At 33.7% G+C, this 101,109-nt stretch overlaps 7 protein-coding genes across 8 annotated transcripts; 5 read left to right on the forward strand and 2 right to left on the reverse strand.

Annotated features, from left to right (window-relative positions):
• The first annotated feature begins 8,892 nt into the window (after window positions 1-8,892).
• Window positions 8,893-10,029, forward strand: LOC120338365 (lectin-like). Its single transcript, XM_078116679.1, has 3 exons — window positions 8,893-8,949; window positions 9,155-9,339; window positions 9,563-10,029. The coding sequence occupies exons 1-3, from the start codon at window positions 8,893-8,895 to the stop codon at window positions 9,822-9,824; spliced, it is 504 nt and encodes a 167-aa protein (XP_077972805.1). The 3' UTR covers window positions 9,825-10,029.
• Window positions 10,030-32,735: 22,706 nt separating this feature from the next.
• LOC120338346 (frizzled-4-like) lies at window positions 32,736-49,744 on the forward strand. Its single transcript, XM_039406330.2, has 10 exons — window positions 32,736-33,687; window positions 33,982-34,174; window positions 34,543-34,719; window positions 35,296-35,431; window positions 36,258-36,369; window positions 41,379-41,485; window positions 42,040-42,188; window positions 47,051-47,188; window positions 47,397-47,479; window positions 48,399-49,744. The coding sequence occupies exons 1-10, from the start codon at window positions 33,354-33,356 to the stop codon at window positions 48,782-48,784; spliced, it is 1,815 nt and encodes a 604-aa protein (XP_039262264.2). The 5' UTR covers window positions 32,736-33,353; the 3' UTR covers window positions 48,785-49,744.
• A 3,926-nt stretch (window positions 49,745-53,670) lies between these two features.
• On the forward strand, window positions 53,671-59,811 carry LOC120338354 (uncharacterized). 2 transcript variants are annotated; one of them, XM_078116638.1, is made up of 7 exons: window positions 53,671-54,485; window positions 54,690-54,748; window positions 55,581-55,596; window positions 55,793-55,879; window positions 56,270-56,472; window positions 56,932-57,150; window positions 59,742-59,800. In XM_078116638.1, the coding sequence occupies exons 1-6, from the start codon at window positions 54,413-54,415 to the stop codon at window positions 57,130-57,132; spliced, it is 639 nt and encodes a 212-aa protein (XP_077972764.1). In that variant the 5' UTR covers window positions 53,671-54,412; the 3' UTR covers window positions 57,133-57,150; window positions 59,742-59,800. The 2 variants fall into 2 exon arrangements, 1 of the variants encoding a protein (XP_077972764.1); XR_013478011.1 differs by having other exon boundaries at window positions 53,674-54,485; window positions 56,932-57,930; window positions 59,742-59,811.
• A 3,020-nt stretch (window positions 59,812-62,831) lies between these two features.
• On the forward strand, window positions 62,832-66,414 carry LOC120338357 (uncharacterized). The gene is made up of 6 exons (XM_078117518.1): window positions 62,832-62,995; window positions 63,709-63,767; window positions 64,247-64,262; window positions 64,405-64,455; window positions 64,897-65,117; window positions 65,779-66,414. Exons 1-6 carry the CDS (start codon window positions 62,923-62,925, stop codon window positions 65,977-65,979), a joined length of 621 nt encoding a protein of 206 aa, XP_077973644.1. The 5' UTR covers window positions 62,832-62,922; the 3' UTR covers window positions 65,980-66,414.
• A 4,549-nt stretch (window positions 66,415-70,963) lies between these two features.
• Window positions 70,964-74,844, forward strand: LOC120338356 (uncharacterized). Its single transcript, XM_078117517.1, has 6 exons — window positions 70,964-71,065; window positions 71,642-71,700; window positions 72,099-72,114; window positions 72,279-72,329; window positions 73,557-73,780; window positions 74,227-74,844. Exons 1-6 carry the CDS (start codon window positions 70,990-70,992, stop codon window positions 74,419-74,421), a joined length of 621 nt encoding a protein of 206 aa, XP_077973643.1. The 5' UTR covers window positions 70,964-70,989; the 3' UTR covers window positions 74,422-74,844.
• Window positions 74,845-78,195: 3,351 nt separating this feature from the next.
• Window positions 78,196-82,200, reverse strand: LOC120338350 (coiled-coil domain-containing protein 42 homolog). The gene is made up of 4 exons (XM_039406335.2): window positions 81,831-82,200; window positions 81,124-81,347; window positions 79,970-80,107; window positions 78,196-78,878 (listed from the first exon to the last, which is right to left on the reverse strand). Exons 1-4 carry the CDS (start codon window positions 82,098-82,100, stop codon window positions 78,257-78,259), a joined length of 1,254 nt encoding a protein of 417 aa, XP_039262269.2. The 5' UTR covers window positions 82,101-82,200; the 3' UTR covers window positions 78,196-78,256.
• Window positions 82,201-83,925: 1,725 nt separating this feature from the next.
• Window positions 83,926-94,472, reverse strand: LOC120338359 (complexin-2-like). The gene is made up of 4 exons (XM_039406346.2): window positions 94,315-94,472; window positions 88,261-88,436; window positions 86,986-87,118; window positions 83,926-86,295 (listed from the first exon to the last, which is right to left on the reverse strand). The coding sequence occupies exons 1-4, from the start codon at window positions 94,343-94,345 to the stop codon at window positions 86,213-86,215; spliced, it is 423 nt and encodes a 140-aa protein (XP_039262280.2). The 5' UTR covers window positions 94,346-94,472; the 3' UTR covers window positions 83,926-86,212.
• Window positions 94,473-101,109: the final 6,637 nt, after the last annotated feature.

Here is a 101,109-nt window from a genome sequence, read left to right on the forward strand (position 1 = left end):
TGTCAAAATATCTTTTGATTAGCAAGATTAACGATTGTGTATGTCTCAGATACATTACACATCTTTAATATAACTAGCACAAGAAAGCAATATATAATTTGAATCGTCTGTAATATCAATCAAGTATTATCAATCGTCGTGTGCATTGTTGGATTAGTACCTATCTAGCTGGTAGTCAGCTAAAACACACATCGTTTGTGAAGGAAATCTTTCATACAGAGTTGCATTGATGTAGAGGCTATAACTAGCAAAAGTCTTTGAAGTTTTTGTTCTGAGTTTTATAGGTTTCTTATGATAATTAAGTTCTCGTAATTAATCACAAATAGTAACTGTACAATCAATGTACAGCGGAAAACTTTTAATATTCATTAATCGTCCTTTTCCAGCTATAACAATAGGAAATTACATCAATCAAACACATTTTTATGTGGATTCAATGCATCATCCAATGATTTCCTATCTTTATCAATATCATAACTGTCCCAAATAACTCGCAATACCAAAATTCAATACATATGTTTTGACCAAGTACAAAATTTCAAATTTAAATGAAGAAAATAATTTAATAAAAAAGTCATCCTCCTTTCTAGAAATTTTACCTAATTAATTTGTTGAAAAAATTAGTGCTGTGTGCATTTAGAAGTTCAAAATGGAAATACCTGGATGAAAAATATTTTATTAATGTGACTTCAGAATATATCATTAAAAGCAATTAAAAGCATTTAGTATCTAAACCAAGTTAAAAATGCATGTTTCAATTCAGATCAATGAACGTTGTGATTATCTGAAGCATATTCTTATTTCAACCACAATGCGTTTTCCTATAAAAAAGTGAGAGCATAAAATTCTGTAATTTTATTTCAATTTTACTGGGTTAATATTTGTCTATATTGAAAGACTTTTTAAAATGTGAAAACATGTTTTCTGATTCAAAAACAAAAAAGGGTCATTTCACTTTGCTTTTGTACTAAATAATCACATTTTTGATAAATGCTTTCAACATGCAATGAAGAATTTCGATTTTGAATATTAATACTGAAAATGACACAAGTAGCATACAATGATCACAGAATTAAGAAGCATTGGACAATTATAACAATCATGAAATAAATGAAAAAATAACTCAGAAAAAGGAAAAGAAAATACACGTTTATTCTATTGCGTTTACTTAATCTTAATCAGACAATAAGTCAGATTACAATATAAAACAATCATTAAAAAATAAAATCAAACAATATTATTGTGAAACAATTGTTTATAAACATCATGCAAATTCCATCTCGCAAACAAATCGGTTGTTGTAGGAACATAACAGATCAGCAACGCCAATTTTTGAATTGAAAAATAGTATGGCTGCACAGTTTTTGCTTCTACCACCGTTGGGTTCTCCCGTTCCCCACATTGTGCTTGTCGAATCATTTGTTCCATCCGACCAAACCCAAATTTCTTCATTGCTGATATCGTCTAATCTTATCCATGCATAAGCTCCGGTTAGGAAATGTCCCGGAAATATTTCACTAAAAAGATGCAATATCATTAATTACTTACAATTAGAGCTTCATAGCTTCATAGTTTCGTTTGGTAAGTTTTATCATCGTGAAAGTTTAATTGCGGCTTGTCTCAAAATAGGCGTTCCATCATCTTGCAAAAACTAATCAGCGCTACCATCGCTACAAAAAAAGATTGTGAACAAATTTAAAATGATTTAGTGAGTACTTTTTAGTAGTTACATTTTGAGCTATTAATAATTTTTGAACTAATTCTTTAGTATTCAAAGAAAACTATTTTTGTTTTGACACTACAATTATGGGTCTACAAAACAAACATTAAAAATAAATATTCTTCACGGAACTAACTAACTTACTTTTTGACTTGGATGTTCCTAATTCTAGTCGATACTGAACGAGCTCCCATTCCTTCACATCGAGCCTTTGCAGTTGCTCAGTTGGCAGAATCAGTGAAACGTTTGTAAAAGAGATTATTGCTGGCTCCGAACCATCCGATAATGGAAAATAATTTGTCAATTTTCGAGTTTGCCTCAGTCAGGTTTTCTGTCTGTAAAGCAAACTAAGTTTGAAATTAACCTTAAATATTATGTGTTTTCATGTTACTGTATAACTAGATGCAACATGAACAACATTTTTTTTCACGATCATATATATACCTTTAGAATTCGTGGTAAATTATAGATATGTAAATATATTTGATCCCTGTTGCTTAAACTCACCAATTTGTTGTTTTCGATGAATATTTTGGAGTCGAGTTGACTCACTTCATTCTTCAATATTTTCAACTCATGTTTTATACTCGACGATGCTAAAAATTTATTTGAAAGCGTAAAATTTGGTGACTAATCATATTCTAGAAACCAATCAGTAAGTTTTTTTACAGCGACTTTGAATATAAATTTCTTTGAGTCTAAAGCGCCAATCGTCAGAGGGGTCAAGTGACTAACTTTTCTCATCATTTATATGTGTTTTTAAATTTTAAGTTTTGTTTTTGCTTTGGTGAATCTCAAAAGAAATTCAAACTAACTCGCGTTTTTGAATTTTGTTTCTAAGATTTTTAAATGCAATGCATAGGTATTAGCATATTAGTATTATAAACTTGCTTTTCTGTGAATCATTTGAAATCTTCGCGAGGGACGAACTGAACAGTATTGACAATTTTTCAAAAATTTCAACTTGTTCTAAAATTTAAAAATAGTATTTATGTTCATGTACAACTGGCACGATCCGACTGTGATCAATGTATCTTACGTTTTTGAGTGTCGTTTATAATGATGGACAGAGATGAATCAATCTCACCCATTTTTTCCACTTTTTCCCTCATATGATTCATCTCGTTCTGGAGCCCAAAATAAATTTGAATATTGAAGAAAAATTACAATGGTAGTTTTTGTATATAAATTTAATTATATCATTTAGTTCATTAAACTTCAATTAATTCACAGTTACAGAAAGATAAAACACGGAATATCTGAACTAACTTGCATAATCAGAATAAATGCAGCAACAGACACTAAAAAGCAGATTCCCGAAGATACCGCGAAAGCGAACCAAGTTTTCTTGATATCATGCTCATTGTACTCTATAAACTAGAATTATGTGGATAACGTATGTAATGAAAATTTCAAAAAAATAATTGGAAGGAATCAGAAAACATTGAATCCCGTCTCATTTGTTTTAAGTAATTTCACCTCGTTTTTCCATGACATTACTAAAATTTGTTGTTCACTATTGAAAGAAAGATGATAGTAAACTTTCCTCATAAAAAAGTGTTCGTATTTGCGTTTCCTCGTTTTATCGTTTACTTGGTATTTCAATATTACAAATTACACTGGAAGTTATCAAATAAAACACTAACCTTGTTCAGAAATTGGATGTGGTCTCGAAGCAGCCTGAGCGGTTTCATATGCATTTTGCCTGTGATCATTTTCATAATATTCCATCTCTTTATGGACGTTTTGGGGAAGGTTTTGCTTCTAAAATGGCAAAATTTTGGTTTCATTTGGTTCCCATTTATAGAATATTAACAGCAACTGTGTGGAGGCTAACATACGAAAAGTTATGTGAAATCACACTTATCATAATTGTATTATTATTATCATCAGTGGGTGTTGAAACCGTAATAAACAATATTTATTCCAGGAAATATATCCTTGCGTATATCACGCTACCTTATTGGTTTAGATTTAAACCTTAAGGTGCGTCCAGATAATTAGGGCATCAAACTTGGGCTTCCGTTTTACAATAAGCCATACGAACTAATGAAGGAATGGTATATTACTTCCTTTATGTTTAAATTGATACAAAGACATATCATAACTACAAATACGAATAGCATGAACTTTCAAAATTATATTTCCGTGATTGGTATATTTAAAAATATAATTAGATTTGAATTGTGTGTCGGTTAATTGTGTAACGTACTTGTTATGCAATCCTTGATTATTTCAATAAACGTCAATCACCGTTAGATTCAGGTACCGGTTAGATTTGGGTCACAGCGAGAAAATAAACATTTGAATTTCACTCACCGTGCGTGGTATACGTGAGTGGGGCGCTAGTAAAATTATTAGATTATTTTAGCCTACTCAACTCCAAATGTTAATGCCTGTTAAGAATTAGTACCATTGTTTTCTGGCAAAGTCATTTTTGATGGTTATTAACATTTTTTCAAATCAATTTCATCAAAGTCGAAATGCTATGTACAAAAAATAGCATAGTAGCATAATAGCCCTTAGAATATGCTATTTATAAATATGGGGCGAAAGTTGAAATATAAGTAGGACGTTGATTGCGTTTGCTAAGCTTCAAGTTTTGTTACTCTGTTATTAATTTACCATTGATATAGTAATACATTTTAATACCATTTATTTATCAATAGTAAAATAGTCAACTTATTGAAGTAAAACTAATAAAACACTCCAAGAGATAATATAAATTCAAATGAAAACATGAATATTCTAAAGATTATGAGGGCCCATATTTCTTTTCTTATAAAATTTTATCAAAATGATTAAAAGTAGGCCTGTTTCATTTATTTGTAAGTGTAAAACAGTATAGTACATTACATTATGAAAGTCGTATTTCAATACCAACACTTCAAAATGTTTTCAACACGGCAACGCGCACAAGTCTAAATTCAAAAATTTATCAATTCATTTTTTTGATCGAAAATATTTTTAAGGGCGTAGCTCAGTTTTTATTACGAGTGAAACCGAGTTTCATTTTGTGTGTCAATAGTGAAATCGACAAGAATATGATAAAATGATTATAAAAATGATAAAACAGTGATGTAAACTTCGAAAAAACAATGGAAAAGTTCAAATTCATAATATTACAATAACTTTTATTTATTTATAAACTGACAAAAATTGCAAACAGGTTGCAATAATAAACAATATACTACATTTTGGACGCATATGACGCAAGCATGAAACTTTATTATCTCGCGGAAATGTACGACTGAACGGATAAAATACATTGCAATGAACACACGATGGATCTTGGAGGTGGTGCTCGGAGGGGCCCGGAGCCAGCCGAGAATAGTTAACGATGGCCCATTAGTAAATATACTAACCCAAACACGGCTCTGACTCCGCATACGACCCGGAGGTAAAACAAACAAACAAAATACCGCAAAAAATTCAGTTCCGTCACATATTGCATATTAATATCCCTGCTACCCAAATATTCAATTGTATACCATAAAAAATATATCACAGCTGCACTAACCTTTTTCTCCGATACCCCAGGATCCTGGAAAATTTAATTAATTTTGGATATGATTAGTCAAATATATGTTATTTTCAGGCTTATGTTATGTCTAAATTATTTCAATTCTGTCGGCACTAACATGTTATCATTTTAAACATCCAACTATAATCCATGATTGATCCGAATGTTCTTAACCACGGTGACGTCATCATTTTTTTTTTTTTGATGTATAATTTTTATTTTATTACAAGGTCAATTTTATTTGTATGAGTATTTCAAAGCATAAAAATAAACAAAGAACCTGTTGTTATTTTAAAGCGAAGTATTTTGAAGGCGCGAGCAACTTTCTCAGGAAAAGGAGAAAAAATTTTCCCAAAAATTTTTGAAATTTGTTCCTTCTTACCGGCGTATGGTCGGACGCGTTTGCGCTACGTAATTTGGGCGGGTTTCAAAGCGGCAAAAATAAGCTTTTTAAAGAGATATTGCAATAGTTACTAGCGTGTTTGGTTACCTATTTATGTCATATTATAAAATGGGTATAAAAAGTCGATTTGGACCAGCGGAAATAAAGGGCTTTAATTAAACAAAAGAGCACCATACCAATACACAGACAAACTGTTATTCATGGAATATTAATTTTAAGTTGTTTCTATGTACGTGTCCTTTCATCTTGCCAAAATCAAATTAAAAATTTATACACAAGGAGTATAAAATTACTACAGAAAAGTATTGAGTATTATTAGGTTTTTGGGAAGCATTTCCATCATTGGCTACTCAAAATCTTTGTAATAGAAAAAATCTATTTTTTCCATATTAACAACAACCTTTATAAATATAGTAACATTAGTGTTTGAAAATTATGTCTAGTTTTACTATTTTAATTAAACAAATTTAATTAAGGGTAAGTCAAATAAACAACAAATCTTGTTGAGGAATAGTAGGTAGTGGTTTAGCATCATTCTGAGAGAATTCATACACATTTTGACTCTGTCAATTTCGTCAAATTACAATTATCTGATTTGAATTATACCTCACGATGTATTCTCTCTCGATTATGTAAATTCCAGATAAATAACACAACATCAAATGTGGGCCATGAAAGAACAGAACCAGCGAGAGTATATGTGACACATTACTTCTTCGAAGTTTAAAAACGAATACGTGGTATGAAATAATCAATGTTGTGTGTGTATAGTGATTACAAATATGAATGAATATCGGTTTAGCATATGTTAGGTTAGCATATACGTCTGACGGACTTACGTACTTGATATGCAAACCTCAATTGATTCAATACACGCCAATCACATTTCAAGCATACTGGTTACCCCATATTTTCAGACGAAATGACGAAGAATGTCATTAGTGTTGTGACAAAATGATACTTATATTTTAAATATGTAACTATCACACCATGATCTTTATGATATAATCAGGATTTGATTTGTAAAATAAAATACTCCACGGGAATTTTATGTACATTGCACTTCGGCTTTTATAGGATAGTTGAAAAAATCACATTCTTTGCCACCTCGTCAGATATCGGGAATTGTTATATCAAGCATTCCCAACCAATTAACAATCGGAACGTGGTAGTCGATGTCGCGTAGGGCCAAAGTTTAATCTAGCACAGAAAGATTTAAATACTGTTAAGAAACTTGAATAACTCAGCATAGCTCAAACAGAATTTATGATTTTACTAGCAGGAGAATGATAGGATTGAAATAAGATTGACGTAAATTAGGTTTTCATATCAAGTACGTCAGATAGTCAATCGGCACACGTCTAAAGATGAAATATATTATAATGTGGAATATGACGTGAAAATACTGATCTATTCTTATTTATATCATGATATTCTTCAGGCAAGCATTGGCCCTTTAAAACATTTGTTAGCTCGAGTATCAAGGAAGTAATGTGTCACATATTCGGTAACCAGTTTTTATTCCTTTTCACAAAATAGTTGTTTCGTCTCCCACCTTTGACGCATTAATAATGCGGATTTACAGAATCATTATTGCAACTTAGGCTATAATTCAAAACAATTAAAGTTTTCAGTTAGTTTGATATATGCACGGCCATATGACTAAGAATATACATTGTTCACTGTTATTATTATGGTTTCGTCTCCTACTGATGATATTACCAAAAATATTTTTTGCGTGATCCATCATAATGTTTGCCTGTACAGTTCACTATTTCTAATAAGATGTTGTAGTCTATAAAATGGTTATCGGTATCAACATTTTGTTCAGTTAAAAGCATTTTATAAAGCGTGTACATGGAAATGGAATTTCATGTAAATGGTCAAAGTGAAAATGCATATGTAATCTCTCACACTGCTTCAGGGCCACCAGCAGTTGCTAAACAAGGTTTGTGTTTTATTCGATTACCTTAAATTCTAATTTATAATGAAGAAGAGAAAATGAAAAATAGTTTATAAAGAGTAAACATGCATGGTTAAACTTCTCCGGCTTTCAAAATTTCAAATATCATATTTTTTCATATGAATTCACCTATTTTACAGCAATGCCGTAACAAATTTTAATTTCCCTATTTTTACGTAGAATAAAAAATGAGTATTTTTTACCGCTTGCAATCTCCTTAATAAATTCATTTCATCCACGTTTTTTTTTTTCACAGACAACAATAAAGCTACGAACAATAAAAATTTGTTTGTTGTCGCGATAGCTTTTGGAATATGCTTCATTGTGTTTATTCGCTGCATTTATCCTGATTATGCAAGTTAGTTAGTACCGGGAATTAAATTTTGGCGTAATGTTCTATAATGTATAATAAAATCAAGTATTGTACAAAAAGTTTTTTGTTTCCTACTTTTGTAGTAATCCATTTATTTGAAATATTCAAATTTATTTTAAGTTCAAAGAGAGATGAATCTTATGAGAGAAAAATTGGACAATATGAGTGATATTGGATCATATCTCGCTAGCAATATAAACGACACTCAGAAACGTATGATATATTGATTTCAGTCGAAACATGCCGATTGTATATCAGCGTAATAATATTTTTTAAATTTAAGAACAAGTGGAAACTTTTGAAAATTTGACAACGCAGTTCAAATCTTCCCTCGCAAGGATTTCAAGTGGAACACAAAAGAGTAAGTTTATATTAATATTAATTTAAAATATGTATCGCCAATTGCTTTATCAAGTTTAGCACAGTTTATAGCGGTGAAAAAAAAATGATTCAATTTAAGAACAAGTTAAAGCCATTGAAACACTGACAACGGAATTCAACTCTCACCTTGCAAAGATATCAAATGAAATACAAAATGGTAAGTTTATATTATTATTATTTTGAATTATGTATCGCGTTATTGCTTTATCAAGTTTGGCACAGTTTATCGCAGTGACAAAAAAATTCAATCTAAGAATAAATCAAGGCCAATGAAACACTGACAACGGAATTCAACTCTTCCATCGCAAAGATTTCATGCATCGTCTCAATGCGTTATCAAGTTCCGTTACATAAAATTAAAAAATCGCGACAGATAAAACAATTTGGACATTTGACACATCGGAATAAAAGTCTAATATAATCAAATGCTGGGAGAACACCTTATTACCTAAGATCTAAAAATATTACCTATTTTATCTTTTCAAATAAATTTTCAGCTTTTTTTTAATTTATAAAACATGAGTTAAAAATGAAGAATGAAGTGAGCCAACTCGACTCTAAAATATTCATTGGAGATAACAAATTGGTGAGTTTGGGCAAGAGAGACCAAATATATTTGCCCATCTATATATTACTTATTATCAATTCTGAAAGTGTATGAATATTATTTTTGTACAATAAACATAAAAAAGACAAAAATATTGTTGTTTAAGTTGCATCTAATTATACCGCACCACTTAAACTCACAATATTTCAGATTTAGAATTACTTAAAATTAGTTTGCTTTACAGAAAGAAAACCTAACTAAAGCAAGCTTGAGGATGAACAAAATGTTTTCCGGATGGTTCAGAGCAAGCAATAATCTCATTTACAAACGTTCCACTGATTCTGTCAACTACGCAACTGCAAAGGCTCAATGTGAAGGAATGGGAGCTCGTTTGGTTTCAACTGGAATTAGGAACAATCAAGTCAAAAAGTAAGCCAGTTGATTCCGTGGATGTATTTAAAAAAAAAAAAAAAAGTACATATTTTGTTCGTATCTTTTGTGAGTTTCCACTTATTAGTTTTGGGCGGTATGCACCTATTTTGACACGAGTCCAAATTAATCTTTCATTGGCATGAAACGTACTATATGAAGCTATGAAGCTATAAAAATGAAGCTCTTACTGTAAGTGATTAATAATTCTGCATCTTCTTAGTGAAATATTTCCGAAACATTACTTAACCGGAGCGTATGCATGGATAAGATTGGACGACATTAACAATGAAGGAATTTGGGTTTGGTCAGATGGAATGAACGATTCACCAAGCGCAATATGGAGAACGGGAGAACCGAAGGGAGGTAGAAGCGAAAACTGTGCAATCATATTAATTTCAAATTCTAAAATTGTGGTTGCTGATCTGAATTGTTCCCAAAACTGTCGATTTGTTTGCGAGAAGGAATTTGCGTGTTTTTTATAAACAATCGTTTCATTAACATATAGCTCGTTTTTATTTTGAAAAAATTGTTTCATATTGCGATGTGACCTATCGTCTGTTTATGAGTAAAGAAATATAAACGCTATTGAGTCGATTCAACTTATTGTTTCAACATTCTATTGTTCATAATTTTCATTTTTCGTTTCATGAATGCTTTTCGAATTTAATATTTCTAGTTTGAGACCACAAAATTTTTCTCTCGTTACCTCCACTGTAAAAGCGCAAAATGAAAATTCAAAATACACATCAAGTTAAAGAATGCTTCAAATTTAAATATGTATTTACCACTCGCATTGATTGAAAGTGTGCTAATTAAATCTAAAGACAATATAGGATATTTTTTTAAATCAAGTTAGGTGTTTTAACATTTTAACAATATGAACTTTAGTTCGTTTAATAAATCATGAAAATTGGCCGTTAGTTGCGCTACGAACTGGTTATTTTAAAATCTACATTTCATATTATGATGCTTTTAGGCGATAAACGCCATGATGATATTTACCTAAAGTGTTAATGAAAACCAAATTGTGTCCATCTACATAAAATATCATTTACAAAATGATTGTGGTATCGTTTATTGAGTTATATTGATTTTGAAACTTGAAACTTATGTCTAATCAACGAACGCACTTCAAAGTGTGCACGTCAAACTTTAACTTTTGACAATGCTACTAGAATAAATATATTTCATCTATACTTTAGTATTACTGTTTTCTGAAAATACCTATATCTTTTTCCATTTTGACACGCTTTGAAACTGAATATTTTTGTGAAAAGTTTTTATATACATTAATTTTTGATAATTGAAAAGGCTGTTACAATTTCGTAATTACTCAACACTATCTTAGTATGAGGTTATGTATTGTGATGAAAAATTAAATTATGTAATCGCCAGAAGGACGGGAGCTTTTGTTTGATAAGATTTACTGTTTTTATTTACATTCAGAATTTCAATTTCAACTGTTTTGTTAATTTTGACACGAGAAGTAAAATTTTTCACCTTGTCTAAGCAATGAATTTTAATATTCCTGCTTGTAGCAATTTGAGATAAACCGGGGTTCCCTAGTGTTTTTCGGTACTCCCGTAGTATGTGTACCAAGTTGGGGTTAGGCCATAATTTTATTCAGATTTTCTTTATTTTAGTTCCATTACGAGTTCGGGGACTGTTTGTGGTAACCCAGTGAATATACTTCCTGTCCATAGCCTTTATACAACTTGACGTAAATTGGGCGAAAAAAAATAGTTTTCTCCATATTGGTACACATGCTTCTGGAACGCCGTTTTTTCACTAGAATGTTTGCAGTGCGACAGGAATTAATTGTTCAAAAATTTAAATAAATAATAATTACTCTTAATAAACGGCTAATGCTGAACAATGCATAAATATAGTCATTGTCGGAAAAGTCGTGAACTAGGGAGAGGCGCTCCTGTAAACTATTTGATATTCCCAAAAGCGCATGACATCAGATATTAACTGTCTCAAGTTTAAGATACTTAAACTTCTATTTTCTCTATTCCCTTCCGCAACCTATCTCAGGCAAATGGTCCGGCAATATCAAAGGCTTGTGTTTCGCGCGCTGAACAAACAAAAGTTAATTATCCGAGTTACCTGAGGCTTAATATGGTTTCTAATGAGCGCGGAAGCGGGTAAATTATTTTCATGGTTCATTTGTATACTTCTCCGTATCCTGGGTGGCGCCATGCGTACATTCAGTTGCAGACTATGAGCTGGGTCGGAACTTTATTCATGAGAAATAGATATGAGGACAAACTATGTCTTAATAGTCATTTTGCGAACCACTAAATGCTGAAAATGCGATTTAGGAATACGTTCCCATGCATAATTACGAAAAAAAGTGGGGTAAACGTTTCATAATACCAGATGATTTTCAAGTTCAAACTAGCTTTAGCTTCCATTTTGAATAAAAAAAAATTCACCCAAAGATAAATCGTTGGTTTCATTTTCCGCCAATCCTCTTCCCAGACTATCGTCATATTTTCTGTTGAGTTGGATTTTGATACCAAAACCATTTTGTCCGATTCGTTACCCTTCTATATTGATTTGAGTAAATTATTTCAAATTTAGGTTAAGTAATGTTCAATCTCTGCACATAGACTTTTAATAGAATAAAAACGAAAAGAAACGCAATATGTCAATAAGGCATTTCCTATAATAAGTGCTCATTATCCGACATTATTATTGAACACCCGTCAGCTAAAATCACCACCCAGTCTGCGAGATATCTAAATTCAAATACCATGAAAAACCTGTTCATTAGGACAATCTTCTTCCAAATTGATCATTTTTTAAAAATTGTTCAACTGAACCGAAACGAGAAAGTTCTTTTAATTGGCATCAGGGTGACAAGAGAATATCAGCATGCAAATACCATGCTTGATTAAAACTATGTTGGCGGTCAAGAAGCTCTTTAATGCTGTCACCCTCATCGTGACGTCAAAGGTCGGTGTGAAGGTATATGTTATGGTCATTCATTGCCTTCCGTCCACTTTTCGTTATAAAATAATAATTAGCTTTGTTAGTTTCATCAAAATGGTTTCGTACTTTTCAAGTGATTATTAGTTTTTCTTGTTTTAAAATCCCTATATACGCCTTTCTTTTTTTGATTCAGTGCGGTTCATGTCCTGTAATGCGAAGTTTATTAAATTTAAGATAACTTGGCCAGTCATTACTGAAGTGAGCAAAATGTACTGAAAAGGCCGAAGTCATAGCGTAACCCTAACCATATGACCCAACACTTTTCCGTGATTACTGTGGTTGCGAATCTAATTTGCGTCAATGAAATTGGGTTTAAGAGCATTAAATACATTATGAGCAGGACATATCTCATCAAATTGAAAAAAATATATTATTTATTATTTTATTTTTTAAAAGTACCCCGTGTTGAATTGCAAGTCCGAATATCTAGAGAAAAATTGATGGTTTCATCGCCGTCTTAGAGGGTGGTTCACCCCACTGTTCATATGTTGGCTACACGATCCAAGACCATACGGAATAATTACCTGGTTGAGTAATGCATTACCTAATTTAAATTGGTGTGTTTCGCTATTTGATTAGGTTTATCTTGCCGTAATAAAAAAAGTTTTCAATTTATGAACACTAACGATGGTAGTTGGTGTTGTAAAGTAGAACTACATAAAAAACGCCAGTAACTTGGATCTATTTTTGTCATTGGCGTAGATTCTTCAAAGATTAGATAGATATTTCAAGATAAATGGGGTCGAAATAAAGAAGCCATTGTGTGTGAGAAGGTCTTATTCGCTACGTTTAATCCGTGGAATTCATACGTATTTCCGTTCAGAGACGTTTAAAATGAGTCGTTTTTCTACATAAACTATGATAAAATAAACAAATAAGACACTTCATTGAAATTATAAGCTTTGGCAACATCTACAAGTTCTTCTTGATTATTTATGATTGTAGGCCAGTTTGGATGCGATTCTTCGGCACCAAGACAATAACTTAGAATATATTAGATTACAAAAATTTCGATATCGAAGAAATGTTAAAAAGTGGTCATATCCGAATAATTAACTTCATCAATGAAAACTATTTGAAAAAGAAAACTTTTCTGCACTCTGTGCAATTGTCTAATATATAATAGACAGAGTTATGACATATTTAACTTTTTGTATAACGTCTATATAGTGGAATCGTACGACGTTAAATAATTGTCGCTCCAAAAGTATGTGTACCAATATGGAGGTTCGCCTATTTTACATCAAATTGTGTAACGGGACTGAAACCCATAGGCAGGGGGATATGCACTTGGGTAACATAGACAGCCCCCGAACTCGTAATAAACCTTAAATAAGTAAAATCCGAATAAAATTATGGCCCGACCCTAATCTGATACACATACCTCGAGAGTACCAAATAATTTCCACTTGAATACTATCAAACTTCGAAGCGGAATACCTATGAGTCATGCTGATTATGAAAATTTACTATGGCATTTCTGAAATCATATCCACTCGAGCAAGCGATTAATTTGTGACGAAGGGGACAACATATAGTTTATGGGCCTTTGTTGCATGGCTTGCATGCTAATCTTGCTTATTAAATGAAATTCATACATTCTCCATACAAGGTAAATTCATTGTTATCAATTGTTTCGTAACAGAGGTACATTTTCTTAGTTGTTTACATACACTTACAACGCGGGTGATAGAGCATAAGCGAATTTATTTGGCTCGGTTTTTGTGTACCTTGAGCAAACATTAAATCGTTTGTTTTTGTACGCGTTGTTTTTAGGCGATAATCAAACTTGGTGAATGTGTCGAACAAGAATTTCTTTATCTTGTTTGACTATGGGCCATATAAAGTTTGATCAAAGATTTCGTGGTGAATTTTCACGGACAAATAGCGTTTGAAATCAGTCTGCTAAAGTAGGTCCACATACCTGCCTTATCACTGTGTGTCGCGAAAAATAAAGGCTTCCTGTATAATTGTATTTTGTATTGAGAGGCAGCTTGTTGAGATTCATATTATAAGAAAGCAAAAGCACGTAGCAATAATGAAACGTAGAGTAGCGCATTCTAAATGCAGTCTCTTTAGGGCGTGTATGTACTTTTTGAACTAAATGGAGGATAGTGTTGAGTAAAATGTCAGATAGGATTATATAACTTGCAAAAGGAACTTGTTTAGAATATGAAATGTCTACCAGTGTTATTGCTGTGACTGCCTTGTTATAGTTGTCTATTTGGTACCCAATGCATATACAGTTGGATCAGAAAACAGGAAATAACACTGTATTAAATTATCGTACCATGCTCTTTAATAGAAATAAGAATAAGGTCGAGTGTGTATAAAGAAAATAATGTTTTGCATGGTTATATGCCTATATTTATAACAATATAGTATTAACCAATTATACTGCACTCGTATGAATTTTATCTGAAGGTTCCTGGTCTTTTTTGTCAAGTTTTGGAACATACAATTACCGATTCATTAATAATTTTTGATAAGTAATCAGGTTACCATATACTATCTGATTACATACCCAATCGGGTCCTCTTTTGAAAAAATCAAATTTTAAATGCACAAGTCGCAGTGAATATCAGATGTATGTTCATTTACCACGTTCTTAACACAACAATTAATGCACAACAGAACCGCCTACAATTTTCTCTAATTATAATATTTTCAAAACAATATTTCAACATATACATTTAGTTCACGACAACTGCTGTATTTTGTATTTGGAACATTTGACCTGCCATACCGATTCATAAGATATGAACTCAATATAACATATTCCGGGACCGATTTTTTGGTCTTTATTCACCATGCGGTTGATGGTTAGATGAATACCTATCTCGACTCCGCCAGTTTTGTAGCCGTTCAAAAATGATGTAAAGTAAATATGGAGCCCCGTCAGCAGTAAGTAAATCGTAAAATGAGTTCTTTTAGACTTGAATACTGAATGTTATTTTTATACAAGTAACTTCGACGAGCGGTGAATTGAAAAAAAGGAGGCGATACCAGCCACGTGACAATTTAGATTGGAATGATTAGACTGTGATGTCTTTGTTCGATTATTTTCATTTTTGTTATGAATATAAATTCTTATATCAACTTTCACGATGACTTGAACATTTGTATTAAACCGTGTAACATGACATATTTTTCACACAAAAGATTTTCGCTAAACAACCAAAATTTTAAAAAAAATATTTCATTGATCACGGCGGTACGATTTTATGGTCAACTTTGAAAATAAAACCTCAGACACAAGCACAGCACATTTCCCTTTTTCAGTGATCGTTTGTTTTCGATTTACAGACATAATAACACAATTTATTTTAAAGGAAATTCAAGTTGAAACTTATCAAATTTATCAGTGGATTTACATGTTAAGCTGTGTTTACTTTGAAACACCCAATTGGCAAAAATTTTGAGGTAGAATTACGTTTTCAAAGCTATTTTATACTAGTGCTCAGAATTTTATTTTGTCAATCGTTTTACTTATTTCTAGCCAAATATTTAAGCTTTTCGAACAATCATCATTATACAATGTTATGGTAATCGTTTTCATTGTTTCAATGCATTGTTTCAGAACTATTTTGGCGAAAAAGTTTTTGTGCGACCAACCAATATTAAATGCTTATTAAAGGAGATCAAAGGTGAAACAGATTTTTTCGTTTCATGTGCCTCCGCAGACAACGAATAAATAAATAAGGAAGATGTAATTATTTTTGTCATTTTATATATTGCCAAATCTGCCATAGAGATGAATGACGTAAACATTAGGGAAGCATATCTTGATAACTAGTAAATAAACCATAGCATTAGTATTAAACCGCACATAGTGAGGGAGTTTATTTATTTGAAACCGACGACGATCTAGTAGCTTCGCACGTACAAGAATGGACTGAACCTTTTAGTTGAATAACATGTAGTAAATGTTTGGCAGATGTAACCTATTATACACCATATTTGGTACTCCCTTAGTATGTGTACCAGGTTAGGGTTAGGCCATAACCTTATTCGATTTTTCGGGACTGTCTGTGTTAGGAAAGTGAACAACCTTCTGCCCATAGGCTTCCTCCCGTTCCTTTACACAATTTGATGTAAAGTAGACGAAAAAAAATAGTTACGTTCGTATTGATATATACATACTTCTGGAGCGCCCCATATTTTTTGAAATTTCGTAGACTCAGGCATTCGTAAATATTAGGGGACATGCACTGTGTAGCTTTCATTATAGAGTGTCATTCATCATTAACGTCACCAATTGCCTTATGTCATCAATATATTTACATGTGATTGGAAGAAAACAAAATTGTAAAATTTAATTTGTCAACACACAAATTATATATCCATTTGCCATAAAGCTGTTTGTTGAATATTACCTCCAAGACGATTGGAATCTCATCTCGTGCCAATATGTTGTTGAATTAATAATTACGCCCCGTCATAAAGGTTTATGTGTTTAATCTGTGATAGCAGTAAAATTAATTATTGTCATCAAATTCTCGTCGAACAATGATTGTATTATAGGTTCGCTAGGCAGTTAGAAAAAACCATATATATTTCCATCATCCCAAATAACTTATTCAAATAGTACAAGTACGTATTAAATAAAAATAAAGTACAATGTAGACGTGGAGATTGCCTTGTTAGATCCTTAACATGCAAGGACAACCTTCCAACCACTAAGTCCTCGGGTCAACAAATATACAGACTATTTATCATCGCGCTACACTTCACGTTTCGTCCACTAATCCAGCACCAATACTTGAGAATAGTAAGATTTTGTCGAATATCCAAACTTGATAAATGTTGATTTGGACTTTTTTTTACTCATTTATCACCCTGTTGTAAATGTGCAACCTATTTGCATCTCGTTTAATTTTATAAACATTTTTTAATAAAATCACGTTGACCTGGCTATGCCTGGCTTTGCTAACGTATCGAAAAGCTCTATTTTAAAAAATATTAGTTTGTTTCCGATTTTAAAGGTTTGGTCATGCAATTATTTATTTTTAAATTTTATGCTATTGTTAAATTTGCATCTACCATTTTATATAGATTATTTTAAAATGTAGAATATTGATGTTTTAATTAACAATTATTTTCTGTTTTTAACGATGTTAACAAAGGAGACTATTATTGTCTAACCGCACTATAACAATTTTGAAATCACATTTTCATTGCCTGGCAGTTAACCGTACGTTGACCGTTTTTATTACTCTCCTACAAACCGTTATTTTGTAATGATTTATTTTAGTTCCATATTATACTGCTTCAATATTGTTTTACAACGTGACCAAGAATAGTTGATTTTTCTCAGAAACTTTTGTATTAGAATGAGAAAAAGAGTTTTTACTTTGAGGAAAACTAAACCGAATAATAACAACAGTTTTTCCACGCAGTTTAAACCCGAGAATGTAGCGTCAAGTCATGTATTTAATACCTTCAACTTTATATCCCACCTATATAGGATGCAAACTTACACATCAATGTTTTATTGCAGCAAATCCAATCTTTTCATGACACGATAAATGTCGACAAATTTTAATTTTTTCAACCGGTTTTATTATTTTGGCGAGTTGACCGCTATTGTCGTTTTTCACCTTGTTGTATTCCGTTTTAACAGGCAATAATATTCACTCATCACATAATAACCACCCTTCAAATCGTTAATTTTGCAGGTGTTTCCTGTTGTCCAGTCAACCTGTAGCACATTAGAATAGGGAAACCATATCACGCCAGTATTAAAACTTATTCAAAACTCGTACTTTCCTAGATATTGCTATTGCTCATATTTTAAAAATCTAGTTGACGTTAGTCACTATAATTTTAATGTTCTTTCTGAACATAAAATAGAGTGACAATTACTTTGACCGGATATGAATAGAGAGAATGTGAGAACTCACTGGAACTTATTCCTGATGTAATACCGTTTAAGCACATGGAAACAATCCTATGATTTACGTAGTGGGCCTACAACCGGCGGCATTATATACGATAGCATCGCCCTTGATGCAAAAAACGTCTTATTATCGTGGTAGTTTACTTAGGGTGAATCTAATTTACCGAGTCGGCCGTTTCGCTACTAAGGCGCACACGCTTTGTAATTCAATGTAGTTTCCAAAATCTCGCAACTGTTCCGGTTCTTCGCGACCTCCAGTCAATTGCGATGAAATTCGGTATTCTAGTGTATAATACTTCTTGTCTGATATTGAATTATGTGTGATTTCTCGCATAACGAAATCAACTTATTGTCTATTGTCTATTTTGTGTTGTATAATATATAGCAAAGAGGTTTCGGAGAGTCGCTAGTTTTCATAATCAATTCTGTACTTTCTTTTGTGCAATATCAACGTAGCATACATAATTTGAATTTAAAATATTTGTCTATAGTAGACAATTAGGTTATAAAATAATGACTCATGAACAATAATGTCGGGTGTGGAATTAATTGGCCAGTGACTTATTTTCAAATGCATTAACTTGATGGTGAAAAATTCGTAACCGACCAGCCGTTTCGTAAACTATCCTACGGCGGCGAATAGTCCAGCAATCCTTTCGCTGCTAGCGACCATACGGTTCGATTAGTTGTCTAGGTGAAGTGATCCAAACTTAAACAAGCATGATGCGATTGACAACATTTTGAAATAAAGTTTATTATTTCATTTTGGCTTCCGTGCTTGTCACGTTTGTTATTTTTGTGGTGGGTTCGTCACTGCCGGAACTAATCTCCAGAATGGGCTTGATTTGAATGGGGACATGGGACAGTATTAAACTGCATGAAAGTTTCAATAGTTCTATCATAGAGATTTACATACAAATTGGGAAGTAGAATAAAACAACGCCGATAATGTAATCAATAATTTTATCTGATTTAGTGAGATAAAGTTTAATCTAAAAAAGTGGATTTAAACAGTTTACAATTTATTCACCATTATAATAGACATAATGTCTTTATTTTAGTTTTCAATTTCGTTGTTTCGGTAATCACAATGTAACCAATAAAAACAACTCCCTCTTTACGGATCAATGTTCTGTTTAAAAACAGACTGACTGATTAACATGGGAATTGCAAATATTTTACAGTTTTTGAAGCGTTGAACGTTAAAACATTCCTATCAACGATTCCACCATTTTATAAGCGGTACATTCGCTTCCCATTTTACCCAATACATTTTTTTTATCGCGTATTGTGTATGTAGACATCAAGGCTATAACACTAATTTAAAATTGATTATGTTCGAAATTAGCATGGAATTCTACACATAAGGCAATAAAACCTCCATAGCATGTCTTCATCGATGTGATGAGCGTCAACAATACTGAACCTCGATTGAACAAAAACAGACTTAACACTAACACGCCAAAATACTTCGATTTACGCTTGAATTGCCGTGCTGCACCATTACCCATCGTTTCTGTTTTCGTATTGGAAAAAATAAACTATTTTACAAGGAGAGAGACCGATCTTTATCTGTTGAGTAATAGTTTACCCAATCTATAGGAATTTTTGGGTTCGCTGTATTGTGCCAGTCTGATAACTGCTTCGCTGGAAGGATATTATCAGTATATATATATATATATATATATATATATTTAGAATGATTTTAGATATTATGAGATTAAATTCGTGTATTTATTATTTATGTATTGTTGTTGTCTTATTCTCGAGATAAAATTTTAAGGAATTTTAAGAATCATGCCAGTAGATTAGATATAAAAGTCATAAGCACAAGCCGTATTGAAAGATCTGTTAAGAAAATATTTTTATATCTTGCGGTTTGTATGTGTTCAGAATATGTTTTGGAACTCTACAATTTTTATTACTGTCGCAGAAAATTGTTATAAAATGCTAGGATTTTGACATATTTGTATATACTAGTCAGCTAATAGTTTAAGATAACAAATCCTCATGCACTGGAAACTCAGGGGTAAATTTATTATATTACAGTACGCATAGTAATTTACGGATTGTTTAAAATTTCTATCCATAAGATAAATATAACCAAATTTTGTCCACGGAAAAAGAAATTCAAATATTGTTGGCATAAAATTGTTCTGGTGTGAACCCCTATTTAGCGCATTGGTACTGGATATACCATATACACTATCCCTGCGGATCACGAAAGTAGAGAGGAGGAGGCAGTAGTCCGATTTTCTGATTGTTAATCTAGCACAAAATTCCATGTTATAAACCTGAAAAAAATTATTGCTGTCCTTGTGAGGATGAGAGATAAACAGTATGTAATAAGAGTGTTGTAGATTAATTTAATTTGTTAAACATCTTCAATTTGTATCGGAGGACTTCATAAATCATGAGCTATATCAGGTAGATATATATTGGGAATCGCCAGTCGAATGGCATTACTTGTGTATTGGCATTGTGCTAACACATAGACCAGACAGGTTTTGATCCGTAGTTGCACAATTCGTGTACAGGCAATCAAATTATATAAGTGTTTTATATAATGACTTTTTATTCAATGACTTCAAATGTATCTACCCTTTATAAATTGTTAAAATATAAAGAAAGTTTAATGCGATGTTAATTCTAGAATTATAAAACATTGTTTATCGTGATTATATTCAATTTATTGAACCATGTGCAAAGACATCAAAGTCCGAATATATTTAATCATTTGAAGGTTTAGGAATTTATCTTTTTATTATACCCATAATCCCGGAGGACAAAAATTTAATATTAGTATATTTTTACATATATTTTGTTTGATGTTTTCGGTAATCTTGAATAATCTCTGTAAGTTTCGTTTTCAATAAATACATTACATTGGTATTAGGAGCAATCAGTTTGTTGATTTCGATTCGGGATAGAACTTATAGTCCGAGTTTTGCCTTAGAAAAGCTCACTTGATTTAAATCGATTCAAATATTTTTCTTTTTTAGTTTTTGGACAATGTAACTTGAACCTGATTGGAGATAAGTATTGAATGTGTGTGTTTATCACTCAATAATGTGAATCCCACTTTTTCCAACCAGGGAAAAATCCTCCCCAGGCAGGAATATTTTCATTATCGAGGAGTAATTTTACTATGTATTTGCTGTAGTCATACTAATATTCTTTATTTCTTTAGTATTATTACTAATATCCTTCTTTATCCACGTATTACAAAGCTCCCAAACTGTACAAGAGGGAGTGCCACTTGCGCATAAACTAGCTTATAATCCATCGAGTATTAAATTAATAAATTTGTTTTTATCATGGTAAAGGGAAGGGGGGACGGAGAGTTTCAAAAGATGCGTGAATTTAACGACAAATGATGGAAACCAAATGTTAAACGTCTCTTTACGATGAGATCTTTGTTACTGCGCAATTTTATTAGATCAGGCAATTCCATTACATATGAATATTTGTGTATTGGTCTTTGATGTAATTTTCAAATATTTTTTCAACCATATTTTAACTTTGTAACTATGTTATAAGATCGTCCCGCACAATCAAATAACTAATTTCGATTTTCGAATACTAATTATAATTTAAACAAAGTTGTTAATTAAAATACAATTGTTTAAGAACGGCGACCTCAGAACAAAGTTGAAATGAGATTTATCTCTTTAATTAAAATACAATTGTTTAAGAACGACGACCTCAGATTCGACATATAGTACACACAAGCGTGAATTGGCAGTACAGTGTGATAATATGAAGGAGTAGCGTACTCGTGTTTGACGATGAAAGAAAACAGAAAGACGTCTATCGTCGAGTTGTATTATATATGGATTACAATACGGCGTAGGTGTCGTACGACCCACTTCTTGTTAGGTCAAAAGTCTTTCAACAGATTGTTTCGAGAAACCGGTGGAACCGATCGTATTTTACGATTTTATATATCATTGAACTTTAGGTGAAGGTGTGGGGAATATTTTGGAATTATTCAGAATACATAATGTTACGAACAATGTCAGTCAGTTTAGAACCATAAGATTTTTTTTGCCAGTGAAATATCGCTGGTCATTACAAACATGAGCGATAGATATATGTTCAGGCGCCTTTGAAGCCAAAATTCGTTAAAAATCTCTTATGAGTCGGTGTCCAGAATGGCGCGTCTGCTTTTGTCGTATATATAACATGACCTGGTGCTCCCGAAGTATGCGAACCAAGATGGCGGACATCGGAACGTAACATGACCCTATACCAGACCACGATACCAGATCTCGAAGAACGTATGAATCATATTACCCATAGATTTGTTATCTTAGTAATAAGTGAGAGCTGATATTTAATTATAAGGGTCAGGAGAGGGCAATATAGAAAAAACAGTTACAGAAATGTGATTCATACAACACGTGAGGCATGGTTACTAACATACAGTCCTATGAAATATACAATATGTGAGAAAAGTGGATAAGAATTTCTATATTTGTACGCCAACCATTTATATATATATATATTTACTTATATATAATTTTTCATTCCATCACTCCAATATTGAATACGCCACGATATTTACTACTAAATGTGCTGATTATACCAAGTGGGATTTAAAGAATGATTCAGAATTGGGCAAATATCAGATAATTGAGGTTTGAATAATAAATCAAATGATAAATACCAGGCTTGAATTTTAGATTATAGATGCACGAAACGTTATGACCGGTTTGTTCGTCGAGTTGGGTTTTTACTTGCGTGAACTGAAAATTGGTATTAATGCATCAGTGAACTATACAAATCGGCAAATTAAACCAAAACATAGTTTTTTTTTCATAGAATTTAACCAAATGATAGGGAAAGAAACAAAACAATGCAAATATTTACTTAACAATACTGAACTTATTACTTATTTACTTCACAGTCACTATAAATTACAAGGAAAAGTCATGTATTACGTTGAATTTTTTAGAAGTACTCTTTTAATTAGGCGTATTTGCTTTTTGTTACTAATATTTGTCCATTTTTATTCTTTATTCAGACTAGCACAAAAGACAAATTTTTTCCGTCCTAAGAAACGCCCCAAAAATCAATTCAAATTTTTGTTCCGGAGATAAAACAAAAATTTCCCAATGTTTATTCCGAATATTTATTTTGTAATTAGTGAAATACATAAGTCTTCTAAGTAATAATAACTATGTAAAACTGCCTATGCCAATTACAGAAAAGTAATTTTGCTGAGAGCAGAATCGACATACGCGCCGGCCTATTTTTTTCTAATTTTTGCTTCTTCAAGATTCCGAAAATTTCCTCATACAGGTTTTACGTCTCGCGATTTCAACTAGTGTAGGTAATTTGGTTGAAGCTGTCTTGTTATTTTTTCTAACGTTTTTGTTTTGTTTGTAATTATCGTCCAAATTGTCATTTCTCAATTGAATGTCATTAATACAGTTCATATAAATTCAAAATATTGTTGGAAAACTAATAAATAATTTTATGCATTCACGTGTGAATCTATATATTTGCTGGATGATTGTGAAAGGAGAAAACTATATTTTTCTTTTAAATGAGATAATTGAAGTAACAGAAAATTACCTCCATCGTTTTTCGCATATTTTTTGAAGTCGAGCGTACATGCAAAATATGTTGTTTTTGTGTTCTATATAATCTGTTGTTAACATAAGGCCGTTATTGTATGCAATGCACACAGTCCATACTTCAAAGGTGAGTAAGTCAAAACTTGCTGTACACTTGAAAGGCGAATTTTGTTGTTATATTTATATCAGCAAGCTCACAGAAATAGTGAACTATTTTACTGATGGGTATCGGAATTTGTCCATAAAACGGTTTCAAATTTTAGGTAAAATTATTTAGTGTTCAACGAGAATTAATTAGATCAGTAACGCTAGTAGAAGGAGACGTGAAAACACTAGTTAATAACAAAAAGTGTTAAAGCCATAAATATATTTTACGGCAAAAACGCTAATTTTCTGCCCGTCGACCTAGGTAATTCTGTAACAAACATTATTATTTGTTTGTGGTATCATGTACTGTAATTAATCGGGGTATTTGTTCTAATAACTGTTTAATTCCAATCAACTTTTTGTATTTTTTCACACAGTGTGATCCTAAAGGCGGTCAGTGAAGTTTTATACTTTGAGCGGTCTATTTCAAGTTTCACCAAAACATGCTTTAGATAATCCCCTACTTTGACAAAAACTTTGAAGTTTATCTAATTATGAAATCTTGGGGTTGCTGGGTTGTAGATAGCTTAAACTTTAAGCCGTTTGTAACGCCCATCCGGCTAAAAATCTTGTAACCGTGAATGTTAAATTATAGCAAAACTTCAACTCCTATTCAAACAAAGTAAAACAAAATATTTGCTGAACTTAGGAACCGTGGTGAGATCACGACTCTTATTTTATTTATTTGAAAGTTGTTGTACAGTAACTGCACTTCAAATTTTGGGACAAAAACAAAGTAAATAAAAAGATATGTACAATAATACCTTGTAAAATCCAGTTGATGTCATATAAATTTAGTTAGAATCCAATAATTCAAAATATTCTTGCTGTTTCCATAATAATAAATATTTAACATATTGTAACATATTATACTAACAGTATGCCAATTAATCCTATCAACAGTTTTAAAGCAACAATTAGTATTCTGCAGCACAAATTGGATAAACATTCTGGCAAAGGTTATGATATATAAATAACCATAATACTCCCGATTGTCAATTAAAGATTGAAGATGATAATATGTATTAACAAAACCGGTAACGGTAACACAATTTAGTTGGTAATAATTCAAATATATTTTTTACCTGCTATACGTAGGTATTTAGTATAATATGAGTAATAAACAACTAACGCGTGCTAAATACAATGAAATTTTCACGTTTAAATAGATAAAACAGGAAATTCATAAGGACACCCATGACCTCTTACCCGGTTTACAGCCAAGGTCGACATAATATAGTTAGTTGATCCAAAAGCACATACTATGGCGTTTCAGAACGCATTATATTATAAATTGCATCAAACTTATGTCGCGGTAAAATTCGATTTTCATTAAATTGTTTCGTTATTGTTGTATCTTAATGCTTGCCATGACTGGGTTATCTTGTCTATTTTCCTTAATATGGCTTATTTTTAAAACATTACGCATTGGTCTGTGGTTGAAATATGAGAAGCCGGAAAATACGTATTCCAATATCGCTGGATGACGCTTTGTTGACAAACTTTTTTATGTTTTTTTGTTACACTTTTTTACTTTTTATAAATGTATTTATTATAAAATATGAAGAATAATTAATAAGAATAATTAGCCATATTGTATAGTTAAAGTGGAATTTGAGTTTGTACAATCATCGGCGCCCTCGTGATGTTTGTACCAAGATGGCGCACACCCTGCTAACCTGATACACATACCAGGAATACTACGGGAGCACCCAATAATAATCTATATATGTTGGATCATAGGCTTCCAGTGGTAGTTTCGTAGATTGAAGTAAGAATAGGTTTATAGGTCAGAGTTCACATTTTAAATTTCAACTCCACCAGGCGGAATTTTATACATTGTAGTTGTAAATTTTCATGGTTAAATCTTTTTGTTAAAATTTCAATTTTGCATTTTTAATGCTTCATCATATATCTTATATTTAATTTTTGGTTCAAACGTACTCGATAATTATAATACTAATAAATCAGGGTTATGTAAAGTACATGATCGAATAAATTTGAGATGTTCGAACATTTTTTCGGAAAACGGTTCCTTTGATCTTCCTCGAGATTCAATGAAGCGGAACGGAGAGGGGATCGTTAAACTGGTATCTCAGGGCTCAGTAATATTTCAAGTGGCTTTTAGATTAAAAATTCGACTCGATATTGACTTCCAAGCATGGAGAACTGTTGGATTGGCTTTCTAAAATTTATTTATTAAAGCATCATCTATGATAAGACATAAAGCAAAATAAACTTCTAATTTCAGTGAAAAGTCTAAGAACAGCAAAAATGGGGTGCGTTGTTTAAAGCGTTCATTGTTAGAGCGTTAACCTAAGCCTCGACTAATCCTACCCCGATCGCTGGCGGATTCGCACAACTGTGCTTAATTTAGTACAAAAATGTGGTGTTGAGAAAGCATATATCTCGGCCTTTGTAAATTATGAGTTTGCTCAATTGTGTAGAGCTTATACACCAAGAGATTCTTTTGGGAGGCGCACGATGAGCTAAATTTTCAACTTTTACTACTTGACTGTTAATATTTATGTCGTTGGCATTATTGAATTAATTTTTAGTTCAACTTGCACTGTATAATAACATTAAAGTCACAAATATAAGTTTTTAACTGGAGTGCACTTGTGAGTAGAGACGTCCTTATATTTATGTTCACTCGTAGTTAATAAAACCTCCATTAGAGTCGAGCGAAAGAGTGATTGGTAGAAGTATCACTAACACAAACTCATTCAGAGAGTGCTGAAATAGAATATGAACAAATAACATTGTAGTAATAGAAAAATTTCAAGTCGTCTTGGCCCAGAGGTTAGAATGTTCGATTTAAGTTTGTTTGTGTCGTTAGATGAAGATCCGTTTTGTAATAAATTAGTTAGTAACTGGAAAGATGCTTATACCGTTAGGCTTGTTTAAAATATTATTCGTTTCGTGGGTGTGAAAGTCTCTCATAAAGAATAAAATAAGGCCCCGAAACTGAATAAATGAAAAGCGAGTACTACGCACTAGATTCTTAACAAAGCAATCGGATTGTCTTGTCAATATATTCATATTGCTCCACTTACGATGCGAGCAAAATCGACTTTTTAGTATTTCCCAGATTCGTTTCATAACAGTTAAAGCCTAATTTCATCCTTAACGAGTCATATCATTTGTTTAGATGGAAATCCAATTTATTCACAGCGGGGTTGTATCTATTAGAAAAACATCACACGATAGAAATCATATGGGACGACTTATTGTAACGATTAACTCGAAAATCAATATTTTGTTTTGATGTTATAAGATCTAAGAACAACCCGAAGAATGCCGCTTCTTCAAATTTTTTAAACCGAAAGTGATTGATCCGAAAGTGATTGGAAAAACACATGCGTCAAATATTCCTTATATTGAATTGAGACTATTTTGAAAACTATAAAATGAAAAGGATTATTTTATATTGCAAGGCTTAGCCATAGTGTGAAATACAACTTATGAGATCAATTATCGGTCAGGTTTGATCAAAATAAAATTTACTTTGAATGTCTTGAAGTAACGTTTTTTTTAAATGCTTGAATAGGAAATTTGGTGCAAGAGCTCGTAGAGTATGTGGCATTATAAAAACTAATATAAAAATTTTATTTCTGCACTATTATAGATTTCAGCTTTTATATAGTTTGGAATATGCCCTCATTATTATTTAATGACGTATATCGCAAATTTAGTGCTTCAAGTAATAAGTATTGAGGCTGGGACAGATATGTGTTTTACAAATGATCCTGACTCTCGTAAATTTCTTGTTCTTGGCATAAATGAAATATGGAAGCAGTTGAACGTAAAACGGTCACAAAATTGTAATTTACAAGAAGGAAATATTATCGAACAAAAGCAGTGATCACGACTAGTCAATGTCTGCCACAGCGTCCATATTCATGCAGTTTGCTAGAGAGCTTGAGACGTTAAAAATAAACTTTATTTAAACTAAACACATAAAGGAAGAAAACGCCCTTTTTGGATAAATACATTGATTTTCCAATTTTATCTAAAATAATGTCATTTTGTCAGATTGAATGTTCATTAATACACGTATTTTATTTACTAACGTCGTAAACTTAGAATCGTTTTGACAGCTGTATTGACATTCTTTTATATTGATATAACTTTATGTTTTACAGCTATTCATATTTGAGTAGCAATGACCGATTTCAAACATTCCATAATCAGTTCTTAGAATCCTGTTGTAATGTGGAAGAAAACAAGTGTGGGGACAAATATTATCAACATCAGACAGATGCTAATTGCTAACGAGGCATTATAACAGGGATCGAAATTTAGTTAGAAATTAAATTAGTAAACAAAAATATCTTAATTATAAAAGTAGGTAAAGTTGTTCAGAACATCGTGATAGGATTTTTTGTATCAGATCTAGATGACAAATAGATGCATATGATGATAAATTTGCTCTTTTTTTATCAGATTTAAGCGAATTCAGTAGAATTTGATAGAATGATTGAACAGAACAGGATGATTCAAAGCTTACAGAACAATATTTACAAAATTTTTTGATATTTATAAACAAGTACGTAGCTGAATACTGAGAAGAATGTCAAAAATTGTTTATATTTTTACGGAGATTAGCGTGCAGCAGAAAGACCTCATTCAATAGTTGAATCTTGAGTATCATTTCGGATGTTGTGCGGAGTAAATTTTTTAGGAAATATTGTTATGGCGTCAAAGCGCAATATAAGCGGTCGAAATGCAAACGGATGAACATGATTGACATAAACATTAGTATTTCTGAAGTATGCGTACCCAGATGGCGGACACCGGAACGTAGTATGTGTACCAGGTTACCAGGTACAAATACTACACGAGTCACTTGGCTAGTGCCCAAACTCTTAAATGTGATACAAGATGCTCGTGAATAAAAAAGAGATAAATTATTTCTATACATGGCAGAATTATTTACCAAACTATAATATCAAAGTTTTTATTTATCGTAATTGGAAGTTACTTCACGATTTTCTCAGACTGATTCATACCATTCGCGATATCCTAAGTTTGCTGTGATAAGATGTGTGTTATCAAATCGTCAAAAATATAATAATGTATTTTTTATCTGCTTCATATTCTACATGTGTTTTATAAATATAGAATGCTGAACGCGATAATGTCTTATGATTTAATTGAATATACTGACTCAACAATTACTACATTGTTTGGAAACTCCCTAGAAATTGCTAAATATTTTCCTTATCAGCGCAATGCTCTGACATCAGTATTTACGTAATGTGGATGTATTAAGTACTTTGGCCTATTTCCATCGAAAGCACGATAAGACAGAATATTTCGCCATTTTGCGGTACGTGAAAATTTATTCATAATATTTTTAAGTGTTGTACACAGAAACAACGTTTTTGTGAAATTACGCCCCATTTGTGGCTCTTTTTAGTCAAGTTTGGCACCGCTGGTCTCTCGACACTGTGAGCTTGTCAGAGAGTTCTATAAATCAAACATGACTGTCTCGGTTATTTCAGAATGGTCTGGTCGTTTTTTTACTGTTAGAATATAGTTAAATTACACATTAATGAACAGTGTATGTGGGAGAAGAATGTCGTTTAATGATATCAGATTAGTTTCAGCCGGAATTTGAGATTATAAAATTATTGTTTGTTGATAATACATTTTGAACCAATATTTGAGATGTGAAATAACAAATTGTTTGCTTGAATTAAAAACTTTATATTTTGTCAGCGCTTCCTTGGTGTCATGTTGGGCCACATGGGGAGTATTATACATATATTCCGACAGTTTGAGATGTACGCTTCGTGATGAAATCGTAGTTAAATATTCGAACATTTATTTAATATTTTCACAAAACGAAAGCATAGTTACCTCGGAATCTTAATCACCAAAGCTACCATTCCGGATACAGCAAAAATAGCCAGACTTTGACTCCATACGTTGAATAAGAGGGCGATCATTTGCCTTTATCAATTCGTGGCGTGAATGCAACATTTCAGAAACAAAAATAATTTTCATATTTTATTTTTATTTATTATTGCTATTATTAAATTATTACTTCTCACAAAATAATTTACATACAACTAATAAATTGAAATTCTCTGTAACTATACCAAAATTTGACGCGTCCCCAAAGCGATATTTTCACACCGGGAGAGCACACGTAACTTGATATCCAGAATACACCTACGGCGGGGTTATTCGTGCTGTTGTATCAAAACCCCGAAGCCCATGAAAGAAAAATAGAAAAATTTCATAGGCAAAGAATGCTTAAAATAATTACAACAATGCGATCACAACAATTTCCTTACGACGTTGCATTATTATTAATTCCTATATTTTCATGATACTCCATTCGCGACCTAAAAAAAACGCCAAGGAATTTTTAAATTCATATGGACAAGACTACTTTTGCATTTTCTACCTAGTGGAGTTTATCATTTTTATTTTTTATCGTGAGAAATTATGACTTCTAAAACTATAGCCAATAATCTATATGCAAATCAGTAATGAAACATTGTGCATGACTGGAATGCTAGAGGAACAAATTCAAAATTTAATTCATAATGCATCGTTGGTAACTTGTTATTTTGCTTTGACCGTGATTTCCATTTTCAGTATTTTGGTTTACAGTAAAAATAGACCACAACGTCGAAGGAAATATTTGCTCAAAACACTGCTCTATATATACAGATTTGGAAGGTACGTTCTCGACTTGTCACTCACAAGCGTAAATGCGACTTAAATTTTTCGCTTTGTTGAACATGGAATTTGAAAAATAAATACCAGAAGCTTCTGGGTTGAACACGATTTGTCGAATTTGCTGAGCGTTGTATTGGATATGCGGTCAAGCGATGAACTGAACTTTAAAAATGAGATTACCCAATCACTATATTAGTAAACTTTGTAAACTATTTCGGATTTATACTGTGAACGTATTGGTTTGAATGTAATTCATATTTCTACGGAAACACTTTTAATTTTTACAAAAAACCGATGTGGAAAATTTAAATTCTGAATGGAATGGTTAAACCATTTATTGTCAACTTCCAACAAATTATTCTTGAAAACCTTTGTTTGATCTCCAAGATCCTTCGGTAACTTTCACTGAACCATTTTCATCTTTTGATTGTTGAACATGGTGTTTGAATTTAACCATATCATATCGTTACCATAACCGTATCGTTAGTACATACGCATATTCATACCATGATCTCATTATTTAAATCAACAGTTTCAGTTTCAAACAGTATAATGAGGGAATACATAGAATTTAATGACAATAAAATACGAGGTAATATATTGAGAATTTATTACATTGGCATGGCATGATTATAAAATTATTTTGTCTGGCCTAAAACAAACGCTAAAAAAATCTTCAGCGCGCTCTTTTCCATTATTGAACGAACATATGTGATTTTGTTTGAAAAACCAGCCATATTATTATTAAGAACAATGTTGATCAAACAAGCTATTTGATATGATATCACTTAAAACTGATTCATTTGTTTTCAAATTTATGACATATTTTGGTATTCTATTCACGTACTGACATTCAATAAAACTCCCAACTCTAATTGTTGAAATCATTTTGTAGATAAACTGCTTTGTAGTTTTTATTTATACCAGAAAGCAATGTTGGATGGAGCTTGCAGTCGATATTGAGATGAATATGAATTTACTAACTATATACGTATGAGCCCTGTATTGTGGAAGCTATCAAATAGCGATAGCGGCCTGATATTTATTCGTATTTATATCTCAATATAAATCCATGATTCAAAAGTGATGCGAAAATTCCGAATAACATTTTCTTATCCAAACTATTATGTTCGTTCATTGACTTTATTTCGACATATCCTCTCATCTTAGTAATGTCATACCCCGCTGTATCACAGCAGGGTCCCGCTATTGTGTGATAGTTTGTTCGGCCTGGTTTCGCCACGATAAAACAGCAGAATGCTAATTCAATTCTGTTACCAATACTGTCTGTTCTGTGTCGCAGCAGGAATAGCTGGATAGATTTATTACACCACAAAATTATATTAACAATTGGTACAGTCGGCACTGGTTTGCGAGCAAATTGCAGTGATGTATAAGAATCATGCAATGATAATAAGGTAATTTTTGAAATAGGAAAATAAAATATCCAACAGTGGACAAAGTTAATAATGCCAGGTTTATGTTATTTTGTCGGTAAGTATTCTAACAATTGGTACAGTCGGCACTGGTTTGCGAGCAAATTGCAGTGATGTATAAAAATCATGCAATGATAATAAGGTAATTTTTGAAATAAGTAAATAAAATATCCAACAGGGCACAAAGTTAATAATGCCAGGTTTATATTATTTTGTCGGTAGATATTCTAAAATATTTCGTTTTTATGTAAAAACGTTTTTCAATAAACGAGCTGATAAACATAAAATTCCATCATTTTATGAGTATCAAAGCTTTTTAAACGATTTGGACCTTCGAGAATTACGAATAAATTTATATAATTATTTTACTAACAAAATCGAATTCAGATACCAGAATTTAAAATCTATAAAATCACCCTTATAAATACTTTAAAATACTAATTGCATTGATTTTAAATTTTTCATATTTTGCACTAAGATAAATTATTTCATAAACACTTAGTTTCCCAACCAAAAATCACAAGTTTGAAAGTACCCCAATTTTTCTAGTTATGCTCGAGTGGAGGCTTTTATATATATTTTCTATGATTCGGATGAGTGGGAAGTTGAGCTATATAGTATTATATTAATAATTTTAATATTTAATTGGTCTTCATTTACTTCGAACTAATGAAGTCACTGAAAAGACAAGTGCGAAGAAAATATTTTTGACGTTCATTTCATTTAATTTGCAATTGGTTTGAAATTGGTCAGTTTAGTTGCGGATCGGTGACTTTTCATTGATGTGTTTTCATCATTTTTTCTACCTCATCAGATGGAACATATTGCGTTCACCTTAAACTATTTTTGCAGACAGAAGACCGCATTATTTCAACAATTTAACCTATTTTATTTTGTATTTTCATATGAAGTTATTAATCCGTAGACGTAGTCAAAAAACAAATAAACGAACGACTCATCGTAGTCTAGATTAGTGTACTTGAGAGCTTCGAAAACCATCGCAAGGGCGCTTGTACGACTCTTAAAAAATCAGGCCAACTACAATAGAATCTTGAGTGTTGATTTTCAAAAACATCAACCACTTTAGCTCTCTGAAAACATTTAAATTGGAAAAAAAAAATACGACAATACTTCACTTCGATGAATTAATATGAAAAATACATTGTCGGCTGACAACACCTAGCAGTTTTGTTCATTTTTGACCAAAAATCAGTATTTCTGCGTCTTCAATTAGCTCACAAAAGTCAAAAGTCAATGATGAATGTGGTCAGTTCCACTTTGATAACTACATTTTTAATAGAATTCACGGCTTCATCTGCTGTGAGATTGGAATTACCAAAAGACAAAACACCTGGGCTATTTGCAGACGAAGGCGAATGTCAGAGAATAGACATCGATCAATGTAAAGGCCTCGGATATAATATGACTCGAATGCCAAATCGGTTTGGTCACGAAAGACAGATGGAAGCCAAAATGCATTTAGAGCAATTTTCTCCGTTGATCCAATACGAATGTTCCAAGAATCTTCTTATTTTTCTATGTTCTGTCCATGTTCCTTTGTGCGACTCAAGAAGCGAATATGCCATTGGTAAGTTAAATTTTTTTTTCTGAAAATATCAAAGTATTATCGTTCAGAAAAAAAGATTATTTTAGTGATAAAAAGCCTATGTGACTTGCCACCTATCGCCACTTTCGGCAATATCAAAATAGTATAGTTAAAAGCAAAAATGCTACCAGTACTTCCTCCGAACATACATAAACAGCACGCCCGCAATTTATCTTTTTTGCCAGTTCCAAATGTCAATTTTAGTGCCAATTTTATTATAATGAAGTAGACTTGGTTCGAACATTCAATCAGAATTATAAAATATTTTTTACACAGGGCCTTGTGAACTTATGTGTCGTTCCGTGATGGATGATTGCTCACAGATTATCAATTCGTTTGGGTATGAATGGCCCGCATTTTTCAACTGTTCTGATTTTCCGAAAGAAAACACGCCTGAAATGATGTGCATGCCCGGCGATTTGCCGACTGAGCCTCCCACAGTCATTGCAGAAGATAAAATACATTGCAAGTAAGAAGATTTGATAGTTATAAACGAAAACATAGGAATGGAAACATAAAAATACATTCTCAGTTTATACATTTCTGGTTTAATTTAAGAGTTGATATTTTTGTTCATGTTGTCTTATGTGTACCAAGGTCCAATTTAAATCGTTTCTGTGTGAGAGGCCATAACAATAAATATTCTCCTATGCTGCTCTCAGAGCCGATCAAACATTGGCTTCATCGGGTATTGTTCAAAGTCGATAATTCATAGCGGCCTTTTCAAATTGTTGTTTTGTTTGCATCTTTCATCCTGCTTCCAAGGCAAAGTAGTATAAAATGCATGATTTCTATAGATAATATGCATCATAATTACGAACATGTTGTTATTTTCAGTTACCCAGAGATACGTGTTGATGACCGATGCGCATGGAAGTGTGGTTACAATCAAGGTGTTTTTTCTCCTGATGATAAAGATTTCGCCGATGTATGGATGTCAGTTTGGGCAGGACTTTGTTTCCTCAACACCATCTTTACAGTTCTGACTTTCATGATCGATTCAAGACGATTCAGGTAAATCAAACTATAATATGCTATATTATTGTGCTTGAGGCTTGTACTATATTTTTGTTATTGGGGTATATAACTTATAATTATATTAGCTTTAATTAGAGAGTTGCCCACCTGCACACACATAGGAATTAGAAAGTAATATCATACTGCCTCAGGAGACTTCAACTACTGAAAAAATCAAAATCATGTTGCCAGATAAAATTGCATAACTTAAATGGAGAGATGGAAAAAATATATATAAGATGGCCCAATGATTTGTTTTCGTACCTTGAAATTTATTTTAAATGTCTCTCGTTGACCCATTTACATGTAGAACGTAAATGGGACCAGTTAAAATCGTTCGCAAATCCTTATATGTGAATGCATCAATTTATTGCTTATTATTTCCTGAAAATCTAGGATTACAAAGTGTCTTATTGGTATTTTTTATTTCATTTTTTTTTTCTTGCTTCATTTCTTCATTTTATTTCTTTGTTTCATAACGAAATTGATACAATAAAATTGGACAAAATGTCCTCAATATTTTTCATATATATTCCAGGGTGAAATATTTACTTTTTTCCCCTTCATTTTCAGATATCCAGAAAGACCAATAATATTTCTCAGTATATGCTACAGTTTCTACAGTATTGCCTATATTATACGACTGGTAGTTGGAAGAGAAATTATTTCATGCGCAAAAAGTCCTGATGGTGATATGTACGTTATACAGGTGAATTTGAACGATAAAGCATTTTCATTGTATTGTAGTATTATATCATGAATACCGAAGCAAAAACTAATTGACATCGTAGTATATAAATTTCGAATTCAATCTATAATTCGCCAACCGTTCACAGATGTATACTACTCCACTGTTGATTTATTAATTCGTCAAAATGAAAATATTTATTGCACGTTTGAAAAGTCAGCGGATAGATGACTTCTTCCACATATCTTTGTGTGGGGAAAACCGTTTCATGTAACAATATTTACATTTTAAATATTACATTTGTAAAAACCATAACTGTTGCTCTTGTTCACTGAATTTCGGATAGGAACACTCTATTCCGGAAGCAAAAATTACTATAATTTCGATGATAATTTGCATTTGGATATATTAGTGATTTTCGACATTTTTGGTGGAACCAAAAGAAACATTTCATAGCCTCCAATAACCCCTGCGCAATACTTTTATGCTTTTTTGTTTTTTTTATCTAATTTACGATTTTTAAAAATCCATTCATACTTGCAACAACGTATAAAACATTTTATAAACAAACTATAAATATATATAAAACCAAACCCAATAGTGGCAAAACAAAATGATCTTTAAGGTGTAGCAAGTTTAATCGTGACAAATCTATTCGAATATATTTAAACAGTATAGACCACATATAGTAACATAGACTCTTGGATCTGATTGTAAACTCGCGGAATCCCTGAACTAAACTGGCGGAACACTAATGTGCCGCGGAAACTCGGTTAAAAAACACTGCTCTATACATTTGATACATCAACACCTAACACATACCATTATATACCATTGTTTTTCGCAGGAGGGTCTCGCCAACACCGGCTGTGCTATCGTGTTTCTGCTACTGTATTTCTTTGGAATGGCAAGTTCATTGTGGTGGGTGATCCTAACAATGACCTGGTTTCTGGCAGCAGGTAAGCAATATTCAACTATTCATGGCTTGCATCCAATGTTTATTTTTGTTTCTTGTCCGGAATCGAACAGGTGAACAGATAAATAAAAGTACGAACATGAGGCCGAGTATTTCCCACAACCAAATTGGTGAACAAATTAGACCGAGCTTTACTTAAATGCGATTATATTAATTTCAGATTCGTCAAAATTCAAAATTAATTCCATTCGATAAAATGTGAGGGGTCAAGTTAGTATTTGGGTAATTGATATTTTTGTAACAAGTGGGTACAGAGTCCCATAAAAAGTGAGATTTGCAACAATAGGTGAATATGAGACAAATTCAAAAAGTACGTACACCATTTACCAATGATGGATCTGTAGTAAGGTATATCGAAAACACGCAGAAAAACTGCCTGTCATATTCTTGTTTAAATGAAACACTAGGATTATGAACGTAAAACTGCATTTACGTCTATTCGTCTTGTAAAGAAATAAAGAGATAAGATAATAGGAGAGGTAGGGGCGAATATTACAAAATGTTTCTTCGCGTTTCCGTGCGTTTGGTTGAAATACGGCATTAGTAACTGGTATTAGCTTTTTGTCAACAATTGACATTACTGCAGCCTACAGTATATTAGTTTAACCCAAAAATCTAACCAGGCATATCCGTGTTTAATTGACCGTATGATCACACACAGACCGATTGCCGCCAATGCATACAAAGATTTTTTTCTGTGAATAGGCTGTGAATGTTTTAATTTTACTAACATTTATCGATATTTATGATAATTAAATTTAATAATGCATTTGAGAAATAAAGAAAAGCACGCTGATCATGAAGGTATTACAAAACGCTTTGTTGACTCAGTGGATGTATAGTTGTTTTTATATTATCATATTTATATCATTATCTCCAATATTATTCTAACAAAATTATGTGCCCGTTACGTCAGTGACTGATGTTGTGCGCACCGTCCTAAGCGTTACTATTGGATATATCGCTTGCAATTTATAACTTCCGCCGCCGTCCAAGTCTGTTCATGGAACACTAACTAATCATTCAAATACCCGACCTGGGTTGGCGTTCTCATTGACTTTCTTATCCCCGAAATGAATATGGAAGTACTATATTACTAAGTGCGTGGAGAAGAAGCAGCTCTAAATATTCGTTCATCAACTTCTGTGTGGGAGCAAAGACGCCATTTTAATACTAGTAAGAGCCATATATTTGTATTTATTTAATTTACTATTTTCCAATAGCAATTTTGATCATGTATAGAATACTAGATGTGTGTATAAAAACATATATACTTCTGCGGTTCAAGCCTATTTCAAGTTACACATAACATATTCATAATAAAGGTATATGCAGACCCCTTTACTTTAAACGCGATAAACTGGTGCTATGAAATGCCAGTATATTTTGATGATTTCAGTTAACGCGTACTTTATAACAATCTCTACTAAAAGCTTTCAATGGACTGTAATTGAATATTTATCTCATTCCTTGATGTTGTAAATTGTGATAGATTTGATAGGCTTGTCCCTAAACAGATTCCTGACATTTATCGCCGACGTTCGGAAATCGCGCAGTGAGAGGATTAATAGTATGACTTAGCAAACTAACAGACATTTTTCAGATTGTAAATTTCAATTCTTTCAGTTAGCGAAACACTGAATTTAAAGATTTCAGTGTTTGACCCATACCCCAAATTTGTTTCTGTGACCCCAGATTGCCACGCACGATGGTTACATATGGACTCACGTTGGATTAACTTGATACGGATGATTGTAATGACTTGATTTTGATTTAGACCGCCAAAGTTGTGATATTGGGTGAAAATTTAGGTACTCCCAAAGTTTGTGAACCAAGATGGCGGACACTGGAATGTAGTATGTGTACCAGGTTAGAGTTAGGTCATAATTTCAGGTACAAATACTACAGGTGTGACTTGGCTAGTCCCCGAATTCGTAATAGAACTAAAATAAGGGAAATTGGAATGAAATTATGGCCGAACCCCAACCTGGTACACATACTACGTTCCGGTGTTCACCATTTTGGTTCACATACCTCGGGAGTACCAAAACTTATTTTGGAGCATTTGTTTGTGGTAAATTATGCAGATTAGGTGAAGCTTTCTCAAGAAATACAGGAATTTTGGAAAGTTCATGGACTGATGCTTTTGTTGTTAATATTGGATAGTTCCGCTAAATCCTAGTATTCAGATAAATATTCCATATTCGACAATACCTATTATAGATAGAAGAGTCAAACATTTGCATTTAGTTTCTGAAAATCTTTGACTTTCCAAACAAAATAAGTCCTCGAAAATTTTTTTTGAGCATTTATGAGGTGTGGGTTCTGTTCGACACTAACTGGTGAGCGGTGACACAACATCCTTTTAAAATTAGATTTTTGTTTACTCATCAATTTGCAGCAAACTTGAAAATGTTAGAAAGAAAAATGAAGTAAAGTTACTTCAGTTTCGTTTTTATTTAAATGGTTCGAGCAATGCCAATGATTTTTTGAGCGATTTATCGTTTGTCGTTATTCCCCCATCCCTCATGATAACAATATTTACTATCCAATATAAGAGGCGCCATGTGAGACAATGTATAGACATTATAAATCAATCTGATAATTTTATTGTGAACAATCTTCACTCAGGTACTATTGTTGTGGTCGCATATCACCACAACCCTAGGTACATGCTCAATAATCGATATTACTAATTTCTTCATCGCGTGATTGGTGTTTACTGTAAATGGAATCGATTTAAAAGCACTGACAGTCCTGTGGTAGAAAAACGTTATCTGTGTCATTGAATTTGATCGAAAGAGCGTTTTATTGCATCTTTGTTTTGTATTATACGACTACGACCGTATGCATTCCCTTCCCCGCTAGAAAAATACAAAATTCATTTTTTTATATACGTAACGCGTAAAATGGAGATTCATTTTGTTGTGTTATGTTTTGTTAAGTATCGCTAACGAATATGGAAACTTGGTAATAACATATATAGCTGATGTAACGTTACTAAACCTATTTCATATGAATAGCCTGATGTAGTCATCCAGACAGCCAACCTTTGATTTCTTTAGTTCCCGAGCACTCAGTGATAAGAGTCATGTAATATAGAAGTTATGAAAATTCACTTGCTCGATGAAAGAGTGAGTGTTGTATTGTAGAATTGATTTCGAAGGGAAAGCGATGAGACCTTTACTAGAGGTAAAATCGGGCCCAAAAATTCCAGCCCGGCCCGACCCAGGCCTGTGGGTATTAAACCCGATCCGACCCGACCCGAGCCCGACTTATTAACTGGATTTGCATTCCCGAGTCAGAAGCAAACCCTAAATTTTATTTAGGATTTCTTTGAATTGTCATTCCAAGGGTTTAGTACAGTATGTGTAGTGTTGATGAGGCAAATTCTGTTTTTTCGGACCACCGTCTCTCGTGGCCAAAACAAGATCGAAATGTCTCATTTAGAAAAAAAAAAGTCAGCGATAGAGAAGCCCGACCCGAACGTAATAATTAACATTTCGGTCCCGACCCGCTCGAATTTCGAGCCGGGTCGGGCTCGGGCTTAGCTCTAACCTTTACTTATTGAAAAAATGCTCTTTTGCTTAAATTAATTCATATTTACGCACGGGAAAACCGCGAAATTGTGAAGCATTTTGACTGATACTGACAAGTTTCCACTTAACCTTTCCTCGGAGATTTCCGGTGTTGCAAAACGTATGAATTTATGTTTTATTTTGATCTTTAAAAGTTTAGCGTTTATTTTGTAATTATTGCACAAAAATATAGTAAATGATGGATACTATATTCGACAAATTATCAGATATTATCGTTTCAAAAACCAAACTATTGGTTGAATAACTTGCACAGTTTCTGTAAATTAAGTTGAGATTAAACTGTAATTTCCTACTTTTAGCAATACCTTGTTATCATGCTTTGCATACTTTTATAAAAATACAATTGTATTGAAATTACCTCTCTTGAAACAAGATATTAATGTAGATACAAGATATTAGAAAATTGATTGATGTTTAGGGCCATATAGATACTTTGCAAATTTTTATTCTTCATCAAATTAACAAACTGCTTGTATAGACAAGTTACAAATATGAGGTATCAGCTGAAAATTGTGCGCTTTTCTCCTGACTTTCTCGCTATTAATTATAGAATTAAAACCTATGTTATTTACGACCCCAAGTCAATCTCAATACACGCTTCAAGGATTTTCACTTTGCAGTCAAAACTTACAGAATTATTAATACCACTCAATTTAAAACTGCTCTTGAACGTCCGCGCTTGTTCATTCCTTACACACAATGATTTATGATACATGAGTATGAGTTTGATGCGATTCACCAAGGACGGGCCAATCTTATGATCGGGATACTCTTCGACCGTCAAAGACGACAGTGGGTTGTCATACACTTCGCGAAGTGAGATTAATCATGTACTAATGGATGTAATGGACCTGTGATGACATTATTAGTCTGGATTTGTTCAGCGGCGACGATGAAAGATGCTAAGTCTATAGGTTCTGCCAATTAAATTAGGTCAAATCAAGAACAAGGTAGTTTTTACTGATAAATTAATAATTAAAATAATTACGCCAAGATGGACCAGCCAGGCTAAAAAAACGGGGGTGATGTGATACGCTAAACTTTTAAGTTCACTATATTTTAACGGCACAGAATACAAACGGGCGACTTTACTCAATGAATATTTATTTATTGGTATCCATTAACATATTAACAAAGCAGAATTAGAGGTGGGCTCACTTTGAACAAACATATCAGGTCCAGTCCAAAAGTGCAAGCGATCGGAAAATTTCAAATCTGGCATGTGATGTGATATATACACGAAAAACTCGTTATAAAATGATTTTGTCTAATATTTCAAAGTCTATTCTGAATTTTGCCAACCTAGACTTCAAAATCCAAGCCCAATTTAGAACTGTGAAACTGTGTATTTTATATATATATATATATAATAATACATACACGTTCTTTTCAGGAATGAAATGGTCTCATGAAGCAATAGAGATGCATAGTTCTTACTACCACTTGGTGGCGTGGTCCATACCAGCAGTTAAAACGATCATAATCCTGGTAATGCGACAGGTATGTTTTTATATTTCATCCTTGTAGCGTCAAGAATAATAATCGTATATAAACAAACATTTATGGCGTAGCGATTGCGTTCATCTCACATTATTCCCTATATGGAAAACCTCTTCGATTTTTGCTTATCTGCCTACGAGAGGTTTTGCGGATATTAATAGAGTTCTCTGGCATAAAGAATCACAATAACTAAATTGTTATTATGTGGGTTGACATCTTACAACGGGCAACAAAATTGATGCTGTGTCTAACTTGAACTTTCACCAATTTATCCAATATATTCCAAAATGCCCAAAACATGAAATATTAAATCAAAATAGTTACCAAAAGATTGATTTGTGTAGAAATATCTTCCTTGGCGATAAGCTATATACAAAACTTCTATAATTTTCAAACTCAAATATTTCAAAAATAATATCTAATAATAATTTAAATATATAAATATCTTGTATAAATAATAAATAGATATATAAGAGTCAGAGTGTTGCCAACAGTTTGAAAATATTGCGTCAGCGATATAATTACGTCAAATCAAAGTAAAATTTACATTCCAGGTTGACGGAGATGAACTCACGGGACTCTGCTACGTTGGGAACCAGAATACAGATGCATTGACGGGTTTTGTGCTTGCTCCCTTGTTCACGTATCTGGTTATTGGCACTTCGTTTCTTCTGGCAGGATTCGTCAGTCTTTTCCGAATAAAGTAAGTATAGATAAAAAAAAAAATTGGTTTCTACACTTTGACCTATATAAGATCCTCACATTTATACGACTTAAAATTATTTAAAGGCGACTCACGGCTCTTGAGTCTTCATATTTATAGACCGACCGTAGATCATGATTGTCAATATCATCAGCGAATAGATTCATCAGTAATGTGGATTGATTTGCAGTCAGAAAACATGAGAAATGAGTTGTTGAGCTTAAAGTTCGGGGTAGAATGTACAGTGTTTGTATCAACGTTCACATAGGCAGCTAAATACTCGATCTATTATTCTTGAGAAATTTTTTAATCTGAGTTGACATACAACTATCTTTCTTATACTGAAATTAAACTAAGCTTAGCTATATATAGATGCTGTCACGCTACAATCAAACAGTAATGTTTGACGTCAATATTTTTTTTATAAAATTTTGGATTTTGCTGATTGTCATGTAGCATGCAAAGAGGGCTCCGTAATGTCTAGCCAAACGAACGTCACAAACGACATCTCCATCGTCAGAGACGTGTTGTGGCCGAAATTCAAGGTCAATAGCTAAAAATTTGGGTTTAACGCTGAATACCATTATAATGTGTCGCCAAAAGTATAGAGTTTGATGGGTTGGGCAAGGTTGAATCCGGAACATGGTCTCGCTTACGTACTTGTAGGGATATTTGCTAGTAACGTAAGCTATGAATTAAGTGCCTTCGTATTTTACTAGACACTTGAATGTGATTGCGTTCAACCTGCACAAAATGTTTTGTTTGTAAATATGAAACAACAAAATAATGGCAGTATGAATAATAGCCGTTAGTAATGTTTTGAATGTTGAATATTAATAATATTATTTCAAATATATATTATTCAAACTTTAGTTTATTTTCCTAAATTTTTACTTATACCTCGTTGATACATCCTCAAATGAAAAGTGCTCTTTCCTTTAAATGTGAAGTTGCAAACAACCAATGTCGTGCTGCTAAAAAACCGAAAAATAAAAATAAAATAAAAAAGGACGATGACAATCAACATTTTTAATAGGTTCGATTTAATACTGTCTAAAAAAGCCAGTGCCCTCAAACGAATTAAAACTGCTGCCTGAGCCTGAACGATCGTATCATTAATAGCTCTTGGCTCTGACAACACTATATGCAGTGCGATAGGAACCCGCTCTTCTACCCCGATTTTACATTTGTGTGAACTGGATTTCTGTGTAACTGACATGGTTTGCCTTGTTTTTACAGCAAATTGAAGTACTAATATGCAGAGATAATATCAAAACCAAATCTATCATTTCAGATGATATTTGAATGTAATGACAATTTATTTGTAGAATTTATAAAAAAGACTCATTCAGTTTCATAGCGTGCCTAACTATATCTGAGAATTTTACCATTTCACGCACCAAATAGTTGACCCGAGAAAAAAATAAAATAAACTCCGTGATTCAAGAGAAAATGACCAATTGACCATTCATAAGTACTTGTTGCTGTGTGCCAAAACGATCCTTTGAATCACCGACCATACTGACGAAAACGTATAATAGTGAACGCAGAAATAAAAATTGGTAAATGGCTCCAAAACTCAGGATATTGAGGGATTGGATATTATAAAAACTTTTATGGGTTCTATACAAGATATGAGAAGACTCTAATCCCACAAAAAATTTACGAGAATTAAGCAGTAAGCATTTAATTGACCCATTTTCTACGTATTTTAAGATATTTTTGAGTTACTTGAGGTTATAAAACAGGTGTTTGAACAAAGGTCGAAAGATTATGGTATGGTTTCATAGTTTTGATCATCGTAGCCAATTTTCTTGCTCGCCCATCAGTACTACTTCGCACAGAAAATTAAAATAATACACTGAAAACCCGCTCAAACACGCACAACTTATGTAAAAAGTTATAAAAGTGTAAAAAGTTACTCTAGTATTGTATAATAATACCATTTCGATATTTATGTGTTGATGGCATTTATTAAAAAATGAATATAAAATCTTTGGTCTCAAACAACTGATTCGCAGCAAACAGCATATTATGAAAACTAGTCAGTTTATTGAAATTCAACCTAGGAATTTGGAACTTCAGAACAAATCAGTGTTTTCCTATTTATGTTAATTTATGAGTAAAATTACCTTTCATAGCAAATACATTTCTACATTACGTCCCACGTTTTAAAGTTTATCGTAGGGCACGGAAGGTTAGTTTCTATGCTTTATGGTAGAAGCCTGTTTAGTAAACATTGTATATCATGGTTTTCTTCCCCCACGGAAACAGATGGTGTAATTCATCTTTTCCGGGCTATTTCATTTGAAATAAATTTGGGCGCAAATTTTTGTCAGCAAACATTTTCGTCAAAAAGTAGATGAAATAGTACGGGTTCATTTGTCTTGAATAATAGCGAGAAGCAAAACTTTGGGAAATGTTTTGAAATGTTTTAAAATTTATTGTGTAATTTTTAATAACTAGTTTTCTGTTTTTACCTGTTTGTTTGAATCAATAGATACTGCTATGGTTTATGGTGTGATTTACAACAAATTTTTTCAGTTAAAATCAGTTAATATAGATAACATGGATATTTTAAACGAACATTATCACGTAATATTGCGACTAATACCGACACGGATGAAGTAGGGTTGAAGTATGTGGGAGAATGATTGATTTAGAATTATAATGTTAAAAAAACGTGGCAAATTCACCCAAATTCATGAGTCAATCACACTAATTATCGTTGAATTTCTAAACTACCATTTCTCAATTCTAAGCTCATAATCTCGAAAGTAGTCGTGGAATACAATTCAATCATTGGCGTATACACGTAAAGACAAGGTGGTCATTAAATACTAAAAAAAATAAAACGAAGTTCATATTTCATAAAATTGACAACAAAATGATTAGCTCTCAAATACTAGTGGTTGTGGTTGAAAGTTGGTATGTCCAGTAACATATATGAAAACCTATAGGCCTGTTACAGATTCCACAATGCTGCGATTTCAGTTTACATCTCTATTAAACTCGTCAATTTTTGTTTTAAGTATTTTATCTCATCCGTAATAGTTGTGGTTCAGTGAATACCTCTAAACATATCGTCTTATATTCACTGTCTCAGTCGTACCGCATGTCATCAATACAAATAAGTAAATCACTGCATCATTTTTTTGAGAAAATAGGAGTTTTGATACTTTGCATGGATTATATAAATATATATGAAAGTAAAATGTATATTTATAAAAATAAATAGTTGAAACTAGTACAGAACAAAATCAAATTAGTTGCAATTTAAATCAATCGTATTATTTCATTGAGACAAATCTTAAAAATCAACATCGCAATAGTGTCATTGAAAAACATTCAGACAGATATTTAACAAACTTATATTGATATTGATATTTCACCAAACGCGATTGTTGATGGAAAGAGCGGCAGGTAGTTTGTCAAACAGGTCATAGCTGTTCCACGACTTTGAATCATTTCAAGACTCGAATCGGAGTACTAAGCTAAACTCTAGCTATATGGTACCGAGAAACAGAAATTAGATATCGCATGACATGAGCTTTGAGGAAACAATACAAAGCAATTTGATAATTTTGTGCAACAGACTCATAACACAGATTTTTGTCATCGGTATTATAGAATATGCTATGTATGCTATGTTTACGGTTATTATACATATTTGAACGTGATGATATTTGAACTTGTCGCTTATGGTCGCACAGCTGGAGAAACTTCAAGCCGTGTTTTGGGCTTTCGGGCACGATTTTAACAGTAAATTATACACCGAGTATCCCGCTGTTAAGATTTGTATTTCTCACGATTTATGGCATGAAATTGTCATAATTATTCCTTTCCGTATCAGTAGGAGACCATATTCGAAAAAAGTAGCGTTGTGCGCGAGGATTGTTGACTTCTGGAGCTTTGCTTAATCTGACGTCTTTGTATGAAATTATGCTCATCACATTGTAATTCAATATATACAATATTGGGTTTATTTCAGCTAATAATTGCTAGTTTTACGCCATATAAATGGCATATGAAATACCCAAGCGAGAAAGGAAAGGTTTGGCCTGGTTTATCGAATTTCTATCGCACCAAAGGGTTTTATTAAGCTCAGCAATTGCGACAACCTTTCAGTTATTTTTATACTTCCGTGCTATCAGCGGGATGAATAATAATCTGTTTGAAAAGAGGGATTAGAGAGTCAAAAATAAATGTTGTTAGAATTATATAAAAGACGCGAATTATTGTATATGGATTGTACGGAAGCTATCACTTTTATTTTCGAGAAGTATGCTTTATTCATTCCACGGCATAATAATAAGACGACAATATTTGTGGTCGCCATGATTTCGGGATCCATGTGAGCAACACATGAAGCACGCTCGTGGTGTAACAAATTATAAGGAAGTTTATACTGAATTTGTACGAGTGCCGAAGCTTTTACGTCTGATTGAAAGCTTGATGAAAAACCCGTAATCAGTTCCTGTTAGTTATTAATTGCTTTCTTAACTGCGTTTCACGTCAAGTTTTACGTCAATCAATCTCTTATTGGGGCATTAGTAACTAAACCGCCCTTTCAATAGGTAAATTAGTTCAACATGTGATAGGTATAAATAAATACTGATAGGAAGCTAAGAATGAAATTTACGATCGGAGTGTTATACACATAAAAAAACAAATATATCATAGAGGATTTATTAACTATAACCCCATTTCAATAGGTGAAAGGTATACATATGCAGCCAAGATGTAATTTACAATTATCATACATGTAAAAAAAGCAATATGTGTATACATGTCGTTATAATTTCTTTTGCAAGTATATTTGAGTTAAAATTTAGTTTATAAGAATAGCAATTCTTTTTTAGGAAATTTATGAAACAAGAAGGAAGCAAAACGGATAAACTGGAACAGTTAATGGTGAAAATCGGTCTGTTCTCTGTATTATACACGGTGCCAGCTTCAGTAGTCATTGGATGTTATTTCTACGAACATTCACAGGGAAGGTAAACTTTGTTTAGTTTTATTTTTAGAAGACCATAGTATTATCAAAGCATAAATTTGTAAAAAAAAATTCTATCAAAAAACAAAGGTGATGCCAGGATGTAAATTTAGTTGGAGCGTAAAAGAACATTGCTGTTAAGTTCGCTTGATTCAACCTTTGGGTTTATTATTGTATCAGTAAGCAACAACAGACATATTTTTCGTTAACAGCTCTGGTGCAATAGTGATCCATCCAAATCCAGCCGTTTACATGTTGAAGATACTCATGCAATTGATCATTGGAGTTTTCACAGGTTAGTCAATGAAATTGGAATTTTGATATTATTCGAATATCACACTGATAAAATCCAAATTCCCTCTTTGAATTGCATTTTTTCGGTGCGTGATAGCTTTGGTGCTTGATTTATGAAATGTTGCCAACGAGATGGAATCAACAACTTCAAACATTTCAGTTTTAAAACTATCAATCATTGTTACAACACCTCTAAGTTACGCTTGTTATTAACTATCATTTATTAGCAAGCAGCTGCGATTATGTTTCGTCTCAGTTTTCTTATATTTTCCATACACCTACCTCAAACATGAAATTAAAGTACATTACACATCAACACTTTGGTAAATATTCCCTCTCAGACTTCGACCCAAGCAATGACCCAGAAGTTAACGTTGGATGGGACCCCACACGAGTCAAAATAAAGTTCGCCAAAAGCGTGTTATTTACACAGCAAAACCAATATAGTCATAGAAACAATTCAGACATCCGATGATTGTTGTTAGACGCGATAGTTATTCTGTCTACAGAATTTTGACCTCATTGGTTTTCATGAAATAGTCTACACTGTTTGTAGCCGGTCACAGCGTGTATAATAGACTTTGCCACAATTTGTCTAACATTTCAGGTTAGAAAAACGCCTTATTGCTGACACTTTAACAAACGTCGTTTGTTTTTACAACATGTTATAGCTGAATATTTTGCTTGTTTTGTATTAGGACGCTTGAATATTTAGAATCGTAAAAGAGATGTATAAATTAAATAATAACTGAAAATAATAATTGAAAAACAGTATTTGTTCATTTACAAAATATGTATACTAAAATCACAGAAGTCAACTTATTCCAATGAACTTTTCATTTCTTTCAGCAGCTTTTAAGTGCACCTTTAATGACTTTATTAATATTCACTTTCCTTCTCAAAACCTATTTTATTTTTAGGTTGCTGGGTGTGGTCTCGTAAGACTGTTGTTTCTTGGCAAAATTGTACTCGATCAATTCTACAATGCGCCAAACCTCATTCAAGTACGGCATACAAAAATGGCTCAGTATCTTCAAAACATTCCGGGGCAAACCCCACACAGCATAAAAAGCTTTTAACTTCGTCCAGCAGCGGCCCAGGATCGTTAACCTCAAGCGCGGGTGACTCGCCTCACCGTAAAAACAACATTACAAGTAACTATAACACGCATGATAGTTTTAATAATCGAGGAAGAAATGTTGTGCTCCAAAACCGTACACAATCGTCTCACAAACATCATAAACATGGCAATGAAATAAGTTCGTTTCCAGCTGGCTCTGGAAATGGAGGAGAAACAACTGTATGACCGCATCAAACTAATGTGAAAATGTCATTGGACATTTGACGCCAAGTTTAAGGGTGTGTGTTGAACCATGGCTTTTGTTATGAAATAGACTGAAAAATTAGGGTTAACGTTGGTGAAAAACATAAGATTCGATGTATCATTAGCGCCAACTTGCGCTGAAATAGCTGACAAATTATTGTTGATCTTCCACAAAATTCTCAAAAATTATTATCGTAAATACAATCTAAATTTTTAATATCAAATCGGATTTTAGTCAAACAGCTTGGCATGGTAAAATATAGGAATGAGTTGATTTCTGACTCAAATACAAACTCAAAATCGACTCTTTTGTAGGAACAGTAACCTGCATATTTTTATTTCATTTTTTTGATTCCTGGTAATATTTGTTCTCTTACATTTCTTGCCTTTCTATGTAAAAATTCTCTTTTTGTTATTAAACTTCACTTCTTCATCTTTTTACATTAACTATGAAATTAATTCTTCAATCTCGTTTTAGAGTATGCTATAAATTTGTTGTTGAATAACAATTTCTGGATTTTATTTGCACGTTTATTTCATTCTAGTAAACGCAATAGATTATGAAATTTCCGAATTAAGTGTAGTTGGTAGTACTGTACAATCATTGTCGTAAATAAGGTATGCCAAATAATAGTTTATTTGAATTTTCTTAACAGATTAGCAAAATGGGAAAAATGAAATGAGTAATTGTACTGTTTGGTTTCTAAATTTCTGTTAGTTTTTCAAGGACGAGCTTCTCTTCTCTAATATAGATCACAGTAGCCTAAATGGTCTCAATTTATGTGTAAGAAATATTTGTTTACTGAAAATTCATTTGTCACATATTTATTCAATAGTTTGCTTACTGATTATTTTTCCAGTGTCAGTTTTTTGGTACATTCGTTCATCGACTCATACAATTAAACTCAACAAGAATTTAAATTGCATCACTTTTATTCGTAGACATTGTTTTATCTCAGATTAGGTAAAAAAAAAATGGTAGTCTAATGTATTTGGCTGTTATTATGAGCTTATTTCTAAACAATGCCTTCTAGAAATGTTCAATTTATTTTGGCCATAGTCCGAATTTTTCAGTGAGTTTTCTATACTTCAAATTTTTTGGAAATTCTTTAAAACTACGGAATAGAGTACGTGATGTTATATATATTGTAATATAAGACAGTGGCTCCCAACCTTTCTACCCTGGCGGACCGGTAGAATTAAATTAAATGTACTCGCGGACCGGCAAAAAATTGGAATGACCGAAACAGAAAAGAATAACATAAATTTGCGTGATACAATACAATGTCGCGCACTCAATATGCATCTAGACAAAAAAAGCACTTAAAAACAGCTCACACGGAGAAAAACATATTTGCGTAATGAAATGCAGTGCTGGGCACCCATTATGCGTAAGAAAGGCACACATAAAACATCTCACATAAACAACATGTACATGCCAAATCATGTACAAACGCAATTAACTCTAGTGAGAATTTTGCTGCTGTTTAGTTTCCAATATAGGATTGCAAACGATGCCTCAAGGAAGTTTCTGCAACACGTAGCTCTGCAGCGGCGTGTAGCCAATTTCCTTGCTTCGCTTCAATTAAAGCTAGTGATGGAAATATTTTTATATATAAGTAATAAAAATATAAGTAACTCCTGGACTGTAAAGTAGAATCACAATTTGAATCAAGCCTTTTTTTCATCTGGTTTATCACATTAATAATCCCTCTGCAGTTGATCGATGCTTCAAACGAAATGAATTTACATTACAATGACAAAGTCGTCGCTAACTTGGCACCAGGCTCAAAATCCTACTTTGTCTGCTCAAGATACTGAAAAAGATCTCAGCGGCCCATGCTTTTTTGCGCGCCTCGTGACGACCTGCCATATTTTACTGGAGTATTATACTTTTCTCGACTGTTTTCGGGTTTGAACAAAGAAATATGCATAACGTTTTATTTGGATGGTCATATTAATCAGGAAAAGCATGCAGAACAGAAAAAGCACGCGTGCCAATTTTTAGGTTTCTGAATTTTGCGAGATTTGATGGAGCGCATTCACGAAGAATCGGAGCCGAAAAAGCAAAAAGTGTGATTACTCGGCGCCAAGATGTCGGGGAAGACGTCGCAATATGACGGCGGAAGAGAAATTGCGTAATAAACCAACGCAACCTCGTCTCCGGTAACGAGATCAGGGCGGAGCCGAAAAAGCGAAAAGTATGATTACTGGGCGCCAAGTTGTCACAATATGACGGCGAAAGAAAAATTGCGTAATAAACCAACGCAACCTCGCCTTGGGTACAGCAATTTAGACGGCATAAAAACAACAAAACACCGAAATTTCTCGCGGACCAGCAAAAATGCTTCGCGGACCGGCGGTTGCGAACCAATGATATAAGACATATAAGGCTGGTTATCCTACGCATGGTATAAGAAGCATGTTTTGACCCGACGTATTGCCAGTGATATTTTGCAATTTCAGCCTAAAACAATTATAGTTTGATGTCAGGTGCCGAAATTGGCACGTGCTATTTCATAAGTACGGAAACTTACTCTAAAACTGAGTATGGTAAAAGATGTCGGATATAACAATTGATGTGAAAAAGTTTGTATAATTCACAAGCAAGTGACTAAGAGTCTAATCTAAACTAATGCTTTACGGGTATGTTTTAATTTGTATTTCACAAACTAGTGTAAGTATGGTGTCTTTTGTTATAAAGCCCCAGCCACTAATGCGAAAATGTGACATTTGGGAAAAACACCGACGCCACGTTTTAAAATAACAAATTAGAAATTATCCTGTTAGGGTTAGGGTTCGGAATGATTTGAAAATTTCCACCGCACTCTGCATTTCTATCGCTCACCCTAACTGGATAACTACTAATTAATTATTTTGGGCGGGTGCGAGGGTGTTTTTGGCCGACGGGGGCTTCGTACAAACGATACTAAATATGTTAGTACAACCCATTACCTGATTACATTAAATTTAGTCGGTTCTTTTACACACTGACGCAAAAAGAAGATTTGTTACCTGGGTCCACCAGTTGACGAGAAGAAAGGGGCCCGTTTTTAATCGATATTGCGCCGGTATACCTATATCGAACCTTCAAAAGTAAGTCATGCAACATATTTACTTACACAAGGATGCCGACAAAACGCGCTGCGTTTAAATTAAGTGGCAGTTCTGCAGTAAGCTGTACCCAATAACCGTATACGGTTATTGGTTTTCAAGTTTAGATTTTTATAGTTTGCTGGAGTGCGAGCCTCAAGTAACGGTGTAGATGTAGATTCTGGCGGCTACCTGTTCGTGCAAATTTGTTGGGTAATAAAATTTTGTACATGCGCCATCACATTATCAAACCTGTTGTGCGGTGGATGGTATAGCTGCATAGTAGAGCCATCAGTGTATACAACTCAGCTTTGAGACCGACAGAGAGTTAATTTTTAGCAAGGAACAAAACTGTTAGCATTCGACAAAATCCAACGCACTGCAGTGTAATGTCGGGCCATAACTCGCTGACTTCAGAATGTCAAGAATTGCTGGGACTGAGATGACATAACACGGTCAAGGCCAGAAAAAGTCTCGTCGGCACTGGGTGGCGGTAAGAGTGGCCATATCTTTGTAAAGACGAAATGACAAAAATTCTTTTTAAATGGACGTGCTGAAATTGCCCAAGATGTTCAAAGGTCGTGCAAATATCGATAGTCTTTATATATCTTTAATCAGGCTCAGTCAAATGTTGAGTAGCCACATCACTTGATCTTAGTCAAGAGGCTGAAGATGCGATTCGCAAGCGTAATAAACCTGGCAACCATGTTATTAACTTGGCTACTTGAGACAAATTCACGAATGATTAAACCTAGACGTTAAAACTAATGTTATCTGTTCATGAATATAATATACTCGAGGGATGTGAAAAGTAATATAGCAAATGCCTGGAGCAATATTAGATTTTTGGGCAGTGAAATAAAGGTGCCATAATAATATTTATAATTCACTTACCGTGTTTCCACGAACGGGGAAAATAACACTAGGGCCTCTTTTGGGGGATGTCTTTTATTTTCATTTATCAAAAACAAATTACACATAAAAAATTTCGAATAGACAAAATATGAAAACCGATATCCATTTACTTATAAATAACACGTTTTTATTATAAAAAAAAAACTGCTAAACATAGATTATTCAAAAATGACCATATCATCATTCTCTGAAATGTCTTGCAAGTCACTAGATTCATACATCTCAGGATACACGGTACAACCAAATCGATACAGTTTAAATTTATATAATGAAAATCATGACCGGTAGCATGATAACATGAATCCCTTGTTATGCTCGAAAACTCTTTCTATAAATTACAAAAATGCCAGAATACAAATATTCGTGAAGTAAATGTGATATTTTTATTGTGATTTTCCAAAAATATATATCCAGCAAGAGCAAAATAATAAACTCTGTGCACTATCGTTCAACTCGTTTCCGAATGAGTTCATCAACTCGTGTTCTGACGGTTCTGTATTAAGCAGTATCGGCCTTGAAACAATGAGGCAATTTAATATATTTTATATATATTTTTAAGAAATCACTTCTGCTCTAACGATCTATAATTAAATACATCCCATGTTTGAATCTATCAGCAGCCTATCACTTTACTCATTTCCGAATGAGTTCACCAACCTGAGGTATGACCAGGTTTGTATTAGGATACGAAACTATGCAGCAATATAATATTTTTTATATAAATTGAAAGATCACAAGAAAGCATGACATGAGAAGATCATTTGCTTTATAGGATGTTACCGCTCACCAAATAACTTGTTGCTGCGCCACGTTTGTTTAGAAAATGAGCTAACCGTATGCTGCATTGTTGTCAATGTTTTTGGCTGATGAGTTGTTTGGCATCGGTATGAGAATGTTATTTTAGATATTATAGCTAATGGAAGACTTGCAGGTTTTAAATTATTCATATGTATATAATATTTTTACTTTTAATAAATAGTGTAATATTAATATTTCTCACAGTGTTCAATGTAATATTTCTAAACAGTTCAGTCGAATTAATTTTTGACGGACCTTGAGGACACAACTTCCAGAAAACTTTTTATTTACAATTTATTATTTTTATGTTATTCATCAATCTTTATTTGTTTTTCTGTCAGTCGTTATAGAACCGGCAGAGGTAATGTGTTTGTTTATTTATTATACCGATTACTGATGCTTGCATTTTTCAATTCTGTGTATATGGTGTATATCAATATTGGGTTTGTTGACAAATAGTATGTGCCCACGGATACAATATTGCTCCAATCTTATCAGTTGTGTTTTTTGTATATATAATATGTATTTGTGTTTTTTTGATAATTTCGCAATAATACAAATTATCGCTACAACAAAGACGGTGCGCCATTTGGGAGTGCAACCTTATTATGAGTATTTCTGTAATTCGTATTGGCCTCTCCGTGGCCCCAAAGTCCGCGTCCCACAATTAGCTTTGATCAAGCCTCTGCGGCTACTTTGAATATGCGAAATTTCTGTCGACAACTACTTTTTAGTCATAGGTGTCATAATATTAAATTTTCAAGCACTAACAGACAGTAAAAACTAGCATTCCTAACAGAGATTATGGCAGATTGGATGAAAATTTGCGCGTTACTATTGGCCCTCGTTGGCATCTCTATTTCAAAAGAATCACCAGGTGAGAGTGGTATTGTAAACCTAAAAGTCAGTATATCGAAATGAAAATTTTGTACTCAAGGTGGGCATTTCAAACAGCAAGAGCGCTATGGTTAAAAGAACTGTGCCCACATAAGTAGAGACTTTTATTTCCATCTAGGATTGTCTATCTAGGAATGATAATAGTAGATATCGGTTTACCTCTAACTTTTTATTTTTTTTCTAGATGGTGTTTGTGTAAGGAAGTTGATCAAAGGCAAACTTGTGTCTGTGGGATCGTGTGAGGTAAGAAATATGTAGTTATTACCGCATCAAACTCTCCCCAATCTTCCATGCACCAAAGTGATATCCGAAAGTATTGCTTCGGTATCATATTACAAATTGTTAGTTATCCTAGTATAATCAATAGTATTATGGTAATGGTATGATTTTCTGAAAATTGTTATCCCTTTGTGTTTTTAAACTGAACTGACATCATTCATAGGACTATTTTACTGGGAACTGGGCTTCAATGAAGCCATTGCATATTGGAAAGAGACTAGAAAAGCATGATGACGTATATTTGTCTCACGACCCAACAGTGTGCTTCCTCACTTTTTTCCAATATGCAATGGCTTCAGTTTTTAGTGGATATACTTACATATTTATTGTGTTTTTTATATAAAGAGCCACCCAAAAGATAATGAGGTTTTTGTAACCACAAAATTATTGTCGAAAAGTTACTGTAATCTTTTTACACCTCCAAAAACAAACACGACATGCATTTTTGACGACGCATTTTATTTTTAAGTAAATTCGTATTTAAGTTCTGTGGTAGCGTAAAATCATACATGTGAAAAAGTATTCAACATAACTTACTAAAATACCAACTAGTAAAATTCTTATACTTTACAAGGCCATAATTCAGTGAACATGTGAAATTTAACATGACTTTCTTAGGGTTTGGGGTATCATACCCTCTCAAGTGTCGCAATATATCAATGTTTACGCAACGTTGTCGTTTTGAATGACGTAATATGCGTTAACCACATTCAGCTTCATGTGCGGATATGAGTCATGCTTGATATTGAGAGGTTTTATACATAGGTTCAAATTATGTTTTACATTTCTTTTTTAGAATAACAACGGCCAGGGTAAGTGAAATCTTCTCAATATTGTTTAGAGATGGATTCGAGGAGCGATTCAAGAGCTTGTCTTAAGATTTTTACCGAAATATCAGAAAAATCCTAAAATCCAAATTTTTTTCTTGAACAAATTTTTGCTGTCTTCCCATTTAAACTAATTTATCAAATTCAAATAATATTTAATTTGGTTTTATTTTAATATTAGGTGTTATTGATGAAATTCGAGCAAGGCTAGAAGCAACCAAAAGGAGAGAGAGAGAAAGGCTAGAAGATAGCAAGAGGCCGGTGAGAGGTCAGCAGATTCGCATACAAAAATCCTTTAAAAATTTCTTCATTGCAATGGATTGTTGTCTCGTGTAGTTTTCAGGGTACTCCAGAAGAATGTGAACCAAGATGGCGGACACCAGAAGGTAGTATGTGTACCAGGTTAGGGTTAGACCATAATTTCAGGTACAAATACTACGGGAGTCACTTGGCTAGTCCCTGAACTCATAATAGAACCAAAATAAGTAAAATTGTAATAACATTATGGCCTAACTTCTAGCTGGTACACATACTACGTTCCGATGTCCGCCGTTTTGGTGCCCATACTTCGGGAGCGCCTTTTTCAGTGATAATAGTCCTTTCTACGGTTCACTCATTTCGCTTTGTCTATTTCTAATAGTTGTTTATCTATTATCAGAAAACTGTGGCGTACTGTACAACTCGAAATGCTTCATTTACATACCTTCTGTAACGAAATATGACGCTGCGAAGGCACTTTGTACCAACATTGGTGGTCAGTTGGCTAATATATACAATCAAACCCACTACAAATTGATCGAAGATTACCTGCGAACCAAAACTACTTATGTTCTTTACGCATGGACTGGATTGATTTACCGGGTATGTGTGATTCGTTTCTACACAGTTTCAATTGAATTAGGCTACTTATTTCATATAACATAAATAGAATAAATTGGATACCACGGGCCCGTATGTATCGTTTTGCTCAATCGTGTTTGCTGTTGTCGAGACATCGTTTTTGTGCGGAAAACAAAAACATCTTTTTTATAAATAAATAATGGATCGAATTGGTTGCCAGAAGTAAGACATTGTACTTATTTTCAAAATTCATTGAGCCTTATTCGATCAGATTTTTAAAAATTCATTTCCCTTCATGAAAACACAGTTTAGCCACGGCTATCATTCGTTTTGATTTTACGAACTCGGAGCTAAGTCCCATTTCATTATGAGTCGCATTGGCGCTTCAGTTAGTTATTGGACCTTTGTGTTGATCTATCTGAGAATTGTCTCATGTCAATCGTTTTTTTTGTCGGTTTGAATTACTTTTTCCTATTTTAGAACGAAAAACTTTACCTGAGTACTGGACAAGAGGTCACATTTCCGTTAGAGTATTGGTACGGCAAAACTAAGAATCAAGGGAGTGATCCCAATGTGACAAGAACACATCTTTACGTCAGTGAAGATCCAAACAGCAGCACACGTGGAATTAATGTTCCTCCACCTACGGCGCAGGCATACGGCCCGTTATGTGAAACGTAGATATCGATATAGCGATTAGTACGTTTTAAAAGAATATCATATTATATTTTACACGGACATTTCAATCAAAGATCGTAATATATAAATTACATCAAAAGTAAAAATATACCCACAGCAAAAAGTAACGATTTCAATTCTTTATCAGATTGGCAAAGAACCTATTCAATAAAACCTTATAGCTATGATTTCTGATAGGGTCATTCACTTTAAATTTAAAAATAATAAGTAATATTTCAAATAGCGTTTTCCTAAAAATCACTTAGAAATCGGGTCAAATTTATTCAAATGGTTGCTTGTATATTCCAATATGTTGTTCTTTGTAATCTTTGTGATACTTCAACGGTTAGTTGAATGTTTATATGAGTTTACTTGATAATTATCCAAAAATTCTGTTTTATTTGTTTGAGTCATGCATTGAGCAAGTATGCATCGTCAGTATTTTCGCAAATCAAAATTTAGGTTTCGATTGAAACAATGGATCGAATATATAGGGGATTTTGGGACTTTATTTTTCGAAAGGAAAATTTAAATAAGAGTGTGACTCTGAAGAAAATATTTGAATAAGATAACGAATTCGATTCTTCTTCGTTACACATCAACATATCCTTTGACATATAAGGAACTTCTTTTGATAAAGATCTATATGTCATTTTGAGAGAGAGACAAGGGCAGTAACTTTGAAGACGTTGTATGTCAATTGTTGAAACAGTAATATTTAGAATTCAGGCATGGAAAACTAGAGAATAATCTTCTTCCTGGTACTTTTAGTCAGAAATTGCCCGTTTCAAAATGTTCCTGGTGAGATTAATTATTTATTAAAAAATTTTTTTATAAAATATATTTCAAACCCCAAATGTTTGCCAAATTAAGCATGTCATGTTGAAAATCGATGGGCCACACTTAAAACTTTATCGTCGGATTTCGATTGTCAAATTCAGTATACTCCGAACACCACCGTAGATTTTGTATGATCAATCAAAAGCTTGTTAGGTGTTATTACAGATAATTCTAAACAGATAAACTTGACTAGACTAATGGTTCGTCGCGATCATGACTAGGGCCGTAGCCAAGAATTTTTAAATCTAAACAAAATATTTTGAGAAACTTTTTTAAAATTATACACACAAGAATGCATTCTAAATTTTTTTGCTATATGTCATGCGATATTTGTATTTTGTACTAAATTTTAGACGGCGTTTGTGTCCGAAAATTGGTGAACGGCAAACTTGTCTCTGTCGGATCTTGCGAGGCAAGATATTTATTGTGCTGTTTTTATTAAAAGTTTGATTATAAATTTATGAATCGGTGTCCCTCTTATTTTTGTTTTTTATTTTTTAAATTTCAATATATCAATAGCATAAGTCGATGCCGCGTTTAAAGACAGAATTTTTAAGAGTAGCTTGTCGTCAAGCTATTATGAATTAACCAGTATCAAGATATACAATATGCATACGTGCAAATAATTGACTAATTAATATTACTTTAAAATCTTGTATTTATATTTTATATCATTTACAATCACAATGAGCTATCTCATTTGCATACCGGGTTGAAAGAATGGTATTTTGTCTTTTTCTTGTGCCACAATAAGTTTCAAACAAGCAGAGTTATTCAAAGTTATTTATTTATCTAAAGTAAATGGCATCAGTAAATTTGTATAAGTCAACCTATGTACGTATGCTATATATCAGAAGTGGGCAACAGGCGGCCCGTGGGTCACAACACGGCCAAGTCAAGCATTATCCATATGGCCATTGTCAGCACTCACATTTTCTCTCATCAAGCAAAATTTCTTAATCCGACAGTTCATGTTGAAAAAGAAGTTCAATGTTTCTTGCTCTTGTCGCTACGTTAAATCTTTCACACGTTTGCCCTGCGCCTTTATTACTGAAATAATAGCGATAGCCGTATACCGAATTTTTATGTGGTTCAGCTATAGATGTCTGAGGTTGGCTATATTGTTTCATTTCATGTCAAATTTCTTTCACCCTCTTCATATGTTCCAAACACCTCCAACAACATTATGTAGAAATTCACACTTAATAAATATTAACACAGCACTCATTAAGTACGCGATGTGCTCCCCTTGTTTATTACCATGACTGTGAAATATAGGTGACATGTCTACTTGGTTATAATTATTTATTTAATTTCACGAAAATAACGGAAAAGTTACCTGAGAAGACTTTTCATTTATCATGCGATTCATAATTAATCAAATAAAAGTTGAAACAAAGCAAAGGATGGACTGTTCAATTTATTTCCTAATATTGTTCGTTTTCTACTTTTTTTTATTTTTCCTACCCGCTTCAATAAGTTGACAATGATGAAAATTGGTACTCCTGCAGTATGTGAACCAAGATGGCCGACACCGGAACGTAGTATGTGTACCAGTTTGAGGTTGGACCATAATTTCAGGAACAAGTACTACGGGAGTCACTTGGCTATTCCCCGAACTCGTAACAAAAATAAGAAAAATTGGAATGAAATTATGGCCTAACCCTAACCTGGTACACATATTACGTTCCGGTGTCCGCCATCTTGGTTCACCCACTACAGGAGCACCTGGAATTTTCAACCATTAACTGCGAGTTTAATTATTCCTCTAGGTAATATTCAAGACATCAAGAGAAAGATAAATGGTTATGTGTTGGAGAGCGGTTAGTATATTATTTATTTAGTATTATTATTGTCTTATGTCCTTTAATTGTTTAAAATGTTTTAAACATAATATTTTTTAAACTTAATTGTGTATGCGTAAGCGAGAGGTTGGGAGTACCACTGAAGTTCTTAAAGTACAATGCTTATTGTTTAAGAAGAACCACGAAGAAGACGTTTATAACCATAAGCAATGACCTTTGTTGGCCACAACAGAAAAATATTTAAGTCAAATTGTTGAATGTTTGAAGCAATGACAATGCTTGAAACAATTTAAAACTGACTCCCGTGACTGAGTTCTCGCTTGTATTGTCCGCCACTCTGCAAATAATTGGAAAAATAAGAAATCATTCGTTTTGTTTTGCAGTACATTGTGACGTTATGTACACATCAAAATGCTTCAAATATCTACCAGCTCCTTCTTATGCTTTTTTCAAGTACGACGCTGCCAGGGGTCTATGTACTGTAATCGGTGGAAAGTTTGCCAATATATATGACGTAACCCACTACAAACTGATTGAATCGTACCTTCGATCAAAACTTGGCCATCGGTCAGTCTTTCACGTTTGGACTGGTTTATCTTATCGGATAAATATGAAAAATTTCCAAATTCGCTTCGTATCTTTTTGATTTTCGTAGCTGAAAATATTCTCTTCGTGAAACATTTTTCAAAATAAAATATAAAGATGTAAGATGAAGGTATCCTTTGGGCGTATGTCTTTAAATCTATACAGTGAATATTCAGAATTTTACTTATATCAATGTTTCTTTTGTACAGGCTTGTAATTATTCAAGACTACTGGTGAAGAAGTCACTTTCTCAATACAGTATTGGTATGGGCAAACTAAAACTCAAGCCAGAAACAATGATCCTACTTGAACAAGAACACATCTGTACAGCAAAGCAAAGATCCAAACAGCAGCACAAAAGGAATTGCTGCTATTCCACCTAATTCAGATGCATATGGCTCATTTTGTGAACGATCCTCTTGATTGAAAGTATTCATGCTAACCTTTGACTAATTGAACGTACTAATTCAGACTTTCTAATGCAATAAACTGTTTATTATTTTTTAATTTCAATAAATTTTATTACTCCATTGCAATACACTCGAAATAAATTTGTTCAAAATCACAAAGTTTCTTCAATATAACATTATATGTAATTATGCGCTTAGTCCAAAAATGACGTTTAAATTTAAACTTAGGCCAATTTCTACTTTCATTGATCAAAGAAATATTTATTTGTCGGTATTGTTTATTATTAAAAATTCCAAAGTCTTTCCATATATTTAATTCTCGAGTTTTTTCTTCATTTTTTTTCATTTTATTAGAATTGTCTCATGTCGTTCAAATGCATTGATTTTCTTTTTATCATTTAATGTATTTTTGTCAGAACATGCGTAAGTAAAAATTAATAAAGTAAAAGACCAGTCGGGTGTTTTTTTTTATCTCCATCGTTCACTATGATAGATTAATTGGAAGAGATAGTTGGGGCCGCTGGGGTGCTGACAGAAGATTTAAGATATTTTATTGAACGTGAGCCTATATCAAATCAAATGCAATCTTGTACATAAAATCATAAACTTTGCGACCGGCTACATTTCCCTATGCTATTGTTGAAACACATGATAAATACAAGTTGTTTGAATATGCTTCTGACATTTTTATTAAAGTGCTAAAAAATTTACAGTAGTTCTGAAAGAAAGTTTCTTTCCTTTAGTGTTACCAGGTGACATGAATGGAGATATTATGAATCTCCGCACAAGTGCATTATTAAGAAGTCCAAATAGTAGCTTCTCCCAAAAAAAAAAAAAAAACATTTCGCCTGTAGAATCGTGTTCAGTTCGCCCTTGTAAATGTCCTTACAAAGTTGGTATCACACTGTGACTCGCGGTTGAATCATAGTATTTATTGAGTATCTATGTGATATACGCTTCTCTTTTAACTGCTCAAATGTAAGTTCCGACCACAAAGAGCCATTTTTGGCGTTCTTGTTGTAAAGGATACTTTTCGGTTGGCCAAGTTTGATGCTGCAAGGCAGGTTTCACAACGCGAATCATTCGATATAATGTTCCAACCAAACGTAAGATTGGTAATTCACTAAGTAGAGAAATCTTTTCGCAAGATGCTTTTATTTACAGGCTTACAGCGTGTCCAAAAAGTTTCGCCCGAATTTATGGTAATAACAAATGTAAATTTAAATAAATTTTATTGCATTATAGGAAAAGATAAACCCTATCTGCGTGTTCTTACCCACGTGTTTTCAAACACGTTAGCGGGGTAAAACCCAAACTGACTTCTTCGGAGGTCAATAAGCACCCAATAGATTGAATGCCAAATTTTCGTATATTAAAAGTTACAATCGAATTGATCCGAATAACAGATAACGAAATAAACTAAAAACCTTACGCAAGTATTGTGATGAAACCAAATTTCTAACCAACTAAGAACGATAAAGACGAGGAATACTTAAAAGAGGGAAATATCATAAAGAAAATGAGGAAATGGAGCAACGACCTTGTTTCAGGCTGATACCATGCACTATTAACAATACCTGGTGAAAATATCGAAAGACACAGTAACTATCCCGATGTATGCCTACTCGCTACAGCATGATACATGATAAGTACAACATCCAACATCTATAGTATCCAATTCAATACGGGTTTACAATGAATCATCTTACAAATCGAAAAAAAAATATTATTTGATTATAAAGACTTTTTGGACACCCTGTAAATTAGAAAGATTAGATAAACTTTTAGCGGTGTTTCCAGTCCATTTGGCCGAGATAGGCATTGGGAAAATATCCTTGTAAACTCAACTCACGAAGGAAATTCGGGTTTTGAACAAAACAATTGTTTGGACGTAGGGATATCAGGATTAATTTGAAATTAATGCAAATTTCAAACAAAACGGTAAGATCGAAAAGTTTAAATAATATTTGAATACAGAAAATGGAAAGTTTTCCGACGTTACGTGACTTAAGTTGCATTCAATTTTCCTACATAAAATAAATTTAGTTTGATCTAAGTTCGTATAAGTGAAAGAGAGTGAGTGAGAAACGAAGCAGATTTACCAAATTGAATTCTTCGGAAGATTAATTAATAAAACAAGAACACAATAAAATATGAAAAACTGGGCAAAGATATTTGTACTCGCACTTTCCGTCTTCAGAAATTTTGCATTGGACAAAGTTCCTGGTGAGTAAAATCTTTATGATTTGGAGTCGGGTCTACAAAAACTGATTTCATGCAATGAAATAGCCTACGCTGAAAATGATCTATTTTAAAACTATAGACAACAATGCGTCAACATATGCGCATGAAGGTTAAATGACCAAACTAAATAGCTGAGTAGTAAACAACTTACCATAAATCTCTTATCATTCGAATCTTTTGAAGCAAAATTACTAATCAGTAAAACATATGCGTATGAGGACCGGCAAAGCCAAACGATTTTCTATGCGACTATCTTGAGGTAATTATTGCATGATTGCGACCAGGTAAACTCATGTTGATAATAAATGAAGCACAACCGGTGTTAGCAAAACGATGTAATTTGCCGGAAATTCGAAACGTCGGCAAATTACATCGTTTTACTAACACCGGCTGTGCTTCATTTATTATCAACATCTTATGGTAATGTCACGTGACGACGCAATATGTGCGAAAATAGTAAATTTGTGGATGAAATATCGAGACCTATGCGACTCAAAAAAAATTGAAAAAATATAAATGGTCTTCTTGCGACTTCTCTCATCTTGAAGTAGGGACCATTTGGAATATATTGATACTTTAATTTGCGAGTAATGCGAGATTTTTTCATATCCATAACAATAGGTTAAAAGCTTCAAAATATATACTCTCTATGTCCAATATTGTTCATGAATATATTTTTACTATTTCATTTTTAGATGGCGTTTGTGTGAGGAAATTCGTGAACGGCAAACTTGTCTCCGTGGGATCGTGTGAGGCAAGATATTTAAATTATTTTCGTATGTAATTTTTAAGCCTATATATCTAGATTTGTTGTGGCCTGGTTCGTTTGTAAATCACAATTTGTCAATTACCTTTTGCCATAAGAAAACAATTGCATTAAGGTCAATAACGTCCGGGTAATAACTCATTGTTTTTCCGCGTACTCTGATTTCGGGTAATTTGACTAAGCAGTATGCATATATGAAATTTCCACATCAACGATGATTACAGTATTTAGACTGAGTATTGTGGCTGTGAACTTTGCATTTTGTATCAGTTACAATGAGTATCAAATTTAAACAAACGTAGTGTCTCGGTAATTTTTCTTCGTCATGAAAACTTCTTCCTTGTAAGTAAATTAATGCAAATTATTTACAAACCCGAATAGACATCACTTTACGCAAAATAACTAACAATTAACTGTAATTTAGATGAAAATAAAGTCTTTTTACCTAATTTGTTTATATATTTCAGGAAAACAACGGAGGTGGTAAGTAGAATAATATGATATTGCGTAGTACGATGACATTCAAAAAAATTTTTTACGTTATTGACCAAATAGCTTCCTATGTGGTTTTACGTTATTTACACTTGACAAGCATGAGTTTATTATTTCAAAAACATTGTTCTAGACATTATTTATGGAATCAAGAAAAAGTTGCGTGGTCAGGTTGCGGAAATGGGTCAGTATTTTGGTTGTCTTTTAAGTTTTTTTGGTAATTTTGAGATTTTTTTTCCTGAACAAGCTTTTCATTGCATGGTATTCCATGAAAAAATTAGGGGAGAGGAATCTGCGTCATTGTTAGAAATTTATTTATCCGTAGTAAAGGTTTTCAGTTGAATAAGCTTAGAAAATTTAGGAAAATATTGCAATATTCTAAGCATCGAGTAAAGGCAACATTTAGGTGGAACATTTTTCTGTTTAACAAAGCAAAGTTGCGTAATAAAATAGGTAAATATGTTGATTATTTTATAATGAGTTTTTCAGCACAATGATTTTGAACCTATGTACGGCAAACAAACAACCTTACGAAATATCACAATTAACTAATGTTATTCGAGAAAAAGTATGATTCATTGCATTTTCCAGAAAATACTAGATCTAATTTTGTGTCTTTTTTCAGGAAATTGTGATGTCATGTACAAATTAAACTGCTTCAAATATATACCAGCTCCTTCTTATGCTTATTTCAAGTACGATGCTGCCAAGGGTCTATGTGAAGGAATTGGTGGACGATTAGCCAATATATATGACGTAATCCACTACAAACTGATTGAATCGTACCTTCGATCAAAACTTGGTCAGCAGTCACTCTTCTACGTTTGGACTGGTCTAACTTATCGGGTAAATAGGAGAAATATTCAAATTCTCTGTATTTTTTATTTTTATATCAGGAAATATTGCAAACTACAGCTACTACAAAATCCTTTTACGAAACCTTTTATTTAAAATAAAGAGTTGGTGTGAGGAGGATAAACTCCAGCGATGTAACTGCCACAAACTGGCCGGCCACATCCTTCAGTGTGACCCTCGTCAATCCTCAGATTTTTTCTTATCCAACATTAAATCTCAATCAAAAAGTTTATGTTTAAAAAGGCGCTCACATGGATAAAAGTACATAACATTTTTCTCTTGTCGCTGCGTTTCATACGTTTCGCTCAATTCCCCTATTACGGCAAGGTTATGCGATAGCTCCCTTTTTCTTCTCTTCCGTTCCCGCGGCGCTCGGGTTGTCGGTAATATATTTCGTTGCTGTAGGCTTAAATAACATTTGCTTTCATTCCTTGTTTTGCAATAATCGCTGCTTATTTAATTCGTTGTGTACATGGGGAAACTAAATTTTTGTGTGGCCCAGCTACATTTCTGAAGTTGGTTATCCGGCCCACTGACAAGAAATTTTGCGCACCCTTGTATTAGGGCATTTGCTCAATTCTGTGCTGTATAACCAGACTGTTGTTCAATTCAATGCTTCATCTCTTCACATATATATAATATTACATTCTAGAACAACAAGTTATTCTTGACTACTGGCGAGGAAGTTACTTTTCCAATAGAGTATTGGTACGGAAAAACTACAAATCAAGGGAGTGATCCTACTTGGACAAGAACACATCTATATGTCAGCAAAGATCCAAACAGTGGTTTAAGAGGAATTAATGCTCCTCCCCCAACATCAGATGCAGCTGGTCCACTGTGTGAACTATAGGTCAAATGAATATAGACTCCTGTATATAATTGAGCTTACTAATTTAGACTTCTTTGTTAAGGAAGTTGTTTAATATTTCAATATAAAAATTATGTTGGACACGAAAAATTCTGTTTGGCCCCGCACGAATAAAAGTGCGGTAACCGCTGTGACATTAAGAATAAAAAAAACTGCTCTTAACTTTTCTACCTTCTTAGGACATGAATGACCCTCTCGAGCCTCAAATTCATTCTAAAAATAAATATTTGTCGGAAGTATCTTAATAGTAAAAATTCCAAAATCTTTAATTTTCTTTTTTTCCGAATTTTTCCCTTTTTTATCATTATTCCAATTATGTCTAATGTTGTTCAAATGCACTGATTTTTCTTTTTATCCTTTAATGTATTTTTGCCAGAACATGCATTATGTAAAAAGAAATAAACAAAATACCAAACATAAAAACCGAGTGAATTTTTTTGTTTGTTGATCACTATGATAGAATAATTGAAAGAGAGGGGGAGGCGATGGAACGGTGACAGAAGATTTAACATAAAGATATTTTATTCAGCTCGAAACTAAAATAAAATTGAATGCAATCTTTTACATAGAATCTCAAATCTTGTGAATGGCTACACATCACCCTGCTGCCGTTGACACATATAATGGATGCAAATTATTTTAATACGCATTTGAAATTTTTAATAAAGCAATGGGAAATTTGCAGATGCTCTAAAAGAGAGTTGTTTTTATAAAATAATCCAATCAGGACGATACATTTCTCGAATCTGAGATATCTTTCACCAATTGCAGCGTTTAATAAATGATCTATTATGGAAGGGGAATAGGAATCAAGCTAAGTACTGGAGTCTCAATGAATCTCCTATGAAGAGCATGAATAAATATAGCCAACGTGTGCCTTGTCAGAGTGCTAGCCTATATAATATATACCTTCAATATCTTATCATACAAACCATTCAAAGCAAAATTACTAATCAGTAAAACTGTTGCAGCAATGCGTATAAGGACCAATAAGGCCGTATCTGAATCCATGAGTTTGTCCAAACAATTTTCCATACGCCTATTTTGACGTAATGTCACGTGGCGTCGCAATATGTTTCAAAATAGTAAATTTGTGGATGAAATAACGTGACCAATGCGACTCACAAAAAATTGAAATTATATAAATGGCCTTCTTGGTTCTTGCTACCTCTGACATCTTGAAGTAGCGACCATTTGAATTATATTGATGCGTTAATTGCGGAGGAATGCGAATTTTTCATAACAATAACAATTAGTTGAAAGCTTCAAAATATATACTCTTCGTCACGAAATCTTCTTAATTGTGAGTAAATTAATGCAAATTATTTACAAACCCGAATAGACATCTCTTTGCGCAAAACACTAACAATTAACTGTAATTTAGATGACAATAACGTCTTTTTACCTAATTTGTTTATTTATTTCAGGAAAACAACGGAGGGGGTAAGTAGAATAATATGATATTGCCTAGTACGATGACATTTAAAAATATATCACAAGTAGAAACCAATCATATTTTTACTTCATAGACCGAATAGCTTCTTATGCGGTTTTCTGTTATTTACACTTGATAAGCATGAGTTAATTATTTCAAAAATATTGTTCTAGACATTATTAATGAGATCAAGAAAAGGTTGCAGGACCAGGCTGTGGAAATGGGTCAGTATTTTGCCTCTCTTTTAACTTGTTTTGGTGATTTTAGGAGTTTTTTTCTGAACAAGCTTTTTAATGCACGGTATTCGTTGATGAATTTAGTGGAAAGGAAACTGCGTCATTATTAGAAATTTATTTAACCGTATTAAAGGTTTTCAGTTGAGTAAATTTGAAAAAAAGTAAAAAAAAAGGTTTCTTTTGATTTTTTTCACTGGGTAAAGGAAACATTTGTGTGAAACATTTTCTATTTAACAAAGCAAACTTACGTAATAAAATAGGTAGACATGTTGATTACTTTATATTGAGTTTTTCAGCCTAATGATTTCGAACTTATGTACGGCAAACAAACAATTTAACATAACATCACCCTTAATGTTAATCGAGAAAAAAGAGAGATTCATTGCTTTTTTTTTCAGAAAATTGTGATGTCATGTACAAATCGAACTGCTTCAAATATATATCGGCAAGTTATGCTGTTGATTCCAAATACGATGCTGCCAAAAGTCTATGTGAAGGAATTGGTGGAAAATTAGCCAATATATATGACGTAACCAACTACAAAATGATTGAATCCTACCTTCGAACAAAACTTGTTCAGCATTCAGTATTTTACGTTTGGACCGGTCTCACTTATCGGGTAAAAACGAAAAATATTTCAAACTCCGTGTAATATTCTGATTTTTATGTTACGAAATATTAGAAACTACCGCTACTACCAAATCCTTTTATAAAACCTTTTATTTAAAATAAGGAGTTGGCGTGAGGCGGAATAAACCTCAGCGATCTTCGAGACATAAATGTACCACGAAAGTACTCGAAGTTTAGAGCAGGGGTGTGCAACAGGCGGCCCGCGGGCAACAAACCGGTCCACCACGCCCTTTGGTGTAGCACTTGTCGACACTCAGATTTTCCCCATCAAGCATAAAATCTCAATCCGAAAGTTTATGTTTAAAAAGGCGATGACGTGGTAAAAGTATATAATATTTTTTACTCTTGTCGCTGCGTTAAACGTTTCTCCCCTTTTTGCTAGTTTTCATTTCGTTGTTTACATGGGGACATTTTTGTGTAGTCCGGCTCGATTTCTAAAGTATGTTATCCAGCCCACCGACAGAAAATTTGCACATGCCTGTTTTAGGGCATCTTCTGGTTAAAGCTTGTTGTTTTCACCACAAGGCTATTATTTAGTCGTTTAGGCTTTCGTGTCCATATATTTGAGCATTTATCTCTTATTCGTTTCAATGCCTAATTCGTTCATTTATATATTTCAAATCTAGAACAACAAATTATTTCTGACAACTGGCGAAGTAGTTACTTTTCCGATAAAGTATTGGTACGGCAAGACTAAGAATCAAGGGAGTGATCCTACCTGGACAAGAACACATCTGTATGTCAGCAAAGATCCAAGCAGTGGTTTGAAAGGAATTGCTGCTATTCCACCGAATTCAGAAGCATATGGGTCATTGTGTGAACAATAGGCTTGGATAAAAGTTTTCATGCTAATATGTGAATAATTGAGCTTACTTATTCAGACCTCACATACTGAAGCAAATTATTTGAAAATGACAAAGTTTGTTTAATAGACGACATCGTTGTTAACCCTATAAATTTAAGTTCGGTATCAAATTACTGTATAGATTTGAACTTGATCCAATTTTTTTAAGATCAGAAAATATTCACTTGTCGGAGATACTTTATTAGTAAAAAATTGCAAAAACTTTTTTTTCTTCTCAAAGTTTTCTCTTCATTTTTCATTTATCAAGAAATATCTAATGTCGTTCAATTGCATTTATTTTTCTGTGGGGACCGATAAGGCGGAGGTAGATGATTCAAGAAAAAGATAGTTTATCAAGCCCAAGACTAATATGCAATTACATACCACCTGTAAATGAAATCTTGAGCTTTGCGAAAGCTCATACTGACGTCATGAAAATTTTGCAATTGCTCCGAAGGGAAGTTTTCTCCACTTACTGTTCCCAGGTGAACCGTAGATACAATTTTCGAATATAGGAAATGAATAAAAATCACGCTAAATTCAAGAGCTAGAAGTATTCTCCAAACAAGTGAATTCATATAGTCAAATAGTAGTTTGTCATAAGGACGTAGAAACGAAAATAATTCGTCTTTTAAATTTAGTCCGACCTCCACATACCCTTCAACCTCGTACATGTCCTTTACAAAGAGGGTATCACAATGTGATTCATGAAGTATTTATTGAATTATATTTTGACAGACGCTTTTTTAACTGCTAAAATTCAAGTTTCACTTATAGAGGGCCGTTCTTAGCGTTAGTTTTATAAAAGATACATTCGGTTAGGCCATTTTAATGTTGAAAGGCAAGTTTTACATCACAACACATTGGTTCTATTGTTCAAAACGAACATTAGATTCGCTGAGTGTTCATTCATTGAGTGGAGAAATCATTTCGCACAATCCTATTATTTTCAATAATACATTAGCAAGATCTGATAAACTTTCAGCGGGATTATAACCATTTGGTTGAGTCGAGTATTGAGGAAATACCCTTGGAAACTCAACTCACGAAGAAAATTCAGATTTTGAACAAAACAATTGTTTGAATATTAGGATATTAGAATAAAATTGAAATTTATGCAAAGTGTAAACAAAACAGTAAGGTTCAAAAGTTTAGATAATATTTGAACACAGAAAATATAAAGTTTTCCGACGTCACGTGACTTAGATTACATTAATTATCCCTACATCTAGTTTCTTATAAGTGAGAGTGTGAGTGAGAAACGAAGCAGTTTTTCCAAATTGAATACATTGGAAGATTAATTAATTTAACTGAAACATAATCAAATATGAAAAATTGCCCATTTTAATGCTGAGATGCAAGTTCCAAATCACAACACATTGGTTCTATTGTATCAAACGAACGTTATATTTGCAATTTGCTAATCCTTCCGCGTAATATTATTATTTGCACGAATACATTAGCAAGATCCGATAAACTTTTAGTGGGATTTCAATCCATTTCGTTGAGTCAATCATTGAACAAATATCCACAAAAACTCAACTTGTGAAAAAAATTTAAATTTTAAACCAAACAATCGTATGAATATGGAGATTCTAGGTTTAAATTGAAATTATTGCAAATTTTAAGCATAACAATGTGGGCAAACTCTAGATAATATTTGAATACAGCAAATAAAAAGATTTCCGAACTTACGTGACTTAGTCAACACTCATTTTCCCTGCGTAAAACTAATTTATTTTGATCTATTTTCTTATAAGTGAGAAAGGGTTGGTGAGAGACAGAATCAGTTTTATCAAATTGAATTCATCGGAAGATTAATTAATGAAACTAGAACAAAATAAAATATGAAAAACTTCTGGGCAAAGATATTTCTACTCGCTCTTTCCGTCTTCGAAAATTTTGCGCTGGAAAAAGTTCCGGGTAAGCAAAACCTTTATTATATGACTGTTAGAGTCAGATCTACAAAAATGATTTCATGCAATGGAATAACCTAAAAGTTCTTTATTTTAAACAACAAGATAGCAATGCGTCAATATGAAAATGGATGTCAAATGACTAACTGAAATAGCCTATATAATATATACCTTCAATCTCTTATCATACAAACCATTCAAAGCAAAATTACTAATCAGTAAAACTGTTGCAGCAATGCGTATAAGGACCAATAAGGCCGTATCTGAATCCATGAGTTTGTCTAAACAATTTTCCATACGCCTATTTTGACGTTATGTCACGTGGCGTCGCAATATGTTTCAAAATAGTAAATTTGTGGATGAAATAACGAGAAAAATGCGACTCACAAAAAATTGCAATTATATAAATGGCCTTCTTGGTTCTTGCTACCTCTGACATCTTGAGCATTTGAATTATATTGATGCGTTAATTGCGGAGGAATGCGAATTTTTCATAACAATAACAATTATTTCAGAGCTTCAAAATATATACTCTTCATGTCCAATATTGTTCATGACTATATATCTATTATTTCATTTGTAGACGGTGTTTGTGTGAGGAAATTGGTGAACGGCAAACTTGTCTCCGTGGGATCGTGTGAGGCAAGATATTTATTTTATTTTTGTATGTAATTTTGAATCCTATAAATATTTAGATTCGTTATGTCCTGGATCCTACGTCTTAACTTATCAATTACCTTTTGCAATTAGAAAACAATACTCAGCAGTATGCTCATAAAAAGTCCCCACATCAATGTTTACTGATTATTGTCGCTGTAAACTTATTTGCATTTTGTATCAGTTACAATGAGTATCAAAATTGAAGAGACGTAGTATCTCGGTAAATTTTCTTCGTCATGAAAACTTTTTATTTGTAAGTAAATTAATGCAAATTATTTACAAACCCGAATAGACAACACTTTACGCAAGAACACTAACAATTAACTGTAATTCAGATGACAATAACGTCTTTTTACCTATAATTTGTTTATGAATTTCAGGAAAACAACGGAGGGGGTAAGTAGACTAATATGATATTGCCTAGTACGAAGATAATTAAAAACAATCCTAAATAAAACTAATATTATTTTTCACTTTATTGATCGAATAGCTTCTTTTGTGATTTTTCGTTATTTACACTTGATAAGCATGAGGTAATTATTTCAAAAATATTGTCCTAGACATTATTAATGAGATCAAGAAAAGGGTGCAAGGCCAGGCTGTGAAAATGGGTCAGTATTTTGATTTTTATTCATCTTTTTTGGTGATTTTTAGAGGTTTTTCCTAAACAAATTTATTAAGTCACAGTAATCATAAAATTACCCGAGAGAAAACTATGTCATTCTTAGAACTTTATTTATCGGTCGTAAAGGTTTTCATTTGGTAAACAATGAAAAAATGTAAATAAAATATTGCTTTATTCTTTCCCTGGATGAAGGCCTGACAAAGCAGTATATATATATAAACAAAAACTTTCTGTTAAGCAAAACAAGCTTAGGGGAAGGTGGGCCACGGTAGCGACGCAAGTTATGGGATGAAATTGGTTTTGAGAGGTTGAAACTAGAATTTTGTCATTTAAGTTTTTGCGTTTTTCTACTTTAGCCTTTCCAACATGACAAACCACTGTCTGATATATTTCAACTTTAGTCCACTTTAAAATATTCATAACGTTGGCGTGTTTATGTGCCTTCCTAATCTTGACGTGGGACAGTCTGAAAATATTTGTTTCCTATGGGGAACAACGGACCGGGGTTCAGTAGGACATGCTCCACTGGCAACAATTCGACAGTGTTTGATCCATTGAGTGATTGGACGCCTAGAGATGCGTTATGTTTTGTGTAATATTAAGGTACCTTTTGGCCCATGGCCCAATATGAAATATATTCCAGATTCAAAAATATTTTTTAGATACAGATTCGAAAAAATAAATAATTTGCCTTTGGCCGGAATTAGAAAATTTACTTAAATTTACTTTACTTAAATGCTGGCTGTATTTTAAAAATTACACCATCGTTTTTTTTTGTTTTTTTTTAATGTGCCCCAGGGCCTGTTCGAATGTGCCCTACAAGTGGGGTACAATGGGACACTTGATAGACGTTTTTTGAAGCATTTTAGTGAAAGACGTGTGTCGCTAGGGAATTTTTTAGTCGATGAATAAATATATACTACATTTACCCCTCTCTGCATTAGCCGTGCAATGTGAAATGAATGTGCAGAATATAGGGCTTAAAATATGCAAAAGAAAAAAGTGTCTCAAACTTCCCCGCTTTCCCTTACGTAATAACATAGGCATACATGATTATTTTATATTGAGTTTTTCAGCCCAATGATTTTAAATCCATGTTACGGCAAACAAATAACGTTACATAACATCACCATGAAAGTTACTCGAGAAAAAGTATGATCCATTGCATTTTCCAAAAAATACATGATCTAATTTTGTGTTTTTTTTTTGCCAGGAAATTGTGATGTCATGTACAAATCAAAATGCTTCAAATATGTACCAGCCCTTTCTGGTGCTTATTTCAAGTTTGATGCTGCCAAGGGTCTATGTACAGGAATCGGTGGAAAATTTGCCAATATATATGACGTAACCCATTACAAACTGATTGAATCGTACCTTCGTACAAAAATAAAACCTTCGTGGTCCGTGATTTATGTCTGGACTGGTCTATCTTATCAGGTTTGAGGGCAGATATTTTGCTTCTTAACTTTTGATTTTTTAAACTATACTAAACAGGGGCGTAGCCAGGGGTGGTTTTGGGGGTCACAGCTTGAAACGCGTTTTAGACCCTCAAGACTCAATAAACACACAAGTTTTCCGGTGTTTCGATCTAACTTGGCAAATGGAAATTTCAGAACACCCCCCCCTCTTTGAAAGATTCTGAATACGCTCCTGATACTAAACTCACAATTGTGTTTTTTAAAACGCTAGAACTGAAATGTAATAAAGTATATCTCATCAACGAAACATTTTATTTGAAATGTTCCGCTATTTGAAATAGCATATAACATTAGTCTTCGTCAAATAAGAAGAAAAACACCTATATTTAAATATTTACTAGGCTTAAAATTATAAATTAATATTTAAATATTATCAAATAAATAAAATAACACGTATACGTTTAGAATCAAAAGTTCTTTCTATCTACTGGCGAAGAAGTCACTTTTCCACCTGAATATTGGTATGACCAAACTCCGAAAAACGATCCTACTTGGACAAGAACACATCTGTACGTCAGCAAAGATCTAAACAGCAGTATAAAAGGAATCGCTGTTCCTCCTCCAACTTCTGATGCATATGGAGCACTCTGTGAAATATAAGCACATATGTAGGGACTTAGCTTAACACCTTTTTATAAAGAAAATATGCAAAACATCTTAGAAAATCGTGTTATTTCCTTACTTACTGCATTCACAGAAAATTTGTTGGAAATTCACACAAATTCTTTTAGCTGGTGTTGTTAAGATATGATTACTTGTATATGGTATTTTAGTTTGATGCATTTTTATTTTTATCTTATATGAGTTCTCAAGACCTTATAACTTTTCAGTCAATACCATATTTGGTTATTGAAAAATCCCAAGTGGAAAATTTGTCGAGAGTTTCAAAACGGACAAATTTCGTCATTTTTTTTTTACAATATTTGGAAAATGTCTAATATTATTCAAGTGCGTTATATTATTTTGAGTGTTTTTCTACATTTTATTCGAAACCACTATCACAAATTTAAATTGAAAAAGATATTATAAATATAACATTGAACTTGAAAAATAAATGTCTCATTTTTGTTATTGACGAAGCTATCAGAGGAGGAAAAACTGAACGCCTCAAGGTATTTGGATGCCCTTGAATGGTTGTAAGCAGTTCATAGAAAAGAGCACTGAAAGACAATTCGGAGTTGTTTTTGTCATTTATCTAGGATATGGCAGTCATGGCTCGCGCCATGGGCGCCGTTTGGACAGGGGCGCAAAACACGCGAAAAGTTCTAAACGTATAATGTTTCAATAAAACTTGAAAATAAATTAAACACGTATTTCTAATTAAATCATATAAAGTCTAATAAAAATGTCAGCCAACGATCAATGCAGTTTGTTCCGTCACTTAGCGCAATTGATGGTGACTTCATAATTCAACATAAATATATACCTAAATTGATACGTTACTGGACAAACTGCACCTCATATTTGCTCTGCTATCGTACTGGAGCGAAAATTTATGAATATTCGTACAATAAGAGAGAGTGTTTCAAAGCGTGGAAAGAAATTTGAACAATAAAACCGGAATTATTAACGCCGAATTCCATGTACAAATTTAGAAGGAAAGGCAAAAATGAAGTGAGATTCTTAATTGAATATTGCATGGAATAAAGTAGCCTGTCTGGCAGAATGAAAATTTCGCTTTGCGAGGGCACAGAGAATCACTTCAAGCAGATAGCGATTCAAATCTTGGTTGCGTTGCGAGAGGATCTCGGTTTCATTGAAAGACATCCACATTCAACCTCTTGCCAGGTAAACTATTTTGACATTGTTGACGAAATAAAATACTACTACTACTAGGTGTTCCAAATGAATTTATTCACCTTATGTTCGTCTCATCTCACATCTAATGTTCGCAAAAACTTGACCGCATAAATTGAAAAAGCCAAGTAGCAACTATGGTCTTATATATATTTGACTCAACTCCTGACCAGGCGCATCGAGAGCAGGTTTCAGAAGTTGGGAGATATGATGATATAGACTTTGACGAGAAAACAGTGTGTGTCAAAGATTCTTTTCAGGGTTTCCCAATCTCCGGATGGCTTTTGCAAGTTTTGCTAACAGTGGCAGTATCCATAGAAAGTTGCGAGCGATCGTTTAGTAAACTAAAATTAATTATGTCATACCACAAACAAAGAAAACAAATTTTGATGAAATCATTGACAAATTTGCGCCAAGAAAGGCACGAAAAGTACTATTCTAAGATCTTGTTATTGTCCGATCGTCCACTGCTTATTAGGTCGTTACTGAATTGCTTGTTATGTAATTATATTTCGTGGTGGAGAGCAATCAATTTGTAAATGGAAATGGAAAAAAGAAACATGCGAAGTAGGGGCCGCATTTTTAAACCTTTGCCATGGGCGCCATTTTACCTAGATACGCCACTGGACATAGTAATGGGTGAGTGAGTGCGAGGAGATGAAGTGAAAAAATATTTCTCCCCATCGGCCCATCAGATAAAACTCCCTCAAACTAATCATCTATCGTTGTAGCCGACTAGCGGTTCGTGCTGAGCATTTTAAAATACGCTCGCCATTGCAACTCTGATTACCATGCTCAGATACACAGGTCTGAATCTGGTGGGCTTCTATTGACGGGTGACCTGCGTAATATCAAGCATGAGTATCACGTTATCTCATCCCTATGTGTGACTTCCCTATGTAAAGTAAAACATATGCTTGAATCAGTATTTATCATTCTCTCTCCAGATTTATCCATCGAGATGGAGATTAATGAAACAAGACCTGTATGAGATTAATTCATCACAGATGAAAGAATAACTAAACAATTCAATTTTTATGCTAGAGGGTAGATACGTAAGAAACTACTCCTTAGAAGACATACATGTTTTCTGTGAAAGATTTATTATATAATTTTATAACAAAAGTATACGCTATGTATAAAAAAAAAAAAAAAAAGTTCGACCAGACTTGGACAATGTCAAGAATCAAAACACCTGTGGTTGGGAAGATTTTCATATTTATTTTGGCGAGAGGAAAGTTGATAGGATGTCTTAAACATGACGTACCACGTCTTTTCGTCCGTTTACCATTTCATGTTGGGTATGAGATTTCTTAGCCAGTTTTTCGTTCCAGATACATGGACTTGATATATTTTTAAAGTTTGTCGAATTCCCATGCTTGGTCACTCATAAAAAACAACAAAGACGGTGAAAGATGACAACTAACACTAACAAAGTGAAATGGAATTGTGTGATTCTCTATTAAAATAATAAATCAACATGGGGGATGACCCAAGAAAACAGAACCCATAATTTTAATTACTTCTAAGAAAAAAGTAATCTGACACCTCAACTTTTGTTTGTTAATGTAGGACGCTTCGCACAAGCGTTAAAATCTCTAGGACAGTGGTTCTCAAACTTTTAAAGGCGCAGCCCCTTTTTAAAATTTGTCAAGTCTCACGCCCCACCTCAAAAGTAACTAGCTAACAATAGGCCGCAAAATGGATAGCAAGGCAAAATTATGTTTTGTTCCACATTGAAAATCATTGCTTGGAACATAAATACCCAAAATGAAGGAAATGTAAATATCCAAAATATGGCGGGCAAGATCAAATCAAACAAATATATAGAACATTGTCTACACCCTCCCCCCCCAAGATTGTGTGGCGCGCACCACCTTGTGATAACCCTTCTCTAGAATATATTCAGAATGACATGGGTTCTGTTTTTGGGACACCCTGTAAATAAAATGAAAATAAAATGCAAAGAGTATGTGTAGCCAAGTATGCATTGACAAATATGACACATGACACGAAACAGAAATACCAAACGTGCTGCTGTATAAAAAATATTTCAGTTTTTTCATATGGTAAATGGACAAGCAAGATTTTGATGCATAACAAGTCACAACATTGCTAAAAAATGTAGAATCCAGGCTAGTAGGCTTCCTCACTCAAGCCTTGAGGGATAGTGGAGAGAATTAAGATTTCGACCCTTTCAGCAATGTCTGTAACAACTTTGTTTTCTTACTGAAATTGACCAATCAAAGAACAACATTGAGTAATGAACATTGTGGCATTAGCATCTAAACCCCAGATTTAAATATCCAATTGCTTTAACCCCTAGGCCACTGTGATCATTAAAAAAATACTATTATTCCTAAAAGTGGTTGTGCTCAAATGTTAGTGGTGTTGTCATGGAGTTGAAAGGGTATGAGGCATTGCAAAAAAAAATCCTCAAATCACATTAAATATCAATGTGTTCTGACAGAAAATTGCAAAGTAAATATTGAAAGTGCAAGTGTGTGACTATAAATAGTAGAATTAATTTGCAATCAGGTTAAAATATTTCAACACAGTGCAATTTCCAAGATACACCATGTTTTTCTCATGCTTAGTGAAACACACATCTTTGTACAAGAAATAATTGTGGGTTGATTTACAGCTCTGCATGAGATTCAGAAATCGCAGTGAGACGCTCCAGGAAATTTGTGCTTGATTTTGTAACTTGACCAGATGAAGGAACAGGAGCTTTCTTGGCAGTGATGGTAGATTTACCGATCGGGGGAAGGACTTGTTTTCTCGAATATGACCTGTCGTTGTCAAATTGGTAAAGGGACTTTGTGTTGCCAATCGATGATCTACCAATGCTGTTGCTATTTGTTGCATTGATTTCTGCTTCCACCATCATTGCTCTAACAGATTTTTCGACGCCGATTCTTTCAAGAAAAAACTCTTGTACCATAGACAATTTTTGTGTATAAGTCATATTGGTTATAGCCGGCCAGTGTCGCCTGTGTGCTTCCTGTGCCAAATTATCAATTCCCATTAAAATCTGACCTAATTCTCCTATCAACCTTCGCTTATTTTCATGAGAATTAGCTGCCTGCTGCTCAAGAATTTTATTCTTTTGTAATAGCTTTTCTTTCACCTTCTGTAGCGATGCGAGTTCGCTGTTGAACACTAACTTGAGTTTATTCGTCTCTTGGCGAAGGTCATCCAATTCTCGTTGTCCGTTTTCAATACTTGATATCAAAGAATGGTTTCGATCTAGCAATCCCCTGTGTTAGAAAATACCATTTTTAGTCATTTAGATCTATTTTTTCTTTTTGAGCTTTATCATATAGGTCACTAGGATAGGATAGAGCTGACATGGGCAAACTACGGCCCGTGGGCCAAATCCTGCCCGTTGGGTAATTCAATATGGTCCGCCTGATGCTGCCACAATGAAACTAAAACCAAATGTTGATGTTTTAGCTGAAAAATAGTGCGAGGAATTTGTTGAGATTGCGATTAACTTCAGTTTTGGCACGAGGATTATTATTGTTTTTCCACTTTTGCTTTCGTAACACTATAAATATTGTTCATAAAATGTAACTTTGTACGTCACACTTACATGGCCCGCCAGTCTAGGCCCCTGGTCTGGTCCAAAATCCGTGCCCACACCTGGGATAGAGGATTTACATATTTATCACAGAGGAGAGGGAAAGAGATAATACGGCTTAATCAAATGATAAACCATAGCGAACCACCAATTGAATTAACTTCTGGTATCAAGGGAACCAGCAAGGAAGCCAGTAAGGCATAATATAAAGCCAAGAAGATATTCTTTAATGCATAATGGCTTTCATATTTCACTGGAAAGAGGAAAGCCAATAAGACGTCATATGGAAAATCATGGCATCTCGTCCAGTTACCAGTCCATGTTGAGTATGAGAATAGTTGACCAGCTGATTGTTACAGATTAGATAGGATTTACATATTTATTCCAGGGGGAAGAAAAAGCTGATAAAAAAGGAATTAGTTGTAACAATGGACTCTCGTCTATTCACCAGTCCATGTTGTATAAGTGAATAGTTAACTGGTTATTTGTTTCAGATGCATAGACTTAGTGCGGGAGAAAAAGATAATCCACCAGTAGTTACATCATTTACCCACCCTATAAAGGCGTGGAGCAATTCCCCACACATCATTATCTTTGAAATGTTATCGATGTTTTACCATAATAGGAACATATCATTTTAATCTCATTTTCAGCCATTTTATAAGGCTTATAATGTCAAATTAGGCAGTAAAAAAACAACCATATTCTGGCTGCTGAAAAGTGGTTTAAAAAAAATTCAATAAAAATAGATAAAGAAGACAATCTTACTCATTGGTTGCAGATAATCCTTCATGTCTTTGTATAACACCTTGTATCACAGAATCAGCACCCATCTCTAAATAATCTTCAGGCAATATATCAATAACTCTCATCAAATAGGATTCGTAGATTTTATTCTGCACCAACCTGAATTTTCAAAATAAAATTTTCAGATGTGTGAAACCCTGATTCCCTTCTAGGTGATTTAGCTACCATTTTATAAAAAATGGATATCTAGCAATTTTCTGGTCTTTTCAGAATGTAGTTGCTTTATACATATTAGTGGCAGCTTATAAAGAGCCCTGATCGTGGTGGAGCATAAATGAAACTATGAATTTCTGTTGCTTCCAATGTGAACTCAGTACTGCTATTAATCAATGATTGCATGACCAAATAGGTACCGGTGCCTATTGTTTTCAGTGATGTCTCTTTTGCAGAGAAAACACGAAATTAATGTAATAAGAGTCAAATATGTTTTAAAATAGATGTTTTGTGATTTTGAATTATTATTGTTTAACAAACATTCTGGCAACAGATTAATTTGTTAACCAATTTTTGATAATTTGCTCATCTTCGGTTTGTATTACATTTGAAAAAAGAGGTGACCGTACATTTGAAACCAAGTACATTTGAACCATGTACATTTGTGTATATCCGCGGATTCAATCTATATGCGGGTGCTTAAACCCATGGGTTAGGGTTAGTATGGGTTCAATTCAAATATAGACCTTAATAATGCAATAGACCTTATTCATTAGAAACCAATCCTACGCGCAAAAAGAAAAGTGATGTAAAAAAACAATTTTAACATTAGCTCTTATGGGGAATGTGATCACCAGAGCAGAAATTTGCATTTTTTTGGAATTTTCTAGATATGTTTCATTGTATACGTGAGTAGTTTTGAGGATAGAATATTTTTTATCACGGCGCGTTGGCAGAATCTCATGGTCTAGTGAGAATGACGTCATCGGAATCACCGCGCTCATTAAAATTTTAATGAACGATTATCAAAAATCTTGACCATGTTTATCATGATAAAAATATCAAAAAAGATGTGAAAAATATTGTAAAAAATATTATTCAGATGTACGTGGTTCAAATTTACACAGGTTCGAATGTAATGGAACCGAAAAAAGATAATGAGAAATATGATAAATCTATACCTTCTCTTAAGTGACTCTCGTTGTTTTGTCAATGTTTCCAATTCTCTGTTAAGTTGAGAAAGCTCTCGACTTTTAAGTTTGTTATTTTTCACTTCTTGTTGATATTTTCTCAAAGCACGATTTCTTTTCGCTTCATTCTCTTTTAAGAAACGATCAAACTTTGTAACTCTTTCTTTAATTTTTTGTTGTTTCATTTTCAAAGCTTCCTCCTTAGCTTTGCAGACCTTCAATAATAAAAATGTAACAACTATTAGGTTTCACTGGTCAATCCTCATTCTCAACTTTCCATAGATTTGAATTTATAATAATAGTAAAACAAATAGATTTCATAATGAGTTTTAAACCTGACATTCTGTAATTCTTCCCTGCAATAACGATACCCATTTTAAACCCAGTTAACCAAGCTTATATCAAAAAATTTAAAATTTATCAATTAGGGCATATCTAATTTATTACGCTACTCATAAATGAAAATGGTATTTGGTCAAATACAGATGATGTTCGGACTAGATGGTGGAGGAAGCCTAACCAACCAGCAGTTACGCAAAGAGTCGAGCAATCCTCTCACAAATATTATACTCTACTGGATTCAAACTGTGAGATCATGCAGGAAAATCAAAGTTACATGGCATGCGTATTCCTAACACTTACTATCGAGCGATTGGTTTTTGTAATTGAATCTGAAATTGAAGGACATGAAAACTAACCTCCATCCTTTGACGGAATTCTTCTCTTTTTTCCGCAAGTTCACGATCGACATGTTCAACATCAACTGCTTGTCGAAGCAATGAAGTGCTCTGTAGTGTGTTAATCCCAGATTGCAGTAACTTATCCGCTGAATCTTTGACAATCGGAAATCGCCGAATATCGTCATTTTCCGACCTATCATTCAACTGCGTAACAAACACATTTTCTTTCTGCGGTTGAAGATCTAGATGATATTGGCTACTGCTACTCGCAGCAGCAGTGATAGGCATTGTTTTGATTAAACTAAACCTGTGTATGCTGAATCTGAATTAAAAGTAATAACCTGATTTTTTATAACTTAAAATACACAAATCATATTAGCTTGATACAGGGTCCAAAACTTCTAGACAAAACCCTTAGACAATCTGTCAAAATATTGAGATAAGCAAACATTCATTCATTTTGTCGAAGTGAAAGTTTCCGAGAATACCGGTACTTCAAGACCGAGGAAACGTGAACCTGGTGGCGTTGAAACTACATTGCATCAGAATTGGCCAAAAGCAATCTGCATAATCCTGTTATCTGAGAATTGAAGTAGACTACGTACCGTAGAGGGTACCTACCCGGTACTCTGTCAGTTTCTCAGTCAGCCAGTGATAAGTGCTGTAGCACGCCATGCTTTGGTAAAATTTTTCAGTGGTTCAAAACTTTCTAGGAATATTTAGCATTTTTCCATTAGTTTCTAGTGTATTTTATTTGTTTAATGACTAAAAGACAGGGTTTTCAAAATAAACTAGAGCTACCTGTCAAAGGCGAATCTCTCAGAGCTGACGCTGTGACGACACGTCGTTGCCATGAATACGTCAAGCATGTCAACTTTATCGCCCGCGTTGCCAGATCGAAATCTTTCCATTACGAATGAAATGTCAGCAATGCACATTATTTTATGACTTTTGCTCAAAAATAAGCGTACTGATGGTTATAATTTGCACTTAAACCGGTGCCGTTTATTTTTATGGATCATGTAGGCCTACCGGTAATATCACGCAGAAAATATTCGCTAGGTTTATTTCTCCACGAATAGCCGGTGATGCTTTCCTGTTTTTCAATGTTGCCATTTTCGACACAAATGGATTTTCATGTTGTAATTGTTGTGTTTACGTTTGAAATGTAAGCATCATTGTATAATTAGTATTTGATTTTATTACAAAATTCACATGGGTATTAATTGTTGCTGTGGAGATGTCAGTACGTAACAATAAACAGAAGACTTGTGCACTCCAAGTTAATGGGGACATAAGCCTATGGTTATTGGGGTATTTCACAGAACGAGATTTCCCGATAGGCAGATTTATCAAATAAAATACGTTGACAAGAGTAATCATCTGCATTAAATAAGTGCAAATAATCACCGGCGCGACTCATGAGACCTTCCAAATCATGTTGTCGAAAATCAAATTTATTCCGAAATTACTACAGCTTAGGTAATTCTCAGTTTGATGCAGGTTTCAAGTATTTTGCGAAAAAAAAATGTTTTATTCTTAGAATCTCTGCAATCATTTTAACCATATGAACTTTCCCAGATTTTAACAGACCAAGCGAGCTCATCAATGATACCTTTTTATAGGGAATATTTCCAATGACACAGATTATATCAAATATTTGATCCCTATAATAACGAGAAAGTGTTTTATTCAATTTTAAAGTTGAATCATGCTTGGTTGGCGTTGAACATGATCATATGATAAAATGAAAAAGGTGCGATTAACATCACAAAAAAGTATTGCGGAATAATTCAAGAGATCTTGCGTGAAAGCAAATCACGTGCACCCAGAAGTAGAAGTCTCATCTCCGAGCAAAGTAACCTCCGACCACTGAAATTTAAAATCGACTGGAACTATAGTGAATCATAGTAGTGCAAAAAGCGCCAGTAAATGCCAATTTATTCTATTCAGAAGAAAGTCGCAACAGTTTATTTTATCGTATAATATTTTAGTTTAGGAAAAGCTTCTCGTCTGACAATCAAATATCTTCACTGATATCTGTAAACGCGCTTCCTGTGCCCGCTGCTTTACCCCCACTCAACGCAAATATCAATGACCACACATATGCAAATCTAGGATATGAAGCTTACATATCTTTTGACATCAAAAGCACCATGCATAATAAAAATGTTACTCTATACAAGCCCACAGCAGTTATGTTTACAATATTCACTTACGAAGCATTGAACGCTTCGTCTGTATATAATTATTTTTACCAAGAAAATCACTTATGCCTCAATTTCTTTCAGACTATTTTAAACGTGAAGCTACAACTGAAAATAGATGAGTGGCAATTTGACAGGCATATGGCAACAGAATGGTTGGTGATGTACAGGGGCTCATACAAAGCCATTCATTGAAGAAGTTTAAACAGTAAAATCGGGAAATAATGACAACAAAGAAAGTACAATGAAAGATTAACGTAGAGGCGTTGCTAGATTATTGAATATGGATAAATTCAGTGCAAAATGCAACAAACTGTGAACATTCGAAGAATATAATTGTTTGAAACACGCTAACCCGTACCCAACAACGGCATTGGTATTATACGCCGATGAAGCGAAGAAATAGGAGTATTTGCTAGTAATATTTGGAGCATTCCATCATGAGCTAATAATGATCATATATTTTCCACAAAACAAAAGCGTGAAAACTTATTTAAGGTCAACTCTGTTATTGGTTTGCTTGTTGCGTAACATTTCCATATCGAACGCAATCGGAGAATCAGTCAAAATGCTCAATTATTTAGTGATCGCACGGAAGGTTCGCTAAAGGCTATTTACGCCATTGCATCTAGACAACGAAACACAGCGGGTTTTCTATAAATATTGATTCTCCGATTTTTCTCATAGTCTAGAAATGTTGAAGAATTGTTGAGATTAGAATATCTTCAAAAAAAACAACATTAGAAGAAAGTTTGATTTCAAGAAAATTACTGCATGTAAACGGGACAAAAAATATGCTAACGACAATGCATTTGAATTTTGGGAGTACGCAAACTTTTTAAATAAATTTAAATTCAAATCTCAATATCGAAACTGTGAGTATATATGTGAAAATGTAATTCAATCTACAACATAAATTGGCGACATTTAACCCTTTCCATGCGATTTTTATTTTTTATAAAATAATCGTATTTGCTACGCCGACTTTATGCATTTGTACCCCCACAACTAATCGATCGGCTAACGAAAAAGTAATGATCCTCTGCTGCTCACTGACGGCTCGTTGGAAAGCTTATTTAAAGAGCTTGCAATTAGCGATTGAAAAAAAAAAATTTTTTTAAAAGGGGTGGTCTGAGTCACAAACCGGATAGAAAAAAGGCATTTCTTTTTTCTTGGGTGTTGAAACTTCAAACCGTGATAAAAAATAGAAATATTCGCTAAATCCTTCACTGTTACCGCTTCTTGGTTGGCAAACAATAGCATAATATTGCTGTAGCAATTTCGTTATCTAACTCAAAATACTTTGGTAGATGGAAGGGATAATATGTCTTCTATTACCACCCAAAAAACACCGAAATTTGCATAAATTTCAAAAACACTCCCTCGTTCCGCCGCAAATAAAATTCCCATGGTAAACGAAAGCGAGATTTACCTTCGCTTATGTTAATCTTGAAGAAGACTTCTTATCAATAAACTAAAACCCGGAAAAACTAGACCAACAGTTTGCGACCGATTGCTAAATAAAACAGTGGAGTACATCAACGTACCCGCCGCAATCTAGCGAGTTTTGTCGTGGGTACGTATACGTGCCCACCGCACGGAAAGGGTTAAGATAAATTTACAAAAATAAATATGCATGTTAAAATACATTGTATAAATGCAAGGAAACAGAAAGACAACAGTGCGATTAAGTATAGATTAAATGATTGCAATAAATGATAAACGATTCACCTCTAATTGAAAAGATCTTTTCAATTTCAAGGATATAACATTTTTATTATGGATCAGGTGTGGCAAATTATGTGCAATACAAATAGCGAGGCATTGATAAAAGTGGCCAATCAGGAATATTTGTAAATCGAAATGTAACGTTACTCTATACCGATGCCAGATGTCACAGCCGTAGAAGTTAATTGGACCAAATTCTGGTTTAAAGTGAACTATCTATATCCAACACCAACTTCAATACCTTTTAATCGTTTTTGATAATTTATATGAATAAATTTTAAATCATGTATGCCAAGTAGGATTACATAGCCTTTGTTCGTCGCGTATGATTTAAATATAAGCAGTATTAAAATTATGCAATCATTAATTTTCAGATGTGATAAATTTGTGAATCGTCGCCGAGAGCACATGTGTCTGTACTAGGATATTTATCCAGTTTAGGTTTGTTTTCGAATAAAATAATTTTCACTGTATGCTGCAACTTTCAGTGGCGGTTGAAACTTTTTCTTGTAACTCGCCAAACGCTTTCTCGGCTTGATTTAATAAAGCTGAAAAAAAAAAGTATATTTAAAAATAGTTATGTGCTAACACTGATTTTGATTACAGAAATTGTAGATTTTGTTGTGTATTTCCTTCTTCATGATAAAACGTACGGTATGTCTCATTCCTAAAGCGATAAGCGAAGTTTCTTGCTTATGTATGGTTGTACATTTTCCGCCAAATATGGACATCTGTTTGATTTGGGCCCCCATAGTGATAAGTAATTTAAACTGTTAAAAATAACTTCTATTAGAGCATTAAAGTGAGAGACCTAGTTTGGTACTCAGAATAGTCAGTTGACGGCATTTTGAAAAATTCAGCTGGATTGCAGCAGTAGTCTTTCATTATTTAACATTGCAATTTTACTACGATAGAATAGTTTGAAATGTTTTCATCAAATTTGAGTGCAGTGGCGTATCTAGGGTATGGCATCAATGGCTCGTGCCATGGGCGCCGTTTGGATAAGGAGCGAAATGTTTTATTAGTAAAATGTTTCCATAAAATATTTTAAACGGCAAATGGCCACATTTTCTAAACTTTGTCATGGGCGCCATTTAACGTAGATACGCCACTGTTTGAGTGGCATATGTTATGTTCTAAAGTTTAGCGCGAAATGATTTTTTGCAAAGTGCTTTGTATATTTTATAAAAATAATAGTTAAAAAAAACATTGCAAAATAACATTAAATGTATTCATACTTTCTTCTTCTGGTTCTGCGGTAGAATCTCCTTCTTGTGGAATTGATTTATTTCTCGTTAATCTTCCCGCCGTCTCTCTTTCTCTCGCTGCTGCTTCTTCCGCTTCGATTTGATCTTTTCTTTTCAAACCATACTAAATTAAGATAAATTTGTTATATTTTGTAATTTTAATAACCTCTTTTATAATCATCACTGGTACAAGGAAAATTGGAGGAGAGTTTTCATGTTTATTCCGAGGAGATATATTCAGAAGGACAACGGCCTCCAGTCCGAACACGAGGGAGAGTTCCAGATTCATAGACATGTTTGATGAAGGAAGTTGTAGCCGATTACTATTCCGCGGCAAGAAGTCTAAGCCAGAACAAACCCGTTACAGGTAACAAACTCGAATAAGACGAAAACTTGCTGAGACGTCTAGGGTAATAGGCGCGGCGCGATAAAATCGATATCCGTCAAGAATCGGTTTAATGCTTTGGAAATTATAGGAAATTGTACGTTTAAGCTGTCAGAGCTATGATATCCTACTTCCTAAATAAATTCTTACTGATTTTTACTCTAAATATGTATTTTCATGTCTTTGGCTGCTGGCTGTGTATGTTTGTTGCTCAACATAAAAAATGAATTTCGTTTCTGAAATTATTAATTTCAACAAAGCACTTTAGATAATTCGAGTGCAGTTATTAAAATTTTTTCGATCATTGATTTCTCAATAATTTCCCGCGAATAAAACATTATCCATCTTTCAAAGACGCGTGAATAAAATTACATCAAAGCACCGAATCGATCCATCAACTTATTGATTTCTAAGTCAATGTTAGGTCGATTACAGCATATGTTATAATTTCGATCAAAATAATTACATAATGATAAAAAGTGTTGAGTGTTGTTCGAATACGCGTATATGACTTCATAAATGCAATACAAAATGTATTTTCTTGTATATATATAAAGGATCAACCGAAATAAAAGAATACCAAATAAAGCTTATGTGAAGAGTGTTTCATCTGAGTTGGCGCGTGGAACATAACTAAATTGAAGTGGCAGGTTATACTCTCGGCTTTACCCAACCACCCAAGTTGTTACGAAATGGGTAGACTATACGCTAATTGAAAAAAATTGTTCGTTTTTTAAGAAAGAATATGGCAGGGCATTACATATTACTAGATGCTCGCGTAGAGCTTTGTTTACAGCAAGATTTTGAAAGACCTTGTAAATGTCTGCAATCGGGACCTTGATAGCAGTGCAACAATCAATGTGGTTAAATGTTTTGCTTGCCTTATCTCTTATTCTCTGACGTTCAATTTCTCTTTCTTGTTCCACTTTCACATGCTTAGCTTTCCTTTCCGCTTCTTGCTCTTCTAGTGCTTCAAGTTGTTCGCGTTCCGCTTCCGCTTGTTTTGGATCAACCTCCTTTTTTTCGTCCATAAGTTTGTTAAGATCTTTTGTTGCACCTTGATAAAACGTAAAGAAAGGTGTAATAAAGGGGGAATATTTAGTGATAACGGTGCCATAACAAAGAATGAACTGGTGATAAGATTTAAATATTTCATTTTGCCATGCATGAAACATTGTTAACAAATAATAATAAATAAAATTTACGCAATGATTCGTAATTGACGAGGAGTCGCGAAGGCTACAAGTTCATCTTTTCAGCGACACTTACTCGTATATGCTGAATTACAGCAGCAGATATAGAAATGAAATTGGGTTTATAACATACGGTACAATGCTAAACAACAATGATAAATTATAAACGAGAATATCGGTCGGAGACCGAAGACTTATCGATCGAACTTCATGACTCTATAGTGACACCGCGTGTCCCATCACTAATTAATTAATAACTCGCTAATTATACTACATAATTCATCCAAAATCAATAGGCTTATGGTCCGAGATTTGATGAATGCACATTCGCTCGCTTGGAGCAGATTCAACCTTGCCTTCGTGAGATACCGCGTTCATCTAACAGACAAACAGACAAATACCTATCAACATACTTACCAATCTTAAGATCGAGTATAGAAAGTAATACAACCCTTCTTGTTATAAGAAAAGTCTAATTAGGTAAAAGTTGCATCAACTAATACCGATATAATGCAAATTAAATAACGTTTTTACTGAGATAACGATTACTGATCCGAACATAAACATATTGTATACCGGTATACATGATTAAATAAATACCGCAGTGAGAAGAGCGCTTCTGAAGTGTGTGTACAAATATGGTAACTAATTTTGTTCGTCTACTTTACATCAAGTTGTGTAAAGGGACTGACACCTATGAACAGGGGGTATATTCACTTGGCTAACATAGGCAGTCCCCGAACTCGTAATAGGACTGAAATTTAAAAAAAAATGGAATAAAATTATGGCCTAACGGTCTAACCCTAACCTGGTAGTTACACATACTACGGGAGTACCGTGAGAAGTGACACCTAAGGGTAGTTATTAAAAAAATCATCATCGAACAATCAGACTGAGGTAGGGACAATTATTTTTAACAATCAGTTTATGAAATTTACACTCCATTTTTTTAAGTAGATCTCTCACTTCGCGATATGTTTTCTCTTTCTTGGGATATTCATTGATTTTAGCGATGCATAATCAGATAAAAGGTGGAAACACCAAAGCTGTGATTTCCCAAAGGGGAATATTTTGCGCTCACTACAACGATAGTTTTAATTCCCAAATGCACGTGTTACAGGTGTGCGCGTGTAAGGTGTGTATGGCATATTTGCATAAAGGTTTATTTTTCAAAAACTAGGAATTTTTTGAAACACGGATGTATGTCAAATGCTCAAACAACCTAGTCCTAGACAATGAGCGCAATTTCTATTTTCATGATAGTGAAAAAACATTACCCGAAAGAGAAAACCATGTCGATTTACAACTCAACATGAAAGTTAAACCAGATTTGGTCAATCTGATACTTTGATGGTTCATTGCCTGGTGCTCCTGAAGTATTCGAATCAAGATGGCGCACAACCTGAACATGGTATGTGTACCAGTATGGGGTTGTTCAGGTTGTGCGTCATCTTGGTTCAAATACTTCCGGAGCGCCCATTGCCTTATGAACACACGAATATTATTTTTTAAATTTGAAACCTCGATATATTTTGGTTGAACCTAAGAACGATAGATTTTAGAGCTAAAATAAGCACAAGTTTAATTAAAAAAAAAATCAAATGAGAGCCTCATACTATTCATAAGTCATATACGAGCACACTGCGAAGCGTATGTCAATATCTTTAAACTTTAACGAGCACGGCAAATCATGTATAAACTCAAGAAAAATTATTTACGTATAAGAAGGTATGCCAGCCAAACTGGTACAAAGAATACACTTTAGATAAGGTAATTACTCGCAATTGACGAGAAGAATGTTCTGATAGGTGAATAATAAAAATGCTTGATTCAACTCAAAGTATTAAATAATACAAGTGTCATTGTTCATTGTTTGGTTAATTTAATCCCTTCCTCTGCTCGGTTACAACACTTGTTTTGCAAAGATGACAAAAAACGGTGTGATAAAACCATGTTTGAATAGGTCTTTTGTAAAATAGCATAATAGTAATGTTTGAGACAGAAAATGGAATTGTACAAAATATTTATTCTTCAAGTCTGGTCATACACAGCTACAAATACCGGTATAGAAAGGTAAATTTACAGTATTTCTAATAATACGCACAATTTCTCGAAAATCATTTCACTTTGGAGAGATGTCAAAATAAAAGGGTGTGAAGAAGGTGTGTCCGTGTTGTTATTGCATTCGAAAGTATTTGTGACAGACTATGCACGTCGTTGCGTAAATGGGCTTAGATGTGAATCGAAAGGAAACTTGCCACAAAAAATATTAATTTTTTTTATAGACAGTCAATGGAAAGATGAATGAAACAAACAGTTTAGTCTTCCACAAAATCAAAAGAATGCCGTTCAGCGGGTTTCGGAGGACAACACGCTTACATCTTGACCCATTCTTTCAATTGAATTTGGCCTATGGTTTGGATGAAAATACAGTTTTTCAAAATACAAAAGTCCAAAGACAAGCCCAGCATGAAAAAATGCGCGTGGGGTCATAAATCGATGAAATTTTATTGAAAACATGCTCCTTGTATTTGGCTATAATAACGCCAGCAATTTATCCGTATTTTCTTAGGATGTCAAGTCCTGACGACGCCTCCTGATCAAACATATTAATATTTACGACCAAATGAAAATAGAGCCGGTGTGTGGTGGAATTTACCCGCAGTTAATTTAGCAACAACATATTTACCTAGAACTCTATATTTTTAGCCATACTCAAAAAATCGGCAAATAAATGATTTTTTGCAGTAGTTACGTTGGTATTAAACTGCTTTGATCTAGTGCCGCGAATGATTGATATTTATAGATCACTTTTGCATTTGTAATTATGGTATCATGTCCGTTTAAAACTTGTTGGATTTGGTTGAAATAAACCGATTAGAACCTAAAATATGGATCTAATTTCAGTAACCGTCGAACAGTCAATATACTTGAGGCGGCGCGCAGTTTTAAAGTCTTATTCGAGACGGCGTATATAACTGTACAAATATTTTCTCACAGGGTCATTAATTAGTAAATGGGTCTCTGAACAGGATGTCTGGTTTATGTGGAGCGAATGTCATTTTTTAAGATGCATTTCTATGAATAATTTAGTTCGTGAAAAGCAAGCGCCTTTTACCAATCAAAAATTATTACCTTTTTCTCGTCGCCGAGCTTGGGCCGACAGTTTCATAATGTAATGAAGTTGTTGTTAATATGCCGTCATTTTAGAATTCTAGGTTTCCATTCTTTCGCATTTCGGCTATTTACCAAGTACAGAGAAATGTTTTATAAGCATTTAGTCGGCAGAGAAACAATTCACTTAAAAGTAAGAGCAATAAAGTGAACGCCTCTCAAAAACAATCTCATGGATTTCACAATGATATATAGAAGTCAGACTATATCCCAAGTTTATCTCGTGAAATGAGCAATAATACAACCGAATACTACTCTTTCCAAATTGCCAAACTTTTTTGTTTATTGTAGAAAAATTCCATATGCCTCAGAAATTGTCGCATTTTATCAAAAAATATATATATATTTAGAAAAGACGCGCCTAATGCAGAAAGAACCGCAGCATTGGAATTAATGAATCATCGTTTATTTTGTAATCAACAGTTTCGAATTAAAATCATATTTGCGGGTAAACCGTCTGAGGACTAAAAATATTCATTCTAACTGCAGTATTTTCTACACAAATTCAGAAGTCATGCGCAGGACATTGGTCGGACATTTGGTTGATTTAGAAAAATTCGTTGTTATGTGATTACTTGTTCAATTGTCAGTTTTGTAAATGAAAGGAACATTGCGAACTAAATTCCCCCGTTAAAATTAGCGTCGCAAGCCGGCGTGACAGCTTAGGTTTAAACAAGCTGCGCAGTTATCACCTTCCATATGTTTGAAATCTTGCACGTCACTATGATTAAAGATTAGGATCACTGATAAAGTATATCTTGCTTTGAAGAAAATAAAACCTAAATTCAAATTAAAATGCGCGAATTAATACTAAGACTGTTATGAACTGCCAACTGTTAAATGTTAGTTCTCAACATTGTTCTTATCGTATTTGAAGAAAATACAACAAAATTCTGGTAAAATGGCTGATTTTTATGCACTGCACCTGCAATAAATAATTAATTATTTTGCTGCAATCTTTTCTAGGGGTGCGTGATGCTGTCCGAATATTAGGTCCATCAGTATAGGATACATATGATCGATATACGACGGTTTCACTATAGCAGAAAGAATATACCCTAAATGCAAAATAATGTGTAGTTCAACGGCTGCGAGTTGCTTTAATTTTCCTAGGTAAAAGTTGGATTTATCTGGAGCTTGTGATCAAAAATATCAAGTCGAAACTTATAAAAAAATAAAATAAATATAAGCCGAGGTTACGTGAAACAAACTATAATTCCTTGCTCTGTGCCTTCGCACAGGAGTATTCGTATGCCTGATGACTATATTCTATTTTATGCAAGAGTCTTGCTGCACACTAACACAAATGTATTTCATTAACGTTTCGCCTGACCTAGGTCGCTTATTCTCAGTCAAGCATTTTTTAACCATGACAAGAAAAGCGATATCCTGCACATAAATGGTTATAAATTGTTGAGACTTTCTCAATGAAAAGGAATTGGATTGGCGACACTGCCAGAACAATAGAAAATCCAAATTTAAAAGTCAATCAATGAATATCCCACAGTTCAGTGAGTAACAATAAAAGAGTGAAGTAAACAACTTCACCCTGTTACCCGGAAATCCGACTGCAGCGTTCGTGAAGTTCGAGTATAGGTTAGTAGGTAAATGGATAAATTAATGGGATAATAAATTAATATATATGAAGCGGTAATTTAGCAATCTCGGAAATTCATTCCAATGTTCCAAATGTGTTAATAAAATAGGTTTATTTAGTTAACCGGTATGTTTGATCTCAAACCAGTTTTCTACGCCAATCAGTCAACCAGACCATTCTCAAACAACTTTTCGGTAGCGACCAAAAATACAAGGGCAATTCTTGTAACACTTTGCGTATTTTACTGTAGAACAATTTACCGAAGTGTACTGACACGGAATACTTTATCAAACTTTATTGCATGAATAGAGATTGGTATAATCGTACTTGAACTTGAATATGTTTTACCTGAATAATTTGATTAAATATTACGAAATTGAGCTTCAGAATACTTAGCAATTAGTGATATTACAATTTATATTGATATGTTACAAACTCTTGGCAGGGAAAATCGAAATGATACTTCATTGAATTCAGTCGGTTTTGATGAAATTATGAATAATGCGCCGATCGCCACATCCCCCTCATTCAAGATTCTTAATAACGTAAATGGTTGGTGAGTTGAAAACAATCAGCCACCTGAACTTTTTCAACCGAAGCGCATGGATATATTGGAAAAGGATTTCAGTTGGCGAACACTTGGTAATAAAAGAAAAATTCTGCATGGACGACGATGGCATATACTCGCATTTAATTTATCAAATCATTTCTCAATTATCTGATTTGCTGTAGATTAGCTTAGCCAAATAAAAATGTTTGCTTGGTCAAGGATAGCTACACATGACAAATGATACCGTGATAACGCTTTTCAATGGTCTCTCATTCTAGGCTGTGGTCAAACACATTTCGACCGAAAGTCGAAACATTGAAGAACCAAACATATAAGTCACAAATACTAACATAACAATCATAACAAACCTAAAATCATGTCATTGAAATAAAAATATAATTTTTAGGTCACGAATGCTCACCTCCCAATGCTTGTTTTACGATGAAATCCATCTTCCTTTTTATTTTTTGCAGCTTCTGCTAAATTTTCTGTGTGAGTTTGATATTATCAACTACTTTTCAAACTTATGCTGCTGTGTCTTGAAGTTACTCCGATGTTTACTTCTGGCAAATAACGCTGAATGAACTGGAAGCCGCCGTCATAAATGGACTCGGCTTCCAGAGGCGGTCGTTGAATCAATACATATCGATTCAACGCGGAAGTATAAAGAGAATAAGAAAAAACGGGAGTGGGAAAGAGAGAGTGGGGATGAACGAACAGGCTATGTCTTATTCATGAATTTTCTGCAGCAACTGTTGTTCGAGTATTTATAGAAAATCGATATTATTGTTTTAATCCTTCCGCGGTATTTTGATTTTGCCTCATTGCTCAAACTCATTGTCATTTATGAACAATCACGCATGTGCCATGAATAAGTGTGCATGTTGGCCTTGAGTTTCGGAATTCAATTTGGTCGCTTCACATTTATCAGTCCACACGGTGAATTGACAAATCTTTTGTTTAATTTGTTTAATAAGTATACTTAGTGCATTTCCCAAGCATTTAACGCACAAGAATTTGTAAGTTCGATCGCTATCGAATATACCAATCTTCTATAAAACAGCAAATTAGCACAAGGTTTGTAACACCTTCGTTCACTGGCAAGGGTTATATTAGGTGTGCTGTTAGTGAGTAACCTGAATGAATTGTACATAAGATAGCACCCGATATCGCTTAAAAACGCATCAGCACACTCCCATCTTGGGATACGAGTACGAAGCCCCCACCACTAATGCAAATTTGAGAATAGTGAAAAACACCCCGCCACGATTTTAACAAATCAGTAATTATCCAGTTAGAGTTAGCAATGATTTGAAAATTTCAATTTCTAGCGCAATTTGCATTCCTAACCCTAACTGGATAATTACTAATTTCACAGTCTGGGCGTTTGCCGTGTGTTCTTTGTCAGGGGCTTTGTACACGGGATCCAAATCCTATCATCTGCTATTTTTAATATCCTATACTTAAAAGGTTTTAATTTGAAGTCATGCTACATATTGCATGTCAAACCGATGTTTCCTATCGCATTCGACAGCACTCACAAAAGTTTAACAGTTACCACATACTTACCATTAGTTCACCCGAACATTCCGTGGAGATAAAACTCATCTTTTGTATTTTGTTTTGTATTCATCGAACTATCAAATATACCAATCTTCTACAAAACAGCATAGTAAAAGCAAATTTGTACACGGTTTGTAACACCTTCGCACACTGACAAGAATTATATTAGGCGTGCTGTTATACCTAAAGATAGTTTCTGAAGTCAAAATAATTTAATACAGGCGTTAATAGCAAATCCACACGTAAACAAGATTTATCGTTGCGTTTTCGAAAATTAGTGAAAATTTCAATAGTATTTGAAAACATCTGTATCGATAACTTTAAAGATGGTGTTATTATTAAGTTCATGTCTTTGGTCACAGACCATTGTAAGGGCGCGTATGACATTCAATGGACAAAATTGAGGAAAGCATTTATAGCTCTGACATAATCTTCATTAATATTCATGAACTTAATGGATTATCATGACAAAGCAGAAGAAATTCCTTAATCTGGCTGACATATAGGTTTGAGGTTTGCAGATGTCAGTTACTGCAACAAAATCTCAGTAATAAGCAGGTGATTAAGCGTGAATACAAATTGATAGAATCCAATCACCTATATATATCACGAGAATTGTTGCCTCAGCAGTGGTATTGGAAAGGGTTCCATTAAATTTGAACCCACGACAATTGCACCTGCATACTATTGCACCTATAGATTTTTTTTACGGATATTTGTATCCATACTAACCCTAATCCGTGGATTTTAGCACCCTCATATAAATTGAACCCACGGATATACGGGTGCAAATGCATGGGTCAAATGTACGGTCACCATTGGAAAGCCCAACCAACGAAAGTGTGAATAATATATTCCGCTCGCGTTAACTTTTCACAAAGTGCTTATTATAAACGGTATAATTCGTTACGCCGAGTGGGAAATATCGTAGATAATTTTTTTTTTTAAATTGTCTTAAAGTAATGCAACGCATATTGCGTAGAGGCAATTTACACAGAGTTGATTAACATTCAAAATCGATATGTTTTCTCACAATCAATATCCAGTATCTCTTATAGCATTTTTCAATTTCATTCGATTGTCACCTCAAAAACTTGACCCTGATTGGCCTACAGACGTAAAAATAACACATTGCATCAACAATTTCATTTCACAATCGATGACATTGCCGCACGTCCGTGTTAATATACCTACGATTTTCGCGCTGCTATCGATTCAATTAGCTTTGATTTCTGCTATGTTCGATTAAAAAAATCGATCAAAGAAACCGAAAAACCGCAAATCAATTCAAAAATTATGTTGCTCAATCATCTTTCCTGCGATTAACTATTTGGTATACCTGTCGAATATTAGAAATTTGTTACGGTGTCGAATTTTGAAATTCTTCATCGTTTATCGAGCTATATTTGTAAATGAACGGCCACATATTTCACATATTTGTTCTACTATAGCGCAGCAGACCTAAACAGCAGTTATATCTGTTAGGCGTGCATGTCACATATCGGCGCCTTAGTTCAGTAAGGTCTTGAACATGTATCCCGTCTCTGTTATACTAATTATTATGCTGATACTGTCACGATTTTGAGGCAAATAAACAAACTGTACATAGATACAAGTCTGAGAGTGCCATGTGACTCAGTCGTGTAGCCTTTGAAAGCTAATTTTTAAACAGTTGCTTAATTTATTGCTGTAATGAATTTTTTTTATTGCTGTAAATAAATAAAGTATGCGGGGAAGGAACAAAACCTTTTCGTCTATTTTTTCAGTAAAGGGTCGGCCAAAATGGTAAAAAAAAAGAAGTCAAAGTTTTAAATTTCAGAACTCAAAGTGTTATCTAACTGGACCGAGAAAAAAAGCATGTGTCTCAGAACAGGTTTCTCAAAAAATCATTAACAAGATTATTTCTAATTTTTTGAAAAATCGGTCCTTTTTCGGCTTCTTTATTACTAGTTCCAAAATGAAATGACTAAAATTGCTGAGTACGTTAGCAGATTTCGCACCCTATTTTTAGTCCCACCTGCCATGAGTTAATCAAAACCACATCAAGGTTGTTTTCTCATAAAGATCGAAGATTGTTATTATATTTGACTTTATCAGCACAGATCGTTCGCCCAAATTTTTAGACATAGTGGGTAGACGATTAGTTTTCGTTTTACCTGCCAGCCTGCCTTTTTTGAATTACTGCTATTAAATTTATTTTATGCGGTATTCTACTTATGCTGATTACTATTTGTAGAGCACCAAAGGGGCAATTTATACACAACCGAAATCAACGCAAGTAATAGAAAATATACAGAAATAATACAATGATATCTCGTTTATTAATTTAGTAAAATTTTTCTCGAAATCACCTTTACATTGAACACACACATATATATATATCGTCGTGGATCAAATGTCATATGAAGGTAGGATAACCGAGAATCGAATAGCGGTGTGGCGCATAGTGCTAAGCGTTAGGAATACGCTCGCCACCGCATCTCTGATTACCCTTCGTGGGATCGCAGGTTCGAATCCCATGCGGGGATTATCATGTGCGAGAGGATTGCTGAACTCCTCGTCGCCGTAGGGTGGTTCACGTAACCGCTGGTCGGTCACGGCTTCCTCCGTCATCAAGTCCATGCTTCTGAAAACAAATAACTGACTAACTAATCTCATACCCGACTTGGAATGGTAACCGGACGAGAGGCCGTGGTTTGCCATATGATTAAGCCGTCTTATCGGCTTTCCTCTCCCCGGGGATAAATATGTAAATCCTATCCTAAGTGTGCTCAAGATTTTTATAAAATGAAAACAACAAAATTTGGGGTGAGAGGGAAATATTGGTACGAAAATGACAAAATGATACCAACTCATAACGACTTCTACCATTTTTTTTAAATACTAATTGTTTGAAAATGATCGTTCGAATAGTTGTGTCGAAAAACGATCTTTTCAAAAACAACGACAACGTAAACAACTCCAGTCAGAACAAACCAACAGCAAATTTATTTCAAAATATACAATTTGTTTTCCACGTGACATCAATGAAGTGTCACAGTTTAGGTTTTGCCACTGTGTAAATAAGTCTGAAGACTCGGGATTCCGGATTGGTTGTTTATGGTACGGCAACTCTACACTTGTAACAGAAATAACGACAGTGAACATAACTCAAAAACAGTCGACGACCAGCCTTTTCTGACGAGAAGAGAGCAAAAACTATTTTATCGCACACTTTGTGTGTGGTCGGAGTCCAGACCCGGCTAAAACTGCCTAAATCAAGGGTCTGGGAAATAGCATAAGGATAGATATAAAAAGATACTAAAACGACAAAAATACGGACATTAAAACCTGTGACAGACACCAGAATGAATGTATTTTGTTGGAAAATGATATTTTAGATGGCATATCGTAATGGACCAGCCGATACGTGAGTCATGAAGCACACTGCGACGGTGAGGAGTCCAACAACTCTCTCGCACATACCGGTGTTATTCCCCCCACGGAATTCGAACCTACGGAGGGCAATCAGGTGCGAAGGAGAGCGTATTCCTAACGCGCGAATCAGCCCAGCCTTCTTCTCATTTATTAGTGAATATCGTCCCACACTTCACATTTTAACCACGTGATCACCTTTAAAGTTCTCCAAGCTGTTTTTTTTTCTGAACGGCACTGTTGCTTCAAGCATAAATGTTACATGAAATTGTTTGGCAGACGGCAGTGTCTCTGCCTCAAGTTATCCAGCTGGGATTGGGATTCCCCGTCTATCTGATGACCATATGGCTGATTAAAATAATTGCTAACGAATATCTATCTTTAGTAAGAGCTGCTAGGTGGAAAGTCATACTATGCTGTTGCTCATGGTTACCTCAACGTTACTTGCCGGGGGCCGGAGTCTCTTTTTTGTAACGCATTTGGTTTTTGGACCTTAATTTTTTTGATTACGTATATTTGTTCGACTTCTTTCTATTCTACCTGTATCAAAGTGAGACTTTTATCATAGGTGTCGATAACCAACATTGTTTTTTTTGCCTCTCAATTTTCATGTTTTTTACCCCTTCCTGTTTGAAGAAGTATATATTAGAATTAAATGCGGCGCGGCGGTGTGGCTCATCGTGCTAAGCGTTAGGAATACGCTCGCCACCGCATCTCTGATTCCCCTGCGTGGGTAAGCAGGTTCGAATCCCATGCGGGGTAGTTATGTGCGAGAGGATTGCTGGACTCCTTGCCGTCGTAGGGTGGTTCACGTGACCGCTGGTCGGTTACGTCTTCCTCCACCATCAAGTCCATGCTTCCGAAAAACAAATACCCGGAACTAATCCCATACCCGGCATGGACTAGTAACCGGACGAGAGGCCGGGGTACGCCATATGGTTAAGCCGTGCTATCGGCTTTCCTCTTCCCCGGGATAAATATGTAAATCCTATGATCTTATAACCGTGGGTGTCACCGCTTGGGAACCAGCTTCGGTTCCCCTTCACTAGTAAAGCTGTGTTACTATCATTTTCTAATAATTTGTGCACGGCTGGTATTTTTTGTTGGTTGGAAAAGTAGACTTGACTTACCTCCTGAATATTAGAACAATGCATAAATTTCAGATTAAGCTTCCATGCGAAAATATCAATAATTAAAAATTGATATATCTAAAAATCGCCTCATGAGGAATTATCGGAGGGAAAAATATCTAAACAGAAATCAGCCGATCTGCCCAGAAACGGAGCGAAATCTGACAGACTACGTAAATCTATATTTCTTAAACTGCTCAAAGTTAAAATCTTTCTTATTCACGCATTTTTTATTCCTGTGGGATGGATTTTGAATAACTAAAGTCTATTTATTCTACTATAGTATCATACGATCGCGCAATTCTAATATCCCGGGAAAGTCATAATGACGCCATGAATGTTTCTGCGTACATGGGCCAAGTACGGTACGGTACCGGTAATTACTTCCATTCCCATGCACCTTTGTGATGAATGCAGTGGTTTATTACTCACAAGATTCGAACATGCAAACACACTTAGAAGCGCCTAGCAAGTCCAGAGTCCTGCAGTCTCATAACCCTAAATATTCTCAAATATCTTATAAGCATTTGTATACTTTACTATTATTTACAAACAACCACCAGGGCGAATGTCAAACAATATCATAACTCGAACCATCCTGTTGCAAGAGAAGTCTGCGACTAGAAATATGTATACCATAACGATACGAGGTACGGTACGTAGTCCGGTTTGAGTGCAGAAATTGGTTTATCTGGAGGTACAATTATGGTGGCCCATCGTTGTCACGCGTAAAATTTAAAAAAAAATGAAAAAATAAAATGAAAAAGCGAAAATAAAAAAAATAGTTGTGAAAAAACATAAAAATAATTGAAAAAAAAAATTTAAAATAAAAACAAAATTAAAAATAAAACAAAAAAATTAAAAAAAAAATTGGATAAAAAGGTTGACAACGATGGTCCGCCTCGTGGCCCATCGTTGTCACGCGTTTTTATTTTTAGAAAATTTGTCAGGCTTAATCCTACACGCACAAATGTGTTTCCTGGGTTTCTAACTCACTACTGACTTTTATTAGCAATATCCAATAAATTCAACATGAAAATGTTCTGTAAATTCTCCATGCTACAAGTTCAACCACAAGCAATATATTTATAATAATGATGAGAGAATAT

This window comes from Styela clava, chromosome 10 (assembly GCF_964204865.1).
Source record: "Styela clava chromosome 10, kaStyClav1.hap1.2, whole genome shotgun sequence".
In the NCBI taxonomy this organism is placed as follows: Eukaryota; Metazoa; Chordata; class Ascidiacea; order Stolidobranchia; family Styelidae; genus Styela; species Styela clava.

Coding starts and splice junctions, on each gene's coding strand:
- LOC120338359 (XM_039406346.2), bottom strand. CDS start 94,345: ATGGATTTCATCGTAAAACAAGCATTGGGAG. Junction 88,437..94,314: donor CGTAAAACAAGCATTGGGAG/GTGAGCATTCGT, acceptor CGTTTTATCAAG/GTGCAACAAAAGATCTTAAC. Junction 87,119..88,260: donor GTCAGAGAATAAGAGATAAG/GCAAGCAAAACA, acceptor ATCTTAATTTAG/TATGGTTTGAAAAGAAAAGA.
- LOC120338357 (XM_078117518.1), top strand. CDS start 62,923: ATGAAAAACTGGGCAAAGATATTTGTACTCGCACTTTCCGTCTTCAGA. Junction 62,996..63,708: donor TGCATTGGACAAAGTTCCTG/GTGAGTAAAATC, acceptor TTTCATTTTTAG/ATGGCGTTTGTGTGAGGAAA. Junction 65,118..65,778: donor GGACTGGTCTAACTTATCGG/GTAAATAGGAGA, acceptor ATTACATTCTAG/AACAACAAGTTATTCTTGAC.
- LOC120338365 (XM_078116679.1), top strand. CDS start 8,893: ATGAAGAATGAAGTGAGCCAACTCGACTCTAAAATATTCATTGGAGAT. Junction 8,950..9,154: donor TCATTGGAGATAACAAATTG/GTGAGTTTGGGC, acceptor TTTGCTTTACAG/AAAGAAAACCTAACTAAAGC. Junction 9,340..9,562: donor AGGAACAATCAAGTCAAAAA/GTAAGCCAGTTG, acceptor GCATCTTCTTAG/TGAAATATTTCCGAAACATT.
- LOC120338350 (XM_039406335.2), bottom strand. CDS start 82,100: ATGCCTATCACTGCTGCTGCGAGTAGCAGTAGCCAATATCATCTAGAT. Junction 81,348..81,830: donor AATTCCGTCAAAGGATGGAG/GTTAGTTTTCAT, acceptor TTATTATTGAAG/GTCTGCAAAGCTAAGGAGGA. Junction 80,108..81,123: donor CGAGAGTCACTTAAGAGAAG/GTATAGATTTAT, acceptor TTGAAAATTCAG/GTTGGTGCAGAATAAAATCT.
- LOC120338356 (XM_078117517.1), top strand. CDS start 70,990: ATGAAAAACTTCTGGGCAAAGATATTTCTACTCGCTCTTTCCGTCTTC. Junction 71,066..71,641: donor TGCGCTGGAAAAAGTTCCGG/GTAAGCAAAACC, acceptor TTTCATTTGTAG/ACGGTGTTTGTGTGAGGAAA. Junction 72,330..73,556: donor AGGCCAGGCTGTGAAAATGG/GTCAGTATTTTG, acceptor TTTTTTTGCCAG/GAAATTGTGATGTCATGTAC.
- LOC120338346 (XM_039406330.2), top strand. CDS start 33,354: ATGATGAATGTGGTCAGTTCCACTTTGATAACTACATTTTTAATAGAA. Junction 35,432..36,257: donor GTGATATGTACGTTATACAG/GTGAATTTGAAC, acceptor TGTTTTTCGCAG/GAGGGTCTCGCCAACACCGG. Junction 36,370..41,378: donor GACCTGGTTTCTGGCAGCAG/GTAAGCAATATT, acceptor CGTTCTTTTCAG/GAATGAAATGGTCTCATGAA.
- LOC120338354 (XM_078116638.1), top strand. CDS start 54,413: ATGGCAGATTGGATGAAAATTTGCGCGTTACTATTGGCCCTCGTTGGC. Junction 55,880..56,269: donor TAGCAAGAGGCCGGTGAGAG/GTCAGCAGATTC, acceptor ATCTATTATCAG/AAAACTGTGGCGTACTGTAC. Junction 56,473..56,931: donor GGACTGGATTGATTTACCGG/GTATGTGTGATT, acceptor TTCCTATTTTAG/AACGAAAAACTTTACCTGAG.